The sequence below is a fragment of the Seriola dumerili genome, unplaced genomic scaffold (assembly GCF_002260705.1).
Source record: "Seriola dumerili isolate Sdu_G_001 unplaced genomic scaffold, Sdu_1.0 BDQW01000853.1, whole genome shotgun sequence".
NCBI lineage: Eukaryota > Metazoa > Chordata > Actinopteri > Carangiformes > Carangidae > Seriola > Seriola dumerili.
Window position 1 is genome coordinate 449284 of NW_019175108.1, and position 144179 is coordinate 593462.

General features: G+C 38.8%; 4 protein-coding genes across 7 annotated transcripts in view; 2 read left to right on the forward strand and 2 right to left on the reverse strand.

Annotated features, from left to right (window-relative positions):
• Window positions 1–646: 646 nt before the first annotated feature.
• garnl3 (GTPase activating Rap/RanGAP domain like 3) lies at window positions 647–71343 on the forward strand. 4 transcript variants are annotated; one of them, XM_022766428.1, is made up of 31 exons: window positions 647–1144; window positions 23704–23773; window positions 38643–38717; window positions 40083–40182; window positions 41948–42066; window positions 43383–43447; window positions 44414–44477; window positions 44639–44665; window positions 45045–45120; window positions 45512–45610; window positions 45748–45851; window positions 47834–47942; window positions 48102–48147; window positions 48359–48465; window positions 48550–48665; window positions 49200–49322; window positions 52988–53062; window positions 53556–53670; window positions 53812–53838; window positions 53974–54078; window positions 54863–54979; window positions 56571–56737; window positions 57675–57833; window positions 58313–58379; window positions 58745–58852; window positions 60375–60493; window positions 61065–61200; window positions 63606–63665; window positions 66474–66692; window positions 67284–67404; window positions 67493–71343. In XM_022766428.1, exons 1-31 carry the CDS (start codon window positions 1047–1049, stop codon window positions 67656–67658), a joined length of 3159 nt encoding a protein of 1052 aa, XP_022622149.1. In that variant the 5' UTR covers window positions 647–1046; the 3' UTR covers window positions 67659–71343. The 4 variants fall into 4 exon arrangements, with proteins under 4 accessions (XP_022622149.1, XP_022622150.1, XP_022622151.1 ...); XM_022766429.1 differs by having other exon boundaries at window positions 49218–49322; XM_022766430.1 differs by lacking the exon at window positions 647–1144 and adding an exon at window positions 17724–18004.
• Window positions 71344–115926: 44583 nt separating this feature from the next.
• Window positions 115927–119924, forward strand: LOC111237362 (prostaglandin E2 receptor EP4 subtype-like). The gene is made up of 2 exons (XM_022766438.1): window positions 115927–116967; window positions 118439–119924. Exons 1-2 carry the CDS (start codon window positions 116188–116190, stop codon window positions 119015–119017), a joined length of 1359 nt encoding a protein of 452 aa, XP_022622159.1. The 5' UTR covers window positions 115927–116187; the 3' UTR covers window positions 119018–119924.
• Window positions 119925–126007: 6083 nt separating this feature from the next.
• On the reverse strand, window positions 126008–138464 carry ttc33 (tetratricopeptide repeat domain 33). The gene is made up of 5 exons (XM_022766439.1): window positions 138380–138464; window positions 137699–137929; window positions 133210–133291; window positions 129455–129586; window positions 126008–126663 (listed from the first exon to the last, which is right to left on the reverse strand). The coding sequence occupies exons 2-5, from the start codon at window positions 137926–137928 to the stop codon at window positions 126289–126291; spliced, it is 819 nt and encodes a 272-aa protein (XP_022622160.1). The 5' UTR covers window position 137929; window positions 138380–138464; the 3' UTR covers window positions 126008–126288.
• A 2901-nt stretch (window positions 138465–141365) lies between these two features.
• Window positions 141366–144179, reverse strand: part of prkaa1 (protein kinase AMP-activated catalytic subunit alpha 1) — a 9710-nt gene continuing 6896 nt past the window's right edge. The window contains exons 6-9 of the mRNA XM_022766445.1: window positions 144067–144179; window positions 143369–143888; window positions 143050–143176; window positions 141366–142305 (exon numbers count right to left, since the gene is read on the reverse strand). The exon at window positions 144067–144179 is cut by the window's right edge and continues 112 nt beyond it. Coding sequence (XP_022622166.1) covers window positions 142022–142305; window positions 143050–143176; window positions 143369–143888; window positions 144067–144179 — 1044 coding nt within the window. The 3' untranslated portion in view covers window positions 141366–142021. The remainder of the gene's footprint in view (window positions 142306–143049; window positions 143177–143368; window positions 143889–144066) is intronic.

The window sequence follows — 144179 nt, forward strand, 5'->3', positions numbered from 1 at the left end:
TGATTCGTCTTTTTAAAATGCTTCACGGGTCATATGTATATTAGCTATAACTAAGTATGGTAATGTATAAGTATTTTGTCTCTCATATTGGACACCTCAAATGGCTCTTGTCCAAAGGAAAAAATGTTTACGTTTCACTTTAATGGGGGAAAGCCTACGCCCAAGTGAGCTTCACTTAAATGGATGGTTACTTTTAATGGACATCTCCTCTGGTGGAGGAACTGTTTGGTCCGTCTACAGAAAAATGATGATACTTATTGTTGTTGTTCACCCTGAGTCACCACATTAAAACAGACGTATTGTCTTTGTTTTACTAAGCAATTCAAAAAAAACAACTATGCATATCCTACATATTATGTGATGGATGTTGTAGCTAGGCTACTCTTAATTCTGGCTTTATGAATATAAGTAGAACAGCAGTGTTTTATAGGCTTGACGTGCGACTCTCTCTGTCACTTTCTCTTCCTTTCCCACGCACAAAGTAACTCAATTTAACACACACTCAGCCTCACTCTGACCAGCACCATCTCTCTCTCTCTCTCTCTCTCTCTCTCTCTCCCTCCCTCCCTCCCTCTCTCTCTCTCTCTCAGTCAATGTCGTGCAGCCACTCAGTGTCGGGCTGAGGCTGAAGGAGCGCTGTGGGCTCCAGAGTTCAGGATCACAGGATCTTTGTGGCGGCGGGGACTCCTCAGCACAACCGCTCAGGTTGACAACTGCAGCAGTCCCGCATACAGCCCGCTCCAAAATAAAGCCCGCATGGAGATACCACCAACCCCGACACCATGCACCTCTGAAAGCTTCAACACACCGTCTTGTGTTTAGCCTGAGGGGGGCAAAAAAAAGTCTGCAAGATCACTTTCCCTGCTCCGCTGAGGTGAGCCGAGCGTCAAAGGATTTTTTTTTCCCTCCTCTTCTTTTTCGGCCAGCCTGCCTCTTTTTTTTTGTCTTCCGCCTCTCGCAGTCCACCGCTCGATTTTTTGACTTATTTTTTTCCTTGGAAAGGAAGCCCTGCTGTTTCCCCGAGTCAACCTGCTCGCCCAGCACCCATGAATTCAGATAAAAATGTGTACCTCGGCAGAGACAAAGGCATCATGCGGAAGAGAGCCTTGCTCCTTCGGAAAGGTTGCAGCTTCGAGATTACCAGGTAGGTCCTTCTTTTTGTTGGTGGAGCCGATTTTGTCTGGGACAAGAGGGGCGATCAAAAATGGCTAGACCATCCCACAGAAACTGCTCTCCCCTGCCTAGAAGTGGCACTTTACACGAGGCAAAGCAATGAGTTTTAATGGGTGTCTTGCACCTTGTCGGTTGGTGATTTAGCCAGCATCTGCTGTGTGTATGTGTGTGTGTGTGTGTGTGTGTGTGTGTGTGTGTGTGTGTGTGTGTGTGTGTGTGTGCGCGCGCGAGCATTGGAGCGGAGGGATGCCCCAAATCATATTGTCCATCCAAAGAGCGAGTAGTCACACTACCGTCTCTGTTTCCCTCCTCGGTGGCTAAAACATCCAGATTCCTTTTGTTCATCTTCATTTTTTTTTTTATTTTTATTTTTTTTAATTTTTTAAATCTCAACACTGTGCGTTCACATCTCCTATCTGACTGTGGGGGGATTCGTTACGCACGGATACGTGTCGTCTGCACCTGACTCTGCAATGTTGACAGTGTTGCTTAGTGGCAGGACACTGTCAATCATCATTTTATAGCCAAAGTCAGGTGTTGATTGGGCAGCCCAGCAAACACAAGGCCCCCAATGCTGTCCAATCCTGTGCCATAGAGGGAAATATGCAGGTTTTAATTACCCCCCCCCCTCCCTAAAAAAAACAAAAGAACAGGAGATTATTTGAGGGGTTCAGATCACCTGCTGTAGTCTGATGCCACTGAGGCACAGCTGGGGATCAGTGAGTTCACACACACACACACACACACACACACACACACACACACACACACACACACACACAGTCTGAAAGGCAACAGACACATGAAGGCAAAGACCACATCATGTGCAGCTGATATGACTTCTCTGAACGGTGCAGTTGGTTATTGGGGAACCTCCGGGAGGTTTCAGAGATATGTGGCGCCCTGTGGCCTCCTCCAGCAGGATGACACCGGCTGTGTACATGTCTTAATCTGCCCAGCTCCCTCTGTGGTCCATCCATCTGATGTTTGTGCTCTGTGGCTTGGACCAGTAAATATTTGGTGAAGGCTTTCACTTTCACTGATGTCACACCGGTTCCTTCTTCTTTGCATGATCACACAGTGTTCTTCCTGAGGTTTGTTTGCCAGGAACTTGTGATGGCAAGTGTGTTAAAGCATCATAAGACATTCAGTAATCTTTGGGGCGCTTTCAGTAGCTCTGCAACTGAAGATTATTTTCATTGTCGATTAATCTGCCTCAAGTAGTCAATTAATTGTTTGTCTGTGAAACACACATGTATTTTATTGTTGATAATAGGTGTATCTTGTGCAGTTTTTAATGTCATATACTCGTCATTTACACTCATTCATTTGTGACAGTTTTATGATAAAAACTTGAGCTTGTGCAACTGGGTCAGAATAACCAGATTTTAGATTGGGTAAATAGTCCAGCAGTTATGCAAAAGCCAGCATTAACACTGGGTCAAAATAGCTCATTGTGTCTGTGCTATATTGACCCAAACTGGAACAAGTGAAATACCCCTGGCCTTTAGGTCAAAACCCCAAAATGTCCAATTTACTACAATGTAAACTGGGAGTAGCAGAAAATTCTCACAAGTCGAAAGCATCAAATGTTTGGCCTTTTTGTTTGAAAAAGTGACTTCAACAGTAAATTGTTGATTAGAATAGTTGCTGATTAATTTTTTCCCAGTCATCTAATCATTGCAGCTCCAGTCTTCATCGTCTTGATTGCATTGTCTTTGGATTATTGTTCTGGTCGTATCAGCGTCAGTCCTCCCACCTCCACTCTCATTTCCTGCTATTTCAGATGAGCTGTGGAGGTGTGCAGAAGCGCATATTTACTCATGGATCTAGCTTCATTGCTCTTACAGCTGATTACTTTGTCTCAGTGTGTGTGTGTGTGTGTGTGTGTGTGTGTGTGTGTGTGTGTGTGTGTGTGTGATGGCAAGACTTGTGTGTTGGAGATATCCCCCCCAGGCTGCCGGGTTTCCCTTTTCCAAATAGAGGCATACAGTATAGTGTATTCAGGGTGCGTGGCGCATGCGGGGGCGAGGTTTGACTTTGGCCAGCTTTGTGCCAAGCACTTACTTTCAAATCACGCATCGCATCTAATTTTCTTGATTTATCCAGTGCAGTGAAGGGGTCTGTTCCTTCTCTTGCATGCTGTGGACCCAGACTCACATTGTGAGGCTTCCTGGCAGACTGTCTCTCAGACACTAGCAGTTTAACAGACAATCAATCTGGGCCGGGCCTGAAGTGCTACTGCATGGGGAAATAGATTCTCCACTATACTGAGGGGATATGAAAGACACTCAAGTAAAGGGCTGCTGCTGAGGAGGCTGTGTATAATTCATTGTGCTGCAGAGGCGCATGGCCATACAGACCTAACACATTTGGACAGTTTCAGAAGGACACGCACTGTATGTTACAACTCTGCTTTCACGTGCGTAATCACATGTGCACACGCACACACACACACACAATGGCTGAAGTGTTCCCATATGTTACGCCTGTGGAAGTATGTCATGAGGTAGTTTTATCTAGATATTGATCTGCCCTCGTTTTCTTCTAGACTACAGACAGTCTCAGTGTGAGAGGCATCAGTACATTAGAGAACTCTCTAAGGCCGCAACGAGATTATTTTCATTGGTAGTTAACGTGATTATTTTCTTGATTAATCATTTAATCTGCAACATGTCAAAAAACTAAAATGGAAAATATCCAAGGAGAAATATCCAACCAACCACCTAAAACCAAAAGATATTCAGTTTACGTTCTCATAAGACAAACACATTGTTATTGAGTTTTTTTTTTTTTACTTTAATTACTTTCCTGTCAATATGCCAATCGATTAACAGTTAGAGCTCACGACCAAAAATCCAAAATCTTCAGGAACAGTTCATCGGGTAAAGCTGTCATGATCTCTTTTAAGACCCAGGAGTTAATCTGCTTTGAGGTAAACACATCACATCACATTATTATTTCTGACTGTGTTTTGGACACTGTTTCATCGTGACTAAGCCTTAGCTAACAAAGTGAGCGGACTGCCAGTTGGCAGACACTCTCACTGACAGCAGTGGCCGCAGAGTTGCAGGTGAAAGCAGAAAAGTTCAACGAACTACTGGAACTAATTGTTTGGTCATTTTCCTGCTGTGCTGTGCTGGGTGCAGGTGGTTGGTAGGTGTAAGTTGTTGCATGTTTGTAGCTTATGTATGTGTGTCTGTGTATTCACAGTACATATGTAGTTGTGTGTGTGTGTCTGTGTGTGTGTCCACATTTGTCAGGACATAAAGGACCACTACTACCATAACACACCCAAACCTCCAACCAAACTGTCAGTGGTTAAGTTGCATTATGGGTAAAGAGGGCGCCAGGTTTTGACAAGCAAAAGGAATGTGTGTAATAACAAAAATAGATTCTTCTCTCTAAATCAGCAGTGTTCTTTGAGTTTATTATGCCAGCGCACAAGCACACACAACATCGGACGAGCCCTTTGCCCTGGAGTGTTGAACTCGACAGGAGTGAGTCTGGATGTGCTCCAGTGACAACAAATCCTAACCTATTTAGTGTCGTTTTCCGTTATTTTCCATAACAATCGAGTCATGTTTCTCCATCAACTCTGCCTGTCACTGAGCTCTTGGCTGTGGCCTGTGTCAGAGCACTTCCAGTCGGCCCCGGCTAATTGTGTGTGAATAAGATTAGACTACGCACTGACACTTGAAGGAGCCAAGAAAGCACTGGCTCGACTCTGACCACGCGCTGGCAGAACAAACATAACTCTAAGAGACAGTGCCAGCGAGACCGAGGAAAACTATGTGAACGGACGCTGCTTCCGGGCAGTGCTACAAACCAGCAAATATACGAACCCTGACCTCCGGAGGAACATGTTTCCGTATCAGAAATCGCAAGAAGTCAGCAACATGCTTTCTATGAATCCAGCATCAGCGGATTCTGATGTGGTGGAAACTAACCTCATCGCGTGGAATCTTTTTGGGTCTCGCTCGTCAATCCATAACAGAACATTTGTAGTTCATTTAAGGAAAGGCATGCACTGGCAGGGAGAATCGCCATGAGAGAAGAAAAGCCTATTTCTCATCAACCCAAAGCGGGGCAATGTGTGATTACAGCATGTTACTATGGTTTGACTTTGCAGCTCAAAATGAACAAATACGTTCAGATAAAGAGCCTGTTTACAATGTAAGAGGGAAAGATTAGGTTTGACGCGTGGATTAATGAGTTTTGATTAATGTTCGCTGCTCATTAATCAGTCCGCTCAGTTTGTCAATGTCACTCAGCCCTTCTCTGCTTTTACCATCCGTGCATGACTCCATTCACCCACCCAACAAAAATCGTGAAAGCAGTGATAACTTCACCCTGCAACCTCAGCCACATTAGCGGAGCAAAAATAGATCCTTGACGCGCTGCAGCCTCTGAAGCTCTGACAGTCTCTATCCCTCACTCGCCCTCTCGTTCTCCTTTCTCCCTGAACCCCTCACTTCAGGGGTTGTTTGAGTGCATTTGCTTTGAAACGCTATCAGTGTCTTCATTAACCTCGCCCGCTGCCAAACCCACAATGTTTTGTGACTACAGTTGCCAGGGGTTCTGCTGTAGCTTGCTGCTTGTTAGATTGGCACAAGACCGGTTCCAGATGTGGCTGAAGTGCACCGTGCTGAGTTCACGTGCTTTGTAAACAAACGGCTGAGGGAGTTTTAAACATATGTGTCTTAAAAGTAAAAAAAAAAGGAGAAGGAAATATGTATTAGGGTTTGTCCTCATGTGGTTTCCTGGTGAAGCTTTTACAGTAGGCTTCAAAGCGTTCTGTGAATGAAGAACATGTGTTTTCACTGTCAGACGTGTTTTTCATGTTTTTTAGATCTAAGAATGTACGAACAGACCGTACATGGGCAGGACCATACTGATGTGCTCTGTTACAGACGGAGTGAAAGTGGTTGTGATAGGCTGGGCTGCCGGGGGCTCCCTCTGTGTTACAGTCTGTCATAAAGCATCCAGCGGGGAGCTGCTGAAATGATGGACCAACTGACATTTTTGCTGACTCGAGGCCCTCGTCTGCTTTACATACAGTGAATCTTATTTTGCTCTCATGCGCATTGGACACTGATCACAGCCAGAGATTTTACTCTTGCATCAGTCGAGCTGCAATGCTTATTTGACTGGCAGAAAGTATTTTGATAATTGATTCATTGTTTTGAGTCGTTCAATAAGCCAAAAAATTCCAAACTCTCTGTTTTCAGCTCCTTCAATGGAAGGATTTTCAGCGTTTTACATCATTGTAAATGGGTTTTGGACTGTTGCTCAGACAGAACCAGACAGTCGAGGATCTCATCTTAGACTTTTGTGAATTGCGATGACACTATTTTCTGAAGTTTTATAGACTGGATAATCAATTAGTTGGTTGAGAAAATAGTTGACAGATTAATCAGAAATGAAAATAACAGTTTGTTGCAGCTCAGACTAGAAAGAATGAAGAATCGGTGTCAACAACTTTAAACTGACGTCAGTCTTTTTTTATTCTGCACATTCTTCCTCCGTCAAAACCTGGCACCTACATTACCCACAATGCAACATGACTGCCAACGGTTCAGGCAGAGATACTGGTGTGTTGTGCTAGTAGTGGCTCATGTCAAAGATGAGGATCTGCCTACACAGGTCTGGTAAAATAACTCCACACCCCCATTTTTGGATCTTTCAAACTTGTAAGCCACAACTTACATGGACTCAAGTGACATCACTTGAGGAAACTGAACTTAATAGTTGTAGGTTAATTTAGTCAATTAATGAAATTGTTGCAGCTCCTTAAAAGATGTTGCTTCCAGGAATTACGATTGCTTGCGCAGTGTTTTGTGCAATATTGTATCACATGTCTGATTTCCATAGAAGGTTGTAGCTGGGAAATTGAAAAAGTGTTGCACGAGGGCGGTTCTGCTCCGCTCAGCCGTACAGTCAGTCCCTCAGTGAGGTCTGATAAACACTGGACTGTAATCACTCCCATATGTGGCTGCATAGCTCAGCACAACCCGGCGCAGTTCAGCCATGCGCACAAAGCAGCGCACCAGGCTCATTTAGACAGAAAAATAGACTCAAATTACTAGAAGAAGAAAAAATACCAAAAAATCCCTCGCTTGATTACAGCCCTATGTAAACTTTGACTCTTTGAGGGGAACATCTGCTTCCATTTAGGGCTTTAGGACACATGCCTACACATTAAGATGCACTGTGCACTGCTTCGGGAAAGCTTGGAGGCTGGAAAAATATTCCCCATTATAGTTGCCTGGAATAAACCCAGCACAGTGTACTTAAAGCTGGGTATTGGTTGAGATGCGGCCAGCTCCAGCTCGGCCACAAGCCACACGCACACAAGACTCACATTCGCAAAGTGAATGTGAGTGTGTGTTGAGGTGCCAGAGGAACGGAGCAGAGTATGAAAAGCTCAAAGGAAGTCTGCGCAGTATGGGCACCGTCTGTGTGTACACTGTGAGTTGCTTCACACCAGCCCACTGCCCCCGTCATAACCCTTAAAGAGCGATCCAGGAGAGACGGAGGAGGAAATGGAGCCAGTGAAGGGTTACTGTTGTACATTTTTACCCTGCGGTTTTAAGGGAGGCTGGCCAAAACCTCTTCTTGGTTAGAGACTGAGCAACAGAGGGAAACGGTGAAAGAGATGGAAGTGCAGTTTGAAAGTACCTGTAGAAGCATCTAAGACGGGTGTATTTTCAGTGGAGGTTGTTAAGATGTGGCTCAAATGAAGTTGTTGGAAGTGTGGACATTCTTTAAAAAAAGGAACTTAAAGGGAGTTTCACTAACTGCAGGCCTAGTGCTGCAGTAGTATATAGATTATATTGCATGTCACTATTTTTAAGTTTAAGTTAACTTTTTTGGTTTGTTTTGGTTAAAAAAAAACAAAAAACAATGCAGATGTGTGTACTGTAGAAGATACAGTTGTAGACTCACACAAAAGCACAAATAAACACACCCTCCAATAGTGAGTGAAAGGCCTCACTAAAGCCTCTATTGCACTTTGATGCTCTGAGGCATCAGAAAGTCTTTTTGATCCTCACACCCCCTCCTTTTATAAATATTTAATTTTTTACAGATTGTAATATCTCAGGCATGTTTGTGATGAATCAAAGAAGAACTCAAGTATAATGTTGCATTTTAGTGCGGGAACACCCTTTCAGAAAGCAGAGCCAGGTGTGGCAAGATGCCAGAGAGGTGACCGCCTAACATTTTAGAATCAAGATAACAAAGAAAAACAAGAGCCACGTCACCAGCTCTGGGAGGCCGTGCTTAGACACTTGAGAGCCTTTTGCTAAATACTAATGCCAGCATGCTTACAGGTTCACAATGACAACATGCTGATACCAAGCAGGTGTAATATTTGCCATTCCCGCTATCTTTGTTTAACCCGATAGCTGATAACATTTCCTAATTGGCATTAAACACAAAGTAGGGCTGAGACTGATGGGAATGTGATTAGTTTTGCAGGACTAGACAAATGAATTGGATGAATGTCTGCACCAAAGCAAATGTTGAAAACTCAAAACCACAAAGTCGACCTCCATGGAGACGCCAGGTAAAAACACAGGTGATCACCAAAGTCAGAGGGTTCATCCTCTGAGGATCATGAAGGGACCTCATTAGTGGATCAACCTACATGCTGCTAGTATGGCAATAATAATGATAATGATAAATGGATAATAAGACAAACCCGTGGAGGAAACTCTGAACCTTTCACTTTCATAGTTCACATCTAAACTTTTACATAATTAGAAAAATTACCAAATTATTACACAAAGACGTGACCCTATGCATGTTTTGATAAACATTTCTCAGATCAACCCCCCCCCCCAAGTGAAATGGAAGAGAACATTAGTAGAGGGTTGATTATACCTATATGTGATTGAATTATAAATAGTGGTTGCTTATGTAAGCTCTTATATATACCGTTTTTTTGAGTTCCCTCTCATTTAATTGTGATGAGAGTTGTGACCACAAGAGGGCAGACTCTCCCTGCTGAAACACTGATGTGACTCTATGAGTGTGTGCCCAGTGGACATAAGAAAAGCTTTCACACTTCTCACATTTTTACCTGTTAGTTTCAGCTTTTGATGCATCATTAAATCTGAGAAGACCAAAGTGATGAGTTGCAGAAAAACTCAAAGTAAGCAGTGAGGACGGTGAAGACATGACATTCCTTGTGCATTGGTCATTCCCACTTTTCCACTAGGAGGAGTAAGTGTGTCAAGAAGCAGGGACAGTTCTGTGGAGAGCAGGTGGTCTCAGCTGAGGGTTTCATTCAGACACACACAGGAAGCTCACTGTGTTTCTCTGTGTTCTGTAATCATGTATGTTATTATGGCCAACAAGTACGGACATATCCCTTCATCTGTACTCATACTCAGCAGTAACCAGGACTAAAGTGCATCATCCCAGAAAAGTGTAAGCACACACACGTAGCCAAAGGGCCAAATGGCAGAGTGGTGTCTAGGGCCGGCCTGATCGTTACAGACAAAAGGTTAATTCACCTGATCACATTTAATGAGAGCGCCATCATAAATCGCTGCAGCCTGACACCGTGACATTTCACAGAGGCCACATGGTGACCCGCTGGCATTTGGGACGCACTAGGAACAAAGGGGCCAAGGTCCGAATCCAAATCATCTGCATGTATATGTGTGTGTGTGTGTGTGTGTGTGTGTGTGTGTGTGTGTGTTTGTTTGTGTTCATGTGATTATGTGTGTATATGACTGCCAGTAGAGAACATGTGAGCTTGAACTACTAACAAGGGGGAAACAGCTGATTGCTCACCGAAATGAACTTCTAGAGGTTTAAACTTGTAAAAAAGTCTGAATCATTTCCTCATTTCCAAACAATGGTGGAAGATGCACTGAGCTCTTTTTTATACGGGTTGAAGTACCAACGCAGTAATGTAAAAACACTCCATTACAGGGCTGCAACTATCAATCATTTTCATTATCGATCTTTAATCCGCTGATAATTTTCTTGATTAATTGTTTTGTCTATAAAATGTCACAAATGCTGTGAAAAATATCCCTTTATGATTACAACAACCTGAGGCAAAGCATTCACATTGCTTATTGCATTAGACCAACTGTCCAAAACCCAAATATATTCAGTTTACTTTTTACTTATGACAAAAAAAGCATCAAATCCTCACATTTGAGGAGCTGTAACCGGTGAGTTTTTGGCATTTTTTGCTTGAATAATAATAAAAACCATTAGTAGTTGTGGATTAATTTTCTGTAAATCGATCAATCCTGCATTCAAGTTCCTCCTGAAGTCAAAGTTCAGGAGAACTAAGAGCAAGATGCGCTTAAAATAAGTAAAAGTACTCAATGTGTAGAAAATGGGCACAGTGGAGATAGTAAGGTGGTTTAATTCAGTGGTTCACAACCTTGGGGTTTGGTCCTCTCCAAAGGGGAACCAAAGGATCACAAGATATATCTGTGGAGTCATGAGACCACCCTAGATAACACTTACTTATTCATTTTTATTTTGTATATTTTTTACGCCTTTGGGCCTCAGACATTTTAAAGAGGGAATCACCCTTTGGTGGAACTGCTTACTATGCAAATGTTTGGGAACCATTGTTTTAATCTTTAACAATGTTTTAATGGAAAAAAAAAGTCTTTATTTGAAACTGACACATGAATGTAGTGGAGTACAACAATTCCCTTTAAAATGTAGTGGAGTTGAGGAATACAGTGGCATCAAATAAAATTAAATGAATAATAAAAAGAAAACGACCAAATGTACTTAGTTACTCTCCACTACTGCCAAAAAGTTCACAGCTCACGCTAAATGTGTTCTTGAACTCACCATTTTGCTGCGACTGGTCGAGTCAACTCAGTTTTATTTCTATAACCCAAATCACAAATTTGCCTCAGGGAGTTTTTACAATCTGTACAACACACAACGTCCTCTGTCCTTAGATCCTCAGATCAGACAAGGAAACACTCCAAAGAAAACCCCTTTAACAAGGAACAAAAACATGGATGAAATTTGCTTCTACTGTTCCAGTGTGTACAGCAGTGCCAGTGGATAAACAATGGTTGAATCATTCAATAATCAAATGAAGCCATCTATCATTACTGCTTCCTCCCACAGGTTACATATTATCCAGGGACAAAGCCTCATCAAAGAAAAGTGGAATCATATCAGGTCTAATGATTTGCATGTTGCACCTGGATGTGTGTGGCAGATAAAACCCCACTGTGTTGACACTTGTCGTAGTGGGTCGCACTATGTTGTTCATATTTTCATACATCTGTATTTAGACAAATGAATCCCATTGGACCCAGTGTGATCTAGTGTCAGTAACCTCACATCTAATCACTTTGTGTGCTTTCACACACACACACACACACACACACACACACACAGTAACAGAGGCAGTGTTTCTCCTACGCGTGGGAAAGGTGCCGTGGTCAGACACGGCTTACTTGGTGAGACTAAAGGGCCGGCGTGGCAGCTGTCCAGAGAGAAGGCGGCGTAGCTCCGAGGGATTAGCGAACTATTGACTCGAGAGCTCCTGATCCGCATCATGCAGCTTCAACTGGCTTCAACTGCTGGGGATAACCCTGCGAGTGCTCATTGGATACACACATGCATTTTGTGTACCTGTGCACCGCAACCACCAGTGGCGCAGACTGACGCATGGATTGTAAACCCACACACTATAATGCTTACACCTACATTTATATCCTGATCTTTTGAAGTTGCATTCGTCTGGGGAATGTAGAGCCTGGGATAGTCCATCACTGTCAGGTCCCACACACACACACACACACACACACACACACACACACACACACACACACACACACACACACACGTGTTGAAGATTGAGGGTTATAGTTTATACTTCCTAACTAATAGCTCCAAAAGCACAAACCTCACGGGTCATTCACTGTAATAGAAGATTACTTTTGAGGGTGTATGAAACCTTTAGGTTTGTTTTAGCAGCACTCAGCAGCTCGGTGACACACGAATGTACACGGATGGTGGTTGGGAATATGGTGACACCTACTGTAGTCTAAATTGGGTTAATCCGTGAGCAAATGGCGTGATCATGGGAATGAAAAGGTGATATGCAGCCTCATTAGTATTTGGATTGCTTTGTCATGAATACAGCTGAAACACTAAACCAATCAAGTGAAAATGAATCCACAAAAATAATCTTATCAACAGTCATTTCTTTCTTCTTGAAAGTGAGAATATGTTGCTTTTCTCTCTTTTATATCATTGTAAATTTGAATATCTTCATATCTGTTTCTCACCAGGAAGCATCATTATACTTGTTAAATAAATTTTCCTTGCTCCTAAAACATTTGCAGATAAGATTATTGTGAGTTTGAAGCCTACATTGGTTACGTCCATGTTTGTTTACCAGCAACCTACTTTTTTGGCGTAGTGCTACATTTCTTGGCACGTCACAGCCACCAACTGTTGATAAGTGTAATGGCTACACATGATGCAAACACAACTGGTGCCTACTCTTGAAAACATTAGTTCATAACACTACTAGTGGTCAAATAATCCACAGGGTGCCTTTAAATTTTAGAACTGCTTTCACTATCTTTAATAGGTTTATCATTTCTCCTCTTGGGAATATGGGTTTTTCATTCCAGTAGACCTAGTTTCAACCTTTTTGCATCTTCCACACACTCTATTTTCATTTGATCCTATTCTTCTCGGTCCTATACACAACCTCTGTGTCAAAGCCTCAGTCTGATCATAGCAGCTGTATGTTTTGATGCGCTTATCTGTTGATTGGATAAAACAAGAATATTGGAGACTTCATCTTAATGTTTTTAGGCCATTTTTAATCAATGCAATCAACAGATTAATCCATTATTAAACTCATCATTAGCTCAAGGCCGAGCCGTTCTGATGAATTCAGTTCAGTTCAATTTAAGATACTTTATGCGTCTCTGAAGAAGCAATTCAAGGCAGCGGTGTCGTCGAAGCACACATAAACAACTCACCTACACACATAAAAAGGATCTATAACAGTGGCCAGTCCATAGCTGCTCAACAAGACAAAGGTACATATTATGATTTTAAAAAAAAAGGGAGAAGTCAGAATAAGAAGTGGGTTTTTCGGTGTATGCACAGGGCGAACTGACCACAGGTCTAATGGCTTCTGGAATAAAACCAAACTTCTATTTGTTTGCTATTTGTTTGACATGCTGGTAATCTAAAACACAGTCCTGATGGCATTAGCTAAAAGTAGTCACATGTGGGGTCACTGATAATCTCATATGCCTTTTCAAGGACTTGTTCAGTGTTAAGCTGTGCCAGGCATCTTTGTGTTTTGCCGGTAAATTTAGAGTTGAGGTTGACAACCCCCTACAGTCAGTTCTTGTCCTCTTGACAAAGCGAAGCGAAATACATGAAAAAGTTAAAATACTTTAAATAAAAGAGGAATAAAATGTCAGTATTCTCAGATCTACTCCAAAGGAGTTCAGTTAATGTAGGTGGTGCAGATGCTGCTGAGCCTTTTTCACAAATACATCTGTGTTTTCACTCAATCTCAATCCGTCACCAAACACAGTTCCCAGATATCTACAGGTCAATTTCAACACTGTAGCCATGACTGTTGGAAGACGGATTAGTCGATGAGTCTAGTTTAATCTTCGTTTGAATTTAATTGCAAGTATTCTGATTCTGATATATGCTGTTTTTCCTCTACTCTACATGATTGTAAATTAAACAACACACATTTACAGCCGGATTGAGTTGTCTAAATTGTCTTTTAGCAGTGGAGATTTCATTGAGGGCATCACGAAAGACACAAACAGCTCTTGTATATTTGTGGAAGCAGGTCTCGGTTTCAGGTCATTGTGAGGAACCAGTGGATTATATTCATCACCTGCAGCAGACAATTGTCACATTACACCAGTTCTTTCTCTCACAACAGTTTTGCTCTGCATTCAGGTCGATAGCTCCTACGTTGACATTAACGTTAATCTTTGAACAGGAAGTCTTCCCCATTTGAACTTCCCTTGTTGCAGACCGAATTTACAAGCGACCGTTGAAAAAACCAGAAGCCCTTATGCAAAGGCCAGTGCGTGTCAGTGGGAGGGCGTGTGACAAAGTTGTGCTTATGCAACATGTATAACTGTCGTCCTGGATGTTTGTTGTGTGTGTGTGTGTGTGTGTGTGTGTGTGTGTGTGAGAGAGAGAGAGAGAGAGATCAGCCTCTGGGCTCTAATTAGAGGTGGGGGTGTTCAGGTATCTCAGGTTAGTTGTTTGTAACTCGATCCTGACGTGAGAAACCAAAGGTTTTATTTTCAGTGGTCTTTTATTGAAACAGCGTTGTTTTTCTTCAGGCCGTTGCAGATTTCAGCTGCATTTCAACCCGAGCTATTTTTAAAGGTACATCCACAGTGAGAGAGAAAACGGGAGAAAATGCCATGTGTGTCAGTAGCTTTAGGTGTTTTCCTGTGGTGTGGCGTGCCACAGAGGGGGGTTTCTACTGATTAAAAATTGATGAGCAGCTGAGTGTCGTGTAGCCTGAGCCGAGCATTCCTGCACTCTTTCATGTTGTGTGTGTGTGTGTGTGTGTGTGTGTGTGTGTGTGTGTGTGTGCGTGCACGTGTATAGTGTGTAGAGCTGGAGACATAGGCTGTGGCTGGGCTATTGTGAAGGTATCAGATTTACCTAAGCTCATATGTCACCTGCTATTCTGCGTGTGTGAGCAGAGACTGGAGAATTAAAGTCCTTCTTGACATGTTTTTTGCCCCATTCCTCTGTTTTCTTTACACGTCCTCCCCCTCACATGTTCAATATTGCTCACTGCACATACTGACAAGTGACAAGTACTTTCTTTAAGCCTTTTATTTCCTTTTCCCCATCCTCCCCCTGACTGTTCAAGAACCTTAAAGGACAGATTCACATTTTCTCAAGTCAGTCTTTTTTACCAATATTCATATGCCCCTTTCTGCTGTGGTCGCTGTCCATACTGGCTGAGAAGAGATCCTTTTCTATTGTAACAATATTCCAATGTAGAGGACGCGGGACAAAATAAATTCTTATGTTGAACCAAAGCGAACTGAGGCCTCAGCAGTCAAGCTTTCAGTTTTTTTCTTAGCACTGAATTCATTCTTTTCCTTACGATTCCTGCACCGCAGCTCAGCAAGGAAACGCTGTCAGAGGAAATAAAAATCAGGCAATTTATTTTGGCAAATATCCACTTCATTAGAAAAAATTTGACTGTGAATTTTGTCCCCTTATCTCTTACATTGGAATCTCATCAGGAAAGGATCTTTGTTTTCTGTTTTACATATGGGCATGTGAATATTGTTTTATCACAGATCTGAAAAAATGTGATCTTATCCTTGTTGTGTTTGTCGTCTAGGAGACCCCAGGCCTTCTTTAATGGCGTAACACTGTTTTATCACCTTGATACATGACCTTCCTCGGTTTTATGACAACTGCTTATAAACATTTTTTTGAGCTGATGACCGATGTCCGTTACAGAATATGAAACATTACTTCTGTTTGGGGTTTCAGGCTCCCAACTGTAAAACATGGTTAAATACAATGAACCTACGTGTGACTGATGCTGACAGCAGATTTTACACAGTTCTCCCAAATCCTACACAACCCTATTTGGATTTCTGTCACTGAAGTTTGAAGTTTGCTCATAAGAGGTCGAACAGGAAGTTCGGTGACTTTAACGTCTCAATGACCCCAAACTACGTAGGATAAAATATTGTATGTCTTTAAAGAGGAAGCTACATTCATTCACTTCACCCTAGAAAAACATGAACCGTTAATAACCATAAACTGGATAAAACTGGATTTTTGAAGCTGGTGTCTATGTCTGTATAATCTGATAACGATATAGTAATTTTATTATTTATTTTAACATGAGCACGACATAAACAATAGATTTGTTCTATGTTTAAAGAATTGTGACCAAGATACATATGAAATGTACTATACACACGATAGTGATACATCTGCAATAAGCTAATGTCAGCTGATTTATTGGCTCAGCTCTAGTAATAAAAATGCTTTATGATCATTTCTGTATTTTGTCACCTTCATCAAATGTGCAGGTGCTGTGTGTGGCAAATGAAAGATTCTCTACTTCAATGCTTTTCAGTACTTAGCTTTAATGAGACCAGAAAAACACAAAAACATGTAAAGGAAAAACAATAGGTGATTGTTATTGTTAGTATTTTTACACATACAGTATCAAGGTCTGTGGGATCCCAAACAATGAGGCAGTCAAGCAGTTGTCAACAAAACACAAGAGTGGATGTTTGTTGTGGCACGTTGTCACTCAATCCCTCTAATGAACATGGCAGCAGTGTAATAAACGCTGCTCTCAGATCTGTGCATATGTCGCTGTGTCGTCCAGAGGAGACCAGAATGTTGATTAACCCAGGAGTTAATCAATAGAAGGTAGAAAAGTGCATTTTGAAAACATAAAAAAAAAGGAGACAAGGAGGAGAGAGGTTGCATGAATGAATGAATGACCTCATCACTGCCTCCACCTCCTGTTGAGTGGGATTATGGGTAGACCCTGGAGAGCTCATAAGAGTGATTGATTGGTGAGGATCTGAGAGGCCAAAGAAACACAAAGATCATTTTCCTCTGAGAGAAATGGTGCTACCCATTTATATAGGATGTATAACTTGTAACTGATGGCTTAAATCATTCACTCATGTTTTATAGATCAGTTGTTAGAACAAATTTTGGGTTGCCAGGTTGTGGAAGAAAAAAAATGAATCTATAAACAACATATTAATATTTACAGTTTTAGACTTGATGGATTAAAACCTTGATTAATGTCTTACTAACACTTATAAGGTCAGAGCTGATTAGAATGTGGGTCACCATTGAGTATTTATTATTGAATTTGCAGCATTTGAAAAGATAAAAACCTGCCAACCTGGCAACCCCAAAACTGTTCTTATCAATGGTCTATAATTGACATATTAAGGATTATTTCATGATTTACTAATAGCCTATTAATTAAGCCATTAGTTTCACCTTCATAAAGGCGTGACTTATTTGCAAATTTGGATTTATTTCAAAATAAAAGCTGATGAATTGGACACTGGATGATGCAAAGCTGCACACAGACATCTCCTGCCTTTTTCTGTTCCTAACTTACCAAGAATCACTTCAAAAATGTAAAAAAAAACGTCTAGGGTTCCCTTTATATTTGCTCTCAGAGCTCACACCGGGTGACGAGCTGAGAACCTCAGCCTCAGTCCTGCATTCTGACATCACTTTGCGCTCCAGGATACTGTCACTGTAGAGAAGCTTCGCGTAATTGACGGTGATGTAACAGCAACTCAAAGAAAAAAAAAAAACAGCGATAAGAATAATCTGCTCTGAATGGTGCCTTTTGCTCTGCAGAGCCTCCAGCATAAAACTGTGTCGGCTTGAAATGCACCACTGATGTGTGTGTGTAAGAGAGAGGGAGAGAGAGAGGGAGAGGGAGAGTGAGAGAGAGAGGAAGAGGGGGAGAGAGAGAGAGAGAGAGATCACACAGTAAACACACAGCTCCTATGGCAGAGCTGTTCCGCTTCACCATCATGCTGTGACCAGTTGCGCGCAAAGCCAAGAGCCAACAAGAGTCCGACCACCAACCGGGTTCAGATCAGCTGTTGTCGGAGTTTGCGCCGCAGTGATGCTCCTGAGCTCTTAGCGAGAGGAGAAACAGACGGGTGGGAGAAAAAAAAGAGAGACGCCGGTTTGTTGTTGTCGCCTTGTCCGCTGGACTGACATCGCATGGGGACATGAACAGTGTGGATCCAGCGTCTAACAAACTGTTGACTTTCAATCAGCGGTAAAAAAAACAACAACAAAACAAAACAAAAACAAAATCCTGCTGTTACCTGTGTTTCTGCATGCCAGCTCTCATCTGTTGAATGCATAGCTCTCTGCCGTCGCTCTGTCATATCCCTGCAGCACTGGCATATTTTATTATGCAGCCCCGAGCAATTTAGGCGAAGCTGGAAACACCTGCTCCGGTTTACACAGCGTTTGTTGGTGCGTAAAGTGCCTTATTACCCTGCTGGATCGGCTAATAATGTTTACAATAATCGACTGTTTGGGTCGAGTTTTCATAGTTGTCTAGTTATGTATCAAGTGCACGATTTATTGATCTTTTTTCCATTTACTCTGGGATGGCTGGCGAACTGAGCGCCACTGAATCCACAAGTCTCCAGTCTGGAAGTATTGACGCTCCTCAACAGACTCTTTCCGCCACAACAGCTTTTAATTATGCCACAACGCTGGTTTATTATGTGCAGCTAGTTTTTATAAAACTGTATGGTTCATCTCTTGATTGTTAATTGAGCTGTCTTTTTTTCTCTTTCTGGGGGAGGACAGACATTACAGTATGTACACGGAAAATCGTGAATAATTCATGTCGTGCCTTTCAGTTCAAGGTAGACTGGAGGTGCATGCACCTCAGGCAGTGTATGGCAGCAACAGAATAACGTATGTGGCCGCGCTGAAGGCGAGCATCTGGCTTTAACTGTGCAGCTGAGTTCAGATGTAGTCCAAGGTTACTCTGTGGTAGCTCATTTCCAGCCTCTTACTGTTGATGGATCTGAAAATGCCACCACTGCAGCAGCTCTTTACCAGTTTTAAAGCAACACCGGGGAGCTCGGGGCTGCAGTGACACTTGACCACTGTAGAGAGATATCATATAGTAAACATACAGCTCTTATGCCACAGTGCTACCAGCAACAAAGCCACTTCTGTCCATGTTGCAGCAATTGTGCAGAGAGGTGACAGAGAGGAGACCAAAGAGAGTGAAAGGATAATTTCATTAAATGCTCTTGTCATTTTGCTGCTATGGCTTGTTATTGCATGAATTGGCCCCTCCATTCATCACTGTAGCAAAATGACTGTGACTTATTAGTTAATCAGAAGCTGTGGTACTGAAGTGTCTGATGGCTTGGTGTTTGTGTGTACTGTGCATGTAGTGCACCAAGCAGCATCTGTTTCATCTGTGTTTGTTATTACTCGCAGGAACTCAATATCAAGTCTTGGTGCATGCATCTCAAAAAATGATTTGGATTCACCCAAGTGGACCTGTTACACATGGAGGAAAAAACTGTTGTGAGAACAGTTCTAATGTGTGTCATTTAATGTTTGAATCTCACAGCTCTGCAGTGGGAACTGCTGCAGAAAACAGTTGACTGACATTTGAATTATTTAGACTGACAGATGTAGTTGCCAGGTGTGGATGTATGTGTGAGAGAGATGCAAAATGTTAGATAATTTCTCAATTTTCTGCCAGTTGAGCTTTTTCTATGCTTTCCATCGTCACTCTCAACAGTCTTGTGGTTGGTATTGCTTCTACACCTGTTAGCATTAAGGTTCTTTGGTGTATTCTGGCTTTTCTGTCAAACAGAGTCTCTGAAAGAGCCACTTTACTGAATGATTTAAGAGTTTAAAGAGTCACACGGTAGGTGATGTAACCCATAAAAGGATTGGCTTTTTCTTGAGCGGCACAAGGAGGATTCATATGATGGGTGGCATTGTGATTTATACTTCACATTTTACTGTATGGAGCCTTTCGGTGGCCGCTGTCCATTGCCTTGTGACAGAAACCACAATTTGTAACCTTTCCCGTACTCCATTACTGAGGGCAGCAGTTGAGTAATGAATATCCATTTTACCTCTTTCTGTTTCAGAGCTATTTCTCTTTGGTCCAAGCTTTCAAAGTCATTTTTCTTTGGCTAACAGCCATTACGCTGCTGGAAAGTGGATACCTGAACTGTCGGGGTGCAGAGTTCAAGTTATGATATCCAAACACACGGACAGCTTTGAATGCAGGATAATGGTTTCAACTGTAAATCTCAAATACATGTTATGCAGCATGTCAAGAGTGTAGGTTAACAGGGCATGCCTATTTATATATAGTTATTATCACAAGACTGAAGAGTCTGCAGCCTTGCTAGCAGCTCTGTGTGGCTGTGCTTTGGCACAGCTTTGTGCTAAATGCTGAAGTTACAATTCATCCTAGGGGAAACATGAATGGCTGTACAAAATTTCATGGCAGTCCAAACAATAGCTGTTGAGATATTTCAGTGTGGACTGAAGTGACTGACCAACATCACTGTCCCCCAGAGCCACACAGCTAGCGTCGCTAAAAAAAGAAGAGAATATAAAATGGACATAAAACCTCATAATATCAGTGCTTTGTAAGCAGTCTTATTCAAATCAAAAATAATTATAATGAAATAAATGAATAAATCTTGGCTCAAACTCAGCACTTACTCAATATTGAAAAACTAAAGATTTGGAGCAAAAACATAACTGGGACAATTTGCAGTCCTTAGTTTGGTGTAGAAGAAGATTTCCTATCAGTACAGTCACCACTGTTAGAGGAGGTTTTTTGTTGTTGTTGCTTTGACTCCTCGTACATACTGTACTTGAAATCTGGATGTGTCATTCTCACTGCGTTGAACTCCCAGAACTCTGTTGTTTCTCATCAGTCTCCAGGCATTTTACTCCCTTGGCCCGTTCCACCTCTTTAATAGGTGTCAGCATCACTTGAGTGCTGCTTATCTGTTTGGTCTGAAGGAAAACACCTTGTGGGCAAACAGCTCTCTTAGTTCACCACAGGCTACACCTCCTACATGTGTTAAAATACCTCTCATTTTAAAAAGTGAAAAAGCTAAAATTGGACAAATGAATATTTTCCCACATAAACAAAGGAACATTCTCACCCTGGCAGCCAACACTTTTCCTTCGGGCATTATACAGCCAAGTGTTGAGGTTTTGAAAAAAAATCTGTGTGCACAAAAGGCGCCAAGTGACTGATGCATAATAACTCAAACCAAAAAGCCAAAACCATTTAACCAAGGTTATTCAACAAAACATCTCTCTTGAACCAAAGCCACTTGAGAGTTGTTGTTGATGCTAAACGCAATTTTAAAATAAAAAAAACAAACCTCAACATCTATTTTGTTCACTTATTCATCTGTCATTTTTGCCTTCAATAAAATATCTATTCATATGTACATTTAAACATCACCAAAAGCCGCGGACTCATTAGACCTTTCCCGAAGGAGATGAGCTTCACCAGGAGATAGAGTGGTTTTCATTAGCAAGGTGGGTGGGATGGGTGCCACTTAATTATCCCCCTCCAATGTACAATCCTTTTTGTGACCCCGTCTTAAAGGAAAGGTGAAGGGTAGGAAAGATAGCTACCTGGGTGCTGAGAAGAAAAAGTGGGTGAGGTAGGACCCTGCGATGGAGTACATGCTGCGATGGAGCTCCAGCAGACCCCACCCCAGTCGCCAGAGCAAGCAAGCAGGAAGAGAGTGAGTAAGGAAACAGTGATGGATAGGCTACATCCTGTAGTACAGATGCACTTTAAAATATGTCCTTTAAGCTTGAGTCTACATTATGTATTAACAGCCCCACTCTGCCTTCATCTCTTCCTCTGCAGAGAGAGAGAGAGAGAGAGAAAGAGAAACCTGACCATAGAGGGAAGAGTTAGGGGGGAGATGGAAGGGGAGTGGGGGATGTGGTCTGGAGAGACAGAGGAAGCAAAAAGCATACAGGTCATATCACGGCTCGGACAATCGTACAGATACTAGATACATATTTTGCTGATATTTTGAGCAATTTATGATACGTTTTACGAACTGTTCCCTTAAACTATATCAAATGCTTGTTTTGCCTCGGCAACACAAGGGTCACCGCCATCAGCTTGCATGCTTTACCGATCAGATACAATCTCTATTTTCATGCAGCTGCAGCGCGACAATCAAATGTCTGTAACGCACACTGAGACATATGGGTTGCTGACTTTGCATTCTGACAGCATGTGCGAGGTGTTGTTGTGCAAGGGTAGCGTACCAACACCTGCGGGTTTGTATCATGCTTTCTATCATCAGTCTAATCCGTGATGCCTTCTTCTTACAAACCTTGACTGACCACAATAACCACCTTATTCCTCCTGACATTTTCCCAGTTTAACCAGTGTCCCTGCATAATGTGAGAAATTGCTTTGGCATACCTTGTCGCTTACCACTGGCAACGATTTTGCTTGTCTAATGACTTCATTTTTAATAGGATTTAACCAGATTCGTATTACATTTAGTCTCCCAAAGAAATCAAATCCTATTAAAAGGGAGCTTTGAGAACACTGCTGTTTTGCCTGGCTGTGTGTAGTTAGATGAATTGATCATTTCAGAATAATATCCCAGCTTGTTCTTTCTGTTTCATTTCACTCCAAGATTTTAGGCTTTTTACAATGCTATCAAGTGATTCTTCTGTATGGATCGGGGTGGATCGATAGTAATATGATCATCATGACTGAAGTTAAGGAGTGATACATGGGTTGTTCAGTGATACATTGGCCAATTCACTGCCACTACACGGAGCCAGAGTCTCCAGCAAAGTTCTTGTTGGGTCATTGTGTTGTGAGTTAGATGTGAGGGTTGATGCCACTCTCTTGTCTGTGCATTGAATATGAAGCCTAGCATAAAGGCTGGTGGAAACAGCTAGCCTGGCTCTGTCTTAAGATTAAGAATATTATCAAAAACGCTCATTCATTCCGAAATGTAAAAACGGCAAGTTGTGACCACAATCTGTTTCTCTTTGTATTTTATACACCAAAATAATCCATGTGAGGGGTGCTGGTAGGGGGATTTTAAACTTTGTGGTGAGTTAGGCTAGCAGCTGTTTCCCCCTGTTTCCAATCTGTATGCTATGCTAAACTTAGCTAATGGACTCAGATATGAGAGTGGTATTGATCTTCTCAGATAACTCTGAGAATATTTCCCAAAACATCATATGTCAAGATACATTCAGCTTTAATTGAGAAGCTTTCAATAAATAGTACAGTTGCATTTGAAATGGATTTTAGTAGTAGTATCAACTACTCTGATTTATCTGACGCCAGAGAAAAAGTAAACTTGAGACTGTGTTCCTAATATGTGATATACAGTACGTCTATGTTACAAGTGGCTTTTAAGGCCACATAAACTTTAAAATCTTGTTACCCTTGTTGAGCTTAAAACATATTTAACTTTCCTGTTAGCACTACTTTTTCGTACTTCTGTCTGATGCGTGTGTGTCACTTTCCCTCACATATATTAGTGATTGTATCTACTCTGTGTGTGCATTTGACTATTTGACCAGCAGTCAGCTCTCGCAGCCAGTCTCCATCTATCACTCGGGTTTAATTCAATCAGGACCCACATCTCAATCAGAACTGGGTTGGCCGCCGCTCCCAGCAAGTCACCATGCCACTGCCAGCCCCGTCACGCCAACAGAGGCACAGACAGGAGGAGGGGAAAGAAAGACAGAAAGAAAAAGGGAAGGGGCGAGAGAAAGAAAGAACGTAGTGTGAACAAAGTGGCCATGAACAAGAAGACAAAGTGAGATAAAGAGACTTCAGAAAAGCAGATGCTGCAACTGCCCCTTGTGCATGAGTGATGTGACCGTTTATGTGTGTTTGTGTGGTGTGATGGAGGACAAATAGGCCGTGTGTCTGACCATGCGTTTGTGTTACAGCTCTGCCTCGGAGGACCTGGGCTGCAGGCGTGGAGACTTCAGCAGGAAACACTATGGTTCGGTCGAGCTGGTGAGTCCCACCCACAATGCACTCATCTGTTTGTTGCTCTCTTTGTGTCTCAGCGTGTCTGTCTCCTCATCCTCCTTCTTCTTTTCATGATCTCCCCTCCCTCTCTGGCTCTTCTTCTCTTTGCTGTTGGCATGGATGGACAGCAGAGGGGGACTGATGAGTCATGACGTATTGGGTGTGGTCCAGTGATGTGCTTTGCCAGCGTGGATCACAATGGGTGCTCCACTCGCAGTGAAGCGGGGCTCTGCTGCCTGTTCAGCCTCCAAAGTTCATTTGTTTTGTTTTGACGCTGCTGGTGTAAAGCTGCTGCACAGTGTGTGTCTTTGTGGTTGATTACTAAGCTGTTGAGTCATTGTTGCTTTGGGGGAGTGTTTGTGAATGTGCATCCCTCCACTGTGAGCTGAGCCTGTACATCCCGATAGCCCAGAGCGACAGGAAGTCCTAGAGTTATGCACTGCGATCGTACTTCCTACCAGAGACATATTGTGGGTTTGTCCATGAGTGCTGCACACCACGCATGCGGCTGATTAGTGTTGAGGAGAAACCACAGGCCACCTATCAGCACTAGCAGACTTACACTACACATAATACTTCTGTGTGTGTGTGTGTGTGTGTGTGTGTGTGTGTGTGTGTGTGTGAGAGAGAGAGTGGGGGTGGGGTGGGGGTGGGTGTATGTTAGAAAAAGAGAAAGAGCCGTATCCAAACATTGTGGTGGGTGTGAGCCAGAATGAAGTCACTGATAGCTTCGATATTCAAATTATCACAGAGCGACTGTTCCTCTTTTACGCTTCATGTGTTGTTTTTACTCGTCACATCTGGTCAGTGTTGTCTTTTCACTTGCGTCATCTCTAGAATTGAATATTTTTTATAGCATCTAACAAGCTAAAGGGTTTTCTAATCGTCCATCACGGATGGATTAGGTGTTATATTAAGACGATATGTATTTGTCGATTAGTATAATGGATGAAAAGATAGAAAACAGGTGTAAACATCCCTGTTGAAATGACCACCATAGGCAGCAGCCAATAATTACTTTAATTCATGATTGATTTATTAATGGTTAAATCTATAAAATGTTGCATAATAATGAAAAATGACCACAACAACGTATCTGAGTAAAGTCCAAGACCCAAAGATTTTCTATTTTCATATAAAAGAGAGAAAAGCTGCAAATCATCACATTTAACATGTTCGCTGTTTGTTGTTGGTCATTTCTGTCATTCGACTAATGGTAGCAGTAGTGCTCACCACTTGAGACTGTCCTTACAAGAAAAGCCATCTCATTTGTCACTGGTGAAATGTGACCTACGGTAAATTCGAAGTACATTTACCTGACAAGGACTCTAGGTGCCATGTGAATTATGATGGTCTTCCCTCAGGAACAGAGGCAGATGTAGCGCCACAAAACCTTGCTTTGAGGAGGTGGGCGTGGATGAGTGGGCCAGAGAAGTGTGTGAGTTGGACTTGCTATTGTTCATTGTCTGTTTCCAACCAACACTGTTTTCCTTTAATCATGACCTGAAACTTTTTCTACCCTTAATCCAGATATTTTGTTCCCTGAGCAAAACCTTCACTTACTTCCCTTATCGACTTTCTCTACAAGCTCATATTGATGAGTAGTTTATATTAACCAGCACTGGTACAGCTTCCTTAGCATTAGTTAGTTAGTATTTAGGGCATTTAAAAGTGCTAAGAAACGATTGCTAATTCAGAACTACCCTCTCAGTCATGTTGTAATTAGTGGGGATTAGGTCTAGAGGTTTAATCAACTAAGTGTAAATGTATTAGTAAAACTAAATTCACATAAACCTAAAAAAAAAAAATCCATTCCAGTATGAGTCTGTTTTTAAGACACGGTGGTTCCTGAAGGGATCAGAGGCTGTGCGGTATGTTCAATAAAAGAGTATGTTCATAATGGAAAATGAATGGCAGACCTTGATAAACCCAGGTTGATCTTCGGAATAACTTCAGGGAAGATAAGCATGTGATGCCAAGCTTACATTTCAGCAATTATCTTTGGTCCTTGACTCTGCAGTGAAATTAAGTCTTTGTTTTTTCTGTGGGACAAGAAATATAATTGCTTGTGTGAACATACAAGGAAAACTGTTTTGTCGAGTCTGGCGCTCGTACTGTAAAAGGCTTTGTGTCTCTGTGGGAGGCTTGTGCAAAGGTCGGGGAAAAGAGTCGGTGGAAATTCGGGTCCTGATGCCTTTTAGCGAACAAACAGCTCCTCGTGTTGACAGAAGACAGTAGACGCTGAATCTGTGTGCTCATGGTCTGTGTGTCTGTCCGATGTGAAGTAGGCAAGATATTAGCATGTTTCCTCCAAAATCATAACTATCTTTTTACTTCCTTTAACACAGGAGACCTGCTTGCTACAGACAGTCAGCAAGGACCATGATCACACTTGTCCTTTACCAAGTGGTTATTGGTGTTAACCATGACCATAATCATCTCCTAACCTTAAGGTGGTAGCCATTTAACCCACTTTCAAAAACCTTAACCATGTTCTTATTTCAATATGAGAACGTGATCTTTCCCTAAGACTAACCTGAACCTTTCGTCATATAAAAAACACTGCTCTCGTGTCGTTTCTAGAGGGCATGGAGAAACAACATATTTTGTCATTTAATTTGTGTGACTTTTTGGATAAAAGTCGAATAATTAAGTCGGTGTAATCAATTAGCTTTTCTGTTGAATCTCCACTATTCTGATATGTGTGCCTCTACCAGACTATTGCTATACCAGGGCAGCAAAGACTTTTTGTCATATCTGTGCTTTGGCCTCGCACTTGGTGTCTGTGGTGGTGTGATGTTAGTGAGCAGAGCAGTATCCAGCAGAGATAACCCTGCTGAGGTCAAAGCTCTCTGAAATGCAGGCCAAAGATTTGGGCAGAGTGGTGGTATATCCTTCAGTTGCAGTGATACTTTTATGGCTTGGCAAAGAAGAATGGAGGATAGTTCGTGGCTAGCTAAAACTGCAACTAGTCTGGTATCATCATTCCTGCTTGTGTTTGTTGGAACAATGTGTTTTTATTTATTCAAGGCATTAAAAGCATTTCGTCCTTTAAAAGACTGACATTTTGTATTTGTATTTGTGTTGTATTTTACAAATACAGTATCAAACAGTTTGATAGAAGATCTTGTGCCTATAAAGAAAAGTTAGTGACCTCAGCATTGTATATACCTCATTACGACTACAGTTCACTTCACTGTGTGTGTTGTATCTTTGTTGACTCCGGTGACTTATTCCCAAACATGTTTTCTCAAAATCTCAACACAAGAGGGAGATTCTGATTCAAAGCAGGGTCTCCCTAATAAGAGAGACCAGCATAAGCAGAGCCATGACTCACCCTGTCTGTTTGTTTTATTTTTGGCATCATGGAATTGGCGGTAGCAGTTACCAATAAGAGCAGGCACCTCCACAGACACCGTTGTGGTGATATGATTCACTCTCGTCCATGCGTACATAAAACCAGCAATAGAATCCAGTTACATTTGAGTCTATTTATGGAGAGCTGCCAGAGTGTGAGGTAGAAACTCTGTTCGAACTCTAATTTGATAATGAAACATCTGCTTTAGGAAGCTGTAGGAATCAGGGAGACTTTTGAAATAAAAATTTTCATTTTTTTTTTGTCATGATAATTGATGGTTGTTTTCAAGGTTTTCTGTTTGCTAAACGTTCACATCAGCATGCTAACATGCTCACAGTGGTAACTCTGGCATGTTAATGTTTAGCAGGCACACTGTTCACCATGCACATTTTGTTAACATGCTAACATTTAGGGGGTGAATGTCAAGGACAAGCAGAAGTTTTGATGTGATGATGTCGCTAGAGAAAAGTCAAAGGGAAGTCGAAGTTTTTGCAGTTCATCATCTACAGACGTGCCAATTTCATGGCAATCTATCCAGGAATTGTTGAGGTATTTCAATCCAGATCGAAGGACAAGTTTACTTACATTCACTCTCAGCTTATGAGAAGCTCAGGGTGTTCAGGAATATTAATATACTCACAATATGTTCATCATGGGATTTTGTTTTCCTGAATAAAAGTGAGAGTGGAGAGTCAGTGATGTGCATGTGTGCACATGTGTGTGATGTTGCCTTGTTCGTGCTGGAGGTCCCTCTTGTTACATGGAAAAAAAGTAAGAGACAAAGCAGGAAGTTCAATTCACTAAATACACCAAGGAGTAAGGAAAATCAATACCCTGCTGCTGCTACTACACACACACACACACACACACACACACTGGTCATCAGCCCATATTACATGCCCAAGTCTTCCAGTCAACACATGTGAGGTTCCTATTAACCTCTCTCTCACACACACACACACACACACACACACACACACACACACACAGACTCACACTCATCCGCACAAATGAGCAAACAAATCCTAATTGATGGCATCTGCATTCGTAGATAGAGACAAACAACACAAATACAAAGGCATCTCCCACCCTGTCTTGTCGCTTTATTCAGTGACAACTCCACGGTCCACTTTCAAAAGCTTAATTGTATGTTGTGCACTAAAGCTGAAGCCGACAACAATTAAACCCATTTCATCCTGACAAAACAGTTTGGAGAGCGTGGCGGTGTTTTCCCAGTGAATTGAATTGTGTTTATTTGAGGCCCAGAGATGAAGGCGGTGACGGATCGGCAGGAGGAAGTTGCTGGTTGTCTCCAAAGCTGTGTGTTGTACCACACAGGAAGAAAAAAAAAATAAAAAATGTTGGAGTTATAGAGGATAAGGCCCGAATTCAGACACACACTCTCATGTTGATGTGTGTGGGCATGTGCATTTGTCTCAGCTCGGTGCTGTTTGGTGTGTTGCAGTTCACAGCAATGACTGCGACGACTGTCAGAAGTGTTAGTGTGTGTGTGTGTGTGCGCGTGTGTGTGTGCGCGTGTGTGTGCGCGTGTGTTTGAGGAACACTGTGTTGAGGGGTTAGCTGTCAGTCTTGCACAGTGACTGGTGAGCAGACGTCTCCACTCCCACCTGCCCACCAGTGTTACTGTCACTGCCTCAGAGGCTTCTGACTGCTCCGTCACACTGAATTTATTCCCACTCTCAGCGTGTGTGCATCTCACTCTGTGTCACTGCGTGTGTTTGTGCTTATAGACGTTAAAGCCAGACTGTGTAACTTCTGCTGAAAGGTGGCCACTGTGGCCACAAGTGGCAGTTACGAGATGATGGCAAATTGAATTTCCCTTCATGAGGTGTTTGATTCCTGTTTCTATTTTTATGCTATGTCTATTTGTGTACAACATGCACATTACTAAACAACCATTAGCCACCATAAGTGACTCGTCATAGCAGAATAAGTAAGACTGCAGCAGAAAGAAGTCCTGAGTGTGTTGAACTGAGCAGCAATGATTTTTTATTACTCAGCAATTCAACTTTTTATTCGTAAAAGGATGATTTTATTTTTTCTTCTTTCAAAAGTTACATGGTCTCACTTTATTAAACAGATCATTATTCTCACTGATATTCAGGTTTCTCTGAAATGTAATAGTTATTAACTCATTCATGGAGCTATATGTCAGTTTTCAGCTTGTTTTTATACAGTCTAAATGTAGTCACAATCAGTTGGTAGTTTAGAAATTAAGACTATGTTTAAGGCAATGATGGAGATCTGTCGATCATTTAGTCAGTTGGGACTATTTTGATAATGTGTTGATTGATTTTTCAGAAAATATACAAGTAATTCTCCACTTGTTCCTCAAATGTAAATATTTGCTGTTGGAATGAAATGAAATGAAATGAATATCTTTAGGTTTTGGACTGTTGGTCAGACAAAACCAGCAATTTTTAGGCACAATTTTTTGCAATTTTTGGACATTTCATAAATTCAACGATGTAATGGAGAAAATAACTGGCATGTTAAATGAAAATAAGAATAATTCTGCATTCTGTCATATGAAAGGTCATTGAAAAGTCATAGAACACACACAAACACACACACACACACACACACACGCCCTGATGTGTGGACAGCTTTCTGAAATGTCACTGAAGAGGTTTGGACAAGAGTACACACTCATGAGTCATAACTGGAGCCACTCAGGTTTACTATAGCAAGATGCTGCAGTTAGATTACAGTGCTATGGGTGGTATTCGTCACCCAGATGCACACAGGAACACACACTTGCAGACTTAAGCACAAGGTGACAAACCCTCTCAGAAGCTGCTGAGGAAATAAGGTCACCAGGGCCGCTTCTTTAAAGTCTGACATGCAAAAGTCTCACTCCTTTTATTGTCTGTGAAGCTGATAGTTTTTATGCTTGTGTTTTATTGGTATCCATATTTAGATGCAGTTAAGTTTTTCTGATGTCTTTGAAGCTGCAGGAGTCGGTGGCAACTTAAATCTGGGCTGTGGAGACCAAAGCTTGTCTTAGCCTCTTTAAACTGTGCAATTCTTGATTTGTTTTTTTTTTCTGTCTTATTTCTCTTTCTAACACTTTCTGTCTAAGACATATCTGTGCTATCATTTTCACTTGCAAACATCCTCCAAGGTGTGTCACTTCATCCATTCATTCGTCCCTCTGCCCTGATATTAGCTCTTACTAGAACAAATCTACAGTATAATATACTGCCTAGAAGAAGAAAACAGTTTCTAAGTGTAACCAGTGTCACATCTAACTTCAAAACTTGCAGCATCAGTCACCTCTTTAAAAGTAATTTAAAACACCTTGACGTTTATGTCACAGTGGGTGCTTATCCAAACATCCTAAGATTAAACTCTCTCCCTCTATCTCTCGCTCTTGTCTCTCCATCTGCCCCTCCTCCTCTCATTTTCTCCGATTATAACTAATCGTCTATTAAGGCAGCTGATGCATGGTGCTCTGCTGCTGTGCTCTGTGATCCCAGGCTTCACTGCAGCATCTGCCCACTCTTGAGGGCCCTCTTTGCTGCTGCATCCTAACAGCGTGCCTCCTGGGTGGGTGGGTGGCCCGATGCCTTCAGTCCTAGTCGTTAGATTAGTCATCGCCAGTGTTGCTGAGGTATAAATGGGCAGATATTGATGTGGTGCTGTTGTTAGCGTGACTGAATTCGTCCTAGCCACAGGCAACAGTAATGCTAATCAGGTGCAGTCAAGGGCTGCATGGCAAATAACCACGTTACAGAAGTTGTTTGTCTTTGATTTACATTTTCACCTCTGATTTTCTCCTTGACAGGTAGTTGGTTATTATTTCATGTCTGCAGCAACATCATGCATTATACATCATTATTAGCTTTGCAGTCTTCCACTACATGAGAGAGCTTTTCACATGCATGTTGTGCAGTCATCAGTTTGTCTGATCGCAGCTTCATGGGTCATATTTCTATCTAATCACATCATATTTATCTGATTGATCCAAATGGTTATACTGTATCTTAGAAGAATAAATTAATTCACAAGTATTTAAATGAAGCCAAGTCTGGTCATATTCTATATTTTTCTTACTGTCAGGAAATTACACAAAAAGACCAAAAGCAACAATGAAATGATCCTGCTAACAAGAACAGTGTTTGTATCCAAAGCCTGATATAGCTTGTTCCTCTGTGCCAAAGAGCTCCATTGTTGTCAAAAAAAAAAACTATTAAAAACACAATGGATGTTGGTGGCACAGAGGAATCAGGCTTTGGATACACAGTCAATATTTGTTGGTTTTAGCCTTTTCATTGGATTTCTGGAGAATAAATAAAATGCAGAACGTCATCAGAGTGTAGTTCAGGTTAGGTTCACTACTGACACCATGCAGTGAGGGTCCTCTCAATCAGAAATCATGGTCACTTGATTGGTCACCAAAGATAGTGTAGGGGCATCATCTCATAATCCATCCGTGAATAAAATATGATCAGGAAGCCCACATAAAAACTAACAGTCATTTTGGAAAAGACAGAACACATTGGGAAGACGTACAGGGTTTTTGACTTGTTTCCCACATGATTTCAACTGCCACATTTGACTTCCCTCTCTAAACGCCGCTAATGTTGTATTTTTATCTTAGACTGTCTGAGTCATTGAATAGCCTCTGTGACACACAGACATTTATGTCCTTACACCACTCGGAGTCTCTTTTCTATCAGTGAGCAACCTTATAACTTTCCTGTTCCACCCGCTCACTGTCTCAACAACTATGCACACACAGACACATACTGTGTTCCCACTGTGTCTGGCTTCACTGTGGCATAATTGACATTAACTACAACTCCACCCTGCCTAGTTCCTCTTGTTATATCTTTGAAGCTAACCATATATGGCAGAATTACCACTCGAAATTCACTGTTATATTAGAAACATTGGGTCTTCGTTTTCGTCCAGTATTCACTACTCTTACTTCTACCTGCTGACATAGCTTGTTTGCTGAAATGACAACTCTGGCCAACAGATTTTATCAGCTACAGCTAGATAAACTAATGCTGTTGCTAGAACTCAGTGAACTGACTTAAATCTTTGTCTCCAGCTGACATGATAATGTTTCACAAATGTGTTTTAAAACGAGAACCCTGTTAAATGATCTTAAATATGCACTTGATGGCTACATATGTGATTTAGCCTGAGGCTAAAGCTAGATGTCCCAAACAAAAGTTTAGCATTCTTTCCTGCTAAAGATTCATGTAGAAGACATGGAAACGTTATTGTTCCTGTGTTGCTATGTAAAGCTCATTTGCCATAGTTTAACAGTAGTACTTAAAATGTTATTTGTTCTGACAAATTTTGATGCTTAGGCTACTATAGAGAAACATACTTCATCATTGTAGCAAATTCAAATACTTTGTAATTGGAGTTGCGAACAAAATTGACTCAGAAACCCAAATTGAATTATTTTAAGTTGCAGGTTATGCATTATTAGTTTTCTCGACACAGTAATCTTCAGTCTTCATCGACCATTCGCGCCACACGTCACTGTGATTGGATAATTCTTGCTAAAATGCATCTTGTGAGTCAAAAAAAGATATTATCAAGTGCATTTGTTAATCTTTATTACTGGTAATTCTGAGAGCTTCTTGCCGATCCGAAGAGCTCCAACTGTGTGTCACTAACCCAAATAATCAATGTAATCCTTCCTTTCTTTGTTCCTTTTCTTTATCATTTTCTGCCTCCTCTCTTCCTCTACCATTTATCTCTTCCCCCAACCCATCTCTTTTTATCATCTGTCATTCATATCTTCCCTCTGACTGTGCACCTGCCTGTCCCCCCCACCCCACCCCCCACCCCTCCCCACTAGTTACTACTTTCCTCCTCACCCTCTGCCACTTCCTCTCCTGCACCGCCACCCACGCCTCCCGAGTTCTCTGCCTTCCTGGAGGATTGTGAGTGTGCATGAACAGGCCCACTGATGAGATCAATTATCTATCAGCATTCACAAAAGTATTGATTTAATTCCCCAATACACACACACACACACACACACACACACACACACACACACACACACACACGCACTACTCTCTCTGCACTGCAGCGCTCCTTTTGTCCTGTGAGCCTTGGGGAAATCGGTGGCTCTCTGAGTACGCCGTGAGCTCGATTGTGTTTGTGAAATGTTAGAGTCATGCCCTAAAATGGGAGCTGTTTAAATGTGTGTGTATGTGTGTGTGTGTTCTTCATCTATAAAGCTCGAAAGCCTCAGCCCGGCCCTCTTCCCATGGGCTTACGCATAGTGGAGACGGCTATTATTCTTTTATCATTTGGCTTTTTGTTGTCATTACACATCGCTCTTTGCCTCTCTTCCCCATTGGCTTCATCCCTCATTCTGTCTCTCTCTCTCTATACATTTGATGCCCCCTCTCTTTTTTCTCTGCCCCATCCCTCCACTATTTCTCCCTGGCAGTGGTGAGGTGTTTTATGGGCTGTTTGTTTAAGTGTAGAAGCATAGCAGGCTCCCCGTTCTCCCCTGCTTCCCGGCCCACAGGGAATCGTTGGAGTGCAGCTTTTCCCTCTTTGCGCCTCTTCTGTTGCATGATTTAGAAGCAGTGGCTGCGTGATGCATGTATGTGTGTATGCATAGACACACACACACAGACACACAGACACACAGACACACACGCACACACACACACACACACATACACAGACTCCCCAGAGCGCTTAATCTCTCCTTTCTCCTGCCATTTTTCATTCTTTCATCCAAAAACAGGAAAAAGCCTATTTGCACATAGCAGCACACTTACCTAAACGTACATTTAATACCGAATGTCACACATTTTTCTCACATGCAGACACGTACACACACACACACACACACACACACACACACACACACACACACACATACATACATACACTAGGAAGCCAGTGCATCGCTCTGTCTGAACGCTGCATTGGTTTCCCCTCCATTATCCTGCGATTGGACAGTTAATGTTGCAGTAGGCAAAAGAAATGGAGGGAGATAGAGGCCTATATCTTCGACATTTACTTTCCATTTTCTGCACACACACACACACACACACACACACACACACACACACACACACACAAAAACAAATGCACTGATCTTAACGGATTAGTGAAACTCATTCACTCACATATAAACACATGCAAATACAAGATCTTACCACCACGTCAGGAAACATGCAGAAAATATATTTGTTTTCAGGGCCATTAATATGCATATGAAAAGGGGAGAAGACAGTATTTTCTGCAGCCTCTCCTAAGACACAGCCAATTACTGCACAGAAACCTCTGTCGTTTATCAGAGCTTCACACCTGCAGTAAACATGCGTGGCTCTCCAACCTCTAGACTGTATTATCTCCTTATATACAGTATACCTCAGGGAGACAACACAGCTAATGCTTTACTTGTGAGCATATTAGGGCTGGGTGAAATCAATGTCAAATTAATAGAAATATTTTTACAATATTGATGTTTTTTTATGACAGCATTGTTCAATTGCATGACCTGTGTTCAAGTATTATGTTTTACATCAGACGAAACTCTTCAACTGTGTAGAAGAAACACCTTGATGACACCTTTTCTCAGCTTTTAATTACATTTTGCTTGGAATGATTAATTTTAACAACAGGATATTGTGAAATCATAACACTTTCACACTTTTTTCAAAATAATTTTCCACTCAAAGTCAATTCATTATCATTTTGACTTTAAACGATTAGTCAATCGAGTGAGAACTAATTGGAAGCTATTTTGTCAGTCAATTAACTTATTTTTGAAGCAAAAAATGCCAAACATTAGCTGGTTGCAGCTTTTAATTTGAGAGGATTTGCTCCTTTTATGATCTCCTTTTGTGATGGTTAATGTTTCTAAGTATCGCTTTGGACAAAACAAGACATTTGATACGTTTTGAAAACGCAAAATGTCAAACTGTATATTCAAGGAATTGATTAGGGAATTGGGAACAGGTGAGTAGGTGGGCGGGCAAGAGTCAGGTGGCTGAAAGGAGGGAAGAGCTGGGGTTACTGCGGACAGCAGGGAGTGGCAGTGGACTGATATGATAAGAGGGTTGTGAATGAATGAATGCATGAATGAACTGTCACAAAACTGGTAAATCTTCTCATTGGAGAATCACGGGAGAAGTTAAAAGCAGTCAATGATGTAAATCTTTGCGTAAAAAAAAAATGAGTCGCTCATTTAATCGATCATCACAATTCAGTTGCTGATTAATATTCTGTCAATCAACTAACCAAAACCATGAAGAAATTTGAAGAATTCTAAGTGAATTACAGAATACGGAATACAATGTGCTGTGTTTCCCACGACAGTTCAGAGACTGCTGAGAGTAAAGAACAGATATATGGACTAAACCAAAACTGAGCACATTCAGGATGATAAGGTATCAATATAGTGTGAAGAATCATGCTGTTTAATTTCTAGAAGAAGCAGAGATCTTGCCCATTTGAGATCTAGTATTTTACCTCTGGGTCCATGCAGTACTTCTAATCCCCCAGCAACAGTACTGCATATCAGATTTAATTTAGCATGAACAATAAAGTGAGTGTGGCAGTTATTAATGATTTTAGTCAGAGTGTAAAGCTCTTGCCTTTTATCCTCACTTACCCACAGGAATGTTTTGAATGGACTTTAACCCTCTCTCTCTTTCCATGATGGGCACGCTCTCATCACTCTCTCTCTCATTGTACTGTCTGACATGATCTAATGAGCTGCTGAAGTAGGCCATGCCACCCACTCTCCAAACAGATAAACACTGTGCCCTGTTTAGACAGCCATTCACAAGATGCTTTTAATTATCTATCATTGTGCATAGACCTCACTACCTCCCTTTAACGATGCCAGAAGTTTTATCTGGGATAATAATTATGTTTACATGCACATTAGTGTCCTGGTTTTGGGTCTTAACCTGGTTTTGATCATTCATATCCCTGTACACACGACCATAACAGTATCCAGGTTGTGTTTGGGATTCTTGAACATCTCAGCCACTCATTTCTGTACCGCCTGTGCTACCTCAACAGCTGAAGTCAGACTTTTCCCTTTGTTTCGTCGTGTTGATCGTTATTTACATTATGATGTAATTCAGTATTCATCATTATCATTATTTACCATCACATCGTTTGTTTTACTGACAAAATACAACATAATTTCAGTTGATGACCTCCTCTATAAAGACTGTAGAGCCGAGATAGGCTACAGTGTTTACATGACACACTCTCCCGGTTTCTGTTAAAGCACTCCAGCTAGCTTATCCGGGTTTCTGACACCAGGATATGGTGTTGACATGCTCAAAGAAAATTTGGGATACTTCAAAAACCTGTTCACAGTCTATCAACAGAAAAATAATCAGCAAATATTCCGATAATCACTTTATCCTTCGAGTAATTTTTCAAGCAAAAATTCCAGAAAATTGCTGCTGTCAGCCTCTCCGATACAAGGATTTCCTGGTTTCCCTGTTTTACATCATTGTACAGGGATTATATTTGTGTTTTTGACAGCTGGTCAGACAAAACAAGATATATGTGAAGACGTCACCTTATACCCTGAAAGACTGGGATGGACATCAGTATTTTCTGATATTTTATGGACTAAATGATTAATCGAGAAAAGAATCAGCAGATTAATCGATAATGAGGATAATCATTAGTTAGTTTCATTGTGTCCGTGTGTACTTCCTGGAGGTCAGTCCCAATCTCCTAGGAACTTCCTTTTCATCATTTTCTTGCTTGGCTCCTCCAGATCATTGTAGGCCATCTGGACGTATCACAGCGTGTGCAGGGATACACAGTCGCACCAGAACTCCTTTTTAAATTTACACGTCAACAAAGCAGAGACCCCCATCGGCGAGGGGAGCAAAATAGAGCGCAACAGTCAAGAGACGGTCAAAGAGCAGAGGGCAAAGATACAGAGAATAAAAAAGGGAGGAGGAAAAAGACCAACCAGGGAGGGGAGACTGTCTTTTGTTGCCTGGCAACAAAACATCACTCAGTGCGACAGTGTTGGGGGTTAAAAAGGAAATGAGGATGTGAAGAGGAATAGATTGAAGGGGGTTTTGTAGATGTCTTCAAGAGCGAAAAGAAGATGGTAAATCACTGAGTCAGTTGATAGCAGCAACACTGACTGACTGAACACTTGACTCATAGCGTTGAGAAATCAATATCACATCTAATATATTTAACTGTACTTATTTATACAGACACCTATGTTTACATAGGTTGTGAAAGATGTATAGAAAGAACTTCCCCATTTGACTTATGTTCTTTTTTTAAGAGTAATATTTAGATCTATGAAGAGGTAAATCTGACCTGAGGAAGGTTTGCAGCAATGTAAACGTCTGTTCTTTGCAACCGATTGCACATTTCCCAGAAGTGAAGGAAAGTGAAAGGAATAGTCAGACATTTTGACAAATAAGTGTTTTAGCTTTCTTGCCAAGAGTTAGATGAGAACATCAATACCACTCTTACGTCTGTCTGATAGAAGCTACCGCCAGGAAATGGTTAGCTTAGCTTAAAGACTGGAAACAGCTAACCTGGCTCTGTCCAAAGGAAAAAAAACACATATATCTTGTTTGTTTAATGCATACAAAAGGTGAAATGTAAAAAGGACAAGTTGTGGTTTTGTGGTGCCACGATTCAATGGCAGCGCTCCCTACACAAAACTTTAGGGCAAAACTCAAGAGAGAGTCTACAGTCATGCCAAGCTAAACATAAAGACTGAAAGCAGGGGGAGACGGCTAGTTTGGCTCTATCCAGAATTTAAACAAAACAAAAAATGCTAGCTAAATGTTAAGGCTAGCATAGCACCCAAACATAGCAGAGCAACTTTTCTCCTAAGGTTTACACAGGAAACACCATGTTGCAGAGTCACAGAGTGACATACAGAGTGTTGTGGAGCTCACATATGGGAACAGTTGTCGCCTTGTTCTCGTGAGCGAGGAAGCCTGCACACATACATTCCCCAAAATGTGGAACCATTTCTTTAAGTTGTAAATACTTACACAGGATACATTGTGTTCGTGTCCCCTGCCCTCTCTTGTTTCGCTCACTCTCCCACTATCATTAACTGTCCCATTTCGCTCTCATAATGTCTCCTCTCCAGCGCTGTACTACAGAGAGTTGAGTCAGCAAGAGACAGATAATTGGAGCGATAAGTAGAGGGTGGCAGATGTGAGAATGAAAAGAGCCATAAAAAGAGATTTTTACAGCAAAAGGAGTTGAACAAGTCATTGCACAGACTTGAGTAATTATTGATGATTTAAAAAAAGTGTTGGTAAACCATAGAGGGGAAGACTCATGCCACTGTTGTCACATGGAGGTGATGTGTCTGCCATGGTTCCTCTTTTGTGCGTGATGATAGCCAGCTCTAATGTACTTATGACCTGCTTACTACTGTCTGCCACAAGTCATGATTTGTCAGGTGTCTAATTTTAAACATGTCTCTCTCTCTGTCTTTCTCTGTCTCCCTCTCAGCTGATTTCCAGTGACGCAGATGGGGCTATTCAGAGGGCAGGACGCTTCAGGGTGGAGAATGGCTCATCAGATGAGGTACACAATAAAGTATAATACACTTTTGTGCACACATGCTCATACCCATCCACTCAGCCATATCTTGCTCTCACTAACCTCGGTAAATGATGAGCAGTCCAATTTACGTAGTAAATGATGCATGAGTTTGTTTTGTTCTGTTTTTTTTACCAATTTTTTTTTAAATTGGTACAACAGACTCAAGCCGTCAGTAAATTGAATTTGTTAAATCAATCAGTAAGTTTATGGACAAAATAACAGACAGTCATTTTTTTGGGCCACACTTTTTTGTGTTTGTGTTTAGTGTATTTTATATTGATAAATGCATCAATGTGGATATCTCCCCCAGAACTCATAATGGTGCTATTTTTAGCATTTATAGGCAGTATATAATTTCATTTATGTGAATAATAATAAATGATTCATTACACACTATAATGTAATTATAGGCAGATATATATATATATTTCATCTTTTTAACAACTGCAACTCCTCCCATGGAAGCTGCTGCATAAACAGATAATGAATGACAATATAGTAAAAGTGATCTAATAATATAAAATAAAATAGGAGAAGTTCCAAATAATGTCCAGTATTTTCATGAATAAAAACTTTAACACAAAAAATGTCCTAACATCTGCTTACAACTACATTAGTGTTGTGTTATAAACCATCTATTAAATGTTCATATACTGCTTATAAATGCTAAATAGAAGGGATAAAGTGTTTTCATGGAGGTAAATAATGTTGTTCTAAATGTCTCTAGATTGACCACAATGTCTGTAAATTGACAACATTAAACAGCTTTGTGACAACATTGCTGTCCAACCGTATTCCTGCTTTATGTAAAAGTCAAGTTGCTATTGTATTCTTATAAACTTACAGTCAAAGTCAACAACCTGTGTGCATCACACTCAGTTCAGTTTTAATTGTTCCCAGCATTGGTTGAGCTTTGTTGATCTTTTGTTATGGAACTTTTAAAATGCAGCCACGGTTCATGTCTGTTTCAATCCTCTGTCCTGATGTGATTCAGTTCTTTGCTTTTGTCTCAAATCCTGGTCGAGTTTTAATCGTTATAAATAGCCTTCCAGTTTTTAATTGAGAATCTTTACATAATCATGATGCAACAATGATAACAGTAAAAAGTCAGACTACAGCTCACTGTGCCAGTGCTTTAGCTGCACAGTATCTGATTCCCTGCCCTGTACTATAATCTGTATGCCTGCATTGTGTAACAGCATTCTGCAGAGAAGACTGCTGTGACTCAAGCTGTGACCATCATGATGACTGTGTGTGTGTGTGTGTGTGTGTGTGTGTGTGTGTGTGTGTGTGTGTGTGTGTGTGTGTGTGTGTGTGTGTGTGTGTGTGTGTGTGTGTGACAAACAGACTTCGGACTACACTCCAGGAACCTGGAGAAGAACCGATGTCCATCTGGAGAATCCAGAGTACCACACCAGATGGTTCTTTAAATACTTCCTGGGAAAAGGTCAGTGCTGCTCTGTTGTGCTCTGTTTAAAAAAAAAACACACACACACTCGCACACTGAGTTAGTGTGAGACTGAAAAGGGAACTTAAGGGGTTAGGGTGAGGAAGAGCATATAAACTGGCTCTCAGATGCCGCAGAAATAAAACATCCTCTGAATTTATTCCCCAGTCCACAGGATACTCCTTATCTTATGAAGTCAGCCTCGTCCTCATGCTGCACCGCTCTTCATTCATGGCCAAAACTTGTTAGCATCCAGCCATATCCCCACTGAGAGTCTCAACTACACTCTAATCCCATACACCACCAAGGGAGGAAGCCCATGGAGGACACGCAGCCTCACCAGACAGAGCAAAAGGCTTGCCTCCAACAGATAACACATTTAAGATCGGACTGTGGGCTTCTGAAATGAGCCCGGCGCTGCACAGCACGCTAGCAGGAGCCATTAAAGGAAGCAAGAGATTGTTTAAAAAATACATTAGAGTTGGTCACCTGTTCCTTCACCTTTCTGACCCTCATCATTTCACCGTCCTCATTAACACCCTGCCAGGCCTCAGAGTCGCAGCAAGTTGTGCAACAAATGATTGTCCAGGTTTCCTTACTGTGGCTCAAATCAGGAAGAATGCCTTCAGCTGAGAGGTTGAGATAAAGGACAGAAGCCTGAGGATGGATGTGAAGGAAAGTTAGACAGCAAAAAGTCAGCAAGTGGAAGAAAAGAAATGTGTTTTCTCCTCTAATCAGGGTCAAGTTCTAATCATGCTGTAGCATGAGCAGTTTAAAAATGAGCCATGTCTCCAGAAATTTGGCTCAAACCTGTTTGGACTGCAGCTGAGCCATCTGTGTCTCACAGCCTGAGCAGAGCTGTGTACCGTGTAACACAACACATTATGAACTCGAGGCCAGTTATCCTAATATGAACATTTCCTGTCTGATGAAGCACCCAATACAATGACTTGAAATCTGAATTCCTTCTTGATTAGCTGAGGAATAATAAAACAGTTTGCCCTTGTTTGCTTCCCTGTTGTCTTGCATCAGGTGCAATGATAATTCCTGATTGGAGACACTTAGAATCCACTTTCTACTTACACAGAGAAAAAGCTAAAGACGGTTGAAACTAAGTATATAAATGCAACCCAGCCTCGCAAAGTCATTGCTTTCCTGAAGTATTGAAATGGCAAATGGAGAATAAACAGAGCTGGAAACCATAAGGAGAAAGAGAGTGAGATTGTGGAATAAAGAAAACAACAGAGGAAAAGAAGGAATTAGACGAGGACAAAGAAAGGGACAGCAATGCAGGCAGAGCTCCTGCGTTTAATTGGGTTTGCAGGTCTGTTCAGCATTATTTCTGAGGATGTTACCCTGTCAACCAAAGAGGCAGAGGCATGAATGTGTGACTCTGCTGTGTTGTTGTCAGGAGATCTTTGTCTGCGCCCATGTAAAAGAACTGGCGATGGGGGGGATAAATGAAAGGGAGTCAGAAAATAATGAAAGAAAGAGTGGGAAGGAGGACAAAAAGAAAGACAGGCCAAGACAGAGAGGATGAAAGGGACCAATGAATACTTAAACATTTTAGAGGGAAAAGATAAAAACTGGTCATTAAGAGAAAACATAAAAGTGCAGAAAAGCAGATTTTCTACCTAAAATAAGTAAAACCTCAACGTCAACGCCCTCAGTCACTCTTTGATATTTTGACTCTGACGTCCACACCTGTTAAACATCCAGTGTATATGTGTCATTTTATCTGTATATTTTCTCCGCCTCCCCTCAGTCCACCAGAACTATGTGGGCACAGATGCAGAGAAGAATCCCTTCTACCTGTCAGTCGTCCTCTCAGACCAGAACAACCAGCGGGTCCCTCAGTACAGAGCCATCCTCTGGAGAAAGTCTGTGAGTTCACCATCTGTGCAAGGAACCTTTACTGGAGTAGAAGTAGCAACGTATCAATGTAAAAATAATGTATTACAAGTGAAAGTCCTGCATTTGAAATTATATGGAAAGGTTCCTTGTGGAGTTTTTGACCTCTTGTAGTTCTAAGGATCATTTTTATACGGCACCGATTCTGGAGGAAAATGGCTCAGGTGACTGATATATTATTAGATATTACATTAACTGTAAATTTTGATTCACCAATGTGTAAGGAGCATTTTACTGATGTAGCTAATCTTTGCTTTTTTTTTTAAATCAAAATAATGGATCATTTTAGCTTTTGAGCATCAAACTGTTATTCAAGTGAAACCATCTGAGAAGTTAAGAAGGGAAATCTTTCTTTGATGGAGCTGCTAACAACTCATTGACATCTGAAATGTGACAAGGACGCAAACTAGACACAGCTTTTGTGGGAATCACTAGTTAACTCGTGAAGAATTTATTGTTTTGTATAATTTTATCATATGTTTTATTTTTGTAAAAACTTAATCCGATTAGTAAAGAGAAAAAGTTCAATATTTCCATCTGGATTGTAGTGGAGCAGAAGTATAAAATGGCTTGAAATGGAAATAATTTATTTGATTATTTATTTTCGTAAATTTCTCCACAATCAGAATAGAAGCTTCTGAAGCTTTTAGTGCACTGGGGCATAAATTCACCTTGAACATGCACATTGTTGAATCCACAGTCGTAGGTGGTACTTTCTCTGTGATCGGAACATGAGAAGGCACGAAACGGCATCTTTAGGGGCTCTGCTACTCCAATTTTGAATCACTGTGTGTGTGTGTAGGTGTGTGTGCAAAATCCATGTTCATTTTTGTGTGTTTGTAGTGTGGTGACTCAGCTTCATGACCAAGATAGCTTGGATCTAATTTTGGCCTGACTGGCTGATTAGGGTGGTGCACCTCCGCTGCCTGATCACATTGATTTGTCTTGTTTCTGTCAGACTCTAACTGGTACAGGATGTTGTTGTTGTTGTTGAACAGAACAGGTTTAATTTGGTTCCCTGTAATCATTTTATGACTACCTGAAAAATATGTTGAGTGCTGTGATTTTCTTTAGGGTTAAACCGAGTTTGCTTGATATACTTTCAACAATGAACAGTGCAACAGGTTTATAGACGCACATTTTACGATCCCTCTTCAATAGCCTCAGAAATCATTTCTGAGACACATAAAAACATAATTTGATGACGTGACTCCTCAAAGAAAAGGAAATTTAAGACGACAGTGCTAACAGTTTGTAATCCCTGATCTATGTCATTCTCGTTCGCCCAGGGCACTCTGAAGATCAGCCTCCCCTACAGCCCGACCAAAACACTATCAGTCAAGTCCATCCTCAGGTGAGAAATGCAGCCTGGAGCTCCACACTGACACAGTCAATTCACTCTCTACAATACATATGAGAATTAATACTGGTGGTTATCTGATGCCGGTACTGAAAAATGAATACTTGCATACAGTGTTGCTATATTTGATACCTAAATGCGACACATGCACAGATACAGTATGTTATTAAGTGTTAACTGTCATTTTTGCAACAAGCTCCTTGTGTGTTTATTATTTAAACAAAATATCATCACACCTGTATGAAGAACTTTTTTTAATATTTAGTCTCCAGTGGCTTGTGATGACATTTTATTTAAGATGGGATAGACACAGCTTGGTCTCAACAATAAACGTTTTACCTCAATAACAGAATAACATTACCTCACAGTAAGGGCCATTGTTGCGTTTTCCCGTGTGAAATTCTTTGTGCAAGTGCAAGAGCAAACGTGAAGCATTCACGCCTAAAACGAGCCTCCAGTTTCCTGTTTAGGTTGTATGCATGTGGTTCAATTGTTCTGAGTCCACTTAACAATATCTGAATCCTTTCAAATCCTTCATCAGTTAGTTTTAGGTAGTTTGTTCGGTGCAGAATTAAGACATCCCAAGAGAGCTGTAACATAATATTTTAGATTGGTGACTGAGAGATTGACTGTCAAGTTTTGCCAGGTAGACTAATACTGGACCACACACAATGCACTTAATGTTACCACTTTCCAGTAGAAGACTGGACTGTAACAGGATATAATGAGATGCATGATACAGGAGACTGGAGATTATACAGTCCTCAGGCTGAGCAGCGTCGCTGCTCAAACTCTGAATAGTACAAATGGTACAAACAGGATGAGAAATCCCCTGTATCACGTCTCCTTTTTCTGTGTAATCCTTTGGGCTATTTGTCTTCCATTAATCCTACACCCTGTTATCTTCTTTTTCATCACCACTTCCTCCACTCCTCCTTTTCCTCCTGTCCTTATTCCCAGTGCAATGAACATGGACAGGTTTGAGAAAGGCCCCAGGGAGATCCTGAACCCGGAGATTCAGAAGGTGAGAGTAACTCCAGAGCATCTGCCCGCTCTTTATGAAATGTAACACTGGTCCATTTCATGGCAGGCACCTAAACTCGTTGGTATCCTCAGGCTGTGTCATCTCTTCCTGGAGTGCTGATCAGTGTAAATGATAATAATAATAATGTCCTCTTTCCTCAGGACCTGCTGGTGTTGGAGGAACAGGAGGTATGGGATGATACTGCTTTCACAGTGAAGATTAGCTTATTTGTTGATTGTTTTTTGTAGCTGTCTGGCATTTGATTTCAAGGCTTTTGTGTGGCTTTCCAGTCACCTTCACACACCCACATATCATAACGGACACCTACTCTTTAATATTGTTCAAAATTTTGAGGAACTTTGCCATCTTTAACTATTTTTGCCATTCTGACGCAATTGATTAAATGCATTTTTATGTGGGGTCATTTCTCTTTAGGTATATCTTTTGTCTTGTTGTCACGGAAAGATAATTACAATAGCAGCTCTGTCTCTCAATAGTAAAATAATATTAATTGCACATGTTAATAAATAAATCACTTCATAATTTTAACCAACTATAACTTTTCAGGGTTCTGTCAATTTTAAATTTGGTGTCCTGTATGCCAAAGATGGACAGCTCACAGATGACGAGATGTTTAGCAATGGTAAATCTCTCTTTACTCAACTTTTTCAATGTCCAAACCTATTAAAGGGCAAGTTTGACATTTTGACAAATTCGCTTATTCACTTTCTTGCTAGGAGTAAGATGAGAAGATCAAAACAACTCTCATATCTGTCCATTCAATATGTAGCTACAGCCCGCAGAAGGTTATCTTAGTTTACCATAAAGACTGGAAACGGGGAGAAGCAGCTAGCTAGCTAGCTCCAGCTTCACACTGAACGGACAGAAATGAGTGTTATTGATCCTCTCATCTTGCTCTCAGAAAAAAAAAAGAATAAATGTATTTCCCAAAATGTCAATCTGCCCCTTTAACGAAACATTATTTAGTATAATAGAAGATATCTGCTGAGTCAGAAATCCTGTGTGTGTTTCAGAGACGGGGAGTGAGAGCTTTGAAAAGTTTCTCAATCTGCTGGGTGATACCATTACGCTGCAGGGATGGGCAGGTTACCGCGGAGGGCTAGACACCAAGAGTAAGAGAGCGTCCATCTGCTGAATCACATTATATTTACGTCATTTAAAAAAAAAAAAAAAAAAAAAAAAAAGGCTTTCAAATATGCCAGTGTTTATTCTTTTTCGTCTTCTGTTTCTGTCTCTCTTTAACCTGCAGACGACACTACAGGAATTAAGTCCATCTACACAGTGTATCAGGGCCATGAGCTCATGTTCCATGTGTCCACCATGTTACCCTACTCTAAAGAGAACAAGCAGCAGGTGGGTGGCCTTGTAGCTGTGCATTTTTTGTCACTATTGCCACATTTGTTGTTTTTATTTTTATTTCATTTTGTTTGTTTTGTTTTATTTAAGATTTATGTTCAGATTTGTTTTACAAGCTGGCTGTATGCATGGCAGTGTTGGTCAGTTGCCCCACCACTTTGGTCCAGACTGAAATATCCCAACAACTATAAGAGGAAATGACATGATATTTTGTACAGATATCTATGGTCTCCCAGGGGATGTGTTTTAATAACTTTGGTGATCCCCTGATTTTCCACTCGTGCCACACTGATCCCGACAACTATTGGATGGATTTCCATGAGATTTGGTACAAACATTGATGTTCTTCTAAATAGTGATTGTTTGGTGTTCCCTTTAGTTTTCATCTCTCATCCAGCATCAGCATCAAGTCTTAATTTTAAGTTTAATACTTTAGTTGCTGACCAAGTTCCAGCAAAACTAATGACATTCCCATCAGCCTCAGCTGTACTTTGAGTTTCGTGCGATAGATTGCTAACACGCTAAACTCATTGTGAGCATTTAGCTCAAAGCACTGTTGTGGTTAAGTACAGTCTCACAGAGCTGCTAGCATGGCTGTAGACATTGAGATTTATTAAATTTTTTTACTCATCCAGAAGAGAGAGAAAACAACTTTCAAGATCTCACAGCTCACTCTTTTCTAAATACCCCACAGTCTCATGTTGGGTCGGACTTCTAACCCTTGAGATCCACGTGCTAGAAGAAATGGGTGAGAAAAGGGAGTCACTACAAGTTTAAAGATTCACCCTTTAAGAACCATGAATGTCCACAGCAAATCTCATGTGAATCAATTTGTAACTTTCTCAGATATCTACAAACAAAATTTTGACTTGATGGCATTATAAGATGAAATGTCGGAAGGGTCACCAAAATTGTTGTAGTGACAAGGAGAATCTAATAAAATAGCAAAAGCAGAGAAGGCAAAACAAACCGGTGAGACGGGAGCTCGTGCAGTAGAAGTGCTTGATGTTGCTGCCTCTGAAGTTTTGAGATCAAAGAGCTGAAATTATCACCACTTGTCAAAGTGTTTATGGTGTGAGAGCTTGGAAAATGTTTGCTGTTAGAATGACACTGTCTTCCAAACACATGCACACACACATACACAGTGATACGGAGTAATTAACTTTAAAGCTGCTATAGTCATTTTTTTGTATTTTTATGTCATCAAATGATGGAATGACAATGTGTGATGTGAAAGGGAACATTTTTAGCAACAAACCCACAGAGAATTATCCCCCAAAACTATAGTTTCATGCAGCTCTACCAACCTTTTAACCGTCAGCTGATCTCATTGTTTTGGTTTTACATTATTGTTGTGTCATTTCCAGATACTGCAAGCAGCTGTTTCAGTGAAAAAGCTCAGATAAACCCACTTAACGCTACCTTCCCAGGACCAAACACAGTTAGCAACCAGCTTGAGCATGTAGCAGCTAAATAGTGAGATATTTCTCTCAAAGAGTTAGTGTAGGTGAAACTGTGATGTACACGTCCTCAGGGGACATGAGGAAGAGATTCTGGTTGATGTGAAAGGACAGGTGAATGCAGGTATTCCGAAAACTACGGCAAGTTAGTTAGTTGCATTTTGGCCTCTGATTTTTGCCCCTTTATGAACTTGCTCAGCAGTAGGAGCGGCAACAGCAGCTCATGGAGGTAATTATGATACTTAGATCCACTTTGCGCCCCCGATTGCCACAATTTCAGTGTAACTGAAACTCCAGGACTTAGATTTATCTGGTGGACAGGCTCCAAATGAATGCTAATTTTCCTGTATGTGTAAATACAAAACTGTAAAGCTGATAATATTTTTGTTTGTTCCTTTGCCCTTAAGTGACCTTAAAATACATTAATCCACATGTAAAGACAATCATCATAGAGCACTGAGGGTAGGTTTGTGTTTTTTCCTCATCTTTGTGTCCATTGTGTCTGTCGTCCTCCAACAGGTGGAAAGAAAGAGGCACATTGGAAATGACATCGTTACCATAGTATTCCAGGAAGGGGATGACGCATCGTCGTCCTTCAAACCGTCTATGATCCGATCGCACTTCACCCGTATCCTTCACATTGACAATGACTGTCAGAGAAATGAAGTGGTAATCAGAGAAGCTTCGGCTAATGAACAGACACCACGTCAGCCCTGTAAGACTGAAGACATATGGACTGCTACTGCGTCTCCCAAATGATCAGTGTTTCCTTTACTTTCACTTCCAGATATTTTTGCATTAGTTAGGTATAATAGCCAGAATGACAGTTACAGGTAAGTGGCTTTGATTAATGCTGTGTTTGTGGTGTTCCATGTGACTGTCCTTACCTACAAAACTCACTTTAATTATGGCCACAGGTCGTTTTGCTCGTTTCTGACATTTCCTTGATTCCTTGAAAGAGACTTCACTTTTCCATACTGTGTAATGTGCTATACATTCATTGTAAATGTAAAAGAGATGCTATTTATCTGCTCTGTGTCACAGGTTGAAGATTTTCTCAGAGGAGAGTGTTCCACTGTTTGGACCCCCTCTCCCATCTCCACCTGTATTTACTGATCACCACGAATTCAGGGACTTTTTATTAGTCAAATGTAAGATACTGTATGCTAATATGACCAATGAATTTGCACCATTAGTGCTTTTCTTAAACTAATCTTTTTTTTCATCTCTGCCAGTAATCAATGGAGAGAAAGCCACACTGGAGACGCCAACGTTTGCCCAGAAGCGTCAGCGGACTCTTGACATGTTGATTCGCTCGCTCTACCAAGACCTCATGCCTGACCTGCACAAGGTACAGCTTCACTGCTGCCCACCAGACGAGTACAAGGTCCAAAGACCTGCTGTTGTGCTTTTTTGGATGGAATTACTTTTTGGCCATCCATAAAGTACATATGTAGTTCTCCTCCACCTCCTCCTTGTCACTTCAGTCACTGGCTGTGACTGTAGCCACTGCTGAGCTTGTCTGCTGTATTCCACTGCAGCCCTCGGTCTGCCTCTGCATACTGCACCACACCGACTGGATACTACTGCAATGCTGACTTTCTCAGCAGGGCTCTCTCTCCTCACACTTTTGTTCTTATTTCTCTTGTTTTTTCCCCCCCTCCTCCTTTCACTGTTGCTCCTAACACGACTTATTTCTCAATGTGTTTCACTCCTGCTGCTGTCACCCCCTGCCAGGGTCAGTCACTAAGATCCCTTTCTGCTTTCTTTTTCCTTCCATTTGTGTGTGTGCGTGTGTGTGTGTGTGTGTGTGTGTGTGCGTGTGCGTGCGTGTGTGCGTGTGTGTGTGTGGGCAACATTTTGGCTGTTGGTGTTCCATGTTTAGGTTCCTTTTTCTCCCCAGAACATGTTAAACCGGCGGTCATTCAGTGACGTGCTGCCAGAGTCTCCAAAATCAGCACGCAAGAAGGAGGAGGCACGGCAGGCCGAATTTGTCAGAATAGGGCAGGTAAAGAAAATACAAAACACACACACACACACAAACTCATGAACACCAAAAAACCAGAGCTCTGCAGTAAACAGCCAGAAACACTAACATGAACAGGCGCATTAACACATAGAAGCCTGGGTACTGACAAAGGAGGGCATGGGCACACACACCTCATCACCCAAGAAACCAGGGCACACATGTACACTTAAACACATGTTATTAATATAACTGGGCAAAAATATTAGTTCCTGTAAAACTGCTTATTGACATTAACTATATAAAACTGGTCAGGAACATAATTTAAACGATGTAACTAAATTGATATTCACATTTCGTACTATATTTGCTTCATTTTTCACAATGAAGTAAATCAAAAACAACAAAAAAAGTTATGAATTGAGAAACTAACAAATTATGCAAGAACTGTCTGTTGCAATGAAGCTATAATAAAACTAGAAATGCTACGTATATGTAATTATACATATACATATTCCTTTAACTATACTTGATATTTTCTGTCAGATAACTGTAGCTGTGCTACAAACAGCACCGCGTCATCTTATTTCTGTGTTGGCTCTTTTATAATATTAACTTTAAATTTAAATCTAGACTAAAAGATTTTTTTAACCCAAAAAAATGTAGTTGGCAGCCATGGATAGCGTCTGCTGATATTTATTTCAGGCTGCATACTGCCCCAACAACCTCTAGCAATAAGGTAGAGCAGCCTGTTTGTGGCCCGAGAGGGAAGGCTCAGGGCTAACCACCCACTGCTGTTACCCTTCGGGTTGTTGCTTTGAGCCCACGGCAATAACTGAAGGTGACCCAGATGAGTGGATCAACATTTTTATCAACTCAGATCCTGTCTCATATGGAATATGGCGGCAGGACAGAGAGACTACAGTAAGAAAATCTACCTGAGATTATAAAGATGAAAGGGAGAAAAATTAGTTTTTCAAAAGTGAGGGGAGACATCTGGAAAGTATAAATATAACATGTACAATTTCAACTTGGGAATAGCATATCAAGAAATGATAATGTAAGAAAAAAACATAGAAAGAAAAAAAAGAAAAAGCAATGTCTGTGTTAACTCTCCATAATATAATATCCACATAAAAATCCAATACAGTTACTTAAGATCTGTGCAGCAGGTAGGTGTAATGGTTACCTATTACAGGCAAATGAGACGCATGAAATCCTCATGTACAAAAATGACATAGCACAAGGTGCAGAGGACTGGGTTTGGTGTTAACTGTAGAAATAACTTCACAGTCCAAGCAGTCATGTAATTCCTTCTCAAATGACAGAGAACAGACCACCTTCTATTGTGGTGAACACTTAAGATTTGAGCTCTAATCAGAGGCTTAATTCACAGCGAGACACATTGCATAGATTTCCTGTCCATGCTTGAAGTACGGTGCATTTTTTGTGAGATTCATACACTCTTATGGCAATGCTTTTTTCTTTTTTCTTTTTTTTTTTTTTTGACACGTTGCTTGGCCAAATGGAGAAAGTGTGTCTGCAGGAGAAGCTGCAGACACCTTTTAAAAACTCATCTCTCTCATTGGCGAGTCAGATCTGTGACTCTATGTACCAATGATGAAGTCATTTAGCGGCTATAACTCCTGACAGACAGCTGAGTGAACTGGACACCATGATACAATGATAAGAACAGAAGTCCAGCAGTCATTACCGGGCTGATGTAATCGCCATTACACCTCTGCTCTGGGCGCTGATGTAACAATTATATAATTATACAGTCTGAAAACACAGACGAGAAAAGAAAAGCTTACAAAGAGTTGTCCATGGTGCTGAACCTAGATGATCTCTGGCATTTTGGAAGTAATTTGTTTCAGGATGGTTAGGAGATAATGGATTTTTTTTTTTAAATGCCCAGGTTGTCGTGTTGACAATGCTGAGTATTGTGGACTTCAGTTGTAAGGTCAACACTGGCTAAAATGTTGTTGTCCCTAAAGATACATGTTTATGCCGCTAAAGTAATTCTGTCCTTTTTGTTTCCTTTGTTTGTTATCTTCATTTGCCAACCCTCGTTCTTCCTCGTGTTACTGTGTGTGTTTTGTGCCTTGTTTCTCTTGTTTCTGTCGCTCTCTGCTCATAAACACAGAGCCGAGGCATCGACACATTGTGCTGTAAAGCATGAAAACAAAGGAAGGTAGACGTGTCGAGTCATTGATTATCCAGTTTTGTAGAGACAAGGCGTTCATCCCCATCTACACTGGCTCTCTGTTTGCTTACTCATTGTGTGATGCACATTATACACTGTGATTTCATGTTGTCATGGATGCCTGATAGGCCAGAATACGTATTTTTTATATGGATATTTTCTGAAGAATGGCAAAGTACACTGCACCGTGAAGCCATTGTACTGTTGGTTGCTATTGATTTCATTATCTCCAGATTGCCCGTTTAAGCAGATATGGAAATGGAAATGGCTGACTGCGCAGCTTGGATTGAAAATTGTCAGTCTGATCAGATGGTTGCTGATTGAACATTTGAGCAAACTGTATTTCTTTTGAATTTTGAAGTAATTGCACCTTTTATTTATCTTGACAGTTTTTAACTGTTGCTTGTCCCGCTTGTTTCCACCTCAGTGAGCTGTCTGTCACAGTTCTCAGGGCCTAGATAAACATGGAAACAAGCAAACGATAATGACAGGCCAGTTAAATATCAGTGATGGAACACAAGGTGCAAGCTCAGACCACTGCTGTCCTTCTTGTGATGCATTTATATATGTATACAACACACACCCGCTTATACTGTGCAGGGTCCAAGATTTAAAAGTCCACATGTTATTTAAACAACTAGCACATTATTCATTTTAAGAAGTTACATTAGGCATAGGGGTAAAATGCATGCAGCCTAAAGTGGCACATGTTATGTAAGTACATGTACTCAGTAGTTTACATAGGTGCAGTTTTGAGGTGCTTGTATTTCCATTTTTGAACTTTTTACTGCACAACATTTACCTGACAGCTGTTGTTGAAAGCTTCACAAATTTAAGATTTTACATTAAAAAACATATGATAAGCTTATAAAACAAAAATGTATTGTTAAAGATTTAAACCAGTTGGTTTCAAAACTTTTTGTCTTGTGACCTCTTAAAGAAAATCCGTGTCTGGTTTGCGCCGCTTGTCCTGTTTTAGATGTTTATGAGTTGTTAGCAGTTCAAACAAAGAGTGATTTCCCGTCTAAACAGCTTAGATAGTTTTATTTAAATCACTGTTCAAGGCCCAAAGTGTGATTCATTAAAAAACAGTAAACATGAGAGAAAAGTCTGAGAAATGAATCTGGTTTCTTCATCATGTCACGCTTCCTCAGATGCATCTTCTGACCCTTTGGAGGGGATTAAACCTTAGGTTGCAAACCACTGGACTAAAATAGCCTACCTAACTGCATATAAAGGAAAGAAATGAGCTCCACCTCAACCAGCTACCAGCTAACAATAAAATGCTACTTACACACTGATGCATCAGTATTTACAATCTACTTGTACTGGTTGCTGATGAGACTTACTGTAATGGTGGGGTTTTGAATGCAGGACTTTTTTTCATTTTTGTTTTCAGCGCTTTTGCGTAAGAATCCAAACACATCTTCCAGCACTTCAATCCAAAGCACTGACAGTTGTCTATGTTGTGTGTTTTACTTGATGCCATTTCCTTCTCTAGGCTCTGAAGCTGAAGACCATTGTGAGAGGAGATGCCCCGACCAGCCTTGTTACCACAGGCCTGTGCAGAAAAGAGGTGATTCTCTGAGACATGAAATTTTAACAAGTCATTTCATCTCTTAGTGAATCCTAACATTTTCTTTTAGTTAGAAGACTGATTCCATATTTAAAGTATTTGCAAACCAAATAACACTGGGGCAATACTAGATCAATTCAGTTTAAGACTCTATAACAATATATCAGCCTATATTGTCATGTTTTTCACTTAAACACTTTTTTAATAAGAATTGTGACTTAGATATACCTGCTCAGGTTTATTGGTCAAGCTCTAGAATCAATCAATATTACTTTCTCTATATTAGAGCAGCTGCCTCCATATTGTCTAATTCTATCATACTGATACTTGAGAAAAATGCACAGGGAACTTGACTCGACAGAACTCTGCATGAAGTTTTTTACTGTGTATTTTTGTGTTTTTGTAATGTTGCGTCAAAGCAGGCGGAAAATAATTCTAATATCAATGTCTCTGCGTGTACCTACATGTGTCTCTATGTCTATGTATACTGCAGCCATGGGAGTCCCAGTCGTTCTGCAGCACATTCCCCTACGAGATCGTGTGTGCTGACTCCTGGGGTCAGTCTCTGCTGGTTGCCACTGACACAGCAGGGGTCATGCTGCTGGATGGTGAGGTCATCCTAATCGATATCTCCCTATGTCCTCTAAAATAAAGCCACCCATCCATATCCATTCAATACTGAGCTCAGCAGAATGCCAAAGCCAACAGCTAACATGATGATGATGATAATGATGTTGTCCACGTTTCAGGCCCTGATCCAGCTTTAGCCAACGCTGGTGAGTGCCACACAATCGATGCTAACATTTATTTTCATTATATCATTATATATAAAATATTTATATTTCCACCTCAGTTTTATATTTTTTAGATCTTACTCCTCTTTTTATTCTGATGTCTGCGTCATATTTCAGAAATGCAGACTCTGCCTCCGGTGCAGGTGTTTGACAAAACCATGGTGGTGAAGCAGATGCACGTTCTCGAGCCTCAGGACCTGCTTATCACCAGGGCTGACAAAGGTAGGCTTAGACTGCAAGAACCAGGAGAAAACTGCTCAATACCTCCTCCCCGCACATCACAGACTGCTTCCCCTGGCACCATCTTTTTTGCCATGTTCCCATTCACACTATTTTTGCATCAGAACAGTATTAACAGCACATTTTTTCTCTCATTATTCCTATTCCTCTCTCTTAGTTCATCTCTGTCATTTCTCTCTGTGTTGCTGAGTACCTGCTTACCCTTTCCACCTCCATTGGTCTGCTGAACACATCAATCACTCGCTGTGATCTAAGGAAGCTGACCTATAGAGAACCAATCCGTGTCGAGGTTGTGTTTGTGTGTGTGTGCATGACAGTGTGTGTGTCTGTTTGTCCTCAGGGACGGGCTTGACCGTGAGACTGGCCTGATAGATGTGGAGACAGACAGATAAAGCATAAAAAAACACAAATAGCTTATGCAAGGAAGTTGCTGTGTACTAACAAACAGCTGTAGGATTTGTCTCATGTTTGCTCCAACCAGAAGAGCATGTAATTAATTACCCTGCAGATGATTAGCTAACCCTAATATTGACAAACAGAGTTGACTCGGTTTTGATAGTGATTATTTGATGGCAGTGGAAACATTTGTCACGACTGTGTGTGGGCTTTGATAAAGCTTCTGAGAGAGCATGAGCCTTAAGAAGCCTTCTAGTAATCCTCCTGCAGTACAACACTATTGTCTGGCCGTGGGAGGATGCTAAAAAAGAGATGGCAAATTAAGAGTAACCTTAATGCAAAGCGCTTTTTTTTTTGTTTTTGTTTCCAGGGAAGGACGCTCGGCTCTATGTGTTCAGACTCAGCACGCTCAAGAGAGGCCTGGAGGAGAGGCAGCTCGTCAGAAGCAAGTGTGACAGCCGGGAAAATAAACTGGAGAAAACTAAAGGTACAACACGAGGTCTGCAACAATGTACACACATTAATCCTTACAACAAACAAGCATAATGTACTGTGATCTTTAGAACTCAGTTTAATTTAGGATAGGTTCACAAGTTTTTAAGTCTGTCTTAAAACTCCAAGGCCAGTTCCAAAACCCGCTGTTCCTCAAATGGCCACTCCGCTCCGCACACGCCCCACCTCTTTGCCCGTTTTTTTGGATTAGCCGGGAGTTAGGCGGAGTCAGGCACTGCTTAGATGGCGACAGCAGAGCAGCTCACTCTGATCTTCAGAACCGCTCTTCAGAAACCTGTGGGTGATGTCACAGAGGATACGTCCATCTTTACATACAGTCTATGTCAGGTGTCAGATTTTAACAGTGAAATGGGTTTTGCTTGCTGCAATCATTTCTCTTGTTCATACTGGCCATTAAAAGATCTCCTCCTATGTTTATAATGAAAGTAATGAGGGACAGAATCCACAGTCTGGATACGTTCCTGTTTATCTGAAGTTAATTTGAGGCTTCAGCTCTCTGCCACAATCAAATCAAGTGGGTGTCCTCTTACTACTTGATTTGGGAATTATTAACTGGAGTCAGGAGTCAACAGTTTGGCATACTGTGCACCGGAGTAACAGCCAAAATACATTACTCCCCCTTTCAGTTTAATGAATCAAGATTCAGAATCAAATTGGGACACAGAGAATTGGAATCGAATCACATACTGCCAGAAGATATTGGGTAATTGGGTAATTGGTAATCGAAATGTAACATGTCAGTGAGTGAGCTTGACCGCACTAGCGCTGGCAGGCAGATTTCTTTTTTTTAAAAACCTTTGAACAGAACCAGGCAATCCATTTCCAGTCTTTGTGCTAAGCTAAGCTAACTGCCTGCTGCCTACATAAATGTACACAAGTGTCAAACTATCCTTTTAAAATAAGTCTTTCTGAACCTGAAGAATTTTCTGGATTTCAGTGTTCAGTGTCATATTTTTTAATTCCAGTGCATCCATTTGCCTGTTTGCTGAGATAGTTTTTGTACTGAAGACTGTACCTTTAACCAGTTCAAGGCCATGAAAAAAATTGTTTTTTTTTTTTTTTGTCTGTTTGAGTTTCTTCTTGAAGTTAGGAAATCCTTTTAGTTTTCTTTATATAATTCTGACACAAACCATCCACATGTCAGACCTGTTTCTTGTCAGCTTTGGCTGAAAAATAAATGTTATTTAATCTAACAAAGACTCATCAAGGCCAGTTACTCTGAAACAAATTTAAAAATCTATGGTCTAATCTAATCTCAAATGGTGCTTGACAAGATTATGTATATTTGATAAAAAGAAAATTGATCAAAAAATAAATGTAATCAGCCTAAAACAGGACATTGTGACCTTAATGAAAGTGGCTCTTACAGTGCAAACACTCACCCTTTGACCCGCTGCTGGTGTCGTGCCAGCTGTTTGTGGCTGCATTGATCTGTGGGATGATGCCATGGAACAACACCTACAGCGCAACACATGTCCAATGTACTTCCTGTCTGTATTTCTCTGCCCCCGCACTCTCTCACCCCACCCTACCCCGCCCCAACCTTTTCCTCCTCTTTGTCCCAGGCTGTCATTTGTACTCTATCAACACCCACCACGGCTCAGAGCTGAGGATAGTAGCAGCCATCAGGAACAAACTCCTCCTCATCACCAGGAAACATCCACGTTTCGAAGGCTTCAGTGCCGTCGCCCCAGGAGCAGACTCACCAGTGGAGGAGTTTCAGTACATACGGGTACAACAAACTCCACACAAATCAAAAAGAAGAATGAATAAATGGATGTAAAACGAATTCAGGGGGGAAGGAATGAATAAATAGGATAATAGAACATTAATTCACTTTTAAAGCTGCTTCCTCATAAAGAGAATATATTTGTATAGATATATATGTATGTAGTATATGGTAGCGTAGGGGTTTTCAAAGTGTGAGGTCACCAACACAGTCAGCAGTTGGAGCTGCAGCAGAGGTTGTGACACACAGCTCATGGAGGCCATTAAGGTGGTTTTAAATACCTTACTGCCCCTTTCATCAAACATTGTCCTCAGAGTAAGTCCGTCCAATCATATCACACAGAAAATGTAAGTCATGCTGAATCTAAAATCATTGGTATCATTTTCTGAGGGGGTCGTTCAGGATACATTGAGGATACAATTTCCATAGAAACGTCCAACAAATCCACTTAGAAATAAGAAAGAAATGTTCCTTATAACTCTAGAACCTGCCTGAGGATCATGACGTTTTTAAGCTTTCGTCAGTATCAAACTCATCTGGTGATAGTTGTCGCTACATCCAGTGGTGGACTGAAAAAAGGAACTGCTAAAAGCTAATTCAGCATACTTTTAATGGGGCCAACTTGCCGAAAAGTAAACACATACAATCTAAAACAAAATGGGGCTCATAGCATTACTCACTGAATCTATAGCAATATGCCCCAAAGCTTTATGGGAACTGTAGATCCAAAATTTAAATGATGTTTATCTACCAAATAGAAGTAAGACAAACAAAAATGATAGTGTAATCATGAGAGTGAAAAACTAAACTTTGAAAACCCCTGTCCTAAAGTTAAAATATTCTACACAGTATGTCTGCTACAGTAATTAAACTAATGTGTGTGTGTGTGTGTGTGAGTGAGAGAACACTGAGGTTATCGTGTGCCATCCATTCATATTAGGAGATCTGTCTGTGCGACCCGCCGGTGGTGATGGCGCTGGTGGACGGGCCGACGGGGGAAAATGACAATATGATCTGTGTGGCCTACAAACATCAATTTGACCTGATCAATGAGAGCACTGGAGATGCCTACCGGCTACATCATGTAGACGCCAACAGGGTGAGGCACATGTGCACACACGTACACTCATGCAAACCCTGGTGGTTTCCTTTTTCTTTCTTTCTTCTTTTTTTATCATTTGCTTTCATGTGATGTTCACTGACGTTCAGCAGAACTGAGACCTTCAGTTGACCCAGTTAGTCGCTTTGTTTACCTCTCTGATTACCACACTGCTTCAGCGAATCAACACGTTGTCATTCACAGCCACCAGCTGGGGAGGAGAAATGAGAAATTAGCAGACAGGGGAATGAACAGCTGTTTTAATAAACAATCTTATTCTGCTTTTATTATTTCCTCTTTGAAAGAGTAACAACAATAAGTGACAAACTGTAGCAGGAATGTGTATTCTGTATTATCTAGATGGTTACCCATTACCTTAAGGGTATGAGGCCAGACATTATTTGTTAAAAAGTCTCTCATATCTGACCTTTGGATCTTGTTGAATTGATTCCACTAAACTGACTCGTCTCTGCCTGCAGGTAAATTTTGTAGCAGCCATTGATGTGTATGAAGACGGGGAGGCGGGTCTGCTGTTGTGTTACAACTGTGAGTCTTCCTTTAATTCTGAACATTTCAGATGTTGTTTGATTCAGGTCTCTCTCTCTAATGTCAAAGCTGAGCCTTAATGTTTTGTCTGTGCTGCTGGAATAGAAATCACAGCACACAATGCTCCAGAATATTAAGAGTCAGTGAGAGATTTTGAAAATGTAGCCAACTACATTCATCTTTTGTCTGCGTTTTTATTTTTTTATGTCTGGATAATGGGACAAATAGCTCTCAAATTTCATTGAGTTTCAATAAAAGGCTGCTCTCACTCCTTGTTCAAAACACAGAAGAAAAACAAGAATAAACAGAAGGAACTGAAGCATCTAATTTCAAAGCTAAACTTGGTTCCTCTGCGTCTTTTACAGATATTTGTTACTATAAGAAAGTTTGTCCGTTTAACGGCTCCACACCGATGATCCAGTCCAACACCTCCGACTTCCACTTCAGCTGGAACCAGATGCCCAATGCTATTGGTAGGTTACCATGGCAACAATGCCTGAACCCCACCCTGCCCATGCTGCTGGCCTGGCCGGAGCTTGCTGTTGCCATGGAAACACCATGCGTAGCCGCAAGCACTCAGTTAGCCTGTGTGTTTATTTGTGTGTTTGTGGTTTTGTGTGTGTGTGTGTACGTGTGCGTGTGCATGCGCGCATGTTATGATTAATGCAGAAGGTGATGAAGAGAAAACACAATTGGTACTAAACCTGAAACCCTGAGTCAGTTGATAACAACATGCTGTTGCTCCTGGCTGCTGTGCATCCCATAATGCGCTCTCCTCTCTCTCTCAGACACACACACACACACACACACACACACACACACACACCAAAACAAGCAATAACAAATTTGCTGAGTAGTAAAAGCAAATGTACTGAAACATACTGGAGACCCTCACTTTGAAAGCAACTGTTAAAGATGCTATTATCAATAGTTTTATATTAACAATGGACCAAATGAATATGTGTAAAGTGAAAGGAGTTACTGATAAACCCACAAAACATTATCACCCAACCAGTGTTGCCAAGTATTTTCTATAGAGAGTAGCTAAATCTCACTCAAAAAGTTAGTAGATGATGTCTAATGCTGATTTGCATATGAATTTCATTGTAACATATCTGCTGTATTTACATATATGAAAGAAATTCAGAAATAAAGTTGAACAACGTGTAACTGGCTCTAACTAGCTAGCATTAGCAGTAGCTATTATTATTTTTCAAGCTTATCATCACACTCTGACTTCAAAAAGGTTTATTGAAGGATGTTGTATAAAGTGAGGAAGGAGAAGGAGAAGATCCAGACACTGGAAGAAACTCACTCAAAAACAAAATGGAGAAGATGTCATCTGGAAAAACAATGGTGATTGAATGATTGGTTGTTTGGTACGGACATTCACATTTCTGTCTGGCTGCTGATTGGTTGACTGAATTTGCTGCCCCCCCCCCACCCATCATCGAGTTCGCCATAGCAACATTACAAGGTGATAATATGTCACTGCTCTGTTCACAGTTTGTTGCACTGCCCTCGTGTGGCACAAAACTAGTTAATGCAGGTTTACGTTTTGATATTTGAGGATAAGAGTCAGTCCAGTCAACCAAAGCTTATTATTTTACCAGCTCTTTGCTCTCTGACTGGCACATTCAAACATCCGGTCGATCACATCTAAGTTCTCTTACTTTTCGTTTACTTGTCGACAAGGTTTCCCATGTTGTGCCACTGCCTGCTTTCAGCTTGTTGTGCATGAGCATCTCGAGCCCCGAGGAAAGAAGCTCATTTTTTTCTGCATATGTCATCAGCTATTGATGGCATTTCAAAATGCCATCCTGGGTGAAACTGTTAAATGTCTCGTATTGTGGGAGTTGTGCAAATTTTAAAATGTTATGATTTCCTGTTTCGATGTGACAGACTTAGTGAAATCATGGTTGGGCGTCTCCCTGATGCCCTCTCTCTTCACATTCGCTGCTTCTTTTATCATATGTGTTTGTGTTGTCTTTGCAGTTTGTGCATTTCCTTACATCCTGGCCTTCACAACGGACTCCATTGAGATCCGACTGGTGGTCAATGGCAACCTTGTGTACACAGCGGTGGTCCCAGAGCTACAGTTGGCTTCTTCACGGGTCAGTATGTGTGACATCTGACACAATCATGTCTATGTCCTGCTTTTATCAACAGTACACACTGCGACTTTGTCAATCATTTATTTCCTTTACATTTTATTGTTCTATGTCCAAAGCCGGTCAGAGGTTAGGTAATCGTGAAGCAGAAATGCATTATGTGTGTACTCACAGCACACTGGTGTTCACTATAGCAAGAGCCCTTCCAGGTTGAGAGTGTTGTCAGTGTTTTCAGGCCACACTGCGTTATAGAAGTAGCTGTCTCAGCTCTCTCATTTCAATCAATCTTTATTACCCCAGTGGGAAATATGGCTGGCAATATGCATGGCTACGAAGCAATAATACACTCATAAATCATACACATAGATAATTTAAAACAGACCACAGTGCACCTGGCATCAAATAAATACTTTTTCATCCACTATTCTCAACCAATCTCTTTGTTTTTTTTTCCAGTTTTTTTCCTTTTCATGTTTCACCTCCTGCCTCAATTCTTTCTGCCCCTTACTTCTTAATATTTCCTGGAAGGATCTCATTCCCCTCTCCCCATCTCCCTCTGTTTCACCACCCACAGTCGGACATCTATTTCGTTTCGTCAGCTCCGGTAAGCTCAGCCTCCAACTGCAGTTCAAGAGACACCAGTTCCCAGAGTTCCCCGCAGACGCCCACCGGCTACGAGATGCCCGTGTTCCCTTCGCCGCTCGGTGATGGTAAGCCCCGCAAATCAAAAGTACAGCAGGCTGATGATGTTAGTGCTTCGATAATAAAGGTTTATAAAATGTCAGTGTTGCCGGCAGACCTGTTTGACTTTGGATGCTCTGTTAGCCCAGAGCTTGAGGCCTATTTACATAAACTTGACTCAGCAGGATGGTTCATTGAAGCCGCAACCTTTCCCCTCCATTGTTCCGGTTAGTTTCCCACAGTTGAATCATGTGTTGATATTTAATTGCATTAATCTCTCCAGTGACTATTACCTCATCTTTTCACACCGTATAATACAGACATAACTCCTATGACAAGTATTGCAATGTCATCATAGATGGCTACACATACTGGGGAAACAAGTCTCCTTTCCATACGTTTTTCTACTTTAACTTCTGTAACCTTACAGATAGTTTTAAATATTTTAGGTCATTACCCACAAATCTTGTTAATTTTACATTATATCTAACCATTTTCCCAAGATTTCAGATTAATCTCAAGCCTTACATGCAGCCATTTGCTTCCACTTATTTCAGTACAGAATGAAATGAAAAAACTTGCAGCAACTTGAAACTTGTTTTCAAATGTTGAGTGTTTCTCTACAACATCCGACATTCATTACTAAATAAGCAACAATCAAACTTACAGTTTGGCCAAATGAATTTTAAAAAATGGGTAGATGGAAATATGTATCAACATTTTTCTCCACTGAAAAATGTACAGACAAAATGTAAAATACAATGTGTCATATGAAACAAAACAACTTGTTGTAACTTGGACAGAAAAGTTTACATTGTGTAAAACCTCATTGCTCAGAGTAAAAAGCCGATTTGAGATTCAGAGCCGTAAATACAAGAGAAAGAAATTGGAGTGAACAACTCAGTGCTCTTGTTTTATCGTCCCTGTTACATTTCACTGCAGAGCCTGGATCATTTAGAAAACTTTGCCTGCTGGTGCTTTCATGGGCCCACTGACATACACAAATTTAATGCTGACAAGCTTTGTTTTGGAGGTTCTAACATACAGTAGAAGATTGAAAAACAATCACAAAGTGATAAGGATTATGTGAATGTTGTTTGCGCTGTGTTATTTCTTTATGTCAGCCCATTAATCATATCAATCCTGATATCAATCTCAATATCATAGTCCGTCTCAATGCTTTCTGACTTTAAATGGCTCAGCACCTAAAACAGGTAGTCACTGTCACTGTGGTTCATAGCAAATGTTACTCAAACAGGAGTAAATAGTGCTTTTGTTGACTGTTTTCAGTGGTGGATTACTAAAACACTTTGTGCTCTAGTGAGTATTTCCAGCAGCAGGATGGAGTATGTGGGATAACCTGCTGATAAACAACAGTGACCATGTTCATTGTAATGAAGGAACATGTCACCCACTGTAACAGTGTTGGCTCACTGATATGTTTTTAATAGTTCTTGGACAACAATGGAGCTGCAGGGCAAAGACGAGTAGGCTATGTCGGACTGTGGATACACAGACAACACTTGTTAGTAGAATCAATTTTCTGCTGGTTTTGTTGGCAGTTGTAAATGTGATTTGTACTTAAAAGGCAAAAACATGCAAAAGCATCATTATGATCTTTTAAATTCTTACTACCAGCAAATTACAAAAAGAGGAACAAACTAATCACCTACCACCACCACCATTCAGGGAGACAATACGTGTCCTCAGAGACAGAGAATGCTTTCAAGGATGATTAAGGATCAATACGAGCCCCTCCCTTCCACCCCCCAGCCCACTTTCACTTCCTCCTCCATCTTTTATTATATATTTGACCATTTGGAGTATCCCCCTTCCCCCCCACCACCGACCTCTTTCAGATTGTTACAACCGTCTGAAAATGGGTTATATTTGTGATGCACAGCTGTTGATGATGTCATCAGTGACTTACGGGTTTGTCACTCAGCGTGAGCCAACACAATGACAGCTGATGGCAATGTCAGCTCCTCTGTGTTCATTAGACTTTCTAGCCATGTTAAAAAGGACACAAAGCTGTCGTCAGATGTGTCCATGCAATTCTTACGGCTGCAGCGAAGGACAAAGCTTGAGGAAAACAATTATAAAAATGTCCTGCTTGTCTTGCTGCTGCTGCAGCATCAAGGCAGTCTTTTCCTGAGGGGAGCGGGTATTTACAGGTTCCATTAAGGCTAACAGGGAGGAAGGTCTGGCAGTGGCTGCTGCAATTAGCCGAGGACGGGCTTGATGTTTTCAGGCTGGTTCGGGTAATCATTTCCCTCGAAGGGATTCTCATTTTCTTTCCTGTTTTAGCTGGTTATGCATATGATTCGGCATCACTGGGGCCCCTACATATACCAGTGAACCTACTTTGTGTGTGAACCTAAATGTGTGTTCTGTGTGTGTGTGTGTGTAACCCTCTTCTTCATCCCTGGTTCAGATTCTATACGGATCCCCTATGGTACCAAGCTTTCCCTGTACATGTCTAAGGATGCCGAAGGTACTGCAGGATTCTCCCACAACTCAGTTCATGAAAACGCTCATAATGGTGCCTCACTAACATGCACGTGCTCCCAGAGTGTATCACCCTGTCTGCTCCAAGGCGGCATGTTGACTTGAACGTTGGTTGAATGTTAAGTGAACATTATGTCTTCCCCATCCCCCCTTCTGTCTTAACTAATTAAAGCATTAGTGCGAGGAGAGAATGAGAGGTGGTGGGTGGTAAAGGTGGCAGAGTGCAAAGTTAAAAAGTGAGGCAGAGGAGATAACGTTGATCAAGACAGAGGGTTTTCAAAATTACCGGAGGAAGAGAGGAGGAGACGCCGAAGAGGTATGCATGAGCATGAGAGAGAAGGGAGGGGTTGTGTACAAGCAGGGGGTTGGGAGAGAAGGAGGGAGAGAAGGGGAAAGAGGGAAGGAGAAGACACGTCTGCCGCAGCATGATTTACAGATTGCACTGTCGCCATGGAGACTTTTGTCAGCCCTCTCTTCGATCCAAAGTGGTTGTCCAAACACCGGTGCCACAATCTGAGGGTGAGAGTAGGTGGGGGGGATAGAAGAGGAAGGGGGGAGGCTGAAGAAGAAGAAGGGAGAGAGAGAGGTGGAAGGGGTGCTGACAAAAATCCCATCCTCTTAACTGCCTGTGCACCTGCTGTATCTGCTCCTCGGGGAGGGTTTCATCTGACGTAATCGCATCAATAATGTGAACAAGATGCTGTTACTGATGTGGCTGTTAGCCGCCACCTACCTCCACTGGCTTAAACGCACGCCAAAGACCTACAGCAAAACAGCCTGCTGCTTAGGAGAATTCAACTTCCAATTAGTGCTGAAAAACACCCCTCATATTTACATTTATTTCACCGCCAGTGTGATGGAGCGTGACACTTCCCCAGGTCCAGAAACGCATGTGGAATATATTGATCTCTGTGATTATATATTCCACATAACTGCATGCTTTGCCACATTTTGGTTTTATTGCCATTGCTGTATGACAGCGCAGGTACAGGAGAGAGGATGTGTAACAACGCTAACACAGTGTACCTGTCAAACGTCAGCAGTGACCCTCTCTTTTTCTTCGTGGCTCTTTACTCACCTCTCACCCGCTGACATTTCAGATGAGACGGTCCTCTTTGTGCAGCGTATAGCCTCCACATTGATTCAGTCTCATGCACGTTACTACCAGCCTGTCTCAGTAGAGCAAGAGTGTGGCTGCGAAACTGCAATACTGCTCCCTGGTGGCATGACTGGGCACTGCAGGCTGGCACGCTGCAGCTTCCTGAGCAGACTGTGCCCTTTGAAAAACTCCAAACACCCATTTAATGTATCCCAAACAGAATTTAAGTATTTATAGTCTCTGCTGAATAATAGATGGTCTGCTCTAAGCGGCTACAACTGAACAGTTATATCACAGTAGCTATCTATAGTAAGGATGATTAAGTTTAAGATCACATGCTGGTGCAGTAAATAGGACTATTAATCACTTTACAGTGTCTTCAATTGAATACGGAGGTTTGATTCTATTGTGTTAGGTTGTCAACTCCCAGACACAATATGAGTGTGTGTGAATTAGAGAGAGATTTCAGGTTTATATAAAGTCACACAAAGGTCATTTTGTATATTATGGCTCATAATCTACCAGTCACATCTGCTTTAGACACATTACATCGCCTATTTTCCAAATCACAACATAGCTTTTTTGATTGATATCATACATTCTAGGCAGCTGTTGGTTACCATGAATTATAATGTGCTCTAGAAATCCACTTGCAGAGGCAGAGGTTAATTATGCAGCACAATAAACACTTATTTTTATTAAAGATCTGAACGCTTATGCTGTCGCAAACATGCGTCTGTTTTGATAACCTTCTCTAATGCTGCATTCAAGGACTTTTTTTTTTTTTTAGTCATTTTAAGTTTTTGACATTAAAATATTGTTACTTGTTGTTTGTGTGCGAGTTAGATTTTCTTACAATACAGCACATGAGACCAGTGCTTTAATCTGCCGAACATTAGAGGGTTCTTGAAAGCACCACTGAGAGGAATCGTTTGACATTCTGGGAAATACATTTATTCACTTTCTTGCTGAGAGTTAGATGAGAGGACTGATAGCACCACTGTCATGTCTGTATGCTACATATATAGCTAGAGGTAGCAGGTGGTTAGTTTAGCTTCGCATAAAGGCTCATGTTATATGTTGTTTAATTGTCCAAATTGAGCTTTAAATGTGCTGATAGGTGAATTTTCTCACTTTTGGACTAGGCTAGCTGTTTCCCCATGCTTCCAGTCAGTATGCTAAGCTAAGCTTCCTGCTGGGTCCAGCTTCATATCTAGCATACAGACATAAGACTAGTATCAATCTTCTCCTTTAATACTCAGCAAGTAGGCGAAATAACATATTTTCCAAAATATCAAACTATTTGTCTAAGAATTGTCATTGTTCCTAACTGCATTAACCATGCAATAGTAATTTGACAAAAAATAAAACTCAATGATGACAAACTATTCAGTGGCTGCGTTGGAAAGTCTAAAAAGATATGGTATGCATTAAATGTATATATGCAGTTTTGTAGCTCATAGGCTAATACATGCAAAAACACTATGGTACTTCAGGCCAGGAGATCCATACATTTCTCATTCACTGCCACACATTCCTTTCCCTTTTTATTCGTCTCTTCTTTCCCCCCTTTGTTCCCTCTTTTGATTTCTTGTTTCCTTTCTCATCTTGTGCCTTATCCCTTCTTTCCTGACTTTACTCCCCTGCTTTCTCCTTTTTTCATCCCTCCTCTTCCTTTGGGTTTCTTCCTCCCAGGTGAAGCAGCGTGTAAGCACATCTTCAAGATCCCTCTGTGTAACTTGGTGGGCCGCAGCATTGAAAGACCCCTCAAGTCCCCTCTGGTCAACAAGGTTCTGACGGCGCCAGCCCCCGCCATGGTGCCCCCAACTCCCCTCATCTCTGCAACACATTCACTTTCCCTGTCCCGCATGGAGATCAAAGAGATAGCCAGCCGTACACGGAAGGAGCTGCTCGGTAAACTGAAAAGCTGTTAGATGTCTAATAATGAATTTACTTTGTGTTAATGTAATGACAGTGTTAAAGCAGTGGTTTGACATTTTGGGAAATATGCATTTTAGCTTTCATGCTTAGACTTAGGTCTGTATGCTAAATGTAAGGCTATAGCCAGCAACCAGTTAGCTTATGATAAAGACTGGAAACAGGAAGTAACAGCTAGCCTGGCTCAATGTAAAGGTAACAAAAGGCAACTACCAGGGCCTCTAAAGCTAACTAATCAGCACGTTACATGCTTGGCTAATCCTTGACCGGGAAGCATAGAAGGCTCCAGGAAGTCACTGCTCCTAGCCAATAAGTAGTCCAGCACAGAACTTCCTAAGGGAACCCACAACCATTTTACAGAAAAACAAACAAGGTCCCTTCTGTTTCCAGTCCTCATGCGAAGCTAAGCTAACCAAATGCTGGCTACAGATTCATATTGAAGATATAAGAGTGGTATTGGTGTTCTTATTTAACTTTCGTCAAGAAAGCATTTTATGAATTGTTGAAATATTCCTTTAAGTCATTAAATCATTTAAGGCCATTTTCTGTCACCTCGTACCAATGAAGGCTTGACAGAGGAACCGAGTGGGAAGTCAGACAGTGGAACAGTCAAACAGAGGAGGATGAGTAAGAAGAACACAGAGGAAGAGCCCAAAGCACGAGTACTGACATCAACAAACAGCGAAAGGTGACATTGACAGACTCAAAAGCAGTGGCACATCTGACAGTCACACAGTGGTATTTGATCTTGAGTCATATCTCTCTGTGCTCAACAGGTTAGCCTCAGAGTCCATCGAAGCAGACCTGGACGTCCAGCTGCATTGTTCGTCCAGTTCGGAGGCCGAGCCAGAGAAGGTGATGCTGCGAGCGGAGAGCCCGCCCCTAGCCAGCGCGTTCGGCCTCTCAACATCCTTTGAAGAAGATGTCCTGGACCTAAAGTGAAGACAATCCCATCGTGCACTTCTCTGCCCACCCACTCCTGTACTGTCACCATTATTTTATAGTTTTGGTTGGTTTGTTTTTAAGTTGTTGTTTGTTGGATCCTTTTTTTTCTTGTCGTTTTTTGTTTATATCCCTGTATCTTGGGTCTCTCCATTCATCGGACAAGATGGGTGCAGTGGGAGTTAGAAGCCGTGTCTGTGTGCGTGTTTGGTTTTCGTGAGCAGTCCCTCAGCCACTGTGTGTTGGGTGTTTGTGTTGCCCCGCAGCAAATAACCCAAAGAGGCGATGAGGTTGTGTAAGATGCCGTGGTTTAGTCAGAGTTCTGCAACAGCTTCGAGATAATGTTAACGGTTTGATCCCAAACCACAAACTGAATGTAAATCTACACACCGAGGCACAACTAAAGTCTCTGCGTTCACAATGCCCTCGGAAGTTGCCAGAGCTTAATATGTGTTGTATATTATGTGATTATTTCCAATCCACTTTCAAATGTTGTATGATATGCATATGTATGTGTACATCTGTTTATACATGAAAATGCATACACAGTGACAGGTGTGTATGCTTGTCATGCCTGTGATGCATATTTATAGATATATTATAAAAATCCATTTTATTCCCATATTTAGTAAAAGTATGATGTTTTATGCTCTCTGCACATATTAGTCCTTATTCTTCTCCTTATTCACAGTACACAGGTAGACAGGGCTGGAGGCAAAGTCTCCCACAAGTGCCATTTCCCAGCATCCTCCACTGAACTACACCTCGAACAGCCACCGTATTCTGGTGTCTGACAGTAGCAGCCATGATTGTAGTCCACATTAGATTACTACGGTGAACCACAACTCCTTCAATGTAGGATAAAGTCACTTACTGGAGGCACGCTCGCAAAGCCACATGCACTAAACATTTTACCCCATAAGAATACGCCAACTTTAAATCTGCATGACCCGCCTTCGCTACAAGTATTGTGTCTTCTGCGCAAAAAATAGCTTCTCTGGAAACCATGAGGTCTGCGACATCATACCAAACATAACGGCATAAAGTAAACCACAACCTGAGACGACAGAAGAAGTGTGGGTGTTAAAAGGAAAAAAAGCCTTTTTTTTACTAGACTGTTATGTGTGATCAGGTACGATGGTGAAGCAAGGGAATTATAGATAAAACCACAAGTTTTAGGCAAAGATTAAAGTTGAAATACAGTATATTGTCATAAACTGAAGTGGTAAAAGCCTAATTTTGTCAAAAAATACTACTCACTATACACTAAAATAAAATTAAGTGTGAAATAATTTTAGTTTTTGTCTCTTTCTGTATGTGAAAGGTGCAGAAAGGCAGTGAACTGGTCCCAATTATTAAAACATTAATGTAGAAATTAAAAATATATATGTTGTTACATTACACATAACCCATTTCAAATAAACACAGAAAACATACTTAAGGAAAATGTTGACTTTACCCAACTATAATTAAAACCAAGAGTAATCAAAATTATTAAAGTAGAATATTAAAAACTAAACTAATTACAGCTGAAAAGCATGTAAAATTGGGAAAATATATCAAACAAATAACCCTGTTAGGGGTTCAGCACTCCAGCTACCAGCTACTTTAAAAATAAATGTTTTCTCTAATTTGAAGTCTAAGCCCTGTTGTTTTCAGTAAAACACTGATTTACAGTTTGGACCAATGCACCAGTTCACTGGACACCGGTGACTTTCCAGTCCTCTTTTATCCCAATTTTACCACCATATTCCCATTGACAAACAGCTTTACATAACTTTAAAACCAATGCACAATGACACATACATTTAAATTTACTGATCAATAATCAGACATGTTAATTAAACTTAAAGGTTTTTTGTCGGACCCTGGTCTGGACCCTGAATTAGTTGTCCTTCATTCAAAAACTAGAAAAAGACAACTTTTATACTGCACAAGTAAATCCGCTGCAGTCCCCAACACCCTGGCTTTCATTATTATCATTCTGTAAATGTGAACAGTATCAAACTCAAACAGTGTGAACTTAAAGGGTTACTCCAGCAATTTAGAATTGTTCTTCCATAAAGTCAGAGGACTGCGAAGAGACAGATTAAAGAGATTAAAAGGGTAGCAGCACAGGCTCTGAGATATTCTGGTAATGTTAGATGGATCCTACATTTCCCATGATGCAGCTCAATAGCATCTTTCACAAGACCCCCCTCTGCCTTCTCGTCTTTCTTCCCAGTTTGTAATGCAGCCTATCTGTTAAAATGTTTAATGCTGCGTTCATGTCATATCGGACTTATTATGAGTTTTTGAATAGTAATCACATTCATGTCAATATCGGAGTCGTAATTAACGACTGGGAAACTAATTACGGGTTGAACGATGTGACATGAACTTAGCTTAAGCCTCAAGCGCAAACTGAGATAACCCTGATGATTTCATTAGGGTTATTTTCTTCAACTTTAGAAAGCTCCCTCTAAAACCACAGAAAACATACATTTTTTTCACAGGCTATGTAGCACTCCTCATGGCAATTAAACTAAACTTCATGTGTAAAACCAATGGAGTGCACCTTTAAAGTGTAAAAGAAATTCTAAATATATACACTTAAAAACAACAAAAGGCATGTCAGTCTTTTTTAGAGGCTTTACCTCTGTTCTCTTTGTGTGGGCAGTCAGCACTGCAGCGACCCAGGCCAGGTGTAAAGCATCACCTGCAATCACCTCACTGGCAGGATAAAACACCTGCAGTGTCCTGGCTCCTGGTGAAGCAGTTGTAGCTCAGAGGCATGACTCTGGAAAAGTTTGGTCTTAAACATAGACAGTAAATATGATATAAATACACTTTTTCTTTCCGTTGAGTCATGTGAGTCAGTGTGAAAGCTGAATCTCACAAGAAACAGGGAGAATGATTTAATGAACACCAGACAGTCAGTAAAACCAAAGGAGAAAGCTTTAAGGGGTTAACAAGGTGACGAGAGCAGTGGTTCTGACTATGCTGAAGTCGGCATGAGAGCGCCTCTGTGTGGTGGTTTCACAACGCAGCAGTCTTGAGATTTTGCATGAGCCTCCTCTTCCTCCTTTTCCCCTCATGCCTTTCCTCTGTTCTCCTCCTGCCTGTCTCAGTGTGAACCCCTCCAACACTATAACACAACTCAGAAATCACAAAAGGGAAGAAGAAGAAGAAGAAGAAGAAGAAGAGGGTGGGGGGGGATTTTTACAAAGGTACTCTACTTTAGTGTTATTTGCTCAGAATGAGTCTGGATGACTGTGGGAACACTGCTTCTCCTACTTCAGTTGTTCCTACTTCTTCTGTATTTCTGTCAAGTACTCTTTGTTTCTACCTCCCCTTGGTATTTTCACTGTTTTTTTGTTTATTTGTTTGTTTGTTTTTGTTTGTTTGTTTTTTGTATTTGAATCTATATTTACTGTTTAGACTGTTGCTGAACCTCTCTGTGATATCAAAACAAAAGAAAATTAACAAAAAAAACACCAAGTGTCTTAAAATATTGTATTGCCATCGTTTTTAATGCCAAGTACTACTTGTACATGTTTGTGTATCAAATGTGGCCTCAAATGAAACTGAACTATATTATTATGATTATGATTATTATGATTATGATGATTATTATTATGATTATTATTATTATTTGAGCAGTTATTTTAAACAAGTGCTGTAGACCACTGCTGTGAAAGTAGTTGATTCTGTTCATTGATATGTAATAAATATTTATGAAATTTGAATTGTTTGGCTGGTTATTTGTTTGTTTCTGTTTTTCTGCTTTTTAACAGTCTTTAACAGGAAAATGTAATTAATTTTTGGGATAATCAGTTTCCAACAGTGCACCAGGTGTCACAAAGCAAAAGAGCTGCTGTTTAGGTGTGAGCAGCTCATATAGGTGAGTGTTTTGACCAGGCGCAGAATGTTGTAAACATTCAGGACTTAGTCCCAATTGAAGTCTATATTCAGGGGACATGCTCCCCTGGGGAATTTTTTTACCCATTCACAGCAGATACATGCCATTTGTACATCCTTTGGGGACAACATGTCCATTGCCCAGGAAAAAAAAAATCATCCTAAGCCTGCATCGTATTTTGTATCTATTTGTTCTCTGTCTCCATTCTGAAACCACAACACAACAATTTTTGTTAATGATTAATTTTCACAACAGCCATATAAAGAGAGGCAAAAATTGTCTGATGTTACTATTTTGAATTTACATGACATAGGTGGGGAATGAATTTGGCATAAACAGCATTGCTAATCTTGAAACCTACTTTTGTTACACTATGCTGGGGTAGAGTTCACAGATTTAATGTGTAGATGACAAATCCACATTTAAATCCAGACCATAATAATATGTGCTGCTCTAACTGAGCAGTCATGCATCCACAACAAGACCAAGTAATATCTAATGATATACATTTCTTTCAAGATTATCTCTCTCTCAAATTGAATCGAAGGCAACTGGACTTGTATTTGTCTGTGGAAGACGTTTCGCCTCTTATCCAAGCGGCTTCATCAGTTCATCATGTATTGGTCTCTCTAGTCCGCACTAGTCTGACGTCCAGAGGCTGTATGTCATAATGATATATCCTCTTATAGATGACACATATGGTAACATCACTCTTGATATAGGTACATATATGTAATAAGTCATAAGTTATAGTGTACTAAGGCATAAAAATGTGATAGTATGGTATAAAAAAAAAAAATCATCATATAGTAAGGCATAAAAAACTCATGGTGTAAAAAATCTTCATACTGAAAGGGTCGTTGCCCAGGACTTGATCCTACAACTTTCTCATCCTAAGTTCTAACCACGGCACTACTACAGTATGCCATAATAAATGTTTAGTTTAGTAAGTCATATAACCATAATACCATAATAATAAGGCAGAAAAACATTGTTTGTGGGAAGGCATGAAAACATAAAAAAAACGTCTTAGTATAGTAAAGCATAATAACGTGATAGTATATTTAGGTATAAAAAATCATAGTATAATGAATCTTCAGACTGTATTGCTCCATGCCTGAGACCAGAACCTAGAACCTTATCATTACATGGCAGCAGTTCTAAACTGAGAACTACTGTGGTATCCAACATTTAGTGAGGAAAGTCATTAAAACTTGATAGTATAGTAAGGCAGAAAAACTTCACATTATGGTAAGGCATCAAAATGTAAAAAAAAACGTGATAGACATACATAAAAATATCAAAAATGTGATAGTAAAGTATGGCATAAAAAGTAAAAAAACAGCAATAAAAGTGAAAAAAACAACAACAGAGTATATCATGGGAAAAATGTGAAAAAGCGACTTAGCATAACGAGTCATAAATACATCAAAAACATCATAATGTAGGAAGGGATAAACATATCATACTATAGTAAGGGCTTAAAAGTGAAAAAAACAACAACAGAGTATATCATGGGAAAAATGTGAAAAAGCGACTTAGCATAACGAGTCATAAATACATCAAAAACATCATAATGTAGGAAGGGATAAACATATCATACTATAGTAAGGGCTTAAAAGTGAAAAAAACAACAACAGAGTATATCATGGGAAAAATGTGAAAAAGCGACTTAGCATAACGAGTCATAAATACATCAAAAACATCATAATGTAGGAAGGGATAAACATATCATACTATAGTAAGGGCTTAAAAGTGAAAAAAAAAGATATACTATAGTATGGGAAAAAAGTGAAAAAACGACTTAGCATAACGAGGCATAAAAACATCAAAAACATCATAATGTAGGAAGGTATAAACATATCATACTATAGTAAGGTCTTAAAAGTGAAAAAAACAACAACAGAGTATATCATGGGAAAAATGTGAAAAAACGACATAGTATAGTATGGCAAAAAAAGTGAAAAAACGACTTAGCATAACGAGTCATAAATACATCAAAAACATCATAATGTAGGAAGGTATAAACATATAGGATAGTAAGGTCTTAAAAGTGGAAAAAACAACAACAGAGTATATCATGGGAAAAAAAGTGAAAAAACGACTTAGCATAACGAGTCATAAATACATCAAAAACATCATAATGTAGGAAGGTATAAACATATAGTATAGTAAGGTCTTAAAAGTGGAAAAAACAACAACAGAGTATATCATGGGAAAAAAAGTGAAAAAACGACTTGGCATAATAAGGCATAAGCACATCAAAAACATCATAATATAGGAAGGTATAAACATATAGGATAGTAAGGTCTTAAAAGTGGAAAAAACAACAACAGAGTATATCATGGGAAAAAAAGTGAAAAAACGACTTGGCATATAAGGCATAAGCACATCAAAAACATCATAATATAGGAAGGTATAAACATATAGGATAGTAAGGTCTTAAAAGTGAAAAAAACAACATAGTATATTGTGGGAACAATGTGAAAAAACGACATAACATGACGAGGCATAAAAACATCAAAAACATCATAATATAGGAAGGTATAAACATATCATAGTATAGTAAGGTCTTAAAAGTGAAAAAAACAACAACAGAGTATATCATGGGAAAAATGTGAAAAAACGACATAGTATAGTATGGCAAAAAAAGTGAAAAAACGACATAGCATAATAAGGCATAAAAACATCAAAAACATCATAATATAGTAAGCTATAAACATGTCATAGTATAGAAAGGCCTTAAAAGTGAAAAAAAACAACAACAGAGTATATCATGGGAAAAATATGAAAAAACGACATAGTGTAATAAGGCATAAAAACATCAAAAACATCATAATATTATAAGCTATAAACATGTCATAGTATAGAAAGGCCTTAAAAGTGAAAAAAAACAACATAGTATATTGTGGGAAAAATATGAAAAAACGACATAGTATAGTATGGCAAAAAAAGTGAAAAAACAACATAGTATATTGTGGGAAAAATGTGAAAAAACGACATAGTATAGTATGGCAAAAAAAGTGAAAAAATGACATAGCATAATGAAGCATAAAAACATCAATAACGTCATAGTATAGTAAGCTATGAAGATGTCATTGTATAGAAAGGCCTTAAAAGTGAATAAAACAACAACATGACAACAAAAACGTAAGAAAAAATCACAATATATTAATGTATGAACATATCATAGTATAGTAAGGTTTTAAAAGTGAAAAAGAAAAACACAGTATATCATGGGAAAAAAAGTGAAAAAACGACATAGCATGATAAGGCATAAAAACATTAAAAACGTCATAGTATAGTAATCTATAAAGATGACATAGTATAGAAAGGCCTTAAAAGTGAAAAAAACAACATAGTATATTGTGGGAAAAATGTGAAAAAGCGACATAACATAATGAGGCATTAAAACATCAATAACATCATAGTATAGTAAGCTATGAAGATGTCATTGTATAGAAAGGCCTTAAAAGTGAAAAAAAACAACATAGTATATTGTGGGAAAAATATGAAAAAACGACATAGTATAGTATGGCAAAAAAAGTGAAAAAACGACACAGCATAATAAGGCATAAAAACATCAAAAACATCATAATATAGTAAGCTATAAACATGTCATAGTATAGAAAGGCCTTAAAAGTGAAAAAAAACAACATAGTATATTGTGGGAAAAATGTGAAAAAACGACATAGTATAGTATGGCAAAAAAATGTGAAAAAACGACTTAGCATAACGAGGCATAAAAACATCAAAAACATCATAATGTAGGAAGGTATAAACATATCATACTGTAGTAAGGTCTTAAAAGTGAAAAAAACAACAACAGAGTATATCATGGGAAAAATGTGAAAAAACGACATAGTATAGTATGGCAAAAAAAGTGAAAAAACGACATAGCATAATAAGGCATAAAAACATCAAAAACATCATAATATAGTAAGCTATAAACATGTCATAGTATAGAAAGGCCTTAAAAGTGAAAAAAAACAACAACAGAGTATATCATGGGAAAAATATGAAAAAACGACATAGTGTAATAAGGCATAAAAACATCAAAAACATCATAATATTATAAGCTATAAACATGTCATAGTATAGAAAGGCCTTAAAAGTGAAAAAAAACAACAACAGAGTATATCATGGGAAAAATATGAAAAAACGACATAGTGTAATAAGGCATAAAAACATCAAAAACATCATAATATTATAAGCTATAAACATGTCATAGTATAGAAAGGCCTTAAAAGTGAAAAAAACAACATAGTATATTGTGGGAAAAATGTGAAAAAACGACATAGTATAGTATGGCAAAAAAAAGTGAAAAAACGACATAGCATAATAAGGCATAAAAACATCAAAAACATCATAATATAGTAAGCTATAAACATGTCATAGTATAGAAAGGCCTTAAAAGTGAAAAAAAACAACATAGTATATTGTGGGAAAAATGTGAAAAAACGACATAGTATAGTATGGCAAAAAAATGTGAAAAAACGACTTAGCATAACGAGGCATAAAAACATCAAAAACATCATAATATAGGAAGGTATAAACATATCATAGTATAGTAAGGTCTTAAAAGTGAAAAAAACAACAACAGAGTATATCATGGGAAAAATGTGAAAAAACGACATAGTATAGTATGGCAAAAAAAGTGAAAAAACGACATAGCATAATAAGGCATAAAAACATCAAAAACATCATAATATAGTAAGCTATAAACATGTCATAGTATAGAAAGGCCTTAAAAGTGAAAAAAAACAACATAGTATATTGTGGGAAAAATGTGAAAAAACGACATAGTATAGTATGGCAAAAAAATGTGAAAAAACGACTTAGCATAACGAGGCACAAAAACATCAAAAACATCATAATATAGGAAGGTTTAAACATATCATAGTATAGTAAGGTCTTAAAAGTGAAAAAAAACGACATAGTTTGTTGTGGCAAATAAAGTGAAAAAAACGACATAGTATAATAAGGCATAAAAACATCAAAAACATCATAATATAGTAAGCTATAAACATGTCACAGTATAGAAAGGCCTTAAAAGTGAAAAAAAACAACATAGTATATTGTGGGAAAAATGTGAAAAAACGACATAGTATAGTATGGCAAAAAAAGTGAAAAAACGACATAGCATAATAAGGCATAAAAACATCAAAAACATCATAATATAGTAAGCTATAAACATGTCATAGTATAGAAAGGCCTTAAAAGTGAAAAAAAACAACAACAGAGTATATCATGGGAAAAATGTGAAAAAACGACATAGTATAGTATGGCAAAAAAAGTGAAAAAACGACATAGCATAATAAGGCATAAAAACATCAAAAACATCATAATATAGTAAGCTATAAACATGTCATAGTATAGAAAGGCCTTAAAAGTGAAAAAAAACAACATAGTATATTGTGGGAAAAATGTGAAAAAACGACATAGTATAGTATGGCAAAAAAAGGGGAAAAAACGACTTAGCATAACGAGGCACAAAAACATCAAAAACATCATAATATAGGAAGGTTTAAACATATCATAGTATAGTAAGGTCTTAAAAGTGAAAAAAAACGACATAGTTTGTTGTGGCAAATAAAGTGAAAAAAACGACATAGTACAATGAGGTATAAAAACATCAAAAACATCAAAATATAGTAAGTTATAAACATGTCATAGTATAGAAAGGCTTTAAAAGTATAAAAAAAAAACAGTTTATTGTGGCAAAAAAAAGTGAAAATACGACATAGTATAGTATGGCAAAAAAAAGTAAAAAAATGACATAGCATAATAAGGCATAAAAACATCAAAAACATCATAATATAGTAAGCTATAAACATGTCATAGTATAGAAAGGCCTTAAAAGTGAAAAAAAACAACAACAGAGTATATTGTGGGAAAAATGTGAAAAAACGACATAGTATAGTATGGCAAAAAAGTGAAAAAACGACATAGCATAATAAGGCATAAAAACATCAAAAACATCATAATATAGTAAGCTATAAACATGTCATAGTATAGAAAGGCCTTAAAAGTGAAAAAAAACAACATAGTATATTGTGGGAAAAATGTGAAAAAACGACATAGTATAGTATGGCAAAAAAAGGTGAAAAAACGACTTAGCATAACGAGGCATAAAAACATCAAAAACATCATAATATAGGAAGGTATAAACATATCATACTATAGTAAGGTCTTAAAAGTGAAAAAAACAACAACAGAGTATATCATGGGAAAAATGTGAAAAAACGACATAGTATAGTATGGCAAAAAAATGTGAAAAAACGACTTAGCATAACGAGGCACAAAAACATCAAAAACATCATAATATAGGAAGGTTTAAACATATCATAGTATAGTAAGGTCTTAAAAGTGAAAAAAAACGACATAGTTTGTTGTGGCAAATAAAGTGAAAAAAACGACATAGTACAATGAGGTATAAAAACATCAAAAACATCAAAATATAGTAAGTTATAAACATGTCATAGTATAGAAAGGCTTTAAAAGTATAAAAAAAAAACAGTTTATTGTGGCAAAAAAAAGTGAAAATACGACATAGTATAGTATGGCAAAAAAAAGTAAAAAAATGACATAGCATAATAAGGCATAAAAACATCAAAAACATCATAATATAGTAAGCTATAAACATGTCATAGTATAGAAAGGCCTTAAAAGTGAAAAAAAACAACAACAGAGTATATTGTGGGAAAAATGTGAAAAAACGACATAGTATAGTATGGCAAAAAAGTGAAAAAACGACATAGCATAATAAGGCATAAAAACATCAAAAACATCATAATATAGTAAGCTATAAACATGTCATAGTATAGAAAGGCCTTAAAAGTGAAAAAAAACAACATAGTATATTGTGGGAAAAATGTGAAAAAACGACATAGTATAGTATGGCAAAAAAAAGTGAAAAAACGACATAGCATAACGAGGCATAAAAACATCAAAAACATCATAATATTATAAGCTATAAACATGTCATAGTATAGAAAGGCCTTAAAAGTGAAAAAAACAACATAGTATATTGTGGGAAAAATGTGAAAAAACGACATAGTATAGTATGGCAAAAAAAAGTGAAAAAACGACATAGCATAATAAGGCATAAAAACATCAAAAACATCATAATATAGTAAGCTATAAACATGTCATAGTATAGAAAGGCATTAAAAGTGAAAAAAAACAACATAGTATATTGTGGGAAAAATGTGAAAAAACGACATAGTATAGTATGGCAAAAAAAAGTGAAAAAACGACATAGCATAATAAGGCATAAAAACATCAAAAACATCATAATATAGTAAGCTATAAACATGTCATAGTATAGAAAGGCATTAAAAGTGAAAAAAAACAACATAGTATATTGTGGGAAAAATGTGAAAAAACGACATAGTATAGTATGGCAAAAAAAATGAAAAAACGACATAGCATAATAAGGCATAAAAACATCAAAAACATCATAATATAGTAAGCTATAAACATGTCATAGTATAGAAAGGCCTTAAAAGTGAAAAAAAACAACATAGTATATTGTGGGAAAAATGTGAAAAAACGACATAGTATAGTATGGCAAAAAAATGTGAAAAAACGACATAGCATAACGAGGCACAAAAACATCAAAAACATCATAATATAGGAAGGTTTAAACATATCATAGTATAGTAAGGTCTTAAAAGTGAAAAAAAACGACATAGTTTGTTGTGGCAAATAAAGTGAAAAAAACGACATAGTACAATGAGGTATAAAAACATCAAAAACATCAAAATATAGTAAGTTATAAACATGTCATAGTATAGAAAGGCTTTAAAAGTATAAAAAAAAAACAGTTTATTGTGGCAAAAAAAAGTGAAAATACGACATAGTATAGTATGGCAAAAAAAAGTAAAAAAATGACATAGCATAATAAGGCATAAAAACATCAAAAACATCATAATATAGTAAGCTATAAACATGTCATAGTATAGAAAGGCCTTAAAAGTGAAAAAAAACAACAACAGAGTATATTGTGGGAAAAATGTGAAAAAACGACATAGTATAGTATGGCAAAAAAGTGAAAAAACGACATAGCATAATAAGGCATAAAAACATCAAAAACATCATAATATAGTAAGCTATAAACATGTCATAGTATAGAAAGGCCTTAAAAGTGAAAAAAAACAACATAGTATATTGTGGGAAAAATGTGAAAAAACGACATAGTATAGTATGGCAAAAAAATGTGAAAAAACGACTTAGCATAACGAGGCATAAAAACATCAAAAACATCATAATATAGTAAGCTATAAACATGTCACAGTATAGAAAGGCCTTAAAAGTGAAAAAAAACAACATAGTATATTGTGGGAAAAATGTGAAAAAACGACATAGTATAGTATGGCAAAAAAAGTGAAAAAACGACATAGCATAATAAGGCATAAAAACATCAAAAACATCATAATATAGTAAGCTATAAACATGTCATAGTATAGAAAGGCCTTAAAAGTGAAAAAAAACAACATAGTATATTGTGGGAAAAATGTGAAAAAACGACATAGTGTAATAAGGCATAAAAACATCAAGAACATCATAATATAGTAAGCTATAAACATGTCATAGTATAGAAAGGCCTTAAAAGTGAAAAAAAACAACATAGTGTAATGTGGGAAAAATGTGAAAAAACGACATAGTATAGTATGGCAAAAAAAGTGAAAAAACGACATAGCATAATAAGGCATAAAAACATCAAAAACATCATAATATAGGAAGGTATAAACATATCATAGTATAGTAAGGTCTTAAAAGTGAAAAAAACAACAACAGAGTATATTGTGGGAAAAATGTGAAAAAACGACATAGTATAGTATGGCAAAAAAAGTGAAAAAACGACATAGCATAATAAGGCATAAAAACATCAAAAACATCATAATATAGTAAGCTATAAACATGTCATAGCATAGAAATGCCTTAAAAGTGAGAAAAACAACAACAGAGTATATCATGGGAAAAATACGAAAAAACGACATAGTATAGTATGGCAAAAAAATGTGAAAAAATGACATAACATATTGAGTCATAAAAACATCAAAAACATCATAATATAGTAAGCTATGAACATGTCATAGTATAGTAAGGTCTTAAAAGTGAAAAAAAACAACAGAGTATATTGTGGGAAAAATGAAAAAACGACAGTATAGTATGGTAAAAAAAGTGAAAAAAAGACATAGCGTAATGAAGCATACAAACATCAATAACGTCATAGTATAGTGAGCTATGAAGATGTCATTGTTTAGAAAGGCCTTGAAAGTGAAAAAAAACAACAGAGTATATTGTGGGAAAAATGATAAAACGACAGTATAGTATGGTAAAAAAAGTGAAAAAAAGACATAGCGTAATGAAGCATACAAACATCAATAACGTCATAGTATAGTGAGCTATGAAGATGTCATTGTTTAGAAAGGCCTTGAAAGTGAAAAAAAACAACAGAGTATATTGTGGGAAAAATGATAAAACGACAGTATAGTATGGTAAAAAAAGTGAAAAAAAGACATAGCGTAATGAAGCATACAAACATCAATAACGTCATAGTATAGTGAGCTATGAAGATGTCATTGTTTAGAAAGGCCTTGAAAGTGAAAAAAAACAACAGAGTATATTGTGGGAAAAATGATAAAACGACAGTATAGTATGGTAAAAAAAGTGAAAAAAAGACATAGCGTAATGAAGCATACAAACATCAATAACGTCATAGTATAGTGAGCTATGAAGATGTCATTGTTTAGAAAGGCCTTGAAAGTGAAAAAAAACAACATAGTATATTTTGGGAAAACTGTGAAAAAACGACATAGTATAGTATGGCAAAAAAAGTGAAAAAATGACATAGTACAATAAGGCATAAAAACATCAAAAACGTCATGGTATAGTAAGCTGTAAAGATGTCAGAGTAGAGAAAGGCCTTAAAAGTGAAAAAAAACGGCATAGTTTATTGTGGCAAAAAAAGTGAAAATACGACATAGTATAGCATGGCAAAAAAAGTGAAAAAATGATATAGCATAATAAGGTATAAAAACATCAAAAACATCATAATATAGGAAGGTATAAACATATTGTATAGAAAGGCCTTTAAAGTGAAAAAGAAACAACAGAGTATACCATAGGAAAAAATATGAAAAAACGACATAGTATAGTATGGCAAAAAAAAGTGAAAAAACGACATAGCATAATAAGGCTTAAAAACATCAAAAACATCATAATATAGTAAGCTATAAACATGTCATAGTATGGAAAGGCCCTAAAAGTGAAAAAAACAACATAGTATATTGTGGGAAAAATGTGAAAAAACGACATAGTATAGTATGGCAAAAAAAGTGAAAAAACGACATAGCATAATGAGGCATAAAATCATCAAGAACATCATAATATAGGAAGGTATAAACATATCATAGTACAGAAAGGCCTTAAAAATGAAAAAAACAACATAGTATATTGTGGGAAAAATGTGAAAAAGCGACATAGCATAATGAGGCATAAAATCATCAAGAACATCATAATATAGGAAGGTATAAACATATCATAGTACAGAAAGGCCTTAAAAATGAAAAAAACAACATAGTATATTGTGGGAAAAATGTGAAAAAGCGACATAGCATAATGAGGCATAAAATCATCAAGAACATCATAATATAGGAAGGTATAAACATATCATAGTACAGAAAGGCCTTAAAAATGAAAAAAACAACATAGTATATTGTGGGAAAAATGTGAAAAAGCGACATAGCATAATGAGGCATAAAATCATCAAGAACATCATAATATAGGAAGGTATAAACATATCATAGTACAGAAAGGCCTTAAAAATGAAAAAAACAACATAGTATATTGTGGGAAAAATGTGAAAAAGCGACATAGCATAATGAGGCATAAAATCATCAAGAACATCATAATATAGGAAGGTATAAACATATCATAGTACAGAAAGGCCTTAAAAATGAAAAAAACAACATAGTATATTGTGGGAAAAATGTGAAAAAGCGACATAGCATAATGAGGCATAAAATCATCAAGAACATCATAATATAGGAAGGTATAAACATATCATAGTACAGAAAGGCCTTAAAAATGAAAAAAACAACATAGTATATTGTGGGAAAAATGTGAAAAAGCGACATAGCATAATGAGGCATAAAATCATCAAGAACATCATAATATAGGAAGGTATAAACATATCATAGTACAGAAAGGCCTTAAAAATGAAAAAAACAACATAGTATATTGTGGGAAAAATGTGAAAAAGCGACATAGCATAATGAGGCATAAAATCATCAAGAACATCATAATATAGGAAGGTATAAACATATCATAGTACAGAAAGGCCTTAAAAATGAAAAAAACAACATAGTATATTGTGGGAAAAATGTGAAAAAGCGACATAGCATAATGAGGCATAAAATCATCAAGAACATCATAATATAGGAAGGTATAAACATATCATAGTACAGAAAGGCCTTAAAAATGAAAAAAACAACATAGTATATTGTGGGAAAAATGTGAAAAAGCGACATAGCATAATGAGGCATAAAATCATCAAGAACATCATAATATAGGAAGGTATAAACATATCATAGTACAGAAAGGCCTTAAAAATGAAAAAAACAACATAGTATATTGTGGGAAAAATGTGAAAAAGCGACATAGCATAATGAGGCATAAAATCATCAAGAACATCATAATATAGGAAGGTATAAACATATCATAGTACAGAAAGGCCTTAAAAATGAAAAAAACAACATAGTATATTGTGGGAAAAATGTGAAAAAGCGACATAGCATAATGAGGCATAAAATCATCAAGAACATCATAATATAGGAAGGTATAAACATATCATAGTACAGAAAGGCCTTAAAAATGAAAAAAACAACATAGTATATTGTGGGAAAAATGTGAAAAAGCGACATAGCATAATGAGGCATAAAATCATCAAGAACATCATAATATAGGAAGGTATAAACATATCATAGTACAGAAAGGCCTTAAAAATGAAAAAAACAACATAGTATATTGTGGGAAAAATGTGAAAAAGCGACATAGCATAATGAGGCATAAAATCATCAAGAACATCATAATATAGGAAGGTATAAACATATCATAGTACAGAAAGGCCTTAAAAATGAAAAAAACAACATAGTATATTGTGGGAAAAATGAGAAAAAACGACATAGTATAGTATGGCAAAAAAGTGAAAAAACGACATAGCATAATAAGGCATAAAAACATCAAAAACATCACAATATAGGAAGGTATAAACATATCATAGTACAGAAAGGCCTTAAAAATGAAAAAAACAACATAGTATATTGTGGGAAAAATGTGAAAAAACGACATAGCATAATGAGGCATAAAAACATCAATAACTTCATAGTATAGTAAGCTATGAAGATATCATTGTATAGAAAGGCCTTAAAAGTGAAAACAACGACATAGTTTATTGTGGCAAAAAAAATTGAAAAAGCGACATAGCATAATAAGGCATAAAAACATCATAATATAGGAAGGTATAAACATATCATAGTATGGTGAGGTCTTAAAAGTGAAAAAAAACAACAGAATGTATCATGGGAAAAATGTGAAAGAATGACATAGTATAGTATGATGAAAAAAGCCTCATAGTAAAAAATGTCCATGCAGAAAAAATCCAGGACCGGGTTTTGAACCTGTAGCCTTGTCATTGTAAAGCCACAGCTCTAACCATTGCACTACCAAAGTTTTCAGTAATTTTTAAGGTAATTCATAAAAAGCTTAATCATTGTAAGTAATAAAATGCGAAAAAACAACATAGTATAGTATGGCAAAAAAAGTGAAAAAACGACATAGTATGATAAGGCATAAAAACATTAAAAACGTCATAGTATAGTAAGATGAAAACATATTATAGTATAGTAAGGCCTTAAAAGTGCAAAAAAACGACATAGTATAGTATGACAAAAAAAGTGAAAAAACGACATAGTATAGTATGGCAAAAAAAGTGAAAAAACGACATAGCATGATAAGGCATAAAAACATCAAAAACATCATAATATAATAAGGTATAAAGATGACATAGTATAGGAAGGCCTTAAAAATGAAAAAAAACAACAAAGTATAGCATGGGAAAAAATTGAAAAAACGACATAGCATACAAAGGCATAAAAACATCAAAAACGTCATAGTATAGTCAGCTATGAATTGTCATAGTATAAAAAGGCCTTTAAAGTGAAAAAGAAACAACAGAGTATAGCATGGGAAAAAATGGGAAAAAAACTACATAGTATATTATGACGAAAAAAGTGTCATAGTAAAAAATTTCCATGCAGAAAAACTCCATGGCCGGGTTTTGAACCTGTAGCCTTGTCATTGTAAAATTGCAACTCTAACCATTGCCCTACCAAGGTTTTCAGTAATTTGTCAGGTAAGACATGTAATACTTATATTATTATGAGGAATAAAATGTGAAAAAACAACATAGTATAGTATGGCAAAAAAAGTGAAAAAACTACAGACTATGATAAGGCATAAAAACATCAAAATATAGTAAGGTATAAACATATCATAGTATGGTGAGGTCTTAAAAGTGAAAAAAAACAACAGAATGTATCATGGGAAAAATGTGAAAGAATGACATAGTATAGTATGATGAAAAAAGCCTCATAGTAAAAAATGTCCATGCAGAAAAAATCCAGGACCGGGTTTTGAACCTGTAGCCTTGTCATTGTAAAGCCACAGCTCTAACCATTGCACTACCAAAGTTTTCAGTAATTTTTAAGGTAATTCATAAAAAGCTTAATCATTGTAAGTAATAAAATGCGAAAAAACAACATAGTATAGTATGGCAAAAAAGTGAAAAAACGACATAGCATGATAAGGCATAAAAACATTAAAAACGTCATAGTATAGTAAGCTATAAAGATGTCATAGTATAGAAAGCTCTCTCTCAAATTAAATCGAAGGCAACTGGACTTGTATTTGTCTGTGGAAGACGTTTCGCCTCTTATCCAAGCGGCTTCATCAGTTCATCATGTATTGGTCTCTCTAGTCCGCACTAGTCTGACCAAGAAAATGGAGAAGGACCCAGGTATTTAACCTCTTGTGGGTGGGTCCACCAAAGTACCTGTGAAAGTACTGGTTTCACCTGACCATTGTTGTGGTCTCATGTGGACGACCGTCGTTAGGGGTCAGGTGACCCTGTTGTTGTCCCCTGTGAACGACAGTCGTTAGGGTCAGGTGAGCCCCTGGTGGATGACGATCGTTGAGAGTCGTCTGAGGTTATGTTGTTGACCCTCCTGGGTACCGATGAAAGGGCGACATTGTAGATGGGGGATAGATGGTGTCGCAGACCACCTCCCCTGTTTAGCGATGGCCTCTCCACTTTTACATAGATGGCTTCCTTGACTCCCCTTTCAAACCATCTGTCCTCCCTGTCCAAGATTTTGACATTGCTGTCTTCAAAGGAGTGTGCCTTTTCCTTTAGGTGGGAGTAGACAGCTGAGACAGGGCCTGAAGAGTTTGCCCTCCTGTGTTGGGCCATACGTTTGTTTAAAGGTTGTTTAGTTTCCCCAATATATAGGTCATTGCAATCCTCACTGCATTTGACCGCATATATCAGGTTGCTTTTCTGATTGTGTGGTGTTTTGTCTTTGGGGTGTACCAGTTTCTGCCTGAGTGTGTTACTGGGTTTGAAACATACAGGGATTATGTAAAAGTGGAGAGGCCATCGCTAAACAGGGGAGGTGGTCTGCGACACCATCTATCCCCCATCTACAATGTCGCCCTTTCATCGGTACCCAGGAGGGTCAACAACATAACCTCAGACGACTCTCAACGATCGTCATCCACCAGGGGCTCACCTGACCCTAACGACTGTCGTTCACAGGGGACAACAACAGGGTCACCTGACCCCTAACGACGGTCGTCCACATGAGACCACAACAATGGTCAGGTGAAACCAGTACTTTCACAGGTACTTTGGTGGACCCACCCACAAGAGGTTAAATACCTGGGTCCTTCTCCATTTTCTTGGTCAGACTAGTGCGGACTAGAGAGACCAATACATGATGAACTGATGAAGCCACTTGGATAAGAGGCGAAACGTCTTCCACAGACAAATACAAGTCCAGTTGCCTTCGATTTAATTTGAGAGAGAGATAACTATGACCTGGACGAATGAGAACATTCACAGACATAGTATAGAAAGGCCTTAAAAGTGAAAAAAAAAACAACATAGTTTATTGTGGCAAAAAAAGTGAAAATACGACATAGTATAGTATGGCAAAAAAAAGTGAAAAAACGACACAGCATAATAAGGCATAAAAACATCAAAAACATCATAATATAGTAAGCTACAAACATGTCATAGTATAGAAAGGTCTTAAAAGTGAAAAAAAAACAACAGAGTATATTGTGGGAAAAATGTGAAAAAACGACATAGTATAGTATGGCAAAAAAGTGAAAAAACGACATAGCATGATAAGGCATAAAAACATCAAAAACATCATAATATAGGAAGGTATAAACATATCATAGTATAGTAAGGTCTTAAAAGTGAAAAAAAAAACAACAGAGTATATCATGGGAAAAATGTGAAAAAAGGACATAGTATAGTATGGCAAAAAAAGTGAAAAAACGACATAGCATGATAAGGCATAAAAACATCAAAAACGTCATCGTATAGTAAGCTATAAAGATGTCATAGTATAGAAAGGACTTAAAAGTGAAAAAAACAACATAGTTTATTGTGGAAAAAAGTAAAAATACGACATAGTATAGTATGGCAAAAAAAGTGAAAAAACAACATAGTATAATAAGGCATAAAAACATCAAAAACGTCATAGTATAATAGGCTTTAAAGATATCATAGTATAAAAAGGTCTTAAAAGTGAAAAAACGACAGTATAGTATAGCAAAAAAAGTTAAAAAAAACACATAGTATAATAAGGCATAAAAACATCAAAAACATCAAAATATAGTAAGGTGAAAACATATCATACTATAGTAAGGTCTTAAAAGTGAAAAGAAACAACAGAGTATACCATAGGAAAAAAAGTGAAAAAACGACATAGCATAATAAGGCATAAAATCATGAAAAACATCATAATATAGTAAGCTATAAGCATGTTATAGTATAGCATGTCATAGTGTGGCAAAAAAGTGAAAAAACGACATAGTATAAGAAGGCATAAAAACATCAAAAACATCTTAATATAATAAGGTATAAAGATGTCATAGTATAGTAAGGCCTTAAATAAAAAAAAACAAAACAAAGTATAGCATGGGAAAAAATTGGAAAAAACGACATAGTATAATAAGGCATAAATCATATAAAACTTCATAATATGGTAAGGTATAAAGATGTCATAGTATAGTACGGCCTTAACAGTGAAAAAAAATGACAGTATAATGTGGCAAAAAAAGTGAAAAAACAACATGAAAATATCAAAAATGTCATAGTATAGTAAGTTATAAAGATATCATAGTATAGTAAGGCCTTAAAAGTGCAACAAAACCACATCGTATATTGTGGCAAAAAAAAGTGAAAAAACGACAGTATATAGTATGGCAACAAAAGTGAAAAAACGACATGGTATAGTATGGCATAAAATCATCAGAAACTTCATAGTATAGTAAGGCCTTAAAAGAAACAAAAACATAGTATAGTATGGGAAAAGAAATTAAAAAATTACATACTATAGTATGGCGAAAAAAGTGAAAAAACGACATAGTATAATAAGGCATAAAAACATCAAAAACGTCATAATACAGCAAGGTATAAAGATGTCATGGTATAGTCACGCCTTAAAAGTGAAAAAAAAAACCGACATAGTATATTGTTTCCAAAAAAGTGAAAAAACGACACAGTATAATAAGGCATGGGGGGGGGGGGGGCTGAAAATGTGTAAGTGACCTTGTATCTGTTTGCACTCACTGTGTGGGGAGGGAAAAAAGAAGGGAGAAAAACAATGTATATGATGTAAACATATATATTTTGTACATTTGTCAATAAAAAAGTTGATCACAAAAAAAAAGGTAATAATATAGTAAATTATAAAAACTTCATAGTATATTAAAAAAACGTCATAGTATAGGAAGGCATAAAAACGTCAAAATATGTCATAGTATAAGAAGGCATAAAAACTTCAAAACCCATCATAGTATAGTAAGGCTTAAAAAACGTCATAGTAAAAAAACTTCAAAAAACATCACAGTATAAAGCATAAAAACGTTACTGTATAGTAAGGCATAAAACTTCAGATTACAATAAGGTATAAAAAATCCTAGTATAGTGAGGCATAAAAAAGTCATATTTTTTTAAGGCATTAGCTTCATCAATTAACCTAATTTCCATTTTTTTGAGTGCAGTAGGAAGCAAAATGTACTTAAAATGCCAAAAGTGTAACCCTTCCCATGGAGAAAAATCTCCCTTGTGAGTGTTACATAATTTTTTACATAATTTTTGAGTACTTTTGCTGATAAATTAATGTGTAAGCAACATCCTACTGTTGTGCTTGGTCCAGGTGGAGGCCACTATGTTATATACTGTTTTATTTTTTTTCATGTATAACATGTGTGTCATGTTTTATTAATTATTATTTTGGATGAAAGCTCTTCTTGTGTAAACAAGTAACTGTCAAATTAAGGAAGTGGAGCAACTTGACTTGAGAAAATGTGCTGGCCTCAAGTCACAAATTCTGTCTTACTTATAGTGAAACTACCATATATTTGTTATAGGATATGTTCCATTATTTAACCATAGGTTTATGGAAGAAATGTATTTATATGGTTTCGACAATGACGATGACTTTTGGTAAAAGAAAGCAGCTATGCTATGTTGTTATTTTGCAGCATTATGTAAATTTATTTAAATTTCGTCCCATCTAATAGTCTAAAATGTCAAAATACTACATTGAGCTGATACTTGAAACATTATCCTACTATATTCAAATTTGTCCTGAACAAACACTTGAATGAGTTACACACTGAGGGTGTTATTACCACTACAACCTCTTCAAAATTGCCAGTTTTTCTTGATCTTTAGTGGGCACACATCCTGATGACTAAACTTTGCGTGAAAAAACTACATAAATTTTCTTATCGCCTCCTTCACAGGTAAAGGTCTCCCTGTTGATCCTGTCAGACACAGAAGGGAACATTTCACCACCGCCTGCAAGAATTCACCTTTCTATCTCTATGCTTGATCTCGCTGAGTCAATATTGTCCCTCACAAAACCTTGATCATTACAACATGCACGTCCTCTCTGATTCTCTAACTTATCATTACCTGAAATTCCCACACCAAGAAGGGCAATCTGTGAGGTCTTGTTTTTGCACAATGTTAGGCTTTTGTCATCTGCCAACTGTATGGCAGCTCCTTTTACTGAGGAGCAATGTAAGAGAGGCTAACTGCCTGATTATTACTTGAATTTTTGTACTGGGCTTTTATTTGTAATTAATACAACCAGAGAGTGGAGCTGTGGTACCATAAGATGAAGAAATGACACCTGCAGAAGGAAAGGAAACCACTATGTCCCACATGGCTGTCCATCCTAATTCCCACACTTGTGGTATGTGCAAGTAGTGAAATGACTATTTGTGTGCCAAATTCGTGGTAATTGTCACAGTGCCCATTCAGACAGCAACTGTGTGTAAGCTTGCCATTTGTTACAATCAGATCACTTACATTGAGGAGCTGAGAGGCTGTGGTAAATGGCAAGTAAATGAGGTTATCTTGAAGCACATACTGTAGGTCTACTGTACATAAAAGAGACATGACTTGAAATGTTTAAGGTGTAGTACCCTTGATGAAATCTTTAATAAAAAAGGATGATATTCTATTTTATGTTGACAGTGTAAGATATGTAGTAACAGTCTGATCAGTCCCAGAGATAATCATCTGTGGAGGATCTACCAAATCTTTAGCATGTTTAGACATGTTATAAACCTAACCTTCTCCATGTCTGTTGACAAAGCTGAAACCAGACATGTAAACATGCTACTGTCAACAACTGGACAGGTATGGGGCAGTAAACCCTGGTGAATTGTGGGATACACTTAGCTCTGAATATCGCTTCCAAGTGGTATTGCAAAAAGAGCACATGGAATGCAGGTTAAGTGTACTATGTGTTGTTTTACTACCTGTCGGTGAATGCACTTAAGTGCTCTAGAACACAAGTGTAGGTATTCATGGTCGATTATGAGACAATGGACCCCTGCAGGCCCCTCTCCACTTCATAAGGAGTGTTTCCTCACGTTTCCTTTCTTTATGCTAAGCTAAGCTAACCGGCTGCTGGGTGTAGCTTCATGTTTAGCATACAAATATTAGAGTGGCATTGATATTTCCATCTAACTAAGCACATTTTACCTAAAATGTGGAACTATTTTACCTTTAAAGTAAAAGTTAAGATTAGATTCAGGTCTGAGTCTGTTATGCATTTAGGGCATATTAAATTTTGGTTTATGAAGTAGGGAATAAATATATTCATGTCAGTATGATTGAACATACACGTGTACTTTAGCTGTCTGTACCAAGTGTTTCCATTTCAACAAGGGCATTAAGACAACATTGGGTTACATTAAGTCCACTGTCACTATTTCATCGAAATACTTGGCACCTACAGCACAATATCACACATGGCAGCAGCCTTCCCAACAGCTCCACATTGTGCTAGAGCAGCTAATAGAACCAACTGTGCTTAGAGATGTAAGTAAACCGAAGGAAAACACTGTGACCACATGTAACAGACTTTTCTCAGCCCACATTACACCAATACTGGTTCTCATAGCTGGGTGCTGCTATAAAACATATTAATGCAGTAATCAGTCAGTGTAAGTGGTATAAATTCTGTAAGCCTATTTGAAGTGTTGAGAAAACAGCATGTAATGCACCTTCAAATATTCTCTTATAAGCCAAACAAAGTAGCATAAAAGATAGTTACTTAATAAATGCCAAGGGAAAATGTGGGATTATAGATCTCCCTGTTGCAACATTTCAAGTGAAAATCCAATGCTTCCCATTTATCATCTCAGTCTTTCCTGTAGTCCGTTCTGTACATTCTCAGCCTCAGTTTTTTTTTTTTAATGTAGAAACATGTTGTCCTGTGCAGAGGAAACTCTGTGTGCTGTTCTCTGCTCTGTGGGTCTTTGTTCTGGTTTCTCTGAGTTTAAAGGCCTGATCAGTTCTTATCGGACTCCTTCACTGTACACTATCAACCAAAAGGCTGACTGATGTTCATCCAAAACTCTTACCCAAATACACACACGGCATGCTCACAAACAATAATTCCTTTGGCTGCCTTTATTTTGACCTGCCCTGTGTAACAGTTTAGATAGGTATCAGTGGGACGGGTAGGTTGTTTTATTTACACTGCACTGCTGTTACAATGGTAACAGCTAATGGTCGCTGAAATAAAATAAACAAGAACATATTTTTATGTACAGCTCTGCTCACTAATTTAATTCTGTTCGTCGTGGGGGCAGTAGTATGTGGTGCTGTTGAATTGTATTGTGTTGTACTGAGAGATGTTTTTAACATTTAGTTCAACAGTTTCTAATTAAGATGTGTGCTTTAAAACAAAGCTAAATTGCTCATTTTGTTTGAGTACAAGTATTCAAATACAAAAATACAGAGATCTAAATATTTGACCCTAATTTATGACTTTCATCAAAATTCCCTTGGGGTTTTTCCCAATACATCACGGTAATAGCAGCATCATTTTGAAATGTTTATTGAGAGTTGTAAGCCATTTTCTGTAGAAGGACATATAGTATTTACAGAAGCTTACTCAGACTTGTGACAGAAAACTTTTTTCCAGGTATTTAAGCCACATATTTACACACTTCACTTATCACATTCACAGGTAAATCTGTAAGAGACTGAACTAACAGATTCACAACTGCACAGAAGTCCCACATATATATCACTTCAACAGGACAGACAAACAAGTATTTAGAGTAACATTATCATGATAAAACATATACACTTAGTAATAAATGAACTCAAACACTCAATGAAATATATATGAAATACAGCAATACCAATTAGGATGTGTGAACTTTGTAAAGATGTACAGTATATTTGATTACAGCTGTGTTATATTGTATATTGTATATATATTGTCAACCATTCATCATTTATACAATAGTTATGGATGCTTCACAAGAAAAATTATACTTGTTACTAACTCTTCTTATAGCCACACTGTCATGTGTTTTAAACCATTTAATAACTGTTCATATAGGCTGCTGCTTACAAATGCTCAAGAAAGACTGAAAAGATAGTGAAAATGACTTTCCCTGAAGGCTGCAGAAGACAGAGCTTCTGTGTCAACTCCTTCAATATTATACAACCAGCAAAGCAGTAAGTAGCTGCAAATACTTAGCAACCCTAAATCACGCCAGAAATGTGAGGACTTAATAAAACTAATACAATATGGAGATTTCTCCTCCTGAGGCAAGGTTTACATCTCTGTTCCGTCATGTCCACAACAGTACTTTTTATGTTATGGACTGTGCATTTCACTAACCACATTGACTTTATCACTGACTTTTTATGTTTTCGGTTCCTCATTCCCAGTGGAACAATTAAGGGAAGTAGTGCTCTTATTTTTTTTTCCTTTGCCAAGCAAAACTTGCTAACGAAACAACATAAAGCTAAATCAAGGAGCGGATGTTTGAACTTGAGGCTCTGTTCAAAGTTCAACATGTTTTCATTGATTTGAGTGTCACCCACCCGCTCAGTGAGTCCTCACCAGACCTTTAGCCACAGATGTTCAAACTGAGGTTGTAAGTCCTGTAGCCCCAGAGACCATAAAATCTGTTAATAAAAAATCTATTAATTTTGATATAATCAAGAAAGATTCCACTTAAATTTAATGTAATTGTTGTAGTTTTATTACAACCTTTATTACAACAGTTGCTTATTTACACATGCAGCAAATACTGTATGGATCAACATTTAGAGTTGCATTTCTGGCCAATATTCATTCTTTCTGGGGTCTTTCTGGTCTCTACCAACTCCTAAGAGAAATATCTGGATCTTTAGTTGCTACATTCTCCACCAGCTAGTTGCTAACTGTGTCTGTCTGCTGTTTGGTGCTGAGCTGGTAGCGTACATTGGGTTTATTTTATTTATTTTTTGGCTGAAAATAGCAGCAATGAGAGAAGAACCACACTAACATCCAAGGCTCAAACCAAGCTTAAAGTTGTGGGCTGGAAAACCACAACTTTAAAAACACTAAAAAGCTATGCAGAGCTGATGAGCAATGATAATTCTCTGTGGGTAACCCCTTTCACATTAGTCAGCTGATAAACTGATATAAAAATATTGATTAGAGCTACTTTAAGATTAAAAAAATGTGCATTGCATTTGAGGTCCCCATATTCCCAGAAAAAAACACCTTTGTATCCATAATATATGTATAGCCTTGAGCCTAACAGTTTATAATGGCTTTATTTGATTTGCATGTATTATTATTAATAACATTTTTAATGTGTCACTTGGCCTTCCAGTCTGTCTATACTTCCATCTTTTAATTGTCCAAAGTCACTCTCTGTACGTCTGTCTATGCTCCCTCTCACCTTCCCTTCTCCAACATCTCAACACAACCTGATCCCAGCCTGGTGAGTCTGTTGACTGTATATTATGGTCTGTGTGGCAGCAGTGGTCAGGCCTGGCTAGTGTTATTGTCTTCTGCCGACAGGGATGCCAGCTACTTACTGTACTGATCGTCTTTCCAAGCCCAAAGCATTTTTTTGCGCAGTGTGTTTACAAAACCAAGTAAGGCCAGCTTTTACAAGGCCGGGGGACAGGCATCTTTGGGAATGTTTTTCAAAAGCTTTTTGAAATCGTCAGGACAAAAAAAAATCAAACAGGCATGTTACAGTCACGTGGGAGCAAGTGGGCTGCTATGTGCAGTTTGTCAAATTGATCCCCAAAAAGAGCCACCAAATCGCCTCATGTCACTTCTCATCAAGTCTGTCTTAAATAAAACTGAGTGTAGCCACAAAGATAATTACTGGTAATGTCTTTTGACAAACAACAGTTTATCTGTGTGCAACTTGACCACAGTGCTTGATTCAGTATTTATTCCTTTGGCAAGAAATGACCTTTGAATCACAATATTTATAAATGGATGTGAAACTGTGAAAGCAGCTACATTTTTACAAAATTTAAAAACTTTTTTTTTAAGTTACCCTAGTCACATATGCTGCTTAGTACATGAACATTTGGTACATTAATGCCCTGCAGATCTCTGGATCTCCCCTTTGCAGAAGGTTTTGAAACATCACTGCCAGGAGGAAGCTGCATGTGGTCATCCACTTCCCGCCTGTATTAAACAAAACAGGAAAATAAACATATTTAGAAACGATATGGTAGAGTTAGACACAGGGAAAATACTACTTGCCATTGGTTTGGTGTTCTCACTGTACAGACATAGCATACTATATGAAGTTGTTTTTTAAAATAATACAGCTGTCTCCTGATCCATCATTCCAGGGGCATTACACATGGCAGCCTCTTAAACACCTCTTGACAACTGCAGAGGTGGACTGATGTACTCATTTGGCAATCCTAAAGAAGGGATCCCACACAGATTTCTGCTCCTCTGAGTGAGTCCATCACATCACGCGTGCCCACAAATATGCGCACCCCCATGGAATTAGAGAGGCATTAAATGTCCCCACTTTCTCTGGGAAAGCATTTATCTTCCACAGATCACACACTGATTGTTTGGCCTGGAGTCCCTGGTCAGGAGGGGACACCAGAGCTTGCATCCTGATCACAGACGTAGTCCCGTCAGGGTCATTCAAAGTGCTTCGTGGCTCCAGCTCCTTTCCCACGGAAACAAGGAACAGCAGCTTAAGAGACAGCAGAGACAGTCTGCAGCAAGATTTCATACTAGTCTTTTCATATGCCACTGGCTACACTTAGTGAATTACATTTTACTATCAGCCATGTAAAAATATAATATACCAAGGTCCAGGTGAAGTAATAGTGTAGAAAAAGTTACCAAAGGTTTGACAGTGGAAATGTGCTTATTTGCTTCTGCCCATGTCTGTACACATTACAGCATGCACCTCTACTAGCACCTCAAAAGACCACCAGTTAGCAATAACTAATGTTATATCTCTTTTGTTTCATCTGTACAAGAGCATTTGTGTAAATACAAGTTGTGGTTTTACAAGGATTATGTGCGGTATTATTTCTAAGCTAACCAGCTAGCTGTTGCTTCTATGACAAAGGACAATAACTTTTGAGGACTTATACCTCTTACATATGTTGTCTGTTAATGTGTGTTTTACCCTCTTTTTGTCTCAGTATAGAAATAGTATCATTCCATTTACCAAAAACAGGTTGATGTTACCACATATTAATTCACCTGGCTATGTATATAGTTAATGGTGGAGTTTCCTTTTCCTTCCTCTTTGCCATCTTTAAATGAGTAGTAGCACAGAGGCAGTGGTGTCTACCTACATTAATATCGTATAATATTTACCAAGACAGTAGTGTTACAATAAATAGCTTTAAAATCATACCACTGACATGTTTTCCTGAGATTTCTTGGCTTAAGACAAATCCACATTTCTGCTCAAATAATACTTTTCCGGTGTTTTAAATTCCACAAAAAAATAACTGCATCACATTTTCCAGAAAGGTGATCCAATCTCACAGTCTACACACAACATCCTAAATTGCAACTATTATGCAAACTAACAAAATGGATCCAGAATGCAAATATGTGCTAAAATGAAATCACTTGGAAGACGTATGTACTCACACGTCTCACACCATATGGAGCCAAAGATCATTGTCACTGTCCCTGGAGCTAGTGGGCATGTGGTGTCTCATTTATGTGAATATTCTTCTGAACTGGATGGGACAAAGAAAGCTGCAGGATTTTATTGTGATCCTCATCTGTCTTGGTGCTCAAAAGCACAAAAATATCTCCCCGAATATTTCTGTGAGAATCATGGCAGCTTTCTATTTTAACCACACTATTGCAAACATGGGTGCTGCAACACACAGATTTTCCTGACCCTTTCTTTAATCTGTTTGTCTCTGCAGTGCATTCAGTTATCAGAACACAACTTTCTCCTTATATATCATAAATCTAAGGTACAGGACATTCCCTTTCATGTCTCAACTGGTCACAATGTTGTAAGACTGGGTTATATAAAAAGACTGCTTTAAAACATGCAATTTTTTGACCAGAGATCCCCTCCAGCGATGTGCTGAATTGCATTTAATTAGTTCAACAGAAGGACTGTTGTGGGGAAGATATACTGCTGACCATTTGCATGTTACTCAGGAAAGAAAACAAGAATGCTTCAACATGAAAGTGATTGCTGATAGACTGGTAAGATGGGTCATTTCCTTAAATTCCTATTTGATTAAAAGTGCTGCAGTTTGCCAAATGACTGGCTTGGGCTGTGTCGAGCTCGTCCAATACCATGTCAATTATCATTCATTCATTTCTGGTACTCCTACATATTTTGGTATTCTCATCATCTTTATCTCCAGCCCTTCCTGAAGTCAAACTTTATCTCTTTCCCTGTAGTCACATTCTACTTGTTACTACAAGTTGCAGCTGCTGAAATGGGTTTTTTTCAAATCAGTGGCTCACCAATGATCTCAACCATCTGAAACACCACTGTGCTTTAGCAACTCCAAGTTATACAGCTCATGTGTAACAATGAATCTGTTTGACTGCAAATAAATTACATCTGTAGACTAATACTCATAATGAATTAATTTTTATAAATATATGATTGTTCATTAAAATTCTAAATCGATGCCTTCAGAATATAATTTCTTGGTATCTTTCCATCGATGCATTACCAAAGGGCCTACCAGGCAGAGGTCTAGGGCCCAAGAGGTCAGGGGGCTCCTGGGCCTGTGCATCTGTCACTCAAAAAGGCACAAAAAAGGCCTTTTACGCCTTTTCCCTCACAATCCATCCATACATCTTCCATAGATTGCCAGACTGCAAAGGCGATATTCCACCCAAGATCTATTTTATGATTAAGTTTACAGTTTTCTTTGTAACTGATACCATCTTGGATTCCAGTAAGGTCAAGTTTTCACAGTGGGAAAAAAAACACTGAAATGAGAAACCACAACATTTCACTTAAAATACCCTGTTTAGATAGATGGACAGATACCACTCTCATATCTATCTTTAAGCATGAAGCTATAGCCGCGTGTTGGCGGGAAGCACTCAATTTCTGGAGATGTGTCCTTTAAGAGAAGCTAACAGGCAGCTGGCTGTAGCCTCATATTTAGAGAGACATAAGAGTGGTGTCTATCTTGTCACCCAACTTTCTGCAACAATGCAAATGAGTGTATTTTTTCAACAACAAAAAAATTTCCTATCAGATGTGACTTTTAAAACTGTATCATTTCATCTTTGCAAGGGACCAATGTGCAGCAAATGTAGGTAGTAGGTAGTAATTGCAATGATAAACATTTTCAGTTTAACAAATGATAGTCATAACTTCTTTATGTCACTGAATTCAACACATTGCAGTGTAAAATGTCATATTGTTTATCTCTCATGATTACATCGAAGCAGTCTTCTTCTAAAATGTTTAGGCCATCGTTCCTCATCGCCCAAGGCATGAATCCCATAGACAAATAATTTGCAAACAAACCATTATTATATTATAATGTTTGTAGCATTTATAAAGACAGGCTTATCAAGTAATCTGTTCCAAGCCCTGTAGGGGAGCAATTTTTTCCATTTCAAGTCTTGCTAATAAACATGCACATTCCTTAAAATGATTCACTGCAAGGGACAGTAGTGGGTGGTCATGTGTCTGTATGTTTCAAAAGTACATAGATGAAAAACATAGATGATGCAATGTGTCAAGAAGAGGCTCGCTTTTATTTACCTGCCTTACACAGATCTGTGAGTCAGAAAGGAAGGGAGGAAAAAAAAACAGTGGTAAGCAGGGTAAGATTTGGGAGTAGGAGTAGTTTTACATTTAAAGATATACATGTATTCACCCTCTTGGCAAGTTAGATGAGAGGATACTCTCATGTCTGTGTGGTAAATATAAAACCAGAGCCAACAGGTAGCTTAGCATAAAAACTGGAAGCAGGGGGAAAGAGAGCTACCCAGGCTCTCTCCAAGACGACCAACACCAGGGCATTATGTACTGGAACTATTTCTCTCAAGCTACTATACAGTCAATCCTTTTTACCTGATGGTCTAAATAGCTCATTTTACTTACCTTTTGTGTTTTGGTTAAGATTTTCATAATGTGATGATCCATAAGATCAAGAATTACAGTTACAAGTTTAGATTTTGGTTCCACTGTAAAGCAGTTGTGGGACTCATTGATGATGGCTCTGGGATTTTAAAACATGTTGGAGATAGTGTAGAAGTCAACAATCTGAAGAATTTGAGAGAGAATTTGCTGTCACATACTCTATCTGCAGAAAGAAAAAAAAAAGCAGGAATATTAAATTTTTGGGGTTAGGCTTTGGACGATCTCTGTGACGTCCGTGAATGTTTAGACAGGCACTCTTGGCTTGGTTGCACACAGCCCTGTGTACAAATAATGTCATTAAACTATCAATCAATTAAAAGAAATTTCGTCAAGACCTATTCCCAAGCCACACAAGTATGTATCAGTTCCCTGGAATGTACCACATCTCCATATTGCCAGGAAATGAAAATCGTGGCACAGTCCAGAGTCTCTCATAGGATTCAGTGGTGATAAAGAAAGTAGGGCATGGGAATGTTTGCAAGGTGGCATTTACCTTTCCTTATCTATCTATCTAATTTATGGGTTAATGGACAAATAAATAGAAAAGAATACTTTTATATTTTTTCGGATTTATTAAATTTTCACATTATTTTATTTGTTTCCCCAAGTACTTATTCAATTTGCTTATTCCCACATTTAGACATCTCTATAATGAGGGATGGTGGAAATGTAAAAAAAAAAAAAAAAAAGTCACTGCTCACAAAAGCTGAAATCTGCAATATTCATTTCATACAAATTACTTCTAAAATCATAAAATTACATGACACATCTGTTTCCCTTTGCACAGTCCAGGTTATCCAAGTCAAATGATATAATGACCCATATAGAGGCACCTCCACTGCTGATTTAACTGTGTCACTTTGGCAACCTGAGAGGAGTATACCCGAGGCTGAAGACACACGCACGCAAATGTGAACAGTGATGCAGAAAGAGGAACATAAATTCTTACGTGATGTCATCCAAGGGTGCAAATGCAACAAGCAGACAAATTGATATTAGCACAAGCAAATCAGCATGAAACAGGCAACACCCAGAATGAAAACTACAGCAGAGCAAATGTAATAATTTGACAAAGTAATGTTTAAAGTGAATTTTTGGGGGAGTAAACGTCAAATACATCCTATCTTTGCTCATTGTCTCACCACTGAATTCTACCCACATATGTACTTTTAATCAAGCATGTAGAGCCTGCTGTTCACACTACAGCTCACATACATTTGAGGCTGCCTTAAGTTGGCATTTCTTTTGAGATTTTGTGCAACAGGTGTGAACAAAGGACTGCCTCTAATCAGCAGCTGATTAGAATCACCTGTGCTAGTCGAGGAGCTGTAGGGAGAACAATGAGGAGAGCTTTAAAAAGCTAAAAACTAACAGAAAAATCTACAGAGGAAAATAAAACTTTTGAAATCATTAATTTAAAATGATTGATTCATTTTAGCTTGTTGTTAAAGGAAAGTTTTGGATTCAAAGATATGTTTAAAAAGGATTTGAAAAAAAAAGTTACTTAACCTGAAGTGCCAGATGGTTTGTTACACAGAATAATCTGGGAAGGCTTTGTTGGACGCTGTTTGGAAAAGGACAGTCACTTTCATGAAATAGTTGGCAGGTGATTGGATGAACCATCACCATCTAGGTTAACTTCAACCAATCAGACTCTGCATCCTACACATTGTTTTTACTACCAGTGGAGCCAGTTGGAAAATCAAACTCTTGCCAAAGTAAATCTAGAGAAGTCAGAGCAAAAAATTAGGCTTCAGTGCCATTCTCAGCTCCGCTTCCAATGACAATGATACTATCCAGCTCTGCCAGTTCTAATGTAACTGATGCTACAACAGCATCTATGCTAACTTCTTTAGATGCTGCTATTTTATTAATAAACAGTCGCTTCTTGCTTTCGTCACACATAAGACACTGGACTCCCACACTGGACGCTGATTGGTCCAAGCCACTGTTGTTCAGCCACAAGCAAATAGCTTGGAGCCTGGCAAGATGGATTCTCACTTGCTAAAACTCTACATCAAATGACAACCGATCTGGCAACAATGTTAAAATTAGTCTGGGGCGACCAATTCTGGGCTAAAATCTGACTTACTCTGTACAGTGACAGCTCGTCTTTCCATTTAGTTGTTGCGCTTGCCAGTATGCAGACTGGCATACACACCTGTGTCAGACAATTACAAATGTCAAAGTATGTTAATGTTCCAAAGTTGCACAAGAGAAAACAATGTTAAAATTTTATCTCAGGCTTCAACAGCAAATATCAAACCATTTGTATTGTATTAAGCCCTTACCTACAGACAACCAAGTAAATGTGTCCACAATGTGTTAAATTTGTCTTACAGTCTGTTGGATTTCTTACTGACTGTAATAGATGGGCTCTAAAGACTCTCACTCCAGTGTGAGATGACTGGAAGTCAGCCAAGTGCCAGTTTTTCAGTCTGTTGAATTAGACCTGATTAGTCAAAAACTGCAGATTTGAAGATAGATATATGTTTAAGATTCAAGAAATTAGATCTATCATCATGTTGCAATAATAACCAAGGGTGTGAGAGTTGTGTTTCTAAAGAACACCAGAACTTCTTGATGGACCATGAGGACGTGCTGCTCAGCCACCAGCATTGGACACACATGGCTGCCAGTCACACGGTCAACTTTCACTGAGGCAAAACCAGACAGACTTTGTTTCCATGAATCCTGTGCTTGTTTTTTCAACAACACCTCACAGCTTCGTGATGAAGATGGATGGCATTCTGCCCTACCTTTACCTCCATCTTTTGATCCTGTCAGTTATGAGCACAACCTGGGCGAGCTGGTCTGATACTCAGGAAGCTGCCTGTGCAAACTGCCCACTTCAAATAGGAAGTGTTTTGTTTCTCTCTACAAATATTTCATCACTCTGCTTGCAGGCCTCAACGGCCCTCTGCCATTCTAAGAAGAACACATGAAAACACATTTGTTTCATATGATGTAAGAGTATGGATGGTGGGTGTTCTGCAACCACTCCTTATTATTCACCAACAAAATAGGGTAAATAAAATTCTGGCATATGGCAGGTTGGTTGGTTTACTGCATTAACCAATGTCAATAATGTCTTTGCTTTTATTGTTTTGTCACTTAGTCTGAAAAATATGTGTTCATGTGCGAATGTATGTTGCATTGCAATCAAATCCAAATCCACGTCAGTGTGTCACAGGCTTCTCTCGGTGTCTTAAATGCTGTTGGGAAAAATACATTTCCTTTTACTGAAGACCAGGACTGTTTTATATTGACCAATAGCCTATGCACATAGTAAAAATAGTACAGTAAATGTTTTATTTATGAAGAAATAGTTTTGTCAGCCGTCATTTTCTGATAGCAACTCATTGCAGCCTCCGTATGTTACATAACCTCTTGTAATATAAGGACAACAATAAAATAAAATAATGGCTGCCTTTCACAGAAGGTATCCTCAAAATAAATAAAAAAAAACAAAAATAAGAATCTCTATAATCTCTGGAGCTCTAAATAAACATGAAACACCATAGCAGGAATAAGAACACCGGCCTTCTAAGTATTCAGGCCTCAGTTCTTTTAGTGTGTGGTAAACACAGTGTTGCCTGAGCAATATTCTCTTTGGTGCAGAGTAAATTATTTTGCTGTCTTTTCCTGGAAAGCTCAGATAAACTAAGATAAACGTAAGCAGAGAGCGATTTGTCTTTTGCCTTCTCGCATTTTCACTCTAACTTGGATCCCTCTCCTCCTCCTTGGCTCCTTTTTCCTCCCACTTTTCACCGAACATGGCCGCAGATTTGACAGCTTGCGCAATAAAACTGAATAACGCAACATGGATCATCCCTGTTTAGCTGCGCACACTTATCATATTTCATCTGCAAAAAGACTGTTAAATCTGTTATATTGAACTTAATAAGTTTCAGTGAAATTATTCATTGGCTCTGCGCAATTCGAATTCCATACCCTTCGTACTCAGGAATCCATTGTAACTGGAATTGAAACTGTAACACAAAACAATGAGCAATTGATAGGGTCTCACAGACAGCCCACATAACCTTCATTCTCCTTCCTTTCGTTTGATGGGGTGTCAAAGATGAATGTCTGTCCAGAGGACCATGGTTTTGGAAAGATGGACAAGGATCATACCTATGTGTCAGGATGTGAGGGCAGAGAGTCACACAAAGTGTCAGAACTTTCCTCCACATTCCAATAAACAATAAACTTTCAATGAGCAGGCAGGGCAAAACTCACTATACAGACATATCCTGTCCTGAAACACACACACACACACACACACACACACACACACACACACACACACACACACACACACACACACGCATCAGTATTGACACTAAATAGTGAATGTTTTGTCAAGGAAGAATTTTCCAAAAAAGTGATGTATAATGATTAAAATAAATCATAGATGATGTTCTTCAGAAAAACTGACAGGAATCTCTTGTGCTCAGTCTAATTTAATACTAGAAATGCCTTTAGTGTCAAAGGTTTTTGGAGGAAATCTTTAGCGTTTTTACATTCTCAGATAATCAATGTTTTCAAGACTAACAGTGCATATTATATATTAACTCCAAGTATTAGGGTAAATAATATAATATCATATAATATCATATAATTAAGGGTCAAAAATGCCCCTTCATCAGTTTGAAGAGTTCGGTCTGTAAAAAGAAAACTAAGAACATTTCCATGAAATGTGCACTGCATATTGATGGTCCACAGGGGATACACCCTGATGTCTTACCCAGTGTCACCATCAGGCTACAGTCTCCAGTCAGTGTGATGTCATATCATATCACTGCAGAGATTAGGTATCACAACCAAAAATCTACACTCTGAGTGAAAGATGGCCAGTATTTTTAAACACAAGCAAAGCCTGTCTTCAACTTTGGCTCAAACATTATATTTATATTTTAAGTGGCAGCCAAAATTCTGACAGTTGTAACAAACCATACTTACTTACTTATATCTACTTTCTGGAGAAGATAACCATAGTTCACACTCATTTCAGAGAAACTGCAGAAATCCCCAAAACAAAGCAAAGCAAAACAGCCAAACGAAGTGGAATAGATTGGTGTGATTGCTTTTATACAGCTTGTTTGTCGATAAAAGACTATGAGTTTTATTTGCTGGTTGATGAATGTGTGAAAAGACAAGCGCCTGAGGAAACTTAGGCATTAAAGTGATTATTTTCTACCATATAGCTGGCATGCAGATGAGTCTGAGTGCCAATTTATTTAGACAAAGGTTCTTTTGTGTCCTTGTAGGTAGCAGCAGTTATTATATTTTTGTTTTGAAACATGTAGGACGCCTGAGGGATAAAATTGGTGAAAACATTTCAACAGTAGTTAGTGCTTGAGTTAGTGAGTGCGTGCATATGCAGATGTGCATAAGTGTGCATTGGTAGAAGCTGGACCTCAGTGTTTACCTAGACCTTATCAAATGAAGCAATATTGTCCAACAAACAAAAGTGTGCAGACATGCCCTCATGCAAACATACACGCACATTTTGTGAACGGTCTAACTGGCATGTAGAGCAGAGTTTTCATGCGCAGCGTCATCACCAGAGCACATTTATTGTCAAGGAATGCAGAAGAGGACAGGTGTGGCACTGTGGTATCATAACAGATGCCAGCACCCACTGCTCAAGACTAATGATTGGCTCATTAAGTTCTGATATGAAACACAAGTGAGTAAATCTTTCTCAGAAATAAAATCTGTTGCTCAACTTAGAGGAAAAATACACCCTAAGACGTAGTCTGCTGTTCTAATGATTTTGCCCATATCTCAATAACATTTAAACGGTGCTGTCAAACCATCCAGCTCCAGGATGCATGTGTGATATAATCACAAGTGGTGTTTAGAGGCTATTCTGTATGGGTCAGGCTCAAACACAAGCATTATAGTAATGTGATTACTTTTTTTCAGTACCAGTAGTGTAAGAGATTCAAATTTCCAATTCAGTAATAACGTTACACATACTAATCCCAGCAATGCTCTGAGACTTTGACAATTTGGGGATGGTATCAAGCTGCAACCTCCAGAGCTTCAGAACCACTCTTCACTATTCTCTGTGGGTTGCCCAACACTGACCAGTGGTGCGTGTCACATTAACATGCTGTTAAAGCCAACTGAGGAAGAGTATTAAGCCATCACTGCCACATCATACTCAGTCCAAAAAAAAAACTAAAAATGTTTCTTTTAACATCAATTTTGAAGTAAGTTTTAAAGTTTTAGCCAAATATAGATCATTGGTTTGGTCCTTTGTCTTCTTGGGGGGAAAATCCCTTTTCAAAATATGCATTGAACATGCCCGTGATTTTTTAATAACCAGGGTGGGGTCATGTTTGGGGTGGCACCTGGGGCAACCAATCCCCACCACCACTATCCCCAGATACACACATGATCATAAATGCAGCCTCTTTGCTCTTTAGCTTAAGGAAAACACAATACAATATTACAAAACAAACATTCACATTCTATCTTAGGATGGATTTCCTTTAAAATGTTCAAAGCAATATGCTTCACCGCTCTCAAGATATGCAATGCAGCATTCAAACTAATGGCCATGTATCAGCAGTGTAAACAGCCGCCGGGTCAGATAAGGTCAACTGTTCACATAGTTGGTGTCTGCTGAGGCCTGTTGGATTCTGGGTCAACCTAGGTGAAGTACAGAAGTATAAGCCTTAGCTGTGTATAGAATAAAAGGTGCATGAAAGGTTCTGGCATGTATATTAATGGTAATTATATTATGCATCTCGCCATCTCTGTCTCTCACACATACAAAAATACTGTGAAAGCTGTGGGATGTGAAGCACTTGATGTTTGCTCTTCAAGCTGCCGGAGGGAAATAGTTTGCAACTGTTGAGACTTGTTCCTCTAAAGCTTATGTTAAAACCGCACCTGAGTGTCGAGCTGATGAACATAATTATAGCCATAAGTGTCTGAGGTTCTTTATGAATGTACTGATTGAGAGGGAAAACTTTGGGGCCGATTAAAAAACAATGTCTAAAAGGACATACACAGAAAAAGATGCCAGAAAAAGCTCAGCGCTTGGCCCACATTTCCCTCACATTCAGGAAGTCAGGAAGGATTCAGCTGCGTTAAAGAAAACAAGTGGCGGGTCAGATGTGTGACAGTGCGACTTGCCTCCTGCAGGACTGAGTCTTTATCTTCAAACACACACAGACACACACCCCACTTCTTCCTACTGCAGCTGGTAAAGATAAAACTCAGTGGTCTCTGTTTCAAGCATGTGCTGTCAAGATAGTACAGAACAGGCTGTATGTTCACAGTCAGTGCCACTAGGCGATGACTCATGACTCAGAAACGTTACATCTGCTCAGGGTGGGAGTAACTAATTACATTGATTCCTGTTTCTGTAATTGAACAGCTTTACAGTATCGACCTGCTGTATATGTAATTTTTGGAGAGAAAATTGATAATCTTACCTATACTTCTTTACCAAAATTTCTCTCCGTAAGTATCACAGAATAAAACCTCCTATGAACAAATCAGTCTATAAAGGCGAGTCATGTGGCTTCACTGAGACCTTTTTGTTTAGCAATTTCTCATTCTTCTACGTTCTTCTACATTTAACCAAATAAATAATCCCGTAATGAACTTGGCGACGTTTACATTTAGGACATTTGTGATCACTGCGAGTTCAGCTCTTCTGGTAAAATATTAGTAGGATAACAGGCTTTGGGAGGACGTTCTGTTTCAGAATGGTTAAACATTAACATCCCAGTTTTTCCAGGTGTTTCCTTTACTTAGATATACAATCACTTTAGTTACATAAAGAAAACCTAGCTGTGGATTTTGATTTGTTATCACAACTGTGTGGGTTAATTATTGACCTTTCATTCTGAAAAAACAACATATTTGCTTTTGTTAAGGAAGGACGACAATAATTGGAAGTTGACATCATCTCTGACCATGTTCAAATAATGCATCAAGGGTGTGTCCAGATCCAGTTGAGGTGGATTTTAAACTGACTTAGTTAAAGTTTGGGAAAGATCATGGTCTGGTTTACTACAGAAAAAAGTTCACAGTGACTTCGGACACAATGTGTTTATTTACATTTAACCAAATCATTAAACCATTTACATTCCTAACCACAACCAACATGCTTTTGTTGCCTAAACCGCAGATGGGTCTAATGATGCTAACTCTAGCCACTGGTTTGGTAGTGCTTTGTACACCCAGCGTCCACCTCAACCACCTCCTAGCGACTTCACTGCTGTTAGTTAATGTGGTGTTTCATTCATTGAAAATAAACGTAGCATCTGAACATAATCCAGCAATTACAAAAGGGTTGACAATGTAGACACATTATACAATCACTATCGCACACAGTGTTACAGTATAACAAGTATAAACAAGTACCTAAAAAAGAAAAGAGTATAATTGAAAAAAATAGAACAGAAAACACAACGGGTTAGTGGCTATGTGCTCCTGTGCACCGCAGACTATTCTTCTATACTTATGCAGATGATACACAGCTGTACCTGCCAATTAAACCTACCGACTTTAGCAAACCAACTTCACTGCATAGCTGCTTAGATGATGTAAAACAGTGGATGTTTCATGATTAACCCAAAACTGAACTCTGTCAAGACAGAAGTCCTAACATAAAGTCAGCCACAAAACGTCTGGGTGTTATCTTGTCGTTTGTGGTTTGAGTCTTGAGCAACAAGTTAAGAAATTAGTCCTGTCATGTCTTTATCAACTGAGGAATAAATTATATCAGTTCTGTTTTTTAGAAAATTGTGAATAATTTCAAATCCTCCCATTTCAAGTTCACTGCACATCACAGCAGTCTTGGCTTCATCGCACTGGCTCCCCATCTCTTTAACAATCCATTTTTAAGTGCCATTAATCACATTCGAGACTTACAAAAATGCTTGTTAAATAAGTTACTACTATTAATATTATTTCTTCATTTATCTTATTTGACAATGTAACAGTATGATTTTCCCATGGGTTCTCAGAATTGACCTTGGGTGCCCAAGAAATTACGCAACTTGTCTTATTTTTGCTCCATCAGTGGAGATCTACATTGCGGTGTTTTTGCTCAAGAAGATACAGAGAGATGTTGTCATGACTGATTTCTCACTTTAATGACAACATTGACATGTGGTTGATACACTTACATCATCTTACACAGATGACAGTTTTCTATGCAGTTCCAAAGTGTACAAGGGAAATGATTGTGCACTACTGTTGTTGTTAAATGCCAAATGTCACTTGGGAAATCTAATACATAATGGTAAATTTTTTGGGCGACCACATCTGAATGCTGATGTGTTGTGACAGTATGTTGCTCTGACTACCTTTTGGTATCACTTGAGCAGTGTGATTGTATCCTCACTATGTATTGTGCGCAGCCTCATTTGAATGCTAATGATCAGATTCACTTAAGGCATGCTTTGGTGCTACCTGTGAAAAGGACATGAGCAAACAACTGTGGTATTCATAAGCATTTTTAAGTTTAATAGGATGAGTCAAATACAATGAAAATGGATGATACAGAGCGTTCGTTCAGACAGAGCACTGAAGTTGCGCTTCCATTAGCTGATTGGCAGCAGGTGTTTCGTTACCATGTTACCATCAGTGCTTCATCCATCAACTCAGTTTCGCAGCTGATTAGTCACGTCAAATCATGCTCATGCAGGTTTACAGCACTGCCATCATAAACTGCCACTTCTCACCATTACGCTGTTGATATTCTCATGCTAATGCAATAGCATTAGAATTTCAGCAGTTAGCTGTTAGCTCCTGCAGCTCCATCCACTGCCTCTGTTTTTGTTATTTTAACTATTAATATTCAAGTATATGTTTAGGACAGGATTGGTTCTTCAGCAGAGTCCTCATTGCTGCTTTGATTCTTTGAGAACGTTAAATATAAATTTAACTGTACAACAATTTTCCATAAATGGTGAATAACTTGACATAAGTGTCTCTGACTGAGTTGCTGTTTCTGTTTCAGATACCGTGGAAATATTAAGTGTTGTCAAGCACCTCTGCGGTCTCTCTAGTGATCGTATTGATATCAGACGACTGGTCAATACACAAAATACATGTTAAAATACTTCTATAATAATAATAACAATAATAATAACAACTACAATATAGATTATATAATACAATATTCAGAGCCAGTTCGGGGAGTCACTTGCTATTTATACATTTAACTGTGTAGACAACCCAGTGCTTTAAGTGTCCTTTACTGTAACAATTTAGCATTCATATGCACTAGGCCTATATAAACTTTTATTACATGGTTATTAACACACTATAATGTGGCCATTAGAACACACAAGGACATTTAAGTTTTTACAAATATACAGTATAAAAACATTTTCCATTATTTCAACTGTAGTATCATTCATTATCCGTTTATACAGCAGCCCCCACCCACGGGTGCTGTAGTTGTTGAGAAATACATTTATATCCACTTACAACATTATACTGTGTTATATGTATTTCTGAAATGTTTATAAAATGCTTAAAATTCTAGGGGTGTGTGTAGATATTGTATGAATAATTAATTTAAAAAACATAGTTATTGATTATGTTTACTGTCATTGAACATAAGTCTGTCAGAGTTGCATTATCCACACTTTATGAAAGCAGAGCAGGCTGCAGCCAGCTGAGCAGCTTCCACTTCTCTTCACTAGTTGTCCGTCAGCCTTTATGGATTCTCTTTAAATCTCTTTCACAACAATTGATCCCACTACTGATATATGTTTTGGAATGTTTATTGGGGTTAAATACAGAATACATCCTTGTCCCAAGAGTTCCACCTTTAACCCATGACTTTTTACAGAAGTGGGGGGAGTAACCTGACTCCCTGGGGGGGTTTACTCCTTATTAACGACATGGGAAGATTGTGTGGGATGTGTGATTAGCTGGACTTTCTCTAGAGCAAACACACAATAAGACACAGCCATATAAACAGCTGGCCTCCTCTGGCTTTATTGGCAGTTTCAGTATTGTGAAGTCTCATTCTTCAGTGTCACTAATATTATTGAATTTGATTGAAGGAATGTAGAAATTGACAAGGGAGTACGGACAAATCAGGACTTGCCTTTCAGTGATCTGTTCCCTTATTTAGAACAAAGAGTATCTTTAAACTTTAATAAGGCTCTGAAACTGCTGGCACTGAACACAGTGTGAGAGCAAAACATGCACAGTCAGTAACCGCAACAGTAAAATAAACAACAAAATACAGATCTGCACTTGTAGGCGAGAAACTGAGAATGTGATACTGGCAGATCCACACTCAAATACAGAGAGTATTTCTACACACACATGGGCAAACATAGGCTGATAATTGATTTTTTCTTTAATCCCAAATCTGTTCAAAAAGTTACTCAGGGAAATCAGGGAAGTGATGCCTCACAAAGTTAAGGAGCACTTCAGCAGCCAATAAACCTTTATGATGAAGGGTGTTTTTATTAGATCCCAGTGGAAGACTGAACTACCAGGGAATCTGAGGGTTTGAAATTGGGAAAGGGATGGTGGGTGGGTGGTAGGCTCAGTGCTTATACCTCCCTTGGGAGCTCAAAAATTTCTCTGGTTTTCCCAGGCTGGGACAAGTCTTCTTATCAGTGTATCAGAACTCTTGCAGAATCAGCATTTCTTCTGTACATATAGGCACCCATGCCTTTTTGGTCAGGTTTGTCAGCTGCAGCCTATGAGATTGGTAAGGTATTACCGATATTAAAATAGTTTTTTTATTGTTCTACACAGACCTCCATGCAATTTTATATGCAGGTGTCAGTCCTAGAAATTCAATGTGGCTCCAGTTTGGACCAGCACTGGTATGTATAAAACTGCAGCACTATGGTATAAAACTATGGTCATTTTTAATAATTTTTTTATTTCATTTTTAAAATTAAAACATGTCATTAAAACTTAAAACTATTTCCTGAAACATTTATGTAGAATATTTTGTTTTGTTACTCATTGTCTTTCAAATTGAACAGAATTTTTGCAGTTAATAGCTCAGCTACGTTCCTGTACTATGCTGCACATTACAACACGTGGCATTAATTTAATTGATGTGAATATTAGAAACAATCATGACTTTTTTTCATTAATCAGGGGTCCAAACAACTAGAATAAAACATCTTCATTGTCTGCACATGTGCATTCTGCACTTAATTCTGCTTTTTTACAAGAAAATTTTCAGACCCTTTAACAACTTTTTTTTTTTTTTTTTTTAAAGGACCTAGCAACAAATCCTTTTCTACACATACTTTTGCTTCTTTCTGTAGAAGACAGTCGCCTGTAGCCGCAACATGTTCTGTTGTCTGTCAACAGAAACAGAAAAACATGTAAATGAGAACAGCTTTACAGGGAATTCGGCCGTATTAAAATGTGAGCACAGAGAGTAGGGGAGAGGCAAGCAGCTGGAACAACTGCAAATCGCCTACAACTTCATAATAATCATGTGATCATTTGAGAGCTGCTCCATTTCATTGTAAGTAGGAAAAAATTGCTTGACAAATGTGTCCCGCTCCTTACTTTCAGCAAAGAGCTTTTTTACTCCTAAGCTGGCTGGTTTGAGCGTTCTTAATAGAGGTTTGATAAATACAATTCCTGAATTTCTGCACAAAATGTCATTAAATCTATATACTTTTCTTGAAAATATCTTACACTCGTCATCCCGACAGATCGAGGTCTTCAGGTCTCTGCAGAGAGCATCAATCATTTCTGGGAACAGAGAAAAATGTATCATGAAATAGGAATGCACCACCAGTGATATACTAAGAATCTGTGATGTCCAGTTAAAGGAAATGGACCAGATAGTGACTCATATGGCTTTGATTTTTAAGACTGGGTTTAGTTTTCTTGAAACTATTTTGTTCATAATAGGCAGGAAAGGCAAACAAGCTGTGCAGAGTTATATATGGTCGCGTACCGTACACTCATCTTGAAACATAAATAACCCATATTGTGTCTCTCATTTGCTCCAGTGAATATTCGTAATTTACAGAGGTTATAAATCTGCAGGTGCTGTGTAGCGTACCGTAAACAAACCTGTATTGTTTTGTGTTCTGTCAAACAGCCTGACTGGTTGGAGCACACTTCCTTCCTCTCAGGATATGGCGCCTGATTACCTTATTTTTCTTCTCCCATATTTTATTTTGATTACAGGTGTGGCCATCTAATTGTATATTGCTGCATCCACCAGCAAGATATTCTGAAAATATCAACAGCTCATACTCAACACCAAGTGGTCGTGCAGGAAAGATTTGATTTATAAAGTGTCTATAATTGATATTTTTGGAATAATAATGCATCAAATGACAGAATGAAAAGAATGTGGAAGGTGTGATGAACCCACAGAGAATCATCACCTGAATCTGCAGCTCTCCTCAATTTTACAGATGAGACAGATGAGATGAGCCTTATTCTAACAACCCATAAGTGTAGCCTTTACCTGCATGCCCACAGCATGTAAAGATTTTACACCAACTCAAATATTTGACTAATTTGTGAGAGAGCCACAGCAGACATGTCCCTGAGATTACATCACTCACTCTTCTTGATTTGCATTTTGGTTTGGCACTCTTGGGTGTCTACAATTACGCTCTGTTGCCGGTCATCATGTCTCAACAGTTAAATGTTGTGCTGCCACTCTTATCGTTGTGCCAAAACCACATCAAGTGTAAATCAGACTGCACAAACTAGTTGGTCAGTCATTTTGTGAAGTAGCTGCTGCCCTGAAGGCAAAACATGCACAACCCAAGAAACTGCCATTATTAAGCAGCAGTGAGGCTCTAAAAATAGACGTGTGAATAAGGAAAAACATGATAAAAAAAAATACTGCATAGAGTCATAACCATGTACAGGCTTGATTCAAGTACATGTTCCATGGGAATGAGACGAAGTCTTTTTTAATATGGCCTGAAATCCGTTCGTACTTGAATACAACTTAAACTCTGGAACAGCATTAGCAAGATTCCTTGTCAGGCAATATAAAGTGTGATGAATGTATGGTAAAAAAAAAAAAAAACTGACTTAAAGTATATCTTCAAATGTAAGTCGATCTTAACACAACACTCACATGCCGGCTACATCGAAACAGCCTTTGGTCGCTGTAATAGTTGTTGTTTATACAAAAAGAAGGTTTGGGACACAGGCCACCTTGGTCATGTGATGCCAAGTTTCTTACACATGTGTGTGCATGCCCACAATCCATACATACTAAAGTAAAAAAAAAAATGCATGGGGGTAAAAAAAATAAACCCTGTGACTTTTCAGAGCTATCTATGAGGTATGTTGTCTTTTTCGATGTGAGTGGGGAAACTTCACCCCGGGGTCACAGGAAGTGATACCTCTCTGAAGGTTTCCTCTGTGCTTTCGTTGAGCAGATGACACGTTTGCAACAAGTACCGCAGAGCACTCCACCACTTTATAATAGTGCACAAACACTAACATCCTGTACTAAAACATCTTGTTTACAGACCCTACATAACAGAATAGAGTTGTTAGTCACTCTGTTTGATTCACTGAACGCACTGTCATCTTCCATGTTGACTTGCGTCCTAACAAACATTTAGATATTTATCTGCTGCAGCTGTTGTTGGTGATCACAGTCCAATTGCCAAGTAAAACAGAATGAATGAAAAAAAACAACAACTTAAAAACCACGTCAGACCTGCACTGATGATGACAAAATGTTCATGTTTTAAAGTTGTGTTTTTTACACTTAGAATAAAAAAAAACATTTTAACAGATCTTAAATTAGTTTCTTAAATCACCGACAAAAAAAAAAAACACTATTAGGTTTTTATAGAGAGAGGTTTTGCTCTGCAGCTTTACAACGTGTTGAAATGACTCAGTGGAATATCAACAACCCGGAAACTGTGGTTACAACGTGGCATTACCACCACAAGTACATGTGGATGATGCATGGGCATGTTCTCACTTTAATGACCGTGATGAACTACACTGAAAATAAATCAATAATGGACACATGACTTTTTTTTTTTGAAGTCATATGCATCCACTGTGATGCTTTGCATTTGCAGTCATACAGTCGGTTGCTTGAAAGAACTTCATCGTCACTATCTACTACAAGGATCACACCTTTCATTATTCTGACCCTGTGACTCAATCTCATATCTTTTTTCTCAGTAAGTTAACAGTTACATGAGAAATGTATTGCTATGATGAGCGATGATGCAAAGTAGAAATTAGTAGAAGTCCTGCATTTAAAATCTTACTTCAGTAAATATACTATTAACAAAGTATCTAAAGCAAAAGTATGCAGACTGCCTCTTTTAAAGTTGTAGTTGGTTCTCTATTTTATGCATCTTTACATTTCTTCTCCACTTTATTTCAGCAACAAATACTGTACTTTTTACTGCACAATTATTTGATAGTACTTTGCAGATCAGTATTTTACATACAAACTTTATGAGCTCATAAAATATGGTGCACTGTTATAGATTACACTACCCTAACCCGATATGAAGCGCCCAAAATGAGCTATGGCTGTGGAGTCCCGAAACTGACACAACGCAGTAAGAGGTTACCAGTCATTGCTTTAATTTATCAACTGGTTGGAGGTTTAAGAAAAAGTACAAAAGCTTTATTTTTTCAATTTTATGCTACTTTATACTTCTACTCCACTGTATTACTATATTACAGAGGAAAATATTGTACTTATTACAGCCCCATATTTATCTGACAGGAACAGTTGTTACTTTGCAGATGGAGATTTTAAAAATCTATGCTGAATATATCATATAGTAAATAAAACCACCCAACATTTTATAAAAAAAAGGAGTAAAATGACTTACTTACATGTTAATGTATCCGCAAAAATAGTGCACCAGTATAACATATGATTATGTCACACCATTTTGACTGCATAGTGACCACTTTTACTTTTACATTTTGCTGATATACAGTACTTCTGTGACTTTACTAAAGTAAGGTTTTTAAATGCAAGACTTTGCAGAAATTTGTGGTATGGCTTTTTTTTTACTCATGTAAACCATCTGAATACTTCTTCCACAATTTCCGTAATATGTGGAAAATAGATCAAGTGGAGTTGAAGTAAATAGGAAAACTCAATTTTTACATTCCAGCACTATGAAACATCTCACATGTTATACGATTGCATGAGATTTGACAAATCCTCATAATAATAAATACTCGTGTTTTCTTATTTCAGAGCAGAAGAATCACTGGGCAACTCATCACACAAGCATCTCATTTGTGTCGCTGATTTGTCGGATGCATCGATGTGTAAGCTGCGTTTTACTCTAGTTACTGCTTGAGGTGGAGCTACTGTCCTCCTGTTGAGCAGTTCAGTCCTACACAGTGCAAAAGACACGGTCTCATAAAGTCAACCCTGGCTACAACTGGTTCCAAAAAACATTCTTAAAACAAGTGGAAAAATCTGACAGTGTGTGTGTTGCTGCAAAGGTGTTGAATTGAATTGAAAACTAGAAAATTCTTATTAGACATGTTTTGAGAAAAAAAGGGTTCAAATGACTTGATAATAAAAAGAATTTTGCAGGGAACAAATGCATCATAATTTAAAAAGTGGTCATATGAAATATCTCAATTAGGGAAGTAATAGTAATTGGCTGTTAAATACATCGAGCTTAATAAAAAAAGTAGGCTATATTTTCCTCTGAGATGTAGTGGAGTAGAAATATAAAGTTACAAAAAATGTATGTGTAAATAAATGCTCAAGTAGAGCACCTCAAAATTGTGCTTAAGTACTGGAGTACATATACTTAATTACTTTCCATCCATAGGTTTTGCATGGTGCACATGCAGACTTCTTGATAAATGCACTGCTCTTGCTCAAACCGGTCGACTGTTGTGACTGTGCTGATGATAATAAAGTCATGTCGCGGAGCTTCAGAGCAGGTATGGGAAATTCAGCGATAAAGAACTGAAACTGGGACTGTAAACCCCCCCACCCCTTCCGAACAAGAATGCTGTGTCTCTCTGACGGCTGTTCTGCGCGAACAACTCACTGGCTGAGCGAAATGCAGAGGAGGAGCTGACGTTAGTGGCCCCAGAAGAAACTTCCCTGTCAGTAGAGAGTGTGATAACGTGAGATGCAGCTTGCAGTCTCTTAACATCAAACCCACAGCGGGACAGATCTCCTGTGGATTCCTCCTGTTTTCATGAACTTGGGCGCAATGTGGAATTTTACTTCTGTGCGTAAAAGAGACATTCGGAGACAATGGATTTGCTTACTATTAGAGAACTTGGGGAATACGCGTTAATGGAAAGTGTCACTACTTCGGAAGTGAGAGGAGAGTCAGTGCTTAGTGTCAAACAGTGAAAGGCGTCCCGGCAGGCATGAACACCACGGCGGCAACGGGGAGATTTCAACCGCTCACCATCCCAGCGATAATGTTCATTTTCGGGGTGGTGGGAAATGTCATCGCCATCGTGGTCCTGCGAATATCACGCAAGGAACAAAAGGAGACGACTTTTTACACACTTGTGTGTGGCCTCGCTGTGACAGACCTCCTGGGCACCCTGCTGGCCAGCCCCGTCACCATCGCCACCTACATGAAGGGCTCCTGGCCGGGAGGCGAGCCACTGTGCCAGTACTCCGGCTTCATCCTGCTCTTCTTCTTCTTGGTCCAGCTCAGCATTGTGTTTGCAATGTCAGTGGAGAGATACTTGGCAATAAACCATGCATATTTCTATAACGAGTACGTCAACCAGAGACTCGCTGCGCTCACTCTTTTGGCCATTTACATTTCCAACATCGTGTTTTGCGCGCTGCCCAGCCTGGGGCTCGGCCAGGTGAAGCTGCAGAACCCGGGGACGTGGTGTTTCATAGACTGGCAGGACAACCACACATCAGTCGCCGCTTTTAACTTGATGTACGCAGGTGTGAACTCAGTCATCGTGCTGGCCACTGTGATATGCAACGTGATGGTGTGTGGGGCACTAATCCTGATGCACAAGAGGTTCATCCGCCGCACGTCTTTGGGCACAGACCAGCGGCGCATCGCGGAGCTCCGGCGCAGACGGAATTTCGGGCGATTAGCTGGAGCAGAGATCCAGATGGTGATCCTGCTTATAGCCACCTCCGCTGTGGTTCTCATCTGCTCCATACCTTTAGTGGTAAGTGCTGGAAAAACTGAGCAAGTTGCATTTTACACCCTCGGTGTGCGCAAAAGATTGTTTGGGCGTTGGGAAGTCACTAATTTCAATAAAAAAAAAGTCACTGTGAGAAATAAAATGCATTAGAATAAACAAAACTCATGCAAAAACTATGAAACGGAACCCACTCAAAATTCATATAAAAAGATTGTGCGTCTTTATAACAGAAAAACACCAAAATAACATTAATCTGATGAATTAAATAATAAACAAAGTGGCTGGAGGTGGTTAATAATAGGCCTACGGATGTGCAACCTGAACTTTGTGTTCCTTTGTGGTCTGTAACACATTTCTGAGGTGTGAACATCAGGGTTCATGCTCCCTGTAGTTTCAGATGCTCACACAGACAGTGCGGATACATGGTTTTGATTATATCATAATAGGAAATGATGTGGCCAAAAGTAGTTCAGAGTAAACTCTCGTATGTTTGCAAACATCTCCGAGACACTTTGCGCTTTCATCACTAGACTTCAGTTCAGCCTGAACAGGCGCGAAGGCTCAGTGGATCCTGTGAGATCTGGCAGTGCAGGATTTCCAGTATCTGGGACAAAGTCAGTGATAGATAAGATAGATTCACACTGGTTCTGTCTTAAAACTACAGTCAGGTGTCTGTATGTCAGTTTGCAGCTATTTTTGCTGGCTGTGCTCATTCCTCCTGATCAAAGCTCCCTGCCCAACATGGCTCCAGTGGAAGAGATGAGGCACAAAATGCACAGTCCCAGTTCTGTGCATAAATACAGTGTGACAAAACAAATGAGTAACATCCAACCTTCCTGTTTTTTAGTGCAAAATACCCTCTTTGTGTTACTGTCCCTCCACTGAAGATCAGCACGAAGAAGGAATTCTGCACTAAAGAGATTAACTTTGGAAGATAAGCACTTAATGTTGTTGAAGTCTGACTGTTAAAGCTTCATATTCACTTCAGATAAACTTTGGAATCATTTTTGCACAAAAAAAACAAAGTCTTTTCATACAGGAGACAGGCATCTCTTAATGGCCAGTATGAAGAGGAGGAATGATTACAGCCAGCAAAATGTCAACTTATACTTAATGTTAGTTAAACATCAAGGCTTTTGTGCCTCTTGCTGTCAAATGATGATTATGAGTTTCTGGGGAAATCCAATGGCCAATATGATGAATGACAGTGAGAACTCTTGTTTTTTTTGGCCTCTTGCCATCTGCCATGGTTGCACAGAAGTTACATCAGGCCAAATGTCTATTTAGATTTGGCCTTTTCATGCCAACTTCGTAGGAATATGTAGAACAAATAAATATTTTTCTCTCTGAAAATGAAGTGCAGGCAGGTTTGGGCTTGCTCAAATTGTTTCTGCCTTTGAAATGTTATTCCATGTTCCTTTAAGTGACAACCAGACATTTGTGGAGGCTCATTAAGTTCCTAAATGTATCCATTGTTTCTCTCCTGTGCTGTCAGTTGAGGATCTTTGTGAACCAGCTGTACAGAAACCAGACAGAAGAGCCTTTCGGACTGAATAAAGACCTGCTGGCCATCCGCATGGCCTCCGTCAACCCCATCTTAGACCCTTGGATCTACATCCTGCTCAGAAAGACAGTGGTCCTCAAGCTAATGGAGAAAATCAAGTGTCTGTTCTGCAAGATGGGCGGGCGGGGGCGAAGGGACGGTGGCCAGTTCCGCTGTGCCGACGGCCACCTCTCCTCTTCCATCGTCTCCCGGGATTCTCCGTCACTGGTGTCACGAGAGCTGCGGGAAATGGTGAGCACCTCGCAGACCTTCCTGTACCCGTCTGAGGAAAGCACAGGGAGGCTGGGGTCATTTAAAGCAGGGGCACAGGCCGGCTCCAGTCCAACAACTACACAGACATTACAGGGCCCCCAGGAGGTTGAGGGGCCTCACAGGGGACTTTCACAGAGTGATTTAGAGGACACACTGCTGGGCGGGCCACTGGCAGAGCTTCCAATGTGCCCCAAGGACCCGGCTCTACATGTGACCTTCACAGACGAGACTGCAAACATACAGGAGAAATGCATATAACTGTCAGCGTGAGCCTAACAAGCATTCAATGCTGTAAGAGGACTGGCTCAGGACAGAAGACATGAACTAATGAGAGCACTGCAGAGACGTGACAATAAAGGAAAAGCTTCTCAAGACTTAATAATCCAGATCAATCAATCTGTAGATATCATAAAATAACATTTGACAGATGTATTACTGATTTTAACACCCATTATCAATGTATTACTCCTCAGTGATAGCGCACCACAAACACCAGGTCACTAAATACACTTCAGCACAGTCACAACAGCTGTATCAACGAAACCACAGAGAACAATGTGACATTGTAGAGGAGCTCTTTTGTTGCACTTTCTGAATCCTGAAACCACTGCGAGGCTGTTAATGCTGTTTGTTTTGTAGCATTTTGACAACCTGCACAATGACTGTAAAGAATCGACGTTAAAATGTGAACAGTGTTCCATGATGTTAATTTATTCTAAGTATGAAATTATACGTTATTGTCTTCTCTGTGAGAAGGTCCAGATAGTTTCATTTTAAATTGGTACAAGATGAATATGGTCATAGTTTTTTTTTTGGGTACATAGAAACATTTGCAAACAATTTAGTCTTACTGGTTGACAGAGCAGCTCGAACACCAAAGCTACAATTGTACCATCCCCTGTACTCGTAACAAAAGGCAGCTATAACTGGGGCTTTTTCATAGCTCAGACACTGGAGGACCTTAGGAAGCCTCCTTTAAGTAATGTGTTCATATAAAATTCTTAATTTACTTAGTTCAGCCCATTTACTTTATGGGGATTAATCCAACTTCATCTTATTTTACCTTGATGTAAAGTGCAATGGCTATCATCTAATCAGCCTTTATTGGGGAGTTAAGACAGGGAATGGAAATTGAATCGATCTTCTTTTTGGGTTTTGCCTTTTCTTGAAATGGATTTCCTGGTTGACCCCAACACTAATGCTATTGTTTCTATCAAGAGTGATTATAAATATTGAATCATGTTCAGATTTCAATATTGAGTTTTTTTGTGTTTTTTTTTTGTAGCAACATCAACATCAAATTTATCACAAAATGTTGACTCTCTTGTGAACAAACTAATGTTGTACCAAAAACATCAATTAACGAAAATAAAAGTTGCCAAATATTCACATAAATTAAGAATTTTCGTCACTATTTTTTTTTTTTTTAAGAAAAAGTTAATCACAAGGTTTAGTATAAAAGTGATGAGTGTATTGCAAACTCTGTGTTGGAGTATGGTATTGAGCTAAATATGGTGGTGAAAAGTACAATGTGCTGTAAAGTAGAAGTGAATTATCAGGCATATATTTAGAGCTGAAACAATTAGTTTTATTAATCACTCAGAGGACAGAAAATGAATCTGCAACTATTTTGATAGTTGAGTAAATATTTAAGTCGTTTTTGAGGCAAAAATGACTTAAATTCACCAGTTTCAGCCTCTTAAATGTGAGGACGTGTTGCTTTTTATCACTGTAAACTGAATATCTTTTGGTCTCGGACTGTTGGTTGGACAAAACAAGGAATTTGAGGACAATGGTAATGCACGTTTGTCACTAAATCCTGACACTGATAGACAAAACAGTTAACCAATTAATCCAACAAAATAATCCTTAGTTGAAGCCCTACATACAGTGCATTCATAAAGTATTCAGACCCTTTCACTTTTTTTGTATTTTGTTATTTTGCAGCCTTATGCTAAAATAATTTCAATTCATTTTCCCCTCATCAACCATGAGAACCTGTTCCAGAGCGCACAGCACCTCAGACTGGAAGGTTCCACCTTCCAACAGGTCAATGACCCTAAGTACAAAGCCAAGACAATGCAGGAGTGGCTCAGGGACAACTCTGTGAATGTCCTGGCGTGCAATGCATGCCCTGACTTGAACCCAATGGAACATCTCTGGAAAGACCTGAAAATGGCTGCCCACTGACGGTCCCCATCCAGCCCGACAGAGCTTGACAGGATCAGCAGAGAAGAATGACAGAAAATCCCCATATCCAGGTGCAGTGACTTTTTGTCGCATCGTACCAAGAAGACTTCTTCACAAAGGTGTTTCAGCTAAGCACTGAGTAAAAGGTCTGAATACTTATGTCAATGTGATATTTCAGTTTTTCCTTTTCAATAAGTTTGCAAAAAAAACCAAAAATTTTGTTTTCGCTTTCCATTATAGGGCATTGAATGTAGATTATTGAGGGAAAAAATGAATCGAAACGCTTTGACTCCAACTCAACAAAATGTGAAAAAAGTCAAGGGGTCTAAATACTTTCTGAATGCACTGTACATCTGCACAGAAATTAGACTTTGGTTAGGAAAATCAATTGGACCTGAATGAGGCATCTGCTAGCAGCTGCCTCTGAATCTGCTGAAAAAGAATTATCGATCAGTGCTCCATAGAGCGACTTTGAAGATGGAAAATGAATTCAATACTGATCTCTCGAGGTTAATGGATGGCAGTTCGATCTTTATGGATCAAACACAAAAAAACCTACTGGAGAATAATGTGCAAAGAAATGCTGCAGATGTTGTCATGAAAACACTGATTAATTGAATTTAGTGTTTAATTAATTTAAACGTGGATCCAAAGAAACAGATCTTATTGAAATTCAAGCCCGTTTTTAAATAAATGCTCTATAATCATATTTTCTTTGCCAGCATGTCACTGGCAGCGCCACGCCTGCTGAGAAAACACAGGTCAACTTTCATCCCTTTCGTCTGTTTCTACAACAGTGCTGATGGCAAAAACATTTCTAACCAATAGCCAGTTCAGATGGCATGTCACCACTCACCTGCAGAAAGATCATTTCTTCACCCCTGACGATTTCCTGGTCCAGTGTGGCCAGTGTCCAGAGCCTTCCCAGAGCAGCTAAAACCTCCCTCCGAGAAACAAAAAGCCATTAAAGAGCGCCTGACCACAGACTGAGAAATCTGTTAAAGCTGTAGAGTCTCTCCGGAGGCAGGAAATAGTGATTGACAAAACAGTTGTGATAGGATTTTAACGGAGGGCAAATAGAAAAATTATTCTTCCTGGAAACTTGTCCCCTCTTTCCCCAACTCATCTGCTAACGCCAGTAATATACTAAAGTATATGAGACAGGCTGTTTTAGACATTTAAATTCCTGTCATGAGAAGCCTGTGGAAACAATAGGGTATTAGAAGGTGCCACTCAAAAAGAACAGTGACTTTTAGCACGGCAATGGAATAAAAAAAAGAAAAAAAAGGGAAATTCAGGAAATGATCAATATTAGATTGGTTACAGTATTTGTGCTAAGGCAGCTAGACTTGAGGTGACAACAGTGAATAGAAATCTCAACAAAAGAATAACAGACAGCACAAACATTTAATAGATAAGATTTAATTACTATAACATCCTAATTTCTGGCTCACTAAACTTCTTAAAATGCTGATGTCATGCAGGTATACATGTTCACCATCTAACTTTAACATGTTAGCCCGCTAGCATTTGCTAGGTAGCACAAAACACAAATTACAGATGTTGGGATTGTCATTAGTTTTGCAGGTATTTAAAGGAGCTATTCCTAAGTTTTTGCTACTGCTATATAGCCAACACTCACATTAACAGCTGCTTAGTTACCAGTCTGGAAGAAACGTCATGAGTTCTGCATCAACCTTCATTCTTTTACTCACCAAGAGCTGTGTCCAGCAGAGGGAAGCTACACCAATCTTAACTCTGTCACATCTTTTCTTCCACTGAAGTTAGCATGCTAACCAGCTAGCCCCAGCACGTCTTGTCACGTCCGACAGCGATTCAAGGTAGCCTCCAATCTGCCCTCAGGGGGTGAATTGTAACCTCTTGTCTTGTAAACACAACCATGGCTGAAGCTCTCGTCTAGCCACAATCACCACTACCTGCCCCAGGGAAGAGAAAACTTACAAATAGCCCCTTTAAGTTATAAACCATAGAATTGGACAAATTGGCCATTTTGACCTGGTGATGGAACTAGATGGACAGATAGAGGATCTTCAAAGTGATAATACAATTTATCCTCTGGAGGACATTAATCACTTTTCACATTTTACAACAATATATTTATTATTTATTTCCATCAAAACCACATGTGGGCCTCATGGTGGCACTAGAGGAATAGTGAAGCATCACCAAAGTCAGTAGGATTCATCGTCTGGGAACCCTGAATGCCTGTACTAAATTTTGCGTCAATCCATCAAATAGATGTTATTTCATAAAATAAGTGAAAAAATGCACCAAAGTCATGCTGTCACTCTTTCTGTACCAGAGTTCATGGGAATCCATCTAGTAGTTGGCAGGATATTTCATTAAAAGCAATGCCAACCTCCTGGTGGTGCTGAAGTAAACATCAGATTACCTCTCTCCCAAATTTCATGGACATCTATCCAAAAGCTGATGAGATATTTCAAACATGAAATAACTCCTCTGATGAGTTAGAACAAGCCAGGACAGAGGATAGACCTGATATTGTGAGATAAAATGTTAAGAGGATTTATTAGGAACTAACATTAGGAACTGATAATGGTGTATGTTCTGTGGCCATACATACAAGCAGCTGTAAAGTAGATGGAGAAGGTTTGACTGACTGACTGACTTGCAGTTGGACCATCCAGATACATGTGTATTGACACTAAAATCACTTGGCACACCCTGATTATACACAGGTGACCTCCATTTACTTTATTATGCAACTTCCAAAAACAACTGCACCAGCAATGATTTGGGTGTGTCACAGGTAAGGGTGTGACTTATGTAATCATGTTTTTTTGTTTTATATTTGTCTTTAATCTAGAACAATTTGTAGAGATTTGTACTCTTTGTCTCTGCCATTTAGACCTACTTTAATTAAGGGTAAAGCTTGGTTTAATTATCATGCAGAAACCTTGTCAGCTGCTTTTCTACACATTTCCAGTTTGTCCAGTTTGCTTTACTGCAGTGCTAACTTTTTGTGGTGCTAACTAACCACAGAAATACAGTATGTTGTGTATATTCAGATACAGTTTTTGGAATTATTCACCCAGAACATGGATTATCTTGGGACTTCCAGTGGCCCTTTTATAGAAACTTAATTATTTTCTATATTTACACTGCCCTGCAAAACTGAGGAGCACCAATTGCTTGAGGAATGATTTTGAAAATGACTCAACTATTTATTTATCTATTTATTTTAATCTCATTTCCCACAAACTTGAATGTTGTCCACCACAATAATTGGCTTTAAGAGCACATAAAAACTCTGGTGCTACTGCAGCTTACCTTCACACTAATGACTTATCCCTGCATAATGATTCAATGGAGAAGTTCAAGCTTGTGGTTTTCCTCCCTACTTCAGCTTCAACTTTCAGTGTGAAGTAGCTGCTAGTAGCAAAACCCAGACTGTTTTAATAATGTTATTTTACTATTTCTTCTCCAACATTGTGCATGTTCAAATTTATTCTCTAGATTCAATTTTATTGCTTATTATTCTAAAGACAACAAATAAGCCTTTGCTCAAAATTGGCTCTGATTTGCAAACTTGTGCAATATGCAGCACGCGTGCATCTACTCCATTGTGTATGTATTTGTCTTGGCCTGAAGAGCTGCATTTTGTATTAGCATTTCCTGTAATGGGCGACACAGAATGTCACAGTAACTTTCATTTTCACTTGAATGCTTTCCTTGCTCTGAAAAGTGCTATCAGCATGGCTCTGGTGATTATATTGGAGGGACTGCCACTAAATTTTGTTCAGACACAGATGGTCCCCAGCAGATGACCTTTCCTGTAGCACCACCATATGACTGAAAGTGTTGGTTTCAACTTGAATACCTGGGCCTCACAGAGCTACCACCACAGCTGTAGACTCTCACTGTTGTTACTTAATCGCTTACACATAATAATGGTAACAACTGTGGTTCAATCTCGGAGAAATCTTGATAAATTACCTTGCAAGTTGATTTCTAGAAAACATACTGTATAACTACAAGAGAACCTCGAGACTCAAATAGTTACCAAGTAAAGACAAATGCAGGAAACAAAGCAAACTGTCACATTTGATTTATGTTTATTCACTCCTTGACTATTTGTTGAGCATGTGAGCTCTTTTTAAGCAACAACCTGTTTCACAAATACATATTATACACACAGACACCTTGTCTTGATTTGGATTTTTGTATATAACTAAATCCTGGAGGATTTTCAGTTCTGTAATATGAATTAATCTAATGTAATACAGAAGCAAACGGCTTTGACATAAATCTTTGATTGTGTTTCTTCATTGATGTGCAGCCTGTCACCTGTTTGTCTACAGGATAATTACAGTGTGATGGGAGTTTTTGTTTTCCTTCTTTATTTGTACGCTTTATGTAAATTAAATCTAAATTTTACGAATAATCCTGAATGAGAAATTTAAACCCCAAATTAGGGCTGAACAATATGCAACAAAAAATTGTATTGCATTTATACTGACAAATATTGAGATTGTGATGAGTTGTGTTTTTTGTGGCAATGGTAATTTTTTTGTAATTGGAGAATATGGGAGATCACGCAGAACATGATTTGTGGACTGGAGCTTTTCTGTAGCACCACAGTGCTTTATTTATAATGGCATGTTGTGACACATTTTACCTTCCTTAAATAATTGCAGCTCCTACTATTTGGATATTGCACTTGGTCATATTGTATTTTCAACAATATTTCGAGTCATTGTTCAGCCCATTAAAAGCTACAGAGATCATCTGGATGTCTGTTATTTTAGTGTCAGATTGTAGATTTATAAAGTAATCCCAGAGTACATTAGCTATTAGCTAATTTGCTAAGTGTTATTGTGCGAGTTTGTAATTTTATAATAAACTTCCACATTAAGACGAAACACAGCTAGAAGATGTTAAAGTTTGTAGCTTCACGGTATTATCTTGATGCCACTTTGCAGATTCCTCTCGGTCAGTGATGTTTACTGACTGAAATGTGACTCAAGATATTTTCTTGGCTTTCTGCAACTGACTGTGACTAATTGAGGCAGAATATACTTTAAAATATCTTTAATCTTTGTGTATGCACGTAGAAACTTTACATGCACATTTAACACAATCAACATTAAAGCAATGGAAAATTTGAAACCACAAAACACAATTGTCTTTAACTTGTTGCATACCAGTTCACTAGAATTTCTCAGTTCTCATGTTTCCTTCTGAATATTAGGTAACATTAGGTTCTAGCTTCAGACACTCACAGTGGTTTCAGATATAATCCAATTTCAGTCCTAAAAAAATGGAACCCAGGACGATAAATTCCTGCTGAGACCAGTTCAAAGTCCTCTTGCTTTGACAAACTGTTCCTTGGACGGTGTGGCTGTGTCCTCTGATCCTCCTTCCCCAGTGACAACATTTTTTATATTCCCTTCAGAGTCTATGACCACCGTGGTCCTCTTCAGCTCCTCATAGCGTGTCTGTCGCTCAGCAACGGCAACGCAGGCGGCCAGCACCTCATCAGACTCAAAATCATAGTCCTGCTCCAGCTCAGGGGCATTAAGGATCTGGTTTTTGGTCTCCTCTTCTTCCCGAATCTTCTCCTTGGTTGCTAAATTCTGCTTCTGTAACCTCGATGCCCATGCCAGGTCTTCTTGCCACAGGGTGCGCTCTGATGGGCACAGGTGGATTGCAACCTGGAAAGACCTCACAGCCTGCAAGGAGAGTGCCGACATCAGCTCAGGATTCAAACACACAATCTCAGGGCTGGTGAAAAAAACAGGAACACTGAACTCAATCTGTCAGTAAAGAGGAGTTTATGGCCTCTGACAAACTGAACAGTTAGCTCGAGCTCTTCCAGGCCTGTTTATGGGTTCATCGTAATTCTCACAGATGAACAGTAAGACACTGACATCTGTGCAGCTGAATGATCAGGTGAGCTGCATCATCAGCACGTCAACAAGCAAGAAAGTAATGGTCTTCATGCAGTATTGCAGGCAGATTTAATGCTTCATTAAGAAGTCATCAATATCTTTTCGCTGACTGTACAACCATTGATTTGAAAATTATTGTCCCATTGAATAGACATGCAAATGGCCTCCAATTGTTTATGGGATCTGGTATCAACCTTAAGCTGTGATGACTTGCTGACTGTGAAACTGATATAAATCCATCCGTTGCTATTCGAGGTGACTGATGAATTCAAGGGTCAGTTCTGACAGGTGCCTGAAACCTGTCAAGCATATTCAGAAGTTGAGTGGCTGAAAAATATTTAATGGGAGGTTCATTTAAATTACCAACTGGTTCTTTTTTTGTTGACTTTGCACATCTGAATCAGATTTAAGTTTAAGTTAACTGAAGAGCTAGAGACGAGAAGAGAAGCTCAGTTGATTAATTATAAGATAATACCATATATAAGATGCTCCACTACAAATATTTTAATTGCCAAGAATGTTGTGACAAATAAATAGCTGAACAATAAACACAGCTGATTGCTTCACATTGTATGAAACAAATAACAACCCTCATGACTCGGGTCAGGTTGCTGAGGGTTGATTACAGGTTGTGATTGGCATGCAACATGATCTGCGCACCCAGTTTGACAACACATGGAGGGCTGGGGAAACTGACAGACAGTATGTGGCGGTAAATGTTGACATTGTGGCGGGCTGCCATTACTAAATCGATGTATGGGAAACACAGGTTGCACCTGTTCCCAGAGATACAATGAGTCACATCCAGTCCAATGCCTGCCCAAGAACAAAGTCTTGTGGCCAACCTGTGGCGAGGAAGTGTTGCCGATGCATCAAACGTCAAGCATTTAATGACCACAACAAAACCAAACACTGGTTTTTTAACCTTATTTGCCTGTCTTGGCCCTAAACAACAGCTTCAACAAAACATGAAGTTGTTACTACAATGCAAAGAAATAATTTAGTAATAATTTTCTGTTCCAAGGATTTTCTTTATAAATTTGAAACTGGTAAACTGGTATGAACCTAATACTTGGTTGGTTTCTTATTTAACTACTTAACACGAATCTCACATTGCTTGCAACTTCACATTCCCCACCTGTAACATAAATAACCTGCACAGTCAAGTTCAACTGAAAAAGTCTTTGACGGATGAACCATAATAGATTCCTGACAAATGAAACCGTCTGTGCCCCCAAAAAAAACATATCAAGTTTCATCTTGAACAGACCAGATTCTCACTGAGTGAAAGTAATCCATCAACAGGCAAAACTCCACTGCACGCAGATTAACCGGCTTCAGGGAGAAGAACGTAATGATAATAACGAGGAGATAAATGGCAACAGAGCTGTCATGCTGCAATGTTGTCAATGTCAGTTTCCAATATTTTTTAAAACACTAAGAGAAGTGACACAAAACAAAACCAGAAGCTATCAGTTTGTTTTTTCTGGGTACTTTCCATTTTCCTTGAGTGAGACTGAGAGGAGTAGAAATTAAAGAAGGCAAAGGAAAGAGGACACTATTGAAAAGAGAAAATGGGGATTCACTGCACTCACATTTGCACAAACAAGCACTACTCAAACATGTTGATGCATACAAAACCCTAAAACTCGACCGAACAAGTCTCGCTAAAAATAGACGTGTTTTTTTTCCCCCTTCCTTCCCAATAGCTTCACTATACAAGGAGGTGTGTCTATATTTGGTTTAGTTTTATCTTAAGTAACTTTCAACACTTCCCATTGTTGTTTCTGGTGCCGTAGGACAGGTCTCTCGCTCCAGGACATGTAGGAGCGACACACAGTGCCATTAGCTGAAAGGTGTTCAGCCTTATTTGCTTCGCTCTAAATGGATGAACAGTGTAACAGTGATTCGAAGCTTTTCGCACACCCACAGGTCCCGGCGTGTTCTGGGGCAATTTAAGCAATCGTCCAAGCCCCAGGCGCCTGGGTGTGCTTTGAAGGAGCCACTTCATCTTAGAAGCTGGGAGTTTGCAAAAAGTAGTAAACAGAAATAACTGACATATCTTAACGGCTCTTCAAAAACCAAGACACAATTGATTTATAGATGGCTACAAAGACAGGTGTAGTTTATTGCAAAGTCCAATCCAATGAAGGCCATTAGTGACGGACTGAGCTAGAAGCCATCAATTGTTATGCATCACAACTGAGTGAATGTTTTCACAGTCTATATGTGTCAGCATGAATTTTGGTGTTAGCTCAGGCAAAATAGCGCCTTTTTGACTATAACCAAACAATGTACCTGATTTTAATCACCAAAGTGAACACAGCCTCAGTCATCCCTAATACAACATCACCTGTAATTAGTAAACAATGTTATGTGACTGCTTTTTTAGGTTCTGATATTTCTTCCTATCATGTCTCCTCCTGTTCTGGCTCCTGTTCTTACTAAATTCTTCCAACTACTACTTTAGCCTTTGTTTGCAGTTGTGCATTCGACAGCTGTTTGACAGTCTTTGTGAGCATCCTGTGTCCTAGTTTCTTGTCATTTGGAGTTTATTACCAGACATACTCACCAGGTCCACCTCACCCAGGTTGAGTTGGGCACGGCCCAGAGTCTGCCAGCCTTCCCACCACAGGGGTCTGAACTTGACGGCCATCTCTGCAGCCTTCACTGCTGGGAACACTTCCTGCAGAATGGTCAGTACCTGTGGTGACACGAGACAGATGGCTGTGGTGAGCATGGAGTTACCTTCGCAAAGGACAACAAGGGTAATTCCCTTTGTTAAAACAGTGTTTACATTAGTATGACTTAAATAACTGTTCTTCCCATGGAAGAGTAATGTTATATCCTCTACATTATATACTATACTGCTGGTCTGCAAAGGAAGAACATAAAGCAAAAAAAACTACTACTTCAGATATACAACATATGTATATAAGCAAAACAAACAAAGAGACAAACTGTACAGACTGTACACAGCATGTAGCTACCAGATGGGCTATACCAATGAAAGCTTAGTATTCTTTTTGTATGAGAAGTGAGGCGGCAGGACAATTTCTTACCAAAAAAGTTACTAACTTGTGCTGCAATTCTTGAACTGAATACAAAATAAGCCAATAAACATCGCAAATGGTAAAACAAATATTGAAAAAAAATAAATAAATAAAATAGGGTTGGGCAATATTGGTAGAAAGAATATTCAATATTTTATAACCATGTTCATAATGACAATATGTGTCAATATTTGCCAGTTTTATAAAACCTTATGTGGTGTGTAGAGAATACTTAGTTGATAAATTGATTAGTCGATCAACAGAAAAAGAACTAGCAACAGTTTTAAGAATCAATTAACTGTTTCAAGCTAATATCGCTTACATTCTCTATTTTGAGTTCAAATGAAATTTCAAATATGAATATTTGCTGTTGCTGTTTTTTATTTCATTTTATTATTTTCATATCAATGGAAATTGAATATCTGGACAAACAAAACAAATTAGAACTGAAACAATTATAATTTATTCCGATAATCGATTGTTGAAGTAATATTTGATAACAAGGCATTTTTAGAAATCACCGTGTATCCTGGAAAGTTGTAATGGGATGCATTTCTTTGCTATTCACCACCTTTCTACTGACCAAACGATTAATTGAGAAAATAATTGGTAGAATAACAATAAAATAAGCGTTAGTTGCAGCCCTACACCAGACTTTTGTCACCTTGGACTTTAGTCACTTGTGAAGGGCATTTTTTTTACTTTTTTACATGTTACAGACCAAACTATTAATTGAAAACTGAATCAACAGATTAATCTGTAATGTAAATAATTTATAGTTGCAGCCCTCACTCACTCATTCACTGTTTGATAGAACAGCACAGGATATAACAACTGCACAGTCATGATCACAAGATTACCCTTTGTAATTTACTTATTCACTTATCGATGCTCACATTTAACAGCGCTGCACTGGACTCAGTAACCTCTTCAACCTTGCAGACTCTCACGAATTATCTTTTATTCAGACATTAAGTCGATTAATGCATGAAATTTTTATAGGGACACTTTTTAATTTTGCCTTGCTGTCATGTAGGAAACGGGCTGTCAAGAGCTAATACCAATGTGCATACATCTGCATAGCAATCTGTGAAAAAACTTTTCACGGACTGTTGATGCTAATCATTCTGTCTGGGACTGCGGCTGTAAAATAAGTGCCTGAAAAACTCTGTATTGCTGCTATCTCAGCCAGAAGATCATACAGTGTATGTAGGTAAGTACAAGTTTCTGACAGAGCAGCTCTCTGCTAGAGTCAAAGTGTGACATCAGAATATACTTGGTTGGTTTCAGAGTATCATCTATACTGGGAATCTTTTTAATCACATATTCTTGTGAGATACCTGAATACTGTTGACCAAATAGAGCACAGAAAAAAAGAGAATGAGGAGCAGTGTCTTTTACATGACCAGTGCTGTCCTCAGTAACACTTCAACAAGAATTTAATTCATCGCTTAAATACCCGTTTGATACGCAGGCAGGTCCACTAATAGCACAAATGTCTCCGCCTCAACACTGAAAAGCAAGACGGCACGAGAGCTGTAAAACTATTAACTTGTATGTTAATTGTAAAAGACCAAGTTACCTCCGGGACCAGTCGACCTCATGACTTCATTACTAAATCTCCAACAGTTTTAATGACATAAAGAAATACTTCTCATTATCAGCAAGATTCCCTTCAGGTTGAAATCATCCATACAGCCAGGACAGGTGTGGTGACAGTTTTACCAATGGAGCCAACTTCCACCAGAGCACACTACAGTCCGCTGTGACAGACGCACAGATAGACAGACATGGGGGCTGGACACATTAAGTAAAAGCTGATTGACATAAATAGAGGGGAAGTGATGAGGGGAAGTAAATAACTAGCGTCAGTGCAGCCACCCTCGTCATCTGGGCAAGTAATGGGAATATGATGAGGTCCAGTCTATTTTCAGCCTAATGATTGCGAATAACATCAGCATTGATAATGGACACTAATAGGTTAGATGTGCTGTAGTTACACACATTGGAGATTAATCTAAGCAAACAGAAAGGAAGGCTGCGCTTATTCAAGCCGATCATGGCATGGGGCAAAAAAAACAAAAAACTTTTGTGGTGGTGTTGTCCAGGCCTGCTCCTCTAATGATTTCCTTCTCCAATATCCTACAATGGATAACGTTACATTAGGCATACAATATTCATTGTGATGTGAATGGTTATGGCAATAAGGAGCAATGTTATTGTGTTAGTTGAAGTAAATGAATAAGAAATAATGGAGAGAGCTCTGTTCGTCTGACTAACTCCTCCGGCTTCTCCGCTCATCCCACATATATGGGAAATATTTTCTCAAAGAGGCTTTTAGAATAAAAGGAGACGTAGCAGTTGAGGAATGACAGCAGAATAGGAGACAAAAAAGACTAATACACAAAAGTATCACCCTAAAAGGAAGAGGAAGTGAAAGTGAAGGAAATGGAACTAAAAAGCCAAAACATTAAAGCTGTTGGAAATGTACTGCAGACTTTCAGTAGTGTCATCACTGTGCTGATATCACTTATGTCACTTAAAAGCATACCACAGGGACAAGGGAAAGAAGGTATATATAGCCATGATGGCTGATAAGAATAACATACACACACTAAAAGTGCATATGCAAAACTGTTGGCTATGATTTCTTTGGTATATTCTAAACACAAAATCCCTGTAAGATATACAGATGTAAAACTACACCCCCAAACTCTGAAGGCAGCTGCTGAAATGCATCATACTGAGAAACATACTATGTATCAGCGATGTGGTCATAGTCCATTTTAACCACATTAGACACAATGACTGGCTGCTTAAAAGACAGGTTTTTACATGTTTATCTTAATCCGACAGACAGGAGCAGAAGCTTTGCAGTGTAAATGAAGTCATTGTTTTGTATTGTTTACTTTTGTGCAGCAAACATAAGTCACATCAGTGGTTAAAAAACTATTTCAATATGGAAAATGCCCCCTGTATTTCATATGTTGTTAATGATTAACCAACTATTGACTGTTAAAGTGGCTAATTAATCAATTAAGGAAATTGCTTGAAATTTGCATCTCCAGCCAGTCAGTGGTCAAGCTGCATTACGGATAATATACTGTAGGTACAACATTTTGACAACTAAAAAAAATTTCTGGTTCTGCTTCATTGATTTTGACCCCCCAGACTTGAAAAAATAATATACCTATCCTTTAAAGAACAGGAGTAGTAGATATGACAAGCATGGTGAGGAAATAAGCAAATAATAAAATGTAAGTTTATATTTTACCTGAGACTTCATCTCATACAGTATTGGGTTATCTGGAGTCAGATGAATGGCCTCGTCCCACTTCTTAATGGCTTCCCAGTGCCTAAAGAAAACACACACGGTTCAGACACACATTATGATTCAAATGCTCCTGAGAAAACTGAAGGATTAATTAAACAAAATGAAACCATAACCTGGCTAAAACAGGTACAGGTGCGCAGTGTGATGCACTACTACATAGCAACACATGTGAATTATTTATAGTCTATGAATGTTATAATGCTACAATTTAAAGTTACCCAAAGCTATCAACGCCCTGCATGGACATGCTGCACTACATTGAGTTAATCATGTCCATGTATTGACTTTGGGTGAGTTTTAATTCTGTGCAACGCTAGTGACTGCGTCAAATAGACAAACACATAAAGTGAAACTGGATATCCAGTTTAATTGTCTCCACCCAGAGGTTTGATATATGCTGTGTAACCTAACATAAGGCCACATGTTTGTTCAGTGGATAACATGAAGATGTTTTCCCTGCTACTTTGTGCTGTTACTTCTTAGACATGTCACTCATATGATTGATCATGTCTTTCCATTCTTGCGTACAACTTCTCAAAAGCTGAGATTAGTGGACTTTTATTAAATATAGCTGAGTAATGTTTCAGATAATGTTTACTATCAGTCTTCCCATGCTTTTTCTGCTTTATAGTAATTTCACATCTATGCTACATGGGCTTCTTGAAGCTATAAAGCTCCCAATGTACTACATAACACCTGTTCACCTGACTGACAGAATGGCAGCACAGAGTACACAAAGGCTGCTGCAGGTTAAACACACACACGCACACGCACACACACCACACACACACACACACACACACACACACACACACACACACACACACACACACGCACACACACATACAAACACACACATACACACATACACACACACACACACACAGGTCTACTGTGGGTAATAGCATCAGTCAGTAGTCAGTTTCTTATCCAAACTAGTGAGGCACTGAAATTGGCTACCAGCACCTTCTCAGGCATGCATGCAGGCAGAAAAACAAACAGGATTTGCATGAAATTTGGGCAGGACTTACACTGAACGTCACTGCGACTCACTCCAAGCATCACCGCGGTAAATCTGCTCATCTGTTTTGCATAGATTTGTTTACATGGGTTCAAAATTGTTTAGGTTTATGACAAACAGGTAGTCACCGTTTTAATACTCTGAATGGACTCATGACTATGTTCCTGCTCACTCTAACAGCCCCCATCCTTCTCAAGTCAATATTGACTCAAGAATCATTTCCTGATCAAGATGAAGATTTGGACAGATTACGAGACGAAATCCTGGTTTTGACAATACGCCTGTTATGTCTGCATCTTTTGTAGCATTATGGAGACGGACATCCGGAAAATTCAACAGCAATTTAAAAAGTCATACAATGAGACCATTAACAATTAGATCTGAATTAAGATTAAAGCCCAAACCAGGATCGAGCCCGACAGAACAGTCAGACAGGGTGAGGAAATGGAAACAGAGCAGTGAAGAAATCTTACCAACAGATGAAGCAAATGACACTGCAAAATCACGTGAGGAAATTAAGCAATAAGCAATACACCACATGTAGCCAGGGACCTAAAAATGACGCCTCTACTCTGTACATACGTCAAAGACTGGACAGAGAGGAGGGAGAGAGAGAGAGAGAGAGGGAAATAACAAAAGTTTGAAAGATAGACTACAATTATTTGCAAGATGTAAGTGCATTCTCATGTTTAGTTTGAAGATAGAGTGAACAAATATGAAACAGACTCAAGCATGTTTTTCTGCTGAAAAAAGTAGAGTATTGGGACATTATGATCACTTCACACAGCGCTGTCCAAAAGAAGGAAACATCCCCAACACATGGTTACAATAACAATAATAAACCAGTAAACTAACAGGCTAATCTAAACCAGGAAACTTGAAAAAAAATAAGCCTTCAGAAGATGCTGAGGATTAGAAACAGCCTTTGAATGCCAGATTACAGAACTGACTCAGCATGGCAGCTGGAAGCCAGATAAATCAGCAAACTATGCGGAGTATTTGGATGATGATGTGAAATGCTGCCTCATAAAACTCCCACACATCCAAAAAAACTAGCCATTCATGATAAAATGTGAGGCACAGCTCTACAACTGCACAGCCTATTTTTTCACCTCTATCTTTTTTAAGGAATGGGATGATGTTTCCAAAACAATTGCCATGTTTTTTTGTGTCCCAGATGTAAAGATGAAAACTGTCAACCACCTTTTGTACAACCTGCAAATGCCTGTTGAGCCTTGCCAGAGTCTTTGTGAGGCGACATTGCAAATGTTCTGAAGTCTAAAGACTCCGAATGAGCTTTCAACTCTAATTTCAACAGTAGGCAACAATTTGTGACCCCGAATATACATGTATTTACAAGTGAATGTGCAGTCTATATCTTATAAATCTTTTTGCTTTCGTTTATTCAACCATTCAACCAGCCAGAAAGACAATGGGTTTTTGTTCTAGTTTAATTTCATCAATGAAAGTGTCAACCAGTCCATTCATGCATATACAAATATGACAGGGCAGTCTGTCATCCTTATTAAGAGTCTACTGTGCATGACAGCAATAGGCGATATTATTTAAATATTTTGGTGTGCAGTACAGAACGAAGACTAGTTTGTCTGTGGTATCATATTTTTCTGCACTGTTTAAGAAGCCAGATGTCAAGTAAGGTTATAAATTACACTGCCAAATCCATTTAAACATTGACCATGGTTGGTAAAACATTAATAATTGTGGGAGTGCAGGAAACTTTGCCAAACTGTGATAAATTACAATTAAACAATATTGGTTGACCTCATAAATGCAGAAAAACAGCCAAAAGTCATATAAAGCGCAAGAGGACACTCTGATCACAAACAGGTACTTACACTTACATCAGAAACATCTAAACAATGGTAATGATAGACTGACATCAGAGGTCAATGTTGTTAGAGGAGGAAAAAACTCCTGGCTCACATCACCCAACCAGACACCATCTCAAACCTCTGAACAGCCATTATGCAGCAGCAAGACATCATTTCCCCGGCAAAATCCACTTTCTCCTTGCAAATACAATTACAGGCCGTCACTAAGGGCAACAACATTACATGTTGTGGACTAAGGGGTTTTCACAAAGCGATTGCTATTTGGCTTAAAAGGTCACTTATCATGGAGGAAATATCAGGTAAAAGTTCCTGAAGGATGATTTTGTTTTATAACATTGGTGTCTATTAAAAAATACAAAAACAACTGAATAATTTTTCTGCCTGTGTCACACAATGTGACGCTCAATTCAGTGATAGATGACTTTCTAAAATTCAAAAGCACAGAAATATCACCCGAGATAAAAGTATTGTTTACCATCATTCAGCACAACATAAACTCTTCACAAGGGTTTACTTCAGAGGGTCCTTGAATGAACTTTAGCAGCAATGTGTTGTTTACTAATATTTAAATATGTCCTTTTAATCACTTTCTGTTTGAAAAGCTTTTATTAAATTGCTCCATGTTTTTATTTTTCCAACATAACATTAAATACAGATTCACAGGCCTGAAGAGCAGCTTCTACAATGTACAATCTACAATGTTTTTTTTTTTTATTATTATCATTAACTGATCTCATTCTGAGAAGAAGAAAATCTCTTTGTCTTTTGAAATGCAAATCTAAACAAGATGATCATATGATGATCATATGACCAGATGATTACACATTTCACCTTGTACATTCACAGAAATGACATTAAATAAAATAGAGAGAAAACCTCAAGCGTAGATGGACCTAAGTCAGACGTCATCTATTTGCTGTGTTAGACAGATATGTGTGCTCTGTGCAATGGTGCCCTCCTCTGGAGAATACCTGATGACACATCTCATTGTTTGCAAAGTTTAGCTGCTTTTAACTACTCTGTAGATAAATACATCTCTGGACCGTATGTCTGAGCACCCAGCAAAGATGGAATTAAAACCCTGCAATCCAATCTATTAGTCCACATAAATACTCCAGGAGCACACCAGTTAGGAAGTCCAGTATCATAGAATAAAATAAGATTGAAGTTGTAATCCTGCTTGGTATAAAACTGGCACAGAGTGTAGGAAAATGTCTTTGAAAGGAAATAATAGTGCACACATAAAGCTGGTTTGTTCAGCACTGGTCGGTTTTGTTTAAGCCACAGCTACGCAAATATCCAGTTCTTGTGGTTCCAATGAGATATAATCAGCAAAAGTCCTCACTAATCTGCCACCCAGACACCAATTAATAGCTCTGTGTATCTCTGTTTACAAGCAATTTAACAAAGAAGTTGCAAAACTGTCCCAGTAACCGATGTTAGTATGTCTGTCTGTGTCTGTGTCTGTGTGTGTGTGTGTGTGTTATATATAGAGCTGTCTCCGACATGGTGTGCAAGCACAGAAGACTGACTGACTTTGGGCACCTTCCCTCACCTGCCTTCTTCAGCCAGCAGTGCACCCTCATCTTTCAGCCTCCTGCTCTTTGCTGCACAGTCCTCCAGCAGGATCTCCCGCCGTCGTTTGATGGCGTGCAACCAGTCCACTTCCTCCTCATCCTGACCTGGTCCATCATTTTCGGCCTTCTCCGCCTCAGCCTCAAACTGCCGCACCACCGTCTTTGACACCTTTTCACCAGCTTTCCTCTTCCAGCCAAATGAAGCCATCCTGTACGGATACATGTAGGGTCACACGCTTTAAATCCTGCCTCATCTGAAAACAGTATGTAGTTTGCCCTGGGGAAATCTTGCTGAAAGACTTTTATTTTGAAATTCTAGAAATCTGGCTAAATTGTAGCATGATCTGCATCAGCTACTTACGCATCCAGTAGTGTACGACAAAGTTTTAGCACGGCTTCTGTAGTTAGGCGTTTATCTGGTTTGAGTACATGTCATATAGCTAGTTATCTAAAAAACTACAACTCTAAGACTTGTCAATAAACAAAAACAACCCTGTCACATCAACGCTAGCTAACGTTAGCTATGGTAACTGGATAACAAACTGTCATGTCATTTCTAACCGTTAATACGTCATTATGTTTGCGCAAATTTGATTTCATTTTGACACTAACAGATATATATTGTTATTTGAAGACAGCAGGGAGAAAGGTATACGCACAAACTTTTTCAGCTTTCCGTGAGTAAGACTGGACGGGATATCGGCAGCTAATGCTTAGCCATATTTGTTGACCCTTGAGGCCGCGTTCAGGACGTATCGTTAAATCGTAATTACGAGCAGCTGAGTCGCGAAAACGTTCATGTCAATCTCCGACTTGTAATTTCGAGTCGGAGATATCAGGAATACCCCCCAAAATGTCCCAGCGGCGATGTTTTCTACGTGGTGACCTTAGCTACAGACAGGTTAACAAACTGTTGGTAAAATGACGTTAATTGCACCAACGATAGCAGTTACTTCAAAATATGAAATCCAGCTTTAATACTGCACAATTCATTCATCTTATTTCATATTAACTCAATCTACACTGCTTGTTTGTATCTTGTTTCACTATTTTCGCCTTATTATCTGGGATGACAGTTATGTTAGCAGGCGGGCTAACCGCCTCAGAACAATGCGTAGACACTCCGGAATAACGTTGATTTTTCTACACATTCTACCAACATTACCTGAATGCAGCATGACCCGGAAACTGGAAATGTTTACGTTATCGCTTAAAGAAACACAACCCTAATTTCCAAAGTTGAGAATCTGAAGCTTGTTCAGTTAGTTTTTTTATTTTCAGGAAAACGTCTTTGCTATAATGCAATGTTGCAAAATTGTCACGCTCACACTATCCCCCTAGATGGCAGCACAGAGATTACTCTGTGGCCAATTTCTTGACATATTTAACATTTTATGTACCACCCAAACTGTAATATTCTTTACAGTTTGACATTGATTGATTTGTTTACAAGGAAACAAATGTAATGAGTAACATTCAGTTTCCTTGGTAGTGTTTATTGCACAGCTGTTATGTTAAATTGGCACTAAATTTCAAGTTAATTTTTCATTGAATCTGTCAAAACATAGAAACATTAAGAGGCTTCAGCAGAATTGTGTGCAATTTAGCAGTTTATTAGGCAGTTGTGTATACAAATGATTTCAATACTGTCCATTCAGATTTACACTGGTCAATCTGGTAGGGTCCCTTTACACAGCAAACAAAAATAGAACAATATTTCTTTGAAGCTGTTCAAACATATAGACTGACAGAAATTACCTGCCAAAAGTCCACTGAGAGACTTCTCCATACGCTGTCAAAAAGGTCACCGTTTCACACATTCATCTTTCCCACAAAACTCGTCATTTAAGCCATGACAAGTTTTGTAATCAGAACTTGCAACTTCCCTTTAAAACTAAAATGTTTAGTTTTACAATATGTTTCCAAGACCATAGTGTGCGTTTCTTTAACATGATCACTATATGTCATAAACTCTAGTTTAAAAATGAGACATAAAGGTCAAACATCAACTAAATTTTTCAGTCCAAGCCTACCCTGCAGGACAGCAAGGAGACAAGATGATCACAATTATTGTCACTCTTAGCAATTTTTGTTCTATTATATCTCTGAAATGTAAAATTGTTTATACAAATGAGATATTTAGATTTTTAAAGCTGTGGAGAGCTAAACACTGGAAACCCAGACTTCAGCAAATGTTGACACCTCTTCATAAAAAGAAAATAAAACTTGTCTGATATCATAATGAGATCATGCAAAGTTCTTTAACACCTGGTTTAATTTACAAAAGACAAAAATGATGATGAAATGAGAAATCAATTTACTATTTAAGTTTGGTTTGTTTTTCCTATTACCATTATTAAAAAGTTGGTAGCAGTCACTGAGGTCTAAACTAGTTTGGCAAGAACATCAGATGTTTATTTTAAGTTTGCAGTTAAGAATTCTACTTTTTTTCTGTAATGTCAACACTTAGTAATCATCTGTGAATTCTTAACTAATAGAAATTGTGAATGAACAACACTGACAACACCATTTGTGGACCCTTGCCCTTAAAATTGCAAAAAAAAAAGGTGTCAATAATTCTGATCAGCACTGAATTCCAACATTTACAGACATAAAAACAGATTAACAGTACTGATAATGATAAGGCAGCCAAACAACAGACACCACTTAAAACTTTAAGACTGGACAGGAAATGGAGGGAGACGCATCATACTTATGATTAAAGACATATCAAAAGACATTGTGAGATTGCAAGCATAAGGTTCCTGTCTGACATTTTTATCAAGTATAAATCAGCCACACATGTTATGGTCTCAATGCTTGTGATGTTTTTTTTAATTTCTCAAAATTGCGACCTACCCAGCAGGACTTAATAATTACAAGCTCACAAGTCTGTTTCAGGTTCAAACATGAACCTTTTTTCTCAAGGTCCATTCTTCAAGGGAATGTGTGGGCAATGAAAACAAACATATTTAAAAATGACAATATTTTGGTTGTATTCACCTGCCAATAGACACTGTCCATGCACTGCATGTAACTGCTACTACTCATTTTCAAATTGAGCCCTGAGGCCTATACACTTGTGATGGATTGGCATTTACGAATTGAATGTAGGCAAAAGGCATTTCACTCAGTAATCATTCTCAAATCCTATACATCACTCCGCTAATCATACCACTATAAACAAAAACAAAAAAACGAAAAGAAAATACAACAAAAAAGTCAAAATCAACTTGTCATTTTAATATGTGACACTGAAAATGATATTTCTAGATTTTGACCCTCATGGCAAAATATCTTAAATGGTAAAAGCAGGCTATATTTATCTGGAAAGACAATCAAGTATCAGAATAATTGTGATTGAAGGAAACAAAACTGATATTGATTTAAAAACAAGACAGTAAAAAAGGAAAATATATTCCATCCAGCAATAGATCTTAATGCAAAAAAAAAAAAAAAAAAACAATTCCATTTCCAAAAGAACCAACACTCTGTCCACTTAACGCACTGATAAATATATTCACGTCTTTATATATAAAAAGGTCGGGGACAGACAAATTCAAACAAATTTTTACAACAAGGACAAAACCATGAAAATTTAGTCTCTGACAACTCAGATTCACAAAAAAGAAAACCAAACATAAATCTGATGAAGCATTCTTTTATCCCTGACGCAAGACAGAAATACAGGGGTCATTGCACTTCTTGTAGTCCAATGAATGTGATGGGCATGACAACCCTAGTTATAGCCAGTGCAGCACCCCGATACATCTGCACTACTTCTCTGATCCCCACTAAGAGAAAAACAAGAGCAGCAGGAAATAAAAGAAACTTGTGCAAAAGTGCTTCCTGCATCCTATACCTCTGCCACCCAACTACCCAACCCTTAACGTGTGGCTTCCTTCTGTGCAGGCAAAAACTTGGTCTTTATCTCTGTACTGGAAAGCAGTGCTCACTGGCTACAGTACAGAAAATTCAGTGTAATCACTTGCGCATATATGTATAGGTGGGATGTGGACATTTGCTATTAAATTGATCAGGATATTGTAACCCCCCCCCCCTTCCTAATTGTTGTTCTGTCCTAGCTATTAAGTAGCTTGTCATTCATCTTTTCCAATAACCCCGTACATCCCCTGTCAGCTCGGTATACATCCCTTAAGCTAAGGGAACATCAACCTGCATCAGTGCCATGGGACAATCACTTCATCCTCAGCTGGGATGAATTGAGCCATGAATCGGTTGCATGCTTATTGCTATAAAGACACTCGGAGAGGAAAAAAGGCTAGCGATTGTTTTGCAAGTTATCGTGCAAGTAGTTTAATAAGATTTGCGCACATCTCAAAGAACTCGATGGTGTGGCTTCCTGGTCGAGGGACAGACGCGTTGTCCCCCCCTCCCGTTGAGTCGATGGATGAGGTCAACGATGAAGCTAAGGAGCCTTCTGCTGCCTTGGTGGGGTGCACAACGCTAGATGTAGGTGGAGCGTCAGCCCCATCTACATCGTTCTTAATAGTGGTGCGGTAGTTGCCCACAGACCCAGAGCGGAGAGGGGTAGCAGTTCCAGATTTTGTCTCCAACATATCATCTAAGTAATACAAGACACAACATGTTTTCTACACTATTCACATACAAAATAAATTGTCAAATGTCAGTCCAGATCAATTCCTGTAGAGTATCTACAGGTTTGGTAACAATGTTTGGCATAAATTCATGTATGAAATAAATATTGTAGGCCTTATTGCCACTACTGCTTTTCTGTCATTCTTTGAGGTACAGTATGGCTATGAAAAAGGTATTAGATCTCATTCTATGTTGTATTAAAAAAAGTTATATTTTCTGCCTTTCTACACAATCAGCGTTTGATTTTATTTTCAAATTCCTCAGCTAAACGTGGCTGACTTTGCAATAGCCTGAAGTCAAAATTTAGTCTCATACCCTGTACACAGCATTCCTGTGCTACATGAATGGTGCGTAACAACACTGTTATCTCGTATTTTCCTTTGAGGTACCGCTGGGCACCTACACAGTCTGCAAAAGCTCTAGCCTCAACCCCGAGTCAATCATTTATGAAGTCTGCACTGGTGCAGTGTACCACAGGACAGAATCCAGGTAAACACTACCTACATACAAGGAGCTGCATTCAGGGCTTACCAGAATGTCATGTCGGTATTCACAGCTTATAACTGCTGACTGTTTCAGTGGTATGAGTCCAGTTTGACTAATACACCTATTTCAGGTTTATTGAAAAAGCTAAATCATCCATCTTTCTGTGTTTTTCACACATATTTTAGTAAATTAAATTGATACAGAACTGTGGAATTAAACTTACCGTCTATGCTACGGAAGTCAAGGAGGTAGGTTCTACTGTCCACCTGGTAGAGTTGAAGGCTCATCTTGGTTTGCATCCCAGTAATAGGATTCTTCCTTCTCACACGTAAATAATATGGATTCACAACCTGAGACAGTTATGAAGAGTGAAGAAAAAAAATCACTGTATAAAGCTACTTATTTTAAGTACTCTGATATCACAAATTAGCATGATCTCAACTTAATTACTGATAATATGAGACCCCATTTCATCAACAAAAGAAGCACTATCTTATGCCTATTTTCTCCTTCATGCTGCCCTCATGGAGTTTCTTCCTTACCTTCCACTCATAATCCAGCTGTTTCATGGCACGGCACACTTCCGACATGATATCATTGGGTCTACTCTGACTGCGGATACCCAGGTGCCACTTGGCCCTTCTTACACCCTGGTGCTTGGACTTCTGGGGGTTCAATTCGTCCAGTGTGTGCCGAGGCCTGGGAGGAGTCTCCGCCAAGAGGAAGGGTACACGCTCAGGGTGGGGCTTGATGATGCCAGCCACTGCTGCACCAGATGAGGTCAGGTGCTGGTCGTCTAGAAAAGAGTCGGGAGGGCTCGATGCCAGGTAGAAATCCTTGGCTTCACTCATGATGCGACGATTGTCAATGATGAGGTGGTAGGCGACGGCCAATGGGTCCTGATGGTTGCGACTGTATATGCAGGCCAGGACCTCCTCCTCAGTACACTCAAACTTCTCACATACTTCCTTCAGGGCCTCATCGTCAATCATGTTGTTGCTGTAGGAGGGGTCCTCTGGGAACAAGTATTTAGGCAGGTCCTGTTTGAACCAGTCATCCTCTCTGTGGGAGGGAGACATAATTTTGCTTTTAACATCCTAAACACCATGAATGCAACAGAGTCAATTATATGAGTTTAACACATTCACTTCACAAAGACAACCTACTCTATAATGTAGACAAAAAAGACAAGATGTTCATAGCAGCAGTTTGACTTTGTAATTAATCTCAGCCAGCTCACCGGATCTCTTTGATAGTGGCTCTTTTCATGGGGTCCACCTGCAGCATGTGTTTAAGGAGGCTTATTACTGAAGGGTTCAGATACTGCGGCGTGAAAAAGATCCCATCACAGAT

Bases quoted from the DNA above. Each gene is read 5' to 3' on its own strand.
- ttc33 (XM_022766439.1), bottom strand. From the start codon at position 137,928: ATGGCTTCATTTGGCTGGAAGAGGAAAGCTGGTGAAAAGGTGTCAAAG. The intron at 133,292-137,698 runs GTGAGGGAAGGT...TGTTTTCTTTAG, and splicing joins CTGCTGGCTGAAGAAGGCAG to GCACTGGGAAGCCATTAAGA. The intron at 129,587-133,209 runs GTAAAATATAAA...GTGTCACCACAG, and splicing joins TGTATGAGATGAAGTCTCAG to GTACTGACCATTCTGCAGGA.
- garnl3 (XM_022766428.1), top strand. From the start codon at position 1,047: ATGAATTCAGATAAAAATGTGTACCTCGGCAGAGACAAAGGCATCATG. The intron at 48,466-48,549 runs GTAAGATACTGT...CATCTCTGCCAG, and splicing joins GGACTTTTTATTAGTCAAAT to TAATCAATGGAGAGAAAGCC. The intron at 49,323-52,987 runs GTAAAGAAAATA...TTCCTTCTCTAG, and splicing joins AATTTGTCAGAATAGGGCAG to GCTCTGAAGCTGAAGACCAT.
- LOC111237362 (XM_022766438.1), top strand. From the start codon at position 116,188: ATGAACACCACGGCGGCAACGGGGAGATTTCAACCGCTCACCATCCCA. The intron at 116,968-118,438 runs GTAAGTGCTGGA...CTGTGCTGTCAG, and splicing joins TCTGCTCCATACCTTTAGTG to TTGAGGATCTTTGTGAACCA.